This window comes from Diabrotica virgifera, chromosome 3, assembly GCF_917563875.1.
Source record: "Diabrotica virgifera virgifera chromosome 3, PGI_DIABVI_V3a".
Classification (NCBI taxonomy): domain Eukaryota; kingdom Metazoa; phylum Arthropoda; class Insecta; order Coleoptera; family Chrysomelidae; genus Diabrotica; species Diabrotica virgifera.
In genome coordinates this window covers 77,073,299-77,217,477 of record NC_065445.1, presented here as the reverse complement: position 1 = coordinate 77,217,477, position 144,179 = coordinate 77,073,299, and the positions used below count along the sequence as shown (strand labels likewise).

Here is a 144,179-nt window from a genome sequence, read left to right as displayed (position 1 = left end):
TACGGACAGGTGCTTTGATTGTATACATTTTAAAATCTTATTTACAGGACCTTCTGCACTTTGGTCTAATATGCGAATAATTCCCAAAAAACTTTCAACAACTTCTGCTTTGGAAGATAAATTATTTTCATCGCAAGTATTTTTGCATGCCGGAAAATAAAAGTAAGCTGATTGTGTTTTGAAATATCTTGAGTTGAGTGGTATTAAGAATTATTTAATAAAAACAACTTTTTTAATGAAATTAATCAATTTGTTTTCAGTTTCTTGAGCCAGCAAATTTATAACTACGTTTTACATTTGAGGGCTCAAGTAATTTGTCAAGTTATTGTTTTTATCGATTAATTTAGCTAAAACAGGATGATATTTAGCTAGTAAAAGAACCACCGACAAAAAATAACCTTTTTGGGATTCACTTTCATCGAAACTACCAACATGTCCCGAAACGCTAAATTGCACTCGAAAAGATTAAGAGTTACGTCAATTAACCACTTCATTACTTTCTTCCAAATTCAACATTTTGATGCTTATTAGGAAAATAATATGTTTTGGTCCCCAATTCAAAGAAAGTAGAAGTATTAAGCTTGAAGGCTTTAAGGGGCCCCTCCTAACGTCGGGGCCCCCCGCCTTGCGGGCCCTGCGGGCCTGTCAGCTACGCCACTGTCTTTGGTTTAATAGTTTCAGTTTGCGGTATATTGTTGTTACACTTATACTGGTATTAAATACTGGCTTACTGTATAAATAATTCTTTCTTTAGAATGTTAACGCACAAGTCACGCGCAAACACATATATATGTGCTTAGATGCGAACATAAAGACTAAGACAATTCAAATCAATCATCTTCTTATCATGTAGATAGAATGCGAAAAAGAAAAAGTTTTAATAAACTTATTTTGACCAATCATTAAATTAAATGGCCTCAAACGCTTTGAGGACTTAGTAGATATCTGTTCGATCTTTGTTGCTGAATAGAACTTCTCATGATTAATAGATACTCCTCTTTGAAAATTTGCACAATGGCAAAGTAAGTAATCGTAGAATTAATTATTACTTATTAACTATGATCATTTATCTGAGCGTGTAGATCTTGCCACTACAACTTGTGAAAATAATTGTCGGTAGTCATTGAATTAATAGTAAAGTTATCAATATTTCTTATAGATAACAATTAGTTTTTGTAGTCCAAAGCATTTTTTAGGGGTTGAATTTATATTTAAGTACATATTTATATATAAAATTTAGAAATATGTACATATATAAGTTAAACAGATAGAGTGGCAAATATGAACGAAAAGAAAATACATCCAAATTTAGAGATACAAACGTTTTTATTTCAACTTTATTTCTACGGAATTCGAGGTATTTCTTTGAATTGGTTCCAATCTTACTTGGATGATAGAAAACAACTGGTTTGAGCAAATGATACAGACTCTAGTCACAAAAACATTGTATGTGGGGTACCTCAAGGTTCAGTATTGGGTTATCTACTTTTCCTTATCTTTATTAATGACATCACTAGTTTAAAAATCGACGGAAAAATTTTTCTTTTTGCTGATGATACCAGTATCACTTGGAGCAATTCAAATATTGCAACTCTTCATGCTGCTATATCTTCTGATCTACTTAAAATAAAAACCTGGCCCGACTCTAATTTGCTCTCGTTTAACACAGATAAAACAGTAGCATTATCTTATAAAGGAGTTCTTCAACCCTTACTTTTTAATAACAGCCAGGTTGATTCTGTAAAGTTTCTTGGTATTTTTTTAGACAGCAACCTTAAACGGTCCCTTCATATCGATTTGTTAAGGAAGAAATTATCTTCAGCTTGCTATGCTATAAGATCTGTCTCAATTTGGCATCTTCAAAAATAACATATTTTTCTTTGAATGTATTTTGATCCGTAGAACACGAATTTTTTGGGTAACAGTTGATCCGGATGTCGATCAGGGCCGTAACTTCGATGTTGGGGGCCCTGGGGGAAACGTGATCTGGGAGCCCCCTACCGGCGGCATCGGGGGTTTACCCCCAGAGGAAGGGTAAACCCTCAATCTTTCATCTGGAATCATCTGGAAAACGTTTTACGAAGTTGATTGCTTTGTTTTGAAGGTCTTGCTCGTTGGCATTTAAAATAAAATCAGGTTGAACAATTCGGTACGTATCTTACACTGCTTTCATTCCTTGAAGTCTAGCTGTGTCTAGCTGATGGCATCATAATGTGTCGATCATTGAGTAAAACACGGTTACTCTAAAGCATGACTTGGGATCTTGAAGTCTTTTATCTTCGCACAGTTCATCGAAATATTTTTTCATCTTCTGCATTCTTTTTGGAGCGAACCCTAATGGTATTCCCCAACGTTGACACATATTTGAAGCCACTTCAATGAAGGTTTCAAATTGTCCTCTCATTTCAGATAGTTTTAAGAGGCTCTCTTTAAGTAAACTGTAAGCTGTTAAAAGGTCCAAAGATTTTGATTGCAGTGTTTTCGAGACTACGTTGAGGATTTCAAGGATTTTATTTTGCACAACTAGTAACAAAACAAATTTGAAGGGTTCTATTTTCTATTTTTCAGTTGTGCTGCTTCGTCTCTTTCATTTCTTTTGTTACTTGTCAGAACTAGACTTGAAAGGCACTTCAAAACATCGCAATTTCTGTATTTCAATGTATTGACTGCATCAAATCTTCAGCCCAGCGTGTTGAATTGAGAGGTTTTAGAGTCACTTTCGAGGAACATCTTTCAAATTGCCATGAGGACTTCAGTGCCTCCCAACGAAAGGTTTGAAGAAAGATAAGAAAGAAAGATATGAAGGTTTATTTAGAGAAAATGCAGTAAGAGGTAAACCAGATCGCTAAGAAGATACAGGAAATTGAAAAAGTGGAACAAAATTCTAGAATGCGTTAAAACTCTATACGGAAAAAGTTGAAGAAAAATTGAAGATAGGATAATGTCAAAAAGGAGGAGACTGTCAGAAAGTAATTGTATACAGCTTTAATCAGAGCAGAATTCAATTTGGCAGAGATTTAATTTAGAAAACGATATCCGATACCTTTCATTAAAATCCTTAAAAAAAGAATTCCAACATATGCCGAACTTATAAGAAATTATAAGAAGCCATCTAAAATACGGAGCTGCTTTGTGGTTTGAAAGCAAAGAAAATAAGGTGACTTTATGAAGAGATTTTGAGACAAAAATTTTTTATAATGGTGCAGGTGAAACAGGTTAAAATCGATCTTTGAAGTTGTTAGAATTAATATGTCGTGTACCATTTATTACAATCGGACAACTCGAAGTAGAACTTGACTGAAAGTACTTAAAAAGTTTATTTGACCTCGTTACAATCTATGCAAGATCAACCAAACGGGGCCCTCTTGGCCGGGGGCCCCAAGGCACTGCCCCGGTTGCCCCAATGGTAGTTACGGCCCTGATGTCGATAAGATTGTTATAAAAAAAGAACTTGAGGAATTACACAACAGCAATTTTTCGCAAAACAAAACATTTTTTAGTATTTTTTGGGTCATTATAAGCAAGAAATGTTCTTACAACTTTCAAATTTTCAAAAAATCGAAAAATTGCATCTTTTGAACACGAATAACTTTTGATTAAAAATAAAATAGCAATTCTGCTTATATTACCGCATTTGAAAGTTCCAAGTGAAATTCTATCGGTTTTGATAATTTGCATTGCTAAAATTTAATTTTTTTATTGTTAAACAAAGCTATAAACAAATAGTGTTTCCCGTGCTCAATGCATGCGTTTGCCTGTTTGTACGCGCGCATACTCGTTCGATTTTAAATAAGAAATGCATTGAAAACATCACTCAAGCACTATGTGTGTATAGCTTTGTTTAACAATAAAAAAATTAATTTATAACAATGCAAATAAGCAAAACCGATAGAATTTTACTTGAACTATCAAATGCGGTAAGCAGAATTGCTATTTTATTCTTTAATCAAAAGTTATTCGGGTTCAAAAATTGCAATTTTTGAACCCAAATTTGGGTGAATTTGGATTTTTGAACCCGCAAAAATTTCGTGTTCTACGGGTCAAAATACATAAAAAAAACTTGGGTAAGTCCATCTGAATAAAGGAGGCCGTTGTATCCCCTGGCGACAGGACTATTTGTTCGAATCGCATCTTCGATATGGTCTTCCTTTTTGGGGTTCTAGTACAGTTAAATTACAAAAAAGAGCAATACGATATCTGTTTGGCTTCAGAAGAATAACACTTTGCAGAGGCTACTTCAAAGATCTTTTTTAGAAAGTGTTTGCTTAATTCGTAAACATCTACATGTCTTTCCAGCAAGACCGAATCATGACTATTTTACGAGAAATTCTACCTTTGACGTCTATTTATCGATTCCGTCCTCTGAGACAGTAAAAAAATCTATATTATATTCCACAAAAAAAACTGAACAACAATTTTCCTCTACATCCATCTAAATCTGCAACACCTTTCTCTAAATTCCGTAAAATGACAAAAGCCTACCTATCTGAAAGACCATATTCAGTAGAAGAATTTCTTAATCAATATAACTAAGAATTTCAGTACCCTTTGTACAAGTAGTTTTTTTTATCTATACTTGGGTGTCATATGCAGCAGCCTAACTTTTAAACTTATTCTTATTAGTCACTAAGGTAGACTATAGAATTTGCAATTTATTTAAATTTTTAAATTTTGCAATTGATTGTTCCTGTTTACTTCATTATTATTATATATTTTTTATTTAATTGACGATTTATGTAATTTTAGTAAATAATTGTATTGCTATTGTTTTGTTTTCGTGATTTTTCATAAGTTTTGTCGATAAAATTGTACAATTTGTTATGACAATAAAGCATATTTCTACTCTACTCTAACCGGAAACAAGTGACGCAAAATAGAAAACACTGGATTAAATTGGACGAGGCCTATGCCCAACGTTGGATTACTTAAGTCTGAAGAAGAAGAAGAAGTTAATGTCAATTCATCATGGAAACCTATATTTTCTCTCTCAAAATTAAATATTGTAACATCACACGTTTGTTACTTCTACTACTACCACATGTCGGTTTCTAACGTTGTTTTCCGACTTTCAATCGCCACTTCGTCCGGTTGTTCCATAGGTCCTCTTCTACGTTTCTTTCTCTTAGCTCTTTATTTATTCCTTCGCTCCAACTTTTTCTCAGTCTACCTCGTTTCTTTCGTTCTGGTTGCCATTTTAATATTTCCTTTGGAATTATTAAATTTTGTTGATCACTTACTGTTTTTTATAGATATCCATTCATTCATTCTCTCTTTGCCTTATCCTTATGCGGGGTCGGCTTCCCTAATTGCATTTCTCCACACAATTTTATCTTAGGTCATATCAATGTTAATCCCCTTTAGCAACATGTCCTGCCTTATCGTCTCCCCCAGGTTCCTCCTCTACTACTCCTTCCAGGAATCTGCACTTCAGCTATTCTTCGTATTGGGTGATTAACGTCTCGACGTTGAACATGACCAAACCATCTTAACCTATGCTCTCTCATTTTGGCATCAATTGGTGCCACACCTAGACTTCCCCTCATATACTCATTTCTAATTTTATCCTTCTTTGTCACTCCACTCATTCATCTAAGTATTCTCATTTCCACCACATGCATTCGTTGTTCCCCTTTCTTTTTCACTACCCAACAGTCAATTCCGTACATCATAGCCGGTCTTATGGCTGTTTTATAGAATTTTCCCTTCAGCTTCATTGGAATTTTTCTGTCACACAACACACCACGCGCTTCTTTCCACTTCATCCATCCAGCCCTAATTCTACTGCGTGCATCTCCATCTATTTCTCCATTACTCTGTAATACCGATCCTAGTTACTTAAAACTATTGCTTTTTTCGCAATCATTTCACCATCCAAAGATAACATTTTATTTGTAGTAACTCCACTTTTTAACTAAACCTTTTTCCTCCAGAGCTTATCTCCACTGTTCCAGTTTTTGTTCTAAGGCTCTTTCACTATTTCCTATTAACACTACATCATCAGCATAAATTAGGCACCATGGAATGCTACCCTCTAGTTTCGCTGTTATCTGGTCCAGTACTAATGAGAATAAATAAGGACTAAGCAACGAGCCTTGGTGCTATCCTACGTTCACCTGAAATTTATCAGTCTCTCTCACACCTGTCCTAATACTAGTCGTTACTCCCTCATACATATCTCTCACAATCTTTACATATTCGCCAGGGACTCCTTTCTTATCGAGTGCCACCAGAGAACCTCTCGAGGAACTCTATCATATGCTTTCTCAAGATCAATAAATACCATATGAGCGTTGGTCTCTTTATTTCTGTATTTTTCCATCAGTTGCCTTACAATGAAAATTGCATCTGTTGTTGATCTGCCCTGCATAAAGCCAAATAGGTCTGCATCCCGCGTACCAAAAAAAACTTGATTAATAGCAAGCTGAAAATTTGTTAACAGCTCAAAGGTCTCTAGTCGAACAAACTTTGATATATGGGAACACTGGAAGAGGGGAAGTTTTAATTGTGGATCAGGTTAAAAATTTGGAACGTCAAACTACGAAAACGTCAAACGTATTTTGTCGGACAGAACTTCCAATTGATTTGTTACTCTTTCATTAAACTCTCATGCAAAAATCAGACTGCTATCATTAACCAACATGATTCCTGTCATTTGACATGTTTCTCGTGTTCCGCTCAATAAAATGCCCAGTTGGTGATAAACACCAGTCTAATTTTTGCATGAGTGTTTAATGAAAGGGCAACAAATCAATTGGAAGTTCTGTCCGACAAAATACATCTGACGTTTTCGTAGTCTGACGTTCCAAATTTTTAACCTGTTCCACTATTAAAACTTCCCCTGTTCCAATGTTCCCATATATCAAAGATCCAGACCTAAAATTGATTATCGGATATTTTGGTTTCTTCACGTATCCGTCTATCAATTATTACTCTCTCCCATATTTTCATAGTGTGCCTAAGTACTTTTATACAGTGCCGGCGCTAGGGTATAAAGTGCCCATCTGCAAAACTAGAAAAGGCGCCCCCCCCCCCCACATACACACAGATACTCGTACAACCCCAGCCTCGAGGACATTATGTGGGTATGTGGGTTCTAATGGAACAGTGAGACCCACATGTCCGAAGATCAAACCGGTCACACTGCGTAGCGTAACCTGGAGTTGTACCTATCTGACAGCCCATAACCTGGAGTGATCTGACCCCCAAGCTATACCACCACCCCCCTCCCCGTCGCAGTATATAACGAATGAGGAGGCTTTGTACTAAACGTTGCCTTGAATGCCCTGGGCTTCTGTTTACCTTGGTTTACTTTAAATGGTTAAACCACCTGATTTTAGGGGTAGCTAGAAGAGCTTTTCTCCCTATTAATGCTTGATTTTGGAGTTGTGTCCTAAAAATGTGTGTTCCGGGTACCGACTAAGTCGGAACCCCCAATGTCCCCGGTAAATAAAGTTCGGTACAGTTTTATTGGACCCATCATCTGACAAAACAACTTCATTTTAACTCTTTTAAGAAATTGGCTAAGAGAACTAAGATTGTTCTTTTGTCATTTCTTCTTTTTCGGCTTTTCTGATAATTTTCTTTAATCCATTTTTATTTACCTACATAAAAATAATAATTTAAAACCTCAAGATTATGCTTCTGCAGTAATATGAAACTGTAATTTAATAAAATAGTACTGAGTACTTAACAAATATAATTTTATATTAATTGAATGCAACACTGGATTCCTTAAATTGCAGATGCATAGAGTATACAACTGATAAACTATTCTGTATTATAATGGCATGAAATAATACTAAAATATTTATTTTAAATATGTTTTTATGGAAGTAATCCATAACTTGATACCTAAATTAATACTTAACTTAGACAAGCCGCAAGAAAGCAGTATCACAATGTTGTTTATTTCACTAGAAATCAGTCATTTTCTCTCATAACTGCTGATACAAAACTAACAACTTGCAAGAAATTTGGAGAAAATAAACAAAGTATTCCCATTAAGAGCAAAGTTGTTTGGTTGAAATATGATATCTTTGACCAATAAATTATATTATTACATGGAAAAAATTCTATGCGGCATTGCATATTTTTGTATATTTTACATGTGTGATATGCAAAATTAACAAACACAGATTAGGGTATTATGACGAATTTAAACCACATTATTTAAAAAATGAATTTTTTATCTTAGTATTTTGCATAACACCAGCAGAAAAAAAGCTCATTTTGGCGCCCCCCAAACAGAGACGCCCGCCTGCAGTGCATCCCTTGCAGGCCCGTTATCGCCGGCCCTGCTTTTATAGCCCTGTATTTTGTACATTGTTGTATGTCTCCCTTGTTTTTATAGATATTATCACCTCATTGTATATTCGAAACAGCTTCCTAGTATTTATAACTTTGTCGGTATTTAAAACAAAATTAAATCCAACCATATTTCTAGCTTTGATTGCATATTTAAAGTATAAAATCTCTAATTAAATAAATATTTATAGTTTTCTGCTCATTAGGCATGCGTTTGCTAACAAATTTTTAATTCTTGAATATTTCCGAACACCTGATTCTAAATACCTACCAAAAGCCGATTACCATACGCAACCAGGTAATAATTGTTAATGTAAATTTATTAAAATATTTTACTTGGCACGTGACACGAGTCCAATAAACAACATTGCTCGTCATTAGTTGGCAAAATTAACAAATTTATTTTTAAAATTATTGCTGCTTTTAGTGCTTTTTAAAAATAAAAATGTTAATTTATATATCTATGTCGAATGTTAGTAGAAATGAAATAACGGTTGTAGGTATATAGTGGTATATATCTGAAATAGAAGTAGATGGTATGGTTTTAAAGGTATTAAAAGATGAAATTAAAATGGTCTTAAAAACAGAAAACATGGCAAAGTAGCAGGTCCAGACCAAATTCTAGTAGAAAGCTTAAAATGCATAAATAATGAAAACTTAGACATTATAGTAGACTTTAACACAGTGTACAAAACAGGACATATACCGAAACGATGGGTGGAATGCATAAAACGTAGTACATACCTGCTAATGCTTCAAGTACGTACTACATTTTTGAAGATTTTCCTACACTTACAAAGCAATTACTATTTATGGTATGGGTATGGGATGGATGAGCCGATTTTACCTGTTATAATCCAGTCTCGATAAATGGTCCTTTAAGCTGTAGGCAGGAGTGCGCCGGTATCAGTTTTAATCCCCGGGTGTGGGACGAAAGCACCATCATAATTTACTTACTGGAATTTAGGAGAATCTAGGAGAATAAATATGTAAATTGTGTAATGAAGGAAGTCTGTTTATTATTATAGGTACTAAGAAGACAGGTTGGGTGAGGGGTAGGGTGTGAATTTGAAATTAAATTTATTTGACGTTTCAATTTCCACTTTAAAAATCGTTATTAAACTACAAAACTTTAATAAATTAAACAAATTTTGTTTTTGTTGCTTGGTAAAAGAATTCTTCCAATAATTTAATTGTATCTGACTCATTCATATTGACAATTCAGACATAGGCACATTTAGGTATGTCTGCCTAAATTATGCATTTTAAAGTAGATGACTGTAAAATGATATTGCCAATATTTATGGGTTGCATTCTTGGAACGCCTTTATCGATATTTAGATAGTTCATTCGTTTACATGAAATCAACTTTAACTTAAAAATATCCGTTAGCAAAATCATGGCATGTGATTTGTCTTTAACAAGGCAACCACATGCAATGATGACAGAAAAATTCTCGTGTTATTGATCAGTTTAACGTACGTCAGGTAAAATAATAGTCTCATCATCCAGCCTCAAAAGTCCACTCCTGAACATAGACCTCCTCCCCTCGTTTACAACCCCGTTTATCCTGCGCCGCTCTTATCCAGTTTTTATTTAGCTTTCTTATCAGTGGTGTCATGGTGTGGGAACGCGTGGGAACGCCGTTCCCGCACTAGTTAAGAAAAGAAAAAAAAATAATAGAGAATTTAGGTTTTGTAAACAAAAATTAGCAGTGCGTTCCGGCACTGCGTTCCCGCACTGCTAATTTTGCCATGACACCACTGTTTCTTATGTGGTCAATCCATCTTGTAGGCGGTCGACCGACGCTTCTCTTGTCTTCTCTTGGCCTCCATTCCAATAACCTTTCTGTCCATCGCCCATCTGTCATTCTGGCTATATGTCCTGCCCATCTCCACTTCAACCTGGCTATCCTTTCGATGACGTCAGTCACCTTTGTTCTTCTCATGATTTCTTCGTTTTTGATCTTGTCTCGCAGTTATTCCTAACATTGGCCGCTCCATTCTTCTCTGCGTGACTCTTAGTTTGATAGCCGAGGCTTTAGTTAAGGTAAGTGTTTCTGATCCGTACCTCAAGACTGGGAGGACGCACTGGTCAAATACCTTTATCTTTAGGCATGTGAGCAACGCATTTTTAAAAGTTTCTCTCAGTTTTCCAAATGCTGCCCACCCAAGACCCAAGACAAAAATAAATGTACATAAAACCAAATATTTACCATGTCGAAGTAGTATCTTAAGTTTTTTTCCTGGCTGTTCCTCGTGATTTGCTATGGGATCACTAACACGAGAATTTTACTGTCATCATTGAGGAATATTCTTAATGCACGAGGTTTTTTCCTGGTGATTTACTATGGAATCTTTAACACGAGAATTTTACCTTTGCATGTGGTTGTCTTTTTAAAGACAGATCACATGCTATCATTTTTTTGTGACGGATATTCTTGAGTTGGGGTTGATTTCATGTAATCGAATAAAAGTAAAGTCGTCCCAGGAACTGAACTCATAAATATTGCAAATATCATTTTAAAGTCTTCTACTTTAAAATGTATAATATATGTCTGAATTGTCGATATAAATGAGTCAGATTAAATTAAATTATCTATTAGGATTTTTTACTAAGCAAAAACATTTTTGTTTAATTTATTAATATTTTGTATTTTGACAACGACATCCGATGTGGACGTCGAATTGAAACGTTAATCAAAACATTTTTTTTAGTTACATTGTGGCTTATTTCCAATTTAGAATAGTTGATTACAAAAATGCCACAAGGAAATAGCTTCAGAACAACATTAAGAATATTCTTAAGTTACAGTTAATTTCATATAATCGAATGAACGATCCTTCAATAATGTTTCAGGAACGCAACACGTAAACATTGACAACATCATTTTAAAGTCATCTACTTCAAAATGTTACTATATATCTGAATTCTCAATATAAATGAGTCAGGTAAAATTAAATTTTAGAAGAATTTTTTTACCAAGCAACAAAAACAAAATTTGTTTAATTTATTTTTTTTATTGTGATAACGTCAAATAAATTTAGTTTTAAACTTAAATTATAGCTTATTCCCACCTAAAATAGTAAATAAAAAACAGTAATGTAAAAAATAAAAGGGAGGCATTAAGATATTACAACATGACGGGTGGCGGCGCCGGTATATTGTGATTGCGCGCAGGGGTCAAATACCTCCTGGGGTACTCTACACTCTAATACCCGAAAGTTAGGTTTGGACCGAAGGGTTAGGTCTTCCTCCTTTGAAAATTGTACTGTATAATATATAATATATATAATATATTAATTTTTTAATTAATTAATTTTTTAAAATTAGCAAAATTTCCGTTCAAAACGAATAAGAAGTAAATAAAACTTAGACACCCTGTTGAGAACCCTGACCGCTGCGCGCAATTGCAATCTGCCCGGCGGCGCAGTCATACCCAGGATTAGCGACCCTCTGAGTTTGTTCGGCGCATTCAGGCCCCCAGCTTAACGTAGCTCAGGTAAGATCGGCGCATTCCTTCCTTGCCCTATCAGATACATAGAAGAATGTATTACGCTCTTGAAGTATTTGCTAGTTTAGTAGTATTTGCTTCAGTTTAAGTGAAGTTGGTGGATGGACCACTTTGGCGTAGGTATTTTTTGTTACAATATGGCAGCATTTATGAATGTGTGTCGAAGAATAATCTACAAACTAGGAAGAAGATTCTAAATTTTTGGGGTCATTCTTTTATCAAACCAAATTTAATAAATCTTAAGAAGGTTAACAAATAACAATTGTTCATTTTTATCCTCGCGTAACTCTTTTGTCGCTTCAGAATCTGAGCCACTCATTTTTAATCATGTAAAATTCTAATAATTTGGTACGTAAAAATGTGAATGCGCAAATCACAAGCACATGGAAATCTAGTTCCATCACGATTGGTGTAATGCAGACACGGCTGGCTTACGCTTTGTAGTACATACTTCAGGTCAGTAGTAGGTACCTACTTCTGTTGTGTAGTGTGATCTTCTCAACAAAAGCACCTACTTTTATGTAAAATAAAATGCTACAAAGTAGATACTATTTGCTGAAGCAATAGCATTTACTACGTTTTATGCATTCCACCCAATGGTTACTCTCCACGTTTTGTGCTATCCATAAAAAGACTGCAGTGAATACAGAACAATACCATTCAAATTGTTCTTGAAAATATTAAATGGTGGTATAAATATATAACTGGTAGAAGAAGAAATAGATAGATTCAGAAGAGGACTAGGAACCAGAGAGGTGTTATTTACCTTTAATGTTATATTTTAAAGATGCTTGGATATGAATGTGGATGTGCATGTTTGTTACATTGATTTTGAAAGTGCCTTTGATAAAGTAAAACATGAAAAATTAGTCCAAATTCTAATGACAAAAAACATAGACAAAGGGGAGTTACAAATAATAATAACAAACCTTTACTGGAATCAAATAGCACAAATTATAATAGATAACGAACCCAGAAGCATTACTATCTGAAGGTGGACGAATAATAATTAACTGAAGAAATACTAACAACATAAGATATGCAGATGGCACCGTAAATATGGTAAGCTCTGCTGAACAACTCTAACTACTAGACCAGCGCAACAAATAGATTTTTAAATACAGCACCTAGAGACTTCAAGTGTCAAGAAAAAAGTCTACTATAGAAAATAGGTGGAAATGCATAGTTGCATTTTTAAACTGCCTAAAATGCATCCAAAATGCATAAAGATATCAAAATAGGTGTATTAAGTGCCAGTTTTTGTTACTCGGGGGTTTCTGGGGTCGCTGAAGATGAATACGCCATCAGAACTAACCACTGGAGTTCCTGGTGTCCAGGTTCACTGCTAAGGCACGTCATCTGAATTTTCACGGGTTTTCGGCACTAAATTTATACAAACAGATTACTCGGGGGATTTTGGGGTCGCTGAACAAGAATACGCCATCATAACCGACCCCCGGTACACCTGGTGCCCAAAAACCGTCCAAAATCCTGAGGATAACATGCCTTAGCAGTGACCTTGGGCATCAGGTGGTCCAGGGGTCGGTTCTGATGGCGTATTCGTATTCCGCAACCCCAAAAACTGCTTAGTAATATATTTGCATACACCGAGAGAAAAAAATTCTTGACATAAAGAAACTTTATTAATATTTAAGAAAGATTGACTTGGCATATTGCCTAAGAAATATATCTTTGTATGTAAGATATAATTTTCTAAAATATTTCAAATAAATTCTACTATAGCCAAAGAAATATATCTTAAACATGATTGAACTATCACTTTCTGGCAAACTTCAAACCCATTTATCAGAAAGAAATTACACTTGATGTTAATTAATTTTATTAGTTATAAAAATATATTTTCTACACATTACAAAACTATTCTTTCTGAGCAATAATATTTCTTAGTAAGGAATATTATTATTTTACTATTAATAATTAATGTATTTAATGTTAAAAAATATATTTCGCAGAGATAAACGTATATTTAGAGTTAAGTTAATATTTCTTGAAAATAAAGTGATATTACATACGGCGAAATAAATCATTGTGTTAAGGTAAAATCATTATTTATTAATAAAACAATATATAAAACGTTATTACTACATACAAATATTTTCTCCACTCTTAAACCACTGGCTTCTACACAACAATAAAAGGATGGAGAGGCAAATCCAACTTCCTCAAAATTTCCTTCTTTTGTTAATAGCACTTTGTATATCAGCAATTCACTAAAACAAAATCGTTATGTAGAAAGAGTAAACTTACTTTAATAAAAATTTTTTTTATAAAGATATAGATATTTATTTTGACAAATTTAGGAAATACAAAAAAAAACAAATACACGGCCCCACATAAGAACTAATAATACTAATAATAATCAACCATATTTAGTTCAAACATGGCATTATTTAACCTACACATCTTTGTTAATTTTTTCTTTTTGTTAATGAAATATTAATTATTTATCTGTATAATATTAAGTCACACAATAAATATTGTTTAGCTAAAACAAGAGGGAAAATACAAACAATGTAAAACATTGAAGCAGACATAATAATATATAATTTTCTTTATTTTTATAATCTAAAAGGAACAGCATACCTAATCATTAAGAAATTTTATTACGGGAAAGTATTATTAGTTTACATCTAAATCATTTAATACATATTAACTAATTCACGGTTTTCGGCAATAACATTTCTTAACCATAAACATATATTTCTTTTAGACTAACTGATTTCTTTATCTCAAATAAATTAACAGAACACATCCTCAGCGTTGCACCCGCCATGTTTGATATAGCGTTGTATTGTATATTTTTATAGAAGACGATACATTCAAGAAACCTATTATAGTTGATAGGTACATAAGTATACACATTTTTAAAAAGGTACTTACATGTATGAAGTTCTACCATTTCTGGAAGGCCCCGCAGTTGGTTAATAACTCCTTTCGTAATATTGTTCTGAAGCTATATATTATATCATTCTGTCCCAGCTTTAAATTGTGGCATATTTCCCAGTTAGAATAATAAGCTCCTTTATTTCAGAGTCGTCCATCATTATACCTAAAAAGCATATAAAGATACTATTATGTTTCTTTTTTAACCATTCGGATACGCAACAATATTATTATTATTACATCTTAAATTACTCAATTTACTTTTATTTAATACCTATATCTGTACGTACCTTCAAAATATCCGTTAATTTTTAGAGAACACCAATAAATCCAAAATCCATCTATATAAACATGAACATATCACGCCATCTTGACAAACACTGACGACTAAATCATAAATAGTTAATCTGCGCAATTCTTTTGTGGAAGAAAATCTTTTTGCAAGTAACATTTCGGCATTAATGACAAAGTTTTTATTTTATAACCACAGTTACTTCAGAGGGTATTTTTGAAGAATTATTTCTTGTGGTATAAAATATTTATTTGATGGCAAGAAAATTTCTTGTTCACAAATATAAATATGGATTAACTTAACATTATATTTCTTATACTGCAAAATATTTGTAGTTTTCAATTTAAGAAATAAAAACTTTAGGATAAGAAAATTAAATGTAACCATTAATGCATTTCTTAGTATTGAAGAAATTATCTGTAAGAAATTATTGAGTTGTGTTTAAAAAACTCGTTTCTTTATATGTGAACCGGTATGTTTAAGTTAATAGGATATGTTAACTTTTAAGAAATATTGCTCAAAGAAATCGGTGTTTTAGGAGAAAAGAAATTGTTCTCTCGGTGTACCTTCAAGGATGAAAACCTTCGAAACTCCAGAAAATGACGACCCTTAGCAGTGACCGTGGGCACCAGGTGCTTCGGGGGTTAGTTCTGACGGTGTATTTGTGTTCAGTAACCCCAAAAATCCCCCGCGTAATGATTGCATCAATTTAGTGCCGAATTCCCTCGAAACTCTAGAAGATGACGTGACCCTAGACACCAGGTGCTCCGGGTGTCGGTTCTGATGGCGTATTCGTTTTCAGCAGCCCCAAAAACCATCCGAGTAGTCTACTTGCATTAATATAATGACGGAACCCCTCGGAACTCCAGAACATCACGTGCCTTAGCAGTGAAAATCTCTACCAGGGCACCAGGCACCAGGTGCTTCGGGAGTCGGTTCTGATTCGAGATCGGTTCTGAGTGACCCCAAAAGCCCCGAGTAACAAAATCTGATCCTTAATATGCATATTTTGACATGTTTATGCACAGTGGCGTGCTGGAACTTTTCAAGCGGCCCGGTGATTTTATAGAAAAGTAGCCTCCCTTCCTCATTTTACCTTCTAATATCAGGATGTTTTATTGGTTATTTATAAAATCAAAAAACAAAAATATAAATTATTTTTAAATCAAACATAAAACTTTGAATTCAATGATTTTTTTTAATTTAGTAACTAATCAGTAAGGCAGAAACCATAATTTTTCGCATTCGCAGATATGGTAGGATAAAAATGTCTTCATTTTTCAGTAAATGATGTAAATGTCGTTAAAGGTATACCATTTTTTATTGTATCAAAATTTCTAGGATGTAGAGTGCTCATATCATCATAAAACGATTTGTCTTGATCAAATCGTTCTTCGATACTTCCAATAATTCCGTCAACAATGTGCAAGACGTTTTTCCTGCAGAAGAATTTTTTATTCTGCAGAGTACATACGTGTTTGAATGAAATTGGAAAACCATAAATATACTTGTATGTATGAAAATAAATATTATGTGTAGCAATCTATTACTTATTTAGCAAAATTAATATTCGATTAGAAATTAAAAAAATATTTTTTTGTACATCTAAAATTTTTTATGAAAAAACCTACTTGACCGGCCTCAAGAGGCCGCGGCCTCTCGGTGATTGCACCGATTCATTTATATGGCCAGCACGCCATTGTTTATCCACTTTTGGGAGCATTTTATGCACTTTAAAGTGCAATTATGTATTTTTACCCATTTTTCTATAGTAGACTTTTTCTCTGACGTCATATTGAACAAAATTCAAAAAGCTGAAAGTCTCAAGGTGCTGTATTTAAAAATTGATTTATTCCGGTGTTTTTAATGCCCTTATCTATACTATTAAACAAAACAAACAGTTTCTGTGAAAACTATGGACTAAAAACAAACACCTATACAAACAGATATACATTTGAAAAATGTATCCATATAAAGGGTTGATAAATACAAATATCTGGGAACTTGTATTTTAGAAAATAATGATCAAATAATAGAAATAAGGACCAGGATAGAAATAGCAAAAAATGTGTTTGCAACAATGAAAAGAATTCTCTGCAATATAACAAAGACGTTGGTAAAAAACTGAGAGTAAGAGCTGAGTCATTTGAAATGTGGTGGCAGAGAAGGATGCTTAGAATAGCATGGACACAGAATAAAACGAACACGGAAGTATTGCGAGAAATGGGCAAAGAATACAAAATAATAAACACAATAAAAATAAGAAAGTTACAATATCTGGGACACGTAATAAGGGTACAGCAAGATGAAATGCTCACACTGATAATACGGGGGAAAATAAGAGGAGCAAGGAGTATAGGAAGGAGAGTGTCTTGGTTGAAAAATTTAAGGGACTGGTTTAAATTTAGTTCCATAGAACTCTTAAGTGCAGCGGTAAATAGAGTCAAGATAGTAAACACTTAAGTAGTACTTAAAGAAGAAGATTTAATATAGGTACTTATATAATTACAGATCACATTTGGTAAGGTCCCATTTAAATATGACGTTACTAATTTTAGTAGATATTAAAATATTAATAAAGTCTAAAATTTGCTTAAAGAATTTAAATTTAAAACAAATATCGACATTATAATATGGAACTTCTAAATTAAAAACAGTCTGTGATAAAAAGTTAACTTTCCCCACACAATTAGGTATCTTTTTTTCATTAATTCAAATAAAATGGATGTTATTCAAATTAATAATATAGTTATTTTCCTAACAAGTGCAGAAAGTCATTCTTTTCCGCACGCGACTGCAGTTTGCCGAACGACGCGAAGCGGGAGTTCGGCAAGCAGTCGAGTGCGGAAAAGAGACTTTCTGCAAGAGTTAGGAACAATATTTTTTCTAATAGTCTTTAAAAAATTACCAAATCTTAATCAATTAATTTAATTAATATGAAAATACATACACAAATTAATTCTTTGACAAGGTTGTCCAAACCAAACTTTCAATATAATTAGTTAGCATGACGACGATCTTGGTTTCCATGACGATGATTCAAAACGACTGTTATTGTCTATTGATTTGACTTTCGAATATTATGTCAAAATAATTTTATTTCGGAGTCCGGTCCTGATAGCAAGCAAATCTTACAGCTTTATATCGGTCCTGACAAATTTATAAATTCAAGTAGTTAAAAGTTGAAATATAATTTAATTTTTACATTGTTTGCAAGATAAAGTTTAAATGTGACAGTGTGTTAAAAAAACCAACGATTCTGTGAGTACAAAATTGCATTATTTATATCTAACCATAAAATCAGAATTTAAAAGGCAATATTTTATCGATTTCAATCCAAATTATCGATTATCGACAACAACTTTTTGCTGATTCAAGTAATTAGGCTGCCGTCTAATTTTGTTAAGAGGCCAGGTCCGGCTTCAGATCCGCTGTTCCAATGCATGTAAATTTTCAACGGGACGATGGCTGAACCGGAATTAGCTACTACTTCACGAAATACACCGACTACGTCACATATCTCTTACTCTCATGCATTAAACAGTTTTAAACATCCTTCAAAAGACCAAGGTATCATACTTTCAACCATACAAGGAATACAAGTTTTCGAATATGTAAAAGCTGTTGGATCAATAGTACAGCCCAAAAACGTTATTTGGGCATCCAGAATCGCAAACAACCGCATCTGCATCTACCTCTCGTCTAAATATATAGTTGACCAATTTCTTAGCTCCCACAAACATGTAATTATTGATGGCAACCAAATTGAAGTAAGAAGATTAATAACTCCTGCCCAGAGATTAATCATATCAAGTGTATGTCCTACTATACCTAATAGCATAATTGAAGACCATCTAAAAACTATGGGTATAAAATCCGTCTCCAACATGACGTTTCTACGAGTAGGCATGCAAGACCCAGAATACAGCCACGTGCTTAGCTTTAGAAGGCAAATCTTCATAAGTCCTTTAGAAAATGCATCGATTCCTGACTCATTCCTAATTTCATTCGACAATACATCATATAGAATATACATTTCCATAGACGGTTTAAACTGCTCCAGATGCAAGACGGTCGGACATCAAGATTCTGACTGTCCTTCTTTATCATCATTAAGTAGTCCAATTAATCAAACGGAAACTGACCATCAAGTGAACGTACTCAACTCTGCCAATAAAGAATATAGCCAGCCAGAAAAACAACCACGGAAAGAACACGAAGAAGGTACCCAGACATTAAAGGAACCGAAACTTAACATCACAAAAAATCACGAATTAACATCAGCCACAAACGACCAAACCACTTCCTTACAAACAAACAAAGAACTACAGATTTCGTCACAACCACAAATATCCCAAGATTCAGTAATTGAGAGCGATAGAAAAATCTCTGAAGCTATTCATGTTACTAAAAGACAAATTTCCACTTCTCCCGAAATCCTTGAAAATGACCTACCTCCTCCCACTACTGAAAAACAAAAAAATAAAAAGCCTAAAACTCAAGATTCTATTCCAGATATTCTCAATGAAATTAAAGAAAAAATTGAAAATAGAATCCCTTCCTTCACACTTTCTTTTCATGAAATATGTGATTTTCTGTCAAATTCCCTTCACTCAAAACATCCTGAACTTATTGCTAAAAATTATTCAAATGAAAGCGATGAAATCAAAGAAATTCTAAACTTTATATATTCTCAAACACAAAATAAAAGTTTAAAAAACAATATTACCAGATTGAAGAAGAAACTACTTCTAAGCAGTCTTTCTTCTACTGACGAAACTGACTACGAATCAAGTTCTCAAGTAAATAGTTAAAATGGCCAATAATACATTCATATTACAGTGGAACCTCAATGGTTATTTTACCCATATAGAATCCATCAAGCTTCTTATAAACGATTATCTTCCTTTAGTCATATGCATAGAAGAAACCCATTTCAAACATCAAAATGTAACATTAAAAAATTATGTTCCTTTTCTAAGAAACCGAGTTACAGATCATTCAAGCGGCGGAACAGCAATTTTCGTAAGGGATGACATAGAGTCAACCGAAATACAACTGCAAACAAACCTGGAAATAGTTGCAGTGTCAGTCACCCACAAAATGAAAATCAATATTTGCAACGTATACTTACCTCATCCTACTGATTTAGATATAACTGAACTAAGCAATGTTTTAAACCAAATTCCACACCCAAAAATAATATTAGGCGATTTTAACTGTCACAACAGTACCTGGGGAAGTAACAAAACCGACAAATGTGGTAATCTCTTAAACAATCTCATCGACAATTTAAATTTAGTGTTACTGAACACTGGCAAATCTACTAGGTTCAATTCATACAATGGTACATTTTCAGCTATAGATCTCTCTTTATGCAGTCCGTCGCTAGCTACTTTATTATACTGGGACACATTGGGGTATTTATATGATAGTGATCATTTCCCTATCACAATAAACATAGATACTAATGATATATTGACTTTTCCAATTCACCAAACATGGAAAATAAAGTCAGCTGACTGGGATTTGTATCGAACACTTATAGAAGGACAAACAAACAACTTTAATTTAACCAATACCGCAAACGAAAATCTGGAACTATTTAATAATATTATTATTTCTGCAGCAACAATCGCAGTGGGAAAAACAAAATCTAGTAAAAGGCAGCCAGTTCCTTGGTGGAATAACGAAATTGCGCAAGCACTTACTTTGTCTAAACTCGCTTTCAACGTTTATAAGAAACATAAAACTATCGATAACCTTATAATTTTTAAAAATCTCAGAGCAAAAAGCAGACAATTGATCAAGAAAGGAAAACGAGACAGTTGGAAAAAGTATGTGGCTTCAATAAATCCTTCCACTCCCATAGGCGACATATGGAACAAAGTACGCAGAATAAAAGGAACAAAATACTTCCGAGGCATAGATACGCTATCATACAATAACCAAATGCATTCAAACAAGGTAGCTATTCCAGAAATACTAGCAGATATATATGAACTTAATTCTAGTGATTCCAACTATAGCATATCTTTTTTAGAATATAAAAATCTAATGGAATCGTCAAATATACAAATCACCGAGAGCGACAATCCAATAAACAAACCCATAAGTCTTCAAGAATTAGAATTTTGTTTAAGCGCAAAAAATTCGACGCCAGGACCTGATGATATCCACCCTCTTTTCTTACGAAATCTTCCTCTAAATGCAAAACTAATATTAGTTGATATTTTTAATAATATTTTCATTCAGCACGACTTTCCTGATCTATGGTCGCAAGCAACTATAATTCCAATCCTTAAATATAATAAACCAATAGACGATCCAAATTCCTATCGTCCAATCTCACTTACTTGCTGTACCTGCAAACTTTTAGAAAAAATCCTTAATTATCGTCTTAAATGGTATCTCGAAAACAATAACCTAATAAGTATCAGACAAAGTGGATTTCGTACGGGTAGATCCACAACAGACAATCTAATAACCCTTGAATCAGCTGTACATGAATCTTTTCTGCACAATCAAAAACTTATTGCCGTATTTTTTGACATAAGAAAAGCTTTTGACACAACATGGAGACATCTTATACTAAAAACACTTCAAGAATGGAATGTCCAAGGGCATATGTTGTCGTTTATTAAAAATTTTCTAGAAACACGAACTTTTCGAGTTAGAGCCAATGGATTCACATCTTCCAGACGAGTACTGCAAAATGGCACTCCACAAGGATCTACTCTAAGTCCTACACTCTTTCTGATTGCAATAAATAGTATTATACATCAAATAAAGCTGCCTGTATTTACTAGCCTATATGCAGACGACTTAGTCATTTATCTAAAAACAAATAATGTAACTCTGGGATCACATATATTGCAAACGGCCTTACATACAATTGAAAACTGGTCGCAAAACACGGGTTTTATATTTTCTGGCGAAAAGACACGTTATTTAATTTTTAGCAAAAGGAAAGACTATCCTAATATTCAATTAACACTTAACGGAGTTATGCTGAAGCAGTCAGAAGAAATAAATTTCTTAGGACTTTCTTTTGAACGTGACTTAAAATGGAAAAACCACGTAACGAATCTGCAACGTTCTTGCCAATCCAGAATTAACCTACTAAAAATGCTGTCAAATACCTCTTGGGGGGCTGATACAACAACTTTACTTAATCTATATAGATCATTAATAAGAAGTAAATTAGATTACGGCTGTTTATGCTACGATACTGCTAACAAAACATCTTTAAAAAAACTTGACTACATTCAAAATACGTGCTTGAGATTGGTTTTAGGTGCCACAAGAACTAGTCCAGTAAGTAGTTTACAAGTTCTGGCTAATGAACTCCCTTTAAGCCAACGAAGGCAACTTCTATCACTGAATTACGTTGCCAGAATTTCAGCAAACAAAAGCAACGTAACCTACTCAACAATATTCTACAGAACAAATATATCTTCTGATCATTACGAAAACATTGCAAGAAATATGCTACCATTTCCTGAGCGAAAAAAACGTATTGGTTTTAATTTAGAACAGTTCAGTCTCACTATACCCATTCATGTAAATTTTCCTCCCTGGATGATCAAACCTCCAAAAATAGATATGTCTCTAAAAGATCTCCCTAAACATTCCACACATCCTTTCCTTATCCAGCAAGCTTTTAAAAATTTAATTTCCAAATACCCAACAACTCATCGAATCTTCACTGATGCTTCCAAATGTGATGAAGGACATGCTGCAGCTTATATCTGCGGAAACATCAAGTCTACCGTACGAATCCCAACAAATTGTTGTATATATACCGGAGAACTTACAGCAATTCACCAGGCAATGAAAAAATGTGGTTCTATCCATGAAAGCAAATTTGTGATTATCACCGATTCAATGAGCGCATTACTTGGGATAAAACAGCTATATACAACTCACGCTATTCTTCTCAAAATCAAAGAAGAATTATCTTATCTACAGAATCAACAGAAAGATATTCTCTTCATCTGGGTACCTTCCCATATGGGAATAATTGGCAACGAGGAAGTGGACTCTCTAGCAAGCAATGCAACTACCGACCAAAGTATTTCTATCACAGATCAAATACCTTGGACTGATCACAAAGTAAATATCAAAGGTCATGTCCACAGAACGTGGCAAACTACTTGGGATCAGACTAACAACAAACTAAAAGAATGCCTAAGTCAAGTAGGAACTAAACTCATGTTACCAAGAAATAGAAAAGACCAAGTCATCATCAACCGACTCCGAATAGGACATACGTTACTAACACACAAGCATATCTTCAACAAGGAGGCCGCTCCGATGTGTACCAATTGCAACACGCAACTGACAGTGAAACATATAATTATCGAGTGTCCAGTGTACCAGAAAGAAAGGATCGCGTGTGCTCTTAAGGACAATATTAAAAGTGTACTGACTTCAAACCTAAACTCCTTATTAAATTATCTCAAAATGACTAAACAATACACCAGATTGTAAAGCATTTTTATATAATAATATGTATCTTACTGTTTGTGTATGTCCCCCCGCTAATAACCCTTAGTGGTTGATGTGGGTTTATTTGTGTAAATAAAAAAAAAAAAAAAATTATTTCATCGAATTGTCGCGTTAATTTCATTAAAACAGGAACACAATAAGATATATTTGAAATAAATTAGTAAATAATATCTAAATATTAGTTTATTGCATATATTATAATTACTTTAAGGTCATATTAACATGTCTAAGTTAACACGCGTGCGGAAAAGTAAAAACCGCGTGCGGAAAAGTAACACGCGTGCGGAAAAGTAACACGCGTGCGGAAAAGTGAAACTTTCTAAACTAGAATGCGTGCGCGAAAGTATACATTTTTGCAAGCTCGTAGAAAAAATACATTCTGTAAATTTTTAGTTTCTACTGACCAAATATATTTTTATACTTTTTCTTTGTAATTTTCAAATTAAAAACTGCTAATTTTATAAGTTCCTTTGCCTGCTAGCGTTAATTAGAACACTGAAAAAAATCGGATGCCTTTACACGAAATGAAAAAATACATAAAAGGAACCGTTAAGTAAAAAGAAAAAGAAATGCCTCCACACAAACTACTTAAACAGTTGAAGAATGATTTTTATTCTCTTCAGTAGTAAACAGTGTTGGACTGAATTGCTTAATAGATAGAAATTTATTTATTTGGATTTAAAGTTGGGTTTTATATAAACATTTATAAATGGTTTTCGTTCCTAAGGATTAGTGCCAAGTTGGTTAAGAATAAAAAAACATTTGACCTAAGCTGTCCAAGATATGCGTCGCATTCTTCCCCAACTCCACATGTATACCTAACACCACATGTAGGATTTGGGGGATAAAATCTAACATAGATATGATGTATGAGTTTAAACAATGATGTATAAATAATAAGGATGTATATATACATTCTGGCGGTATTAGTGGTATCTCTCAATTTATTCGCATTTTTAAATTAAAAACTTTATAACTATCTCCTGAATTCTTGTCTGCTGGCTTCTTTTCAATTTTCCGTTTATCAATACAAAGTATTATCACATTCTTAAAAATTGAAGAAAAACGTGTAAAGGTATATTCTTAAAAAATAAATAGAATTAATGTTGACTGGAATATTTTCGAAAAATTTGACAGAATTAGAGATTGCAAGATTTGCAAAATTTGACAGAATTAGATCGAACTCCCATTATAAACTATTATATTTCGAAAATATTTTGTACAATTATACAGAGTGGTAAAGTAAACAATTGTTCAAAAATTTCCCCTTAAAAAGTCCTCCCAAAGTCTGACACGAATGCTCTAAATTGAGTTCACCAAATTCCCAATTAAAGATGCGTATGTGACTTCAATTTTGGAAAAAATCTGACGATATAGAGAATAGGACAAAAATAATTTACTCAAACTCTTTTAAAGAAGTCCATGGTGAGTCTCCTAAGGTATGGTCGTGCGTTATTCAGCAGAAAAATTAGAGTAGAGTATGATATGAGATTCCAGAATTTCTTCTACGTTTCGCTGATCTATCATGTTCCGTCTGACTAAATTAGAGCTGCCTTTGAGTCATAAGCTATGGCACCCCACACCATAACCCCAACTGTACGGTGTACGTGCCTTCGACAACAAACTGGGGATTTCGTCTTTAACCACGTCGTCTTCTGACGTTGGCTTGGCAATCATCCATTCCTAAACATAATCGAAATTCGTCTCTTACGACAACCCCATTGCATTTTTGGTTCCAAAATAATCGATCTCTGTGTCATTTAAGATGATTACGGCAATGGTCAGAAATAAGAGGTAGCCCCAGTGTGGTCGAAATGAAAAAAATGCCAAAACGGCTATTTCGATGATAAATTATTCATATCTCAAATGGTCTTCCATGTTTTGTAAACCATTGATTTCCAATAAACCTGGTGATAGAGAGGCGACCTATTAGAGCCCATTAGAATGTTTGGCGATGAAATTGACGCTTTGTTGTTCGTCAACGCCGCCTTGTGGCTGTGGATCTTCATATTTGGCTTCTTGACAGCATGCCCGATAATATCTTAACACAGTAACTTTTCCTTTCCGAAGAGAGTATAGCTTCCCTTAGATCAATTATTCGCCAACTGTCGCGGTAAAGTACATCACAACAACATTTAAAATTTTAAAACAATCAACACACTCAGATATATCCTGTCCAAAACCAAATCCAACAAACACAAGAAAGGTCAAAGAACTGCATCTACAAAATACCCTGTGAATGCAACAATTTCTATGTGGGAAAAACTGCGAGACCACTAAGCGTCGGGATAAATGAGCATGAAACATACATCAAAAACAGGGATTTCGACAAATCGCAGATATGGAATTATGCCTGCAGTGGCGTAGCTGACAGGCCCGCAGGGCGTGGGGGCCCGACGTTAGGAGGGGCACCTTAAAGCCTTCAAGCTTAATCTAACAATAAAACACTGAAAACGTATGTTTTCTATCATTCCACAAAATTTATTACAGCCAAGTGACTATAGCGGTTTCGGCAGAGTGCCTTTCTCAAGTGATGCCGAAACAGCTATAGTCACTTAGTTGTAATAAATTTTGTGGAAGTATAGAAAACAAACGTTTTCAGTGTTTTATTGTTAGATAAAATGAACTTCCATCAAGTAACGGTCGAATCCATCAATTATTCAAGCTTAATACTTCTACTTTCTTTAAATTGGGGACCAAAACATATTTTCCTCTTACTCTTCCCTAAACTCTTACTCTTTTCGGGTGCAACTTAGCGTTTCGTGGACATGTTGGTAGGTTAGATGAAAGTGAATCCGAAAAAGGTAATTTTTTGTCGGTGGTTCTTTTACTAGCTAAAACATCATCCCGTTTTAGCTAAATTAATCGGTAAAAACAATAACTTAAACAAATTACTTGAGCCCTCAAATATAAAACGTAGTTATAAATTTGCTGGCTCAAGAAACTGAAAACAAATTGATTAATTTAATTAAAAAAAATTGTTTTTATCAAAAAATTCATAATACCACTCAACTCAAGATATTTCAAAACACGATCAGCTTAGTTTTATTTTACGGCATGTAAAAATAACCTGCAATGTATTTCCGGCATGTAAAAAAAAGCGATGAAAATAATTTACCTTCCAAAGCAGAAGTTGTTGAATGATTTTTTGGGAATTATTCGCATATTAGACCAAAGTGCAAAAGGTCCTGTAAATAAAAGTTTAAAATTTATACCATTAAGGCACCTTCCCTTAGGTACAAAACTGCGGAGGAAAGTGGTATGATGGGGCAAGCGTTATGAGTGGTGGATACTCAGGCGTACAAAGGCGCATAACTGATATTGAAAAAACAGTTTCCCATGTTCATGTGCATCCCATAATCTGAACCTAGTGTTGAATGATGCCGTTGCTGGTGTATAGGGCATTTCATCGATTGTCATTTGTTTCGAGCTTCTGTCATGTGTCACATAATATTATTATATCTACGTCATACGTCTTTGGTTTGTATCAGTGGTATAATATACTACATACCAATAACGTACGAGGTAGATATATTAATATTATGTGACACATGACAGAAGCTCGAAACAAATGACTGTGAATGAAAAGTCCTATAGGAGTTGTTTTTTTACGACATAATTAAGAGATTATATGTTTTTTTAGTGCAAGTACTAAAAGATGGGATGTACTATGTACTCAATTACTTTTAATGGGAAATAAGCCACAATTTTACCAAAAAAATGATTTTATTAACGTTTCGAAACCCAAATCGGGTTTCGTTGTCAAAATACAAAATACTACTGTCAGATTAAATAAATTATTAGAAGAATTTTTTTACTTAGCAACAACATTTTTGTTTATTTTAGTAGTATTTTGTATTTTGACAACGAAACCCGATTTGGGCTTCGAAACGTTAATAAAATCATTTTTTTGGTAAAATTGTGGCTTATTTCCCAATAAAAGTAATTGATTATAAAAATGCCACAAGAAAACAGCTTCAGAACAACAGTACTATGTACTTTTATCACTTTGGATTCATCGCGTTTGCTAACACTTAGAAAGGTTATGTGAGACCCGGTGGTCATTCAGACATGATGCTGTTATGGCTTCGCGTCGAGCTTTCCGACAAGTAATGAAATCTGTAACGAAAATTTCATTGCTATCAAAAAACTATGAAAAATTAGAAGCTAATGCATTATTAGAACATATGAATATTTTGAATTTGCCGTTAACATTAGATACTATTCAGTCTAAAATACTTAACTTTATTCAACTAACATTAAAACTTCTTCAATCTGAAACGGCAGAGTTTACGGTTTTTCAACTTTTTGAAAAAAATCGTAATAATCTTCGAGAAATGAGCAGCAGCGACGAAAAAATAACTTGTTCGAAAAAAAGTTCTGAAGTTAATGTTTTCAATGTAAATTTAGATATAATATTGCAACAACTTACTAATTTATCGGATGTATGTTTCTACTAGTTTATCGGTTTAGGTTTATCGGGTCAAGAGGCATGAAGGTATAATATGTTTTCATGTTAATTCCCAAAAAATCTATTAAGTAACACGAACCGATGAAGACTTATTAAGTAAAGGCCAAATATTGTCATTTACACATATTTAAGTAAATGTTTATAATACGGGGGCCCACAAAAATTGTCAGCGGGGGCCCACCAATCTTCAGCTACGCCACTGTATGCCTGGGACAATGAACCAAGACCACAATGGAAAGATAAATCGATAACCATAAAGGAAACAGACATGAAAATCAGGAAAATGAAAGTAGCATCCCTCATCCTACTAAATGAAGAAAGAGGTGTAACAAACACATCAACAGAACGCAGCACGCTTTGGTTGCCCATACCTTAAACATTCCCTGCCAGTCATATTTTCATATGTGCATCTACAGGCCACCATATACGTAGTTATTGTATATAGCGCCTTGCCACTTGCCATTTGGTTATTTCGTCAAAATTAATGTATATTTAACCTTTAACTACCCACGCATCAAGTTATAACATAACTACACGCGTGGCGTACTTTATGCGCCACAAGAAAATACACTTAAAAACAGCGGATTTGTTAATTTTTTTTTGAAAAAATACACTTAGTTGTTTGTTATAAACCTTATTCGGCATAAGTGAATACTTGGAATTCCTTCTCAATAAGCCAATTGGGATTTATAACTGAAATCATGGAATAACTGGATTCCATGATAAATAAAATTACTAATAAAATTTTTTTTGAAATGTGATTTTTTACAGGGAAAAAGTATTGTTTATAAAGAAAAATATATTTTGTGCCATATTGACTAAAAAACAATTGAAATATGTACTTATATTACTACTTATATTAATATAATCGTGGTATATATTGTCTACCACCGGAAACAACAAATAATAAAATATAAATTACGACCTTCCCAGAACGCCGATTATAACGAAACTAAAACCAAATTGTAAAGCACATTCCAGTGATAGGTTAGAGAGATAAACAAGGTCAAAAATTAAATTTTTAAATATATTTGCAGTAGAATTATTATATCTGGCGTACGAAATACGCCAGCGCATGTAGTTAAAGGTTAAGAAACCATTCTTCATATATATCTTCTAGGCCCTGTTGGTTTTTTAGTGAGGGACAAGTCACCGTTAGGCAGAAGAAGTATAGGACGCCCAAGGAAAAGATGGAATGACAACTTAGGGGCAGAATGAAAGGCACCGTTGAAGAAAAACAGGCAGTACTACCTATATAAAAGAAGAAGAAAACAATTTAACATGTATTCATTACAAACACAAATAAAAACACTTCTATATACACAATTTCAAAACACATATACCTACCTAAATAAGGCATAAACACACATAATAATCAGAAATTGACATATCATAAGGTATAAAACATCCACCCTAATATCTTTTCAGCCAAAGCGTGGCTGTTGCGTGCAATACCATAGGTAAGTAGGTACAGTATAACAGACTTGACTGCAACCCTCAAGGGCACTTTCACCGCATAAACTACCGTCTGTCGTCTCTTCTCCTCGTGGTTGTAGATAACTCGGTTTTACTATACGTCAAACCTCAATTATTTTAATTTTTGATACAACATAACTTTAAAAACAACTTGGTGGTTAGGTAAGTATACAGAGTGGGCCAAAGAAAACAGTCCACCTCGATATTTGGCAGTATTTATTAGATCTTAAGAAATGACGAAACAGGTCGATTATTCATCTAAGGGGACACATTTTTACGGTATATACATTTGTCATTTGTCAACCCCCTCCCTTCCATTCCCCCACCCCTTATTTTTAAATAGGGAATAGGGGTCGTGTGCTAGGTCCTTTAAAAGTTTATTCAATTCTCTATTCAGTAATATAAATATTAACATAATTATTTATACAGGGTGTCCAAGAGAAAAATATTTTAATTAAATGAATTGACACAAAAAGAAGAATCTATGTAATTTATTTAATTCACAATACATTCCACTGCTTTCACAAAACAGAAAAAAATGTTTTTTGATAAATACACATTGCTTTTCGCTTAATTTCAATGTTCAAGCTGCTACCCATCTACCTCTTGGTAGGTTGTTACCAAATAAACATTTTTCTCTGTTTTCTGTCAGTAGTAGAATGCATTTTGAGTTAAATAAATTGCATACATTCTTCTTTTTGCGTTAATTAGTTTAATTCAAAATAATTTTTCTTTGATACCCTGTATAAATAATTATGTCAATGTTAACATTTCTGAATAGAGAATTAAATAACTTTTCAAATGAGCTAGCACACGACCTCTATTCCCTATTTAAAAATAAAGGGTGGGAGAAATGGAAGGGAGGGGGTTGACAAAAGACGATGTATGTACGGTAAAAATGTGTCCACTTTAGATTAAAAATCGAACTGTTCCTTCATTTCCTTAAAATCTAATAAATACTGCCAAAAGCGAGGTGGACTGTTTTCTTTTGCCCACTCTGTATATTTTTTCAACAAAATATCTTTCCTTTATTCTGTGCTCAGTGCGTAAAGAGAGTTAAGTCCTAAAACACTGTTTTGATATAAACGCGTTTAAAGTTTGAAATAATATGTTCGAGTTATACTTTCGGAGTTTTTACAAGAATGTATCCCTCAAAATTCTTTTAAATACTTTGGATCAATTAAATATTCATTTCTCTCAATAACATAATCAATTAATAATATAAACAAACCATATAAGTATTATAAAGGAATAATAAACTTTTTCTTACATGGACTTAACACAATTTGCACAAATATCATGAACTTAACACGCTTAACGCATAACACAAACTATAACAAAAAACATAAAAATTAAATTTAATAATAATAATCGGGATTTTTAAGACCAAAGTAGCAGGTTTCAATAAATAATAATAGAAGAACATTTAGCAAGACAAAAACTTGCCAAAAGGAATAACCATTTTCAATTTCGTTGCAACACGAAACTACAGCCGCATCATTATTCTAGTTCAATCAGAAAGTGCAGCAAGCATAGTCCCCCATCAGGACGCACATATGCTGCTCTCTCTGACCCAACTAGGACAAACTCCGGCGTGCAGTAACGGATTGCAACGAACGAAATGGCAGGGATGTCCTAGCGGCAACTGCTAGCAAAAAAAAACCACAGGTTTTTTTTTTACAAAAACGTGTTTACTCATCATATACCAAGTAAGTAATAATACAAATTAAGTAAAATGATACAAAAAATAAACAAAAACTGATATGGAAAACAAATCAATGTTTTTTAAGTTTATTATTTAATATTTACATTTTTTCCCTTCTTCCTGACAGTTTGTGTCGTTGATTTATTTTCTTCATTTTAAATATATTTTTCATATTTATTTATACTTTAACTGTCATTTTTTCGTGGTTTTCACATTTACTTTCTTTTTTTGTTAACTCTGTAGTTGCACTACCTCTTCATTTCCTTCATCAGGAATGTCATCAGTGTAGGTATTCTCTGCTTCATTTGAGGTTATTCTTTATAGAATTGATGAAATACTGGTGAAATGTATGGAAGCAGATTGAGGAGGTCATTTTTTTCTACTAGGTATAGAATTTTTTCCTGGGTAACGTAAACCAGGGTCCATTTTGCTAATGGTTTCTTTGCCTCTTCTTTTGAAACTAATGCATTAAAACGGTTGATTTGGGTCTAAGGTATTCTTATTTATAGTAAATTATTCCAGGCTCGTTTTTAACAGAATACAGCGACTGTATATCTCATACTGTTTTTAAAAAAAAAATCAAAGGGCGTTTCTTACCAGTGCTTTGTATAAGTTCGGCCCAATCATAAGGATGGTGGAACGTCCAGCAAAAGCCGTTTTATTTTTTTCAGTAAGGACTTGTGATGTATCACACTTAATGTGCGTGTGGCCAGGTACTAAAAAATTTATGAATAATCGCTTCCAAGTTAGGAGAATTTTGCAGGGCTACATTGTGGTCATTTTTTTGTTTTAAAAACTCCTGGTTTTCACTCTCAAAACATATTTTAAGTTACATTTCTAGCCTATCACATTTGAACAGGTATCTAATTTAGGCTTTTTAATTTTTAAATTTAAGTTGTGGAACTCCTCACAAAACTTACTATAGCTTACAGGTTTTAAACTGTTTTCAGTTAGGGTACGCTTTTATTCTTCATATTATATTGTCTTATCGTCATATGTGGAGAAACAAATTTTTCCCACAATCCTGTCTAGAGTAGTGGCTTTTATAAGCTGGGATTCCAGTTAAAAATTGATTTACTGTATTCCTTTCTTCTTCAGTTATAATTTTTTTCTAAAATTTTCTCTTTCATCCGGTTGGATTGTGCCCGAAGAATGATGATCTTTTCTTTTGAATAATAGTTTATAGGTATCTCCAACTGTTTCCAAATACTTTTAGTACAAAAGACAAATCAGCCTTAAAGGCCTGCAGCGTATAGAGAGTCAACGTAATAACTTGTACACAGTGTGCTAAGTCGCAAAAATTGTGTGACTTAACACACTGAGTCTTCCTGTTTCTTAAATAATGTTTAGTGTAAAGAGTGATATGTCTGAGTTCAGGACTTAACACGCTTTACCTAGTTAGTATTGATCGTTTTTCATTTGTGTAAAATGAATATCTCAGTTTAGGAATGGAATTAGACTTGACAAATTATACACACATGTAGATATCAAATTCTGACATACAGATAGTGCATTTGCCAATTTTGACCATTTTTGGACTTGACTTAACTCACTTTACCTACAGAGCACAGTATTAATCTTTTGGAAAACTATTTCCGGGCTGGAAATCGAAACCTAAAATCTTTTGGTAGAAATCTAATTGCCATTACTTATATTGTATTACGTGTATGCAGTGATGAGCGTGCTAATAACCGGCAAAATAACGCAAAAGATGGAAAATATTATAATACGCTGTGCAATAAAAAGAGACGAGATGAGACTTAGCAATAGAAACTTATAAATGAACATTATATTGATAGTTTCCTACCTTAATACGTATATTATTCGATATCAGACACGGACTTAATTTAGAGGATAATTTAATTTAATTTATTTTATTTGTTATTGTCTTTTTTTACTCTGTACTACTACTCTGTCTACAGTGTCGGTTAGTATAACAAGCCGGCACTGTAACTTCAGTCTTGGCCAGAAATAAATGGAAAGAGGCAAATAAAGCAGTAAGTTAAATGAAGAAATAATTTTTTCACCCGACAAACAGTTCTAAATTTCAAGAAAAGCTAGACAATAACAATTACATTCGCATTAAATTAGAATTCATGACAAGCGATGGACAATCAATGAAAAAACGTAAGTCACATATAAAGTACGATAATCGCACGGCACTTACGACGACTGCAATTACACGTATTTTTGATTTTTTTTGAAAATGATATCCGCATAAGGAACGACAATTAACATTCTAGAATTTCCTTAATTGCTGAGGACTTGCTGAAATCCTGTTGGCATTTATTTCATTTGTGGAATCCTTTTTCCATCGATGAGAATACCTAGTAACGTACAGATCCACCACTATTTTCGAGTTATTAGATAATTATGAACTGTTTTTGCATTCATAAGTACGTGATGGTTACCATGAGAAAGTCAATAGATCGAATTATGTTTTTCTTCAAAGTATTTATCGGCAATGTCGTCGGAATAAACAATAAAGTAAGTGGTATCACACGATAAGAATAATAACGAGTAGATAAAATATTAATATTTAAAGTTGCATTTAATTTTAAAATGGTCATACAACGTTAGATATTAATTATAGTCAATAAAAACATAATATTACCTATTAAAGAAAAAAGAATGTGTGTGTACTTTGTACGCACGTAAGAAGTTATACTTCTATTATTATGATTTCAACGAAATTAATATGTGCTTTAAACAGTTTATTTATATATTTTTTTAAATATTAAACTAATTTTAATACTTAATACTTTCCAAAAATTTTAAATAAAACAATACCAAAAATTAAAAAAATAAAGAATAAAACACACACAAACACATTGAAAAATGCCACACAAATGATTTCTGAACAATAATTTTTGGAAAATTTTTAACTAAATACGTATTTTCTGAAAAAAAAATTATATAATAATATACTCACAATTATAAACTGTATAAAAAAATAAAAGTTTGTATTGGGGACTGAACCCGCGTACATTGGCGCGGTTAGTTTTGAAACACTCAACGAAAAAGGTACGTAATATCAATAAAAATGTTAATTCAGACAACAAACGCAATCCTTAAAATTTGTCCAATTCTTGGTTTTATTGGGACAACAAAACGATGTTCATCAATTCATTATTTTCGTTCGTTGAGCCAATGTATTACGTTTATTGAATGGATGAACATTCATTATGTATACCATAATATCACTTTATTGGTTTACGAACTCTGTTCACTGAGTCAACGAACACTATTTATTGATATTACGAACTCTGTTCACTGATCAACGAACACTATTTATTGAAACAACAACGTCGTTAATTGACCGACGAAGACTATTCGTTGTGTCAATAACAGTGTTATTTCCCATAACGTATTTCGTTTATTTCTACAATTATTTCCGTTTATTGTTACAATTAATTCCGTTTATTCTCACAATAAATACAGTTTTTTTTTACAAGCAATTCTATTCATTCTTACAACCAGTTTCGTTCATTCCTACTATGAACGTATTTTATATTAATAATTACTGAATGCAATAGCCCAATGTATGATATTAATGATTAATAATAATTTTTTAAATCCCCCTTTTTTCTCCTTAACCTAAAGGACTTTACACTGTGTGATTTTTCATATGATTTCACTTATACAGTGTACTGGAATAAGTGTTACACTCCCCCCACCCCCTTATTAACTTATTTATTTTTAGCACATAAGCAAACCGCTCGGACAGGTCGATTTTTAAAATAATCAAAGTATATTATAACATCAATGTTTCGAACTTTACATGATCCCTCTTCAGGTGACAGGCGCGGCGTGACTTCGATTTTTTTTAATGGGAAAGTACGTCATGTGACAGCTTATTTAAAAGCGTTTGAAATAGTGATTCCAAAAATGTATAACACTTTATTCCTTTTTGAGAGCGCATGTGCAAAATTTCGATCGAATTTTTTTTAAACGCATTCATTTTTTTTGTAATTCTGAGAAAACTAATAAGTATTTTTAAAAAATTTAAACGCAGAATAAAATATTACATTATTACCGAGGGCAGAAAGTCCCTTAGAATAAACAAAAAGTTTCTGTTGAATGGTATGCCTATTTGAAATTAAAAATCATACTAAACTTTCTCTTTTTCACCCCTGTGACTTATTAAAATAATCATTATAGAGGTTCTCTTCAGACCCTCGATAATACTGTAATATTTTATTTTGCATTTAAATTTTCAAAAATAATAATTAGTTTTCTCAGGATTCGAAAAAAATGAATACATTTAAAAAGAATTCGACCGAAATTTCACGATAATAGACACACAAAAACTTTCTTCTACTACGGATACGGACTACACTTGAAAACGAAATGCAATTATTATTCGGCACTTCGGTAACACAGAGAAGCTAGGGGTATCACGATAAGGAAGAGCCGTTAACTTTCAAATGGTCAAGCAAAACATTTGTTGTCTCAACAACTACGATTATTGTCAGAATGAACGCATTGATTGTGGGTATTAAATGCAGTAGTAGATTGATTAATGCATTCGTTGTCACAACAATCAATTTACATCTATTCAATAATCATATATTACTATATATTAACAACATTTGTACATTGTTTTAATGAAATATGTACGTTGTCACGATAAACCAAGGTAATTGCTTGTCATCTACGAAATCAAGAACGTGAGTTGCTGCCAGAATTAACAGTATTTATTAAATATACGAAACTAAATTATTGGCTAAATAAATTGAGTGTTATTGATTAATGTACTCTAGTTATTCTCACAATTATTATTCAATCATTGTGACAATAACCAAATACATTCGTCAATGTCTAAAAGTTCGTTGAAACAACAAATTAAATTGTCGTGACAACGAAATACTATTCAGTAATCACTGTTAATCAATATTACGAACTAAATTTTTTTGAGTGAATTCAAGCATCTTTAGATTTTGGCTAGGGAGACATAATCTGGATCATGTTGGAAGATAAACAAACTGAACGTTTTAAACTTTTGACAGTTCTGAATTTAACCAAATTAATTGATTTTTTTGGAATTGAAATATTAAAAGATAACAAAATATAGAGAAAGAAAACAATATTAGATGAATATTGGTAGAAATTTTGTTGGTAATCAAATTATGTAAATCAAAGCATTACATTCTAGGTAGGTTTATTTTGCTTTCCAAATAGGTAGGTACCTATGTAATTTTTTATTATGATACTGAAACGTTTACAATTACGTACTTACCTGTTGCTTTTAAAAACTATTTAAAAAGTCACTACAATTATAATATTGCTTTTTTCTCTGCCCTCACAACAATAAAACAATATTGTTTTACATATTGAACAATTATTGACAGGTCATTGTAATTACCCAATCAGAGTCCGTATAACGTTTGAGCTGCGCCCAGGACCAAGACTTTTGATGAATTCGCGCACATATAAATTAACTCCGAACGCGCCTAAAGAAGTATAACTTCAATAATATATAAAATTTTAGAGTAAATAAATAAATCAAAAATGAATAACCATTTTCAATTTCGTTGCGACACGAAACTACAGCCGCATTATATTCTAGTTCAATCAGAGAGTGCAGCAAGCACTTCTACCGGTTTCGAAACTTATTAGTCTCTCATCAGGAGGCACATATGCTGCTCTCTTTGACCCAACCAGGACAAACCTCGGCGTGCAGTCATGGATCGCAACGAACGAAATGGCAGGGATGCCCTAGCGGCAACTTCTAGTGCCTAAGTGCCTTATCCATTGTGAACGTTGACTCTTAACATAGCAATTCTGATCTTTCTTATGGCACTTTTGAAAAGTTCGACCGATGTGAGCCTGAATCACTTCCGCAGATTTTGGAGCCACGGGTCTCTTCTTCTGCCTGGCCTCGCTTACTGTCTAGTTTTCCTGGATAATCAATTGTAGTAGACGGTATTTATCGCCTCTCAATATGTGGCCTAGATAGTTTAATTGTGCTCACGATTTCTTTCTGTTTTCCGAGATTTTCTGTAGATTACCTCTATGTTGGTGACATGTTCGGTACACCCACATTTCGAATGCTTCTAGTTTTTTCATGAGCGTCGCTGTCAACATCCAAGCCTCTACACCAGGGGTGGGGAAAAGCCGGCCCGCGGGCCGGATCCGGCCTTTTTGCTTACTTAATGCGGCCCGTTGAATAATCCCGTAAGCAATTTTTGTATCTCTTTTCTCCGCCAAAAACATTAGCGTATACATAACGCACGTACGCAGTGTAGTCATCCGGCCCGGGAGACATTTTGAAAATTTCATTTTGGCCCGCGCTTAAAAGTATTTGCCCATCCCTGCTCTACACCATATAGTAAGATCGGAAAAATGTAGCATTTAACTAGACGTAGTTTCAGGGGGAGAGACAAATCCTTGCTTAAGAGGAGCTTTTTCATATTGTTAAATCCTGATCTAGCTCGTTCTATTCACGCCTTAATTTCTGTGCCCTGTTCCCATTTTGCATTTACGTTAGTGCCAAGGTATACGTAAGATTTTACATGGCCAACTAGTATGTTGTTTATCCGTAACTGTCCAGCAGGATGTTGTTTTTTGCTTATCAGCATCCATTTTGTCTTCTTGAAGTTGAGGCTCAGGTCGTATTCCTTACCAACTAACCCTTTCCATTGCTTGTTGTAATTCATGTGTGCTAATGTTTATTTTTATGTCCTCATTTGCATTTTCCATATATTTTTTAAATTTCCTCGGAATAAATATTAAATAGGAGCGGGAATAAGACAATTCCCTGCCGGACATCTCTTTTGATCTCCACACTTTCAGCAAGTTCATTGCCAATTTATTATATACATTTATATGTATACCTATATGTTACGGTGAGAGTAGATAATATGGTAATTGTGCACAATTACCGGTAATTGTATACAATTACCAGAGTCGACGGTAAATGTAGGAAATATTCTTTAAAAACCCTTTATTTCCTACTTTGAGAATTGAGTACTAAAAAAGGGCGACTGACACAATTCTACGGCAGAAATCAATTTACCATCTGAAAAGAATCACTTCTTGAATAATTGATGGATTCGACCGTTACTTGATGGAAGTTAATTTTATCTCACAATAAAACACTGTAAACTTTTGTTTTCTATACTTCCACAAAATTTATTATTTACAACTATGTGACTACAGCTGTTTCGGCAGAATGCCTTTCTCAAGTGATATAATTTACAATGTGTTTGCCTTTTTAAGTCTCTAACTGAAGAGGTTTGGGGAGCTGTTTGTCTCGAGTTGGTCATTCACAATTATATCTATATTTTTCAGTTTATTAATTTCCATAGATTCTAAAAAAGATAACTTAAGGCCTTTATTTTGGATATGCAGAATTTGAAACTCTTCATTGAAAGAATGATTATGATCTAGAAGGTGAAGTGCGTATGTAGAAGTGTCTGTTTTTCTATTGTTGGAAGCCCTTTTGTGTTCTGCTATCCGTTTGTCAAAAGTTCTGCCAGTTTGACCGATGTACGTTTTCGGACAGTCACCACAGTTCCTATGACAAAAAATAACTTTGAGATAGAACTAAACATCATTAAACAAATAGCAGTAAACAACGGCTATAACGAACAAACAGTTATCAAAATTTTAAATCAAAAACTCCATAAGAAAGCCCTGAAATTAGTGTATCCACTACAACAGAAAGAACCCAGTACCTTCTGCTCTCTCAAATATACTGGCAAGATAACAACAAAAATAGCCAGATACATAAAAAAAGAAAGGAATAATACCAGCTTTCAGAACTAACAACAACTTAAGCAAATATATTAAGAACAATAAAAGCCGAAAGAGAAAGCAACTACAGAGTGGTGTGTACAAACTAACTTGTGGTGACTGTCCGAAAACGTACATCGGTCAAACTGGCAGAACTTTTGACAAACGGATAGCAGAACACAAAAGGGCTTTCAACGATAGAAAAACAGACACTTCTACATACGCACTTCACCTTCTAGATCATAATCATTCTTTCAATGAAGAGTTTCAAATTCTGCATATCCAAAATAAAGGCCTTAAGCTATCTTTTTTAGAATTTATGGAAATTAATAAACTGAAAAATACAGATATAATTCTGAATGACCAACTCGAGACAAACAGCTCCCCACTCCTCAACCTCTTCAGTTAGAGACTTAAAAAGGCAAACACATTGTAAATTATATTCTTTGCGCTAGAGCAAAAAAAGAGAGGTTGTTGCGAGTGGAACGTAGAATCTTGCGTAGATGCAACTACGAGCACTGGAGATATCCCTCAAACGAAATCCATAACATCTCAAACATCCCCAAATCAGTGAGAGAATAAACTCTCTGAACAGGAACTTCACAATCAAAGTAATCAACGGTCCCCCCTCCGACACACAAGAATCTCTCAAATGTTCCTGTTCATCTTCCGGCCACGTATTCTACCGAAAGCCCAAACGCAAAAAGATTCATCTACCGTCTGCTCTAATGCAAACATGCATTGACGAACTCCCAGTAGAATACAAAAACATCCTCGAGGCTACCCCGTTAGCCTTCCGTACCCACCTATAACACATCCTCTTCCCTACCCCGAACAGGGAGAAGTTGGTTTTTTGCGGTTTCCCAACTTCATTGCACAATTATACCTGTTCGTCCCAAGAAAATAGCCGCAACTATTTTCATCACTCGAACGCTCACTGTCCACGCTGCGCTCAAAAGCCACCTCCTGACCGCCGACGAGGGACGCAGGTTCGCCTGTCGTTGTACAAGGGTTTCTAGGGAGACTGGTCGAGAGCAAAGCACGGACAGTACACGTAAATGTCTATGGAACCAACAACAACTCCATCAAACTTTCTTCTCTGTTGTCTTTTTAGCCTTCTGGACACCACCGTCCGGCATAACCCAGGAACACCAGAAACACCGAACACGACACATGCCCCAGTGTGTTTTTCGGACTGTTTGCTTTTGCGGCCACTTTTTACATTCACTACAAACCCTGAAGAGGACTAAATCCTAAACGGGGACACTCATTGATAGCATTTCTACATAGCAATTTATTCTATACACGCAAATCAAACAATGAGAAGAAGAAGTAAATTATATCACTTGAGAAAGGCACTCTGCCGAAACAGCTGTAGTCACATAGTTGTAAATAATAAATTTTGTGGAAGTATAGAAAACAAAAGTTTTCAGTGTTTTATTGTGAGACTTCTTGAATAGCTGCTGAAATTTATTTTTTTATTTCATCATTTTATACTTTTACCGCTGGTCCTTGGTAATTGTAAACAATTACCGGTAAAAGTAGATAATTGAAAATAATTTCCTACATTTACCGTCGACTCTGGTAATTGCATACAAATACCGGTAATTATATACAATTACCAATTATATACTCTTACCGTAACATATACACAAAATATATGGCAACAGAATAATTTAAACTTTTTTTGAATACCTACTGTAGCTACATCCTGTTCTACAAATTGGAATTTTTAAATAAATTAAATAAAACAATTTTAATTTATTGGTTCTAATGCCACAGCTTTATTTTCAAAACTCTATAACCTTAGATATTCCAAATTTTATCTATTTTTTTTTCACCATTTTGCATCTATAACGGTAAATTATTCCACTCTGCGTGAATTATAGCTAATTACAAAGAAAAAATATTTCTTGAACTTCCTAATTAATCTTGTTTGTAGCTTCTCGATAATCTAAACATTCTAAACATAAATATTAATAGAGACCTAAAAGTTCGGTTGTCGGTAAATCACAAACATTTTGACACCTTACAAGTATTGCTAACAGAGAAGGAGTGGCCCAAGCAAGAATGAAAGAAAAGGAAGCTCGAAAAGTTCAACAATAAACGGCAATCAGTGATCAGTGGTAGTGATTTATCTAGAGAGCTAACTGTTGTATTTTTTAATTTATTTTATTGAAGTTTACGCTGAGGTATGTACAGGATGCTTCTCAATTAATCCCAAAGAGTGCTATCAAAAATTTGTAATGTCATTATTTACGAAAAGATCCTGTAAATATTGTGGAATTTGTTCTTCATTATTAAATTGCAATTTTTTTTAATATACGAGCTTAGATTTTAATTAGAATAATTTGATTTTATTATCATACGTTTATTCTGGGAACAAAGAAATCCAGATATTATGTTATGTAGACGATGCCGCATTAATCACCGAGACAGAATGCGATATCAAACTAAAGATTAACATACATCTTCAATACAACAGCCAAAAAATACAATATGATAATATCAGCAGAAAAAAAATGTATGACAACATCTAAATACCCACTACGATGTAAAATCGAAATTGATGGGAAAATAATAAAGCTGGAAGCGAGGTTTAGGTATCTGGCAATAAATATAACTAGCTTTTGAAGAAGAAGTACGACAACAAAACTTAAAATCAAGTAAAGCGGCGGGATCTCTTAATGACACAATCTGGAAGAACAAACACATAAGACAAGATGCAAAAGCAAGAATCTATAAAGCAGCAATTAGACCCATATTGCTGACACATCTAAAACGAGACGACTACTGTAATCAACAGAGATGAAAATACTTCGACGAATATCAGGGAAAAGTCTGTTGGATAGAGAGAGAAGCGAAAACATAAGAAGATCATGCAATGTAGAAGACATAAATGGATAGGTGACAAAACGGAAACAGAAGTGGAAAGAATACATTAGTAGAATGGCAGAGGATGGGATAGTACGAATAGCATGAGGTAAGTCACCAAATGGACGAAGACGTATTGGCAGACCAAGAAAAAGATGGTGCGATAATTTAAACAGTTTAGGAGGCTACTATTTAAGAAGAAACAGGTTTTAAACGCTACATACAAGAAATAAGAAGAAGAAGAAGAAGAAGAAGAAGAAGAAGAAGAAGAAGAAGAAGAAGAAGAGGACGTTTATTCTTTATTCTAAAGAAATTTCCGAAAAACTATTTATAAGCGAAACATTTTCTGATTGATTGAATCTAAAAATCACTTTATTGAGACAAATCGAATACAACATAATGTAAATGTAATTTCTTTTAGCTAATATTTTTTTGTAATAGAAGACCAAAAAAAGAAAGGCAAAAAACGAGAGGTTTGGATGACATGGAAAACGACCTGAAAACTGAAAACCATGAATATAAGACAATGGAGGAGAATGGTACAGGAAAAATCTGAATGGAAGGCAGTGGCGTGCTGTGAATTTTTCGGAAGGGGAAGCGATTCAATAAGGATATAAAAATATTTTCTTAAGGGTCGAGGGTCGAGCCACTTCTCACCTGATAACACTCTGAAGGCCGCATCCCTTCATCAAATAATTTGATCAAACTGGTTTGTGCAAACTGAAAGTGACAGTTAGTGACGTCACATCCTGAGTGTTCATTGTGGATAATAATGAAAAATTTTAATTTTAAATAAAGTACAAACAAGTTAAACAACTCAATACAAAAAATTTGGTCAATCTAGATCTAGACTGATAATGAGAGCACAGATTTTTAGAATTTCAAAAAAAACTGCAATTGTGACGTCACTTTGACGTACTTCCGGAGTTTGCTCAAACGGTTTGATCAAATTATTTGATGGTGAGACGCGGCCTTGATGCGCTATAGGGGCTCTCTATCAGCAAAGTGCTTATGTGAGACGTCCTGGGTACACACTAAATCCTACCCCGATCAATGCGTGAGGCACTCTATTCCCGCTATTTCTAGTGACTAGTGACCTATCATTGATCTATATTGCTAGCTCGGGCCTTGAGTCCTCGCGCCGGGCTTTGTTTCCTAATTTTCTAGTTCTATTAAAAAAAATTATATTCCGAGGCATTTTCCACAACACACAACTTTCAACAATATGACACTTATTTATACTTGAGGTCTATTCTCCTATCAACTTCTGATAATTGTTGAATGTGAATGCAGTCTTTTTCAATGGATAATAGGGCTAAATTTCGCTTATTGAATTTCTTTTAAACTCTTAATTTGAAACTTTAATGCATTTTAATAATGAAAAACTTCGTTCAACTGATGCAGTTGTGGCTGGGATAGTTAGTACCTACTACTTCACACAACTTGACCACTTCACACAGTGACTTGTTTAAACCAGTAGTTATAAAGAAATACCCAGATTCCTGGGTATTTCTTTATAACTAATGTCAGTTGTTTCATAAACGACACTTAACTGAGAATGCAAAGCTGGGATATCAAAAGATTTTCATTATTTAATCGTAGTGAAATAAATTCTCTGTGGGAAATTTTGATAAATTATAATTAGAAATATTAAGATTATATATAATTCTACAAATTTTAAATCGTTAAAATTTTGAAAGTTAGAATTCATTTGTTATAGAATATTATCAAAAGATCTCTCTGTTGCCGACATTATCAATCTTCATTATTTTTCTTTCATGTTCAAACCCCATATTTTCAGTTTTATCCCAAATATTTTTAAACTGCTCTCGTTTTTTAATTATCGTATTAATAAAGTCATCAATTTGTCTTATACAAAATGCAATGTCATTTGACTTCATCTGTAAAATGTCAAATAAAAGATCAGTAAAAGGAAAAATATCTGCAAAAATTTAAATCGAAATACATATTCTTTAAGCGAATGTACATGTACGTACCTAACCACCGCTGCAGCAGTAACAGTCGGAAGGCGCTAAGATGCGCTAGGACTATTGCTTCCAGAGAGTACCAAAATTCGCGCGACTAGTGGGTTGCGGTCATTGAACCCTGACCAATTTTTAAACCGGACAAGCGGCGGTTTTGAGATGCGCTTCTGTCAGGAGTAGACTGAATATGTAGTTGAATTGTGTGCATATTGATTTCGTTCGTACGCGATTAATTTTTAATATTTTTCAATGTGTATGCCTAGGTAATATGTAGATTACTTGGATTAGGGAAAAATTTTTGTTATTAAATAGGTATTAATTAATAATAGATATATTTTCTTATATCGAAGTAGGTATAGGGAAGCGGCGCTTCCCCCGCTTCCATGGACCGCACGCCTCTGATGGAAGGACATAACCAGACAGGCAAAGATGCTGATGCCAAAAGAAGAAACGTCCGATGGCCTACTGAGAATTTGTTTTGAGCGATTCTCACCAGTCTACCAAAACAATAGACAATAGGTCTTGAATGGCCGAGGAGGGGAAGTACAATGGTTGTGTAGGATTTCTCCAAAAGCAATAATACAATATTCGTCGTCGACTTCTTCTTCTTCTTGCAGTATTTCCTAATTCATATTGTTTATGTCGGATACCCAATCTCAATACTCTGTTTTATGCCGTCATATCACGTAACTAAAGAGGCTGCTGCTAACTTCGGAATCAACACGATAGTACGTTCTTTAAACCTAAAATATTGCAAAACCTCTAAATTTTAAAGAACCGCTTAAATTGACATTAAACTTGGCATACACATAGCTAACAAGTCAAAGAAAAAAAAGTGATATTGTGCCGATGTGTGCTTTTGCCCTAGGAGTGAGATTCGCTCCCTTTTGGGTGTGAAAAATATATGTTCGAAATAAGTCCGGAAATGGATAAAATGACTAATTCTAAGCAACTTTTGTTCTATAAAGTTTTTTCACCAAGTTAATAACTTTTCGAGTTATTTGCGAGTGAATATGTTAATTTTTCTACAAAATTACCACGTTTTCAGACGTTTTTTCGTAAATAACACAAAAAGTAAGTATTTGGTCGAAAAAAAAATTCTTATCAAAAACATAGCACGTAAATAAGTGAAAAACATGGTGTATATATTAGGTCACTATACCTAGTAGAAGCAGTTATAGCTAATGAAAAATAGGTTCATATTCGTCAAATTTCAAATCGAATATTTTAACGTGCCATAACCAAGAAACAAAGCACTTTTTGGGGAAAAATCATTTTACCTTTTTTAAAGTGTTTAAAAAAATGCTTATTTTTGTCTTTTAAAAAAATTTTTAGCATCAAAAGTAAACAAGTTATGCTCAAAATAAAGTTGGTCCCCTTTTTTGGTAATAAATCGGGAAAATCAGTCCCTAATAAGCATTTCAAATGAACTTAATTGTTACCACTTCACAAGTTTTTTACTCGCGTATGTATTGATCATAAATATAATCTGTAAGTTTCATCGATTCAAAGTCCTTATTTTTGAAAGAGCGGTAGTTCAAAGGGCTTGAATGATTTACTTATCACGAGTGTATGCAAATTTAGAAACACCCAATCTTAACCAATTTTTGTTTTACAGAAAAACAAAAAATAAAAAATATTTAGAAAAGTAAAGCCGACTTTTATTATTGTATAAGATTTTTGGTATCTAACAATTTTTAAGTTATTTAAAAAAAAATATTCAAAAGCATTGTTTTCAAATTTTAAAAAAATTTTACTTTAAAATCAAATGTTTTCAAAAATAAACACTTTGAATCGATGAAACTTACAGATCATATTATAAACACAACATAAGTAAAGTAACTTGTAAAGCGGTAACGATTAATTTCATTTAAATGAGGGGTGATTTTCCTGATTTTTTTTGACAAAACAAAAGGGACCAACTTTATTTTGAGCGTAACTTGCTTACATTTGATACTAGAATTTTTTTTATAAAAACAGAAATAAAGCTTTTTATAAACACTTTAAAAAAGTAGTTGTAATGTGTTTTCCCCAAGAATGCTTCATTATTTGGATGTTTCGCATTGAATTATTCTATTTGAAATTTTTCGAATATGAACGTATTTTTCATTAGCTGTAACTCTGCTTTTGCTAGGTATAAAGACCTAATATATACACCGTTTTTTTCACTTTTTATATGCTATAGTTTTGCTAAAAATATTTTTTTCGACAAGATGCTTACGTATTGATTTGGTGACAAAACTCTATAGAACAAAAGTTGCTTAAAATTAGTAAGTTGATCCATTTCGGGACTTATCTTGGATATATATTTTTTCACCCCCGAGATGGGGTGAAAGTCACCCCCAGGGTAAAAGCACACATCGGCACCACATCACTTTTTTCTTTGACAGTTAGGTATGCGTATACCAAATCTCATGTCAGTCCAAGCGGTTCTTTAGAATTTACAGCAAAAATCGTGAAAGAATGTAATACGACAGCAAATGCTTCACGATGGCAAATGTCGACTGGTACAAGTAAATTATCTTCCATAAAGATATTATCTTCCAAACAATTTCCAGAAAACTTATTAGATCGCATGTTAAACGAATCTCCAGTTTACCTTCAACTGCTACGGCATATAAAGAGACATGGGGTGAATTGTGGGTGTAAAGTGTAAAGTATGAAAAAAATAAATTAAAAATTATTTGTTGCAATGAAATTTTATTTTTAAGAAAATGTTTTATGGGTTTTTTCTCAGATTTTTTTTTTATTTCAAATTCTTTTCCATTTTTCAGGCTTCAGTATGGAGAAAAAGAAATTTTTTTGTGTAAAATCAAAAATTCTACTTAGGGTGACCTAGTTTTCGACGGTTAGCTATTATCATGATCGTTTGAACTCTGTTCATTGCTGTTTTAGTGTTAATTAGATGAAAATTCAAACCAGTCTCTGAGATTGCGTAGCCATGACATTCGTCACCTTCAAACATTACGCTTTCCTAAAATACTTTCCGGCGTGATATTTTGCAGAACATCGGTCTCATATGAAAAGTGCCTAAGTCCCAAATTAAGCAAAAAATGAGATTTTTGCGCCATTTGATTAATATTTATGGTACTCATGCATAGCAAGACTAAAAAGTTCAAAAAAGTCAATAGATGTCGTTAGAACCACAAAAAAAATTCTACCCAACTCCACGGCGTTGGGTGAATCACATGAAACTTGCCAAAGTCCATCATTGTCATTGAGGTTAGATGTACTTTTGCTGCGCTGCTGTGTTATATCTTCAAGAAAAGTATTATAAGCTAACATATCTTAATGGAAATAGTGTAAACTTATTGAAGGTAAGTTCAATTTGATCATATTATTATAGTTTTTGTGTTAACTACATTTAACACTAGAAAGTCTGGCTTAGCATACCTACCTAGAAAGCCCGAAGGGATCATTTTGGTCCCACGTTCTTTAGTCAATTAAAACTCAGTTTAAAGAAATTAAATCTACTCTAGACGATATAATCTGATTTATTTTTCACTTTCATTATTTAACACATTCGCTGCCTATCAAAAACATTCGAAACACCATACAGTTTGCAGTTTTTGATATTTTCCACACATTGCCTTGTTACAGCCGTGGCAATGGTTGGAAGTATGATTTCCTTTACAAAATATTTTCAACTCATATTTTTTTCGTTTTTGGATCATAACAGTGATAGTTGTTGGTTGACCTGGTGTTGCTAGGTGTAGTTCCAGATTTCGGGAGCAAGGTATGGGCCCCATAATTCTTCACACAGCCGAAGAATAAACTTACGAAGACTTACTCTACTTCCAGTTATTTCTGTATAAATAATCCATGCATTTATTGCTTCCAAATCAAGAGTATTATAAAACACGTACATAGGCCATCGTCTTTCACGAAGTTTCTTTTGTAGTATAGAGACGCGTCATTTGGTCCTCTAGACCAACAATTGTATCTTTGTGTTTACCAACAATTGTATATTTATTGCGTAGATGATCAGTACCAGTATGAGTATGAGGGTAACTATTTACAATGAACATACATAAATATAATTTTACCCATCCTACAGGAATTTGAAAGAAAGTTTCGTCGAATTTCCCAGAAAACGATAATATCTTAAATAGGGCCAATTCGGCCCCTTTAGACTTCTAGGGTAGATTTGTTAGAAAAACCATTTAATAAATTTAGTAAACAATATTTTTTTGTGTTAAATAAGGCTTGGTATCAAAATATTAAAAGTCATAAAATATAAAATTATTATTGCCTCAAATAAAAAAAAAAACTACAATAACTTCAAATCGCAACAGGGGCCAAATTGGTCCCTCCGACTTTCTAGTATTAAGTAGCATTAATATCCTTAAAACCTCATATTTGTTTTTCTTATGAGACTTAAGCATTTTTCACAGTTTATTTTTGGCGACGTTTTATGGAGTTACACATATTTCTTCATGATTTTCGTTATTAAATGTGCCTAACTCCAAATTGTTTCCTTATTTCAAAAATGAAAGTTGCCTAACTCCATTTTAAAAGTAATATTATGTGAAAAATATCTTTATGAGAATGCTGACGGACACTATTCTAAGTAACTGTGTCAAATAAGATAAAGTTTTAAGTCAATAATCATTCTTTAAATCGGTTTTTTTCGTCTCATGTAAAATTTGTTAATTTCTGACTTAGACACTTTTCATATGAGGCCGACGAGAAGCTTGTATTTTTTCCTCTGATTACACCAGGGTATTGTAGTTTTCATATCTTTATTTCATTATTCATGTTATATAAATGAATAATTTGTAGCAGATGTCGCTAGGGCATCCCGGCCATTCCATTCGTTGCAATCCGTGACTGCACGCGGAGTTTTATCCTGGTTCAGTCAGAGAGAAGAGCATACGTATCTCCTGATGAAGCACTAAAAAGCCCCGAAACCGGTAGAGATACTTGGTGTACCCTCTGATTGAACTAAAATATTAGACGACTGCAGCTTCGGGTTGAAACGAAATTGAAAATGTTTATTCATTTTTAATTTATATAAATAAGTTTATAAATAGGTTTATAAATAAACTTTATAAATAAAAAATGACATTCAAATAAAGTTGGGCAACATATTTCTTGTAAACAATTAAAACTGATTGTTTGAGATCCGTTTTTTAAACATGTCTAAAACCATAAAATTAAAAATTCACTACGCAACGGGCAAGTAAAATAATTAACCGAAGACTGTTTATTAACTGTGAATGAGCTAAAGATTCTGATACCTCACAAAAACAAACTTAGCACAGCATGATCATTAGTAAGTACCTAACTGATTAAATATTCAACGATTTGAGTATACATTGGTCTAGTCAAGATGCAAGATGTAAGATGCCGTAAAAATTTAATACTCTTTGCATGCTGTTTACATTGTTGGGTCTGTTTTTTTTTCAGCTAGTCAATCACACCTTTGGGCCAATCAATCTTTGCATGAAAGTGATTGAAACTACTGAATGACAAAAATACATGAGATAAGACTAGTATTTTATCGATGCCGTACACACCCTAGCATGTAATTTTATTTTATTATATTTTCGTTTTATAACCATTTCCAAATTTTGAAGTTTATTTTATGTTATAATTTATATGAGTTCTTATGCTTAAATAAATTCGTGTACAAGTTGATATGATAGGATGTATGATAGAATAGCATTAAATATTTCTAACTTCGTTAAATAAAATATATTTATTTTCATTGGGTGAGTATGTGTGTGTTCCGTTTCCTTATAGTTTAGTTAATTTTAGTTTTTTCGATTTTATTTTACGGTGTAAATTCATATCAGACCATTCTTAAAGTTTGGGTAAATTATTTTCCAGAAGTCTCTTAAAAGAGTAAAATACATTCATTCTTACCCATATTACTGGGTAACATTTATCATAATCCTCTTTAGAAAGTTGGTATTTGGAAAGTTATGCGAGTGAAGCGATATTGTCAGCTTCTGAGAAGGACAGTGGTGCCGATTAGTTAATTAAGTTTTTTCCAGTGAAATTTTGTAGGACAGATATAGACATTTTTTGTTTTCCGCACCACCAGGGGATTTCTGGTCGAGAGCCGTTTTGTAATTTTAGTAGTAGTAGCGAACGAAAATTAGACGTGTAAACACGTATAGCAATCAATAAAGAGTTCTATAGAAAGGTGTCGCATATTATTTTAATTTGCTAAAGTAATATTTTATAGCAACTTATACTCACGGTAAACTAATCGTGGGTCAAACAGTGTGTTTTGATAATCGTTTTCGATCTGAAAGTCAAATCCTAAAAAGAAAGTATCCTGTTCCCAACCAATATGGAAAATGACATATGGGCCATTCCACGAACATACGCCTGTTTTGGATTACTTCGACAACGAATATTTTACTGTGCAACATAAGAAGTACGAAAGTAAATGGCGCTAATAATTATTCCAATAAACAAAAATGTAATTTGCAATTTACTTTCGTTATTCTTATTTTGCACAGTAAAATATTCGTTGTCGAAATAATCCAAAACAGGCGTATGTTCGTGGAATAGGGATATCTACGTATTCTCAATATACTCGTACAAAAATCTAACAAAAACTCTTTATGTTAAATAATCGAGAATAAAAGTCTCTAAAATATGTGAAATTCTTCCTATTGTAATTCCTATGCCTATGCCTATGCCCATCCGTTTCGGATGTTGGGGACGACAATCATGGTAATCTATCATGGGCGGATCTAGGGAGGGGACCATGCCTCCCGGAAAATTAAAAAAAAAATCCAAAAATTACCATTTTAGCTCTAATTAAAAAAAATGTCTACCTCCGACCGAAAATTGGTACTGGATCCGCCCTTGCAATCTATACATTGCACACTGTTGCTCTGAAAAGATTTGTGGTTGTTGTGTTGAACTACGTACGTAGATTTTTCAGCCTGGAAATCCTCCGCCTCCCTGATTTTCGTTTTCCTTCCACTTTTCCCTGTAATATTACTTGCAGCAGATGTTGGCTGATTTTATTGTGGTTAACATCTCTTTTCCTTTTTGTATTCTTAACAAAACACTCGTGATAAGTAGTAACGTGATCAGTATAAGATATCTTTAGAATTCCACGATAAAGCCACATTTCGAAAGCCTCAATTTTCTTGCAGGAAGCGTCTGTGAGAGTCCACAACTCAGCACCGTACAACAGTATAGGAAAGATATAACTTAACCTGATTTTTATGGGGATTGATGAATCATGACATTTGAATAGCTTAGCGATTTGGTTAAATGCAGATCTTGCTATCTCTAGCCTACAATTGATTTCTAGTTAACGCTCCCGCTTTTCATTGTCGTTCGTACCAAGCTAGGTGTATGTATGTTTTTACTCTTTCTTGACCGTTCACAGTGATTTGTCCAAATTGCTGTATGTGAAATTAATAGTTATTTTCCTAACAAGTGCAGAAAGTCATACTTTTCCGCACGCGACTGCAGTTTGCCGAACGATGCGAAGCGGGAGTTCGGCAAGCAGTCGAGTGCGGAAAAGAGACTTTTTGCAAGCGTTTGGAACAATACTTTTTCTACGAGTCTTTGAAAAATGACCGAATCTTAATCAATTAATTTAATTAATATGATTATTTCATTCATAGGAGATTCTGACCAATAGAAAGCTACAGAAATGCAAATTAAGGTAATAATTTTTGATAATATCCCGTCGTCAAGTATATTACGTCAGATACCCTTCGTTGCTACAAAAAAATACATTCAGTGACATTAATGAAAATTAATATTTTAAAAGTTATAAAAGTAATGACTTTCAACCGTAAAATATTTTATTTCAACTGTGTGTTAAACAGTACTAGTTTGTACTTACATAAATAAATTACAATAAAATTTTGGTTTTGAACAGTTTTATTTATGAAATAATCGCAACAAATTGCACTCGATCTCTAAAATTAATATAGAATTTTAGAGCTCTTGTGCAATTACTACTGAAAATACATACACAAATTAATTCTTTGACAAGGTTGTCAAAAGCAAAGTTTCAGCATAATTGGTTAGCATGACGACGATCTTGGTTTCCAGGACGACAATTCAAAACCACTGTTATTCTACTGATTTGACTTTCGAATATTATGCCAAAATTATTTTATTTCATCGAATTCTTGCGTTAATTTCATTAAAACATGAACACAATAAGATATATTTGAAATAAATTAGTAAATAATATCTAAATATTAGTTTATTGCATGTATTATAATTAATTTAAGGCCATATTAACATATCTAAATTAACACGCGTGCGGAAAAGTAAAACGCGTGCGGAAAAGTAAAACGTGTGCGAAAAAGTAACACGCGTGCGGAAAAGTAAAACTTTCTAAACTAAAATGCGTGCGCGAAACTAGACATTTTTGCACGCTCGTAGAAAAAAGACAACATGGATAGCTTAAAATGTCAAACAGGTCATATGACATTTTTGTCGTATATGACTTCCATCATTCCTCATTCCTGTTCGTCTCCCGTTAGCAAAGTAACAACCCTCTTCATCACAATTCAAGGATGTCCTAACGTTCCTTAGGCAGATGCATGCTTCTTCTACACTACTGTATGTGTGTATATACAGGGTGTTTGGTAAAGAATGGACCATAGCTTAACCTCAGATTTCTGAGATTAAAATATGTCGATTTAAGCTAACTTACCTTAGTACAAAAGTTGATAATAACCGAAATACAGGGTGTCAAAGTTAAACTTTTATTTTATTTATTTTTGAATATTTCCTGACAGATATGGGACAACACCACGAGATTTGGTAAGTGGTGCTGGTATTGTACAATCTACTAAATTATGTTAAGCAAACGTTTTTGGCTACTACCAGAGGCGTACTACGGGGGAACATGAATGGTTGACCCTTCCCAAATTCTACGCCACTGGCGGAATTGCTATTTTAGTGCAAATTTTTGATTCTCCAATACTTTCTATGTAAAAAATATATTTTTCATTTGTAACGATAGAGCCATTAGTTTTCGAGATATTTGAAGCTAAAAACGAAGGAGCATAATACATTAATCAAAATAAGTGTGCCTTTTCATTTTTAACTTCAAATATCTCGAAAATTAATGACTTTATCCTTACGAATGCAAATTATATTATTTGCATAGAAAGTACTGGTGAATCTAAAATAGCAGTTTCATCAGTGGCGTAGAATTTGGGAAGTGTCAACCATACACTTTCCCCTGTCGTACGCCTCTGGTATTAACCACAAACGATTATTTAACATAATTTAGTAGGGTGTACAGTACCTACACTTTCTGCCAAGTACCATAAGGATATATCAAATAGTTTTATAGTACCGGGCACACATAGTTCTCTAAGTTTTAAACAAAGAATAAATTATAAAAAAAAAGAATAATTTAAAATATTTTAACATATCCGTGTGATACTTGGCAGAAAGTAGAGGCACTCTACACTCTACTAAATTATGTTAAACATTCGTTTCTGGCTACTACCAGAGGCGTACGACAGGGGAAAGTGAATGGTTGACCTTTCCCAAATTCTACGCCACTGATGAAACTTTTAGATTCTCCAATACTTTCTATGCAAATAATATACTCTTCATTCGTAACGATAAAGTCATTAGTTTTCGAGATATTTGAAGTTAAAAATGAAAAGGCACACTTATTTTGATTAATGTATTATACTCCCTCGTTTTTAGCTTCAAATATCTCGAAAACTAATTACTTTATCGTTACAAATGAAGAGTATATTTTTTACATAGAAAGTATTGGAAAATCAAAAAATCGCAATAAAATAGCAATTTTGCCAGTGGCGTAGAATTTGGGAAGGGTCAACTCGTCACGTTTCCCCGTCGTACGCCTCTGGTAGTAGTCAGAAACATTTGTTAAACATAGTTTAGTAGATTGTACAATACCAGCACCACTTACAAAATTTCGGGTTGTTGTCCCATGCCTGTCAGGAAATATTCAAAAATAAATGTTTAACTTTGACACCCTGTATTTCGGTTATTATCAACTTTTGTACTAAGGTAAGTTAGCTTAAATCGACCTATTTTAAGCTCAGAAATCGAAGGTTAAGCTATGGCCCATTCTTTACCAAACACCCTGTATATTATCTACATATATCATGGTTCCAACTAGACCAGGGCATTTAGCACTAAAAACACATAAATAAATACATTTATTTATGTGGGAATAAATTCATTTTTAAATACAGCACAGAACACGACTACGCCTTCACCCCCGAGTAGCTGATGCCTAGTGTCACTACTTAGGCACGTCATCTGTATTTTCAAGCGTTTCGGCGTTAAATTGATGCAAACAGTTTTTTTGGGTTTTTTTGGGGTTGCTGAAAACGAATACCATCAGAATGATATCTGGAACACCTGGTGGCTAGGGTCACGTCATCTTCTGAAGTTTCGATTAAATTGATGCAAACAGATCACACGGAGGGGGGTCTTTGGGGTTACTGAACACGAATACGCCATCAAAACCGACTCCTGGAGCAGCTGATGCCCACGATCACTGCTAAGAACGTCATCTTTTGGAGTTACGAAGGTTTTCGGCTGTAAGGCATTCAAGAAGATTACTAGGCGGTTTTTGGGGTCGCTGAATACGAATACGCCACCAAAATACCCCCGGGCCATCTGGTGTCCAAGGTCACTGCTAACGCATGTGTTATCTTCTGGAGTTTGGAGAGTTTTTGGGTACTCCGTGCACCGGAAATGCCGCTATGCATTTCCACTCATTTTTCTATAGTAGATTTTTTTCTTGACATCATCCAGAACATTATGCAAAAAGTTGGAAGTTTCTAGGTGCTGTATTTAAAAATCGATTTATTTTGTGCAAAATTCCCTGGTCTAAACCTCCAATTAAGTTGAATCTTTTCAGTACACTTAAATACCTCAGTTTTTTAAGAAACATCATAACCCAGCTCATTTATTATTTTGTAGTGAATTTCTATAGCATTTTAATCTTTTCCTCAAAGAATTTTATTGCAGCATCATTTTAAAGTTTTTCCATCAAAGAAAAACACGCTGAAATGTCATGTCTGTCTACTTGAAATTTTGTAGGGGTTCCCGTGAAGAACCGATAATATAGGTATTTAATATAGATATAGATAGGTACATGAGTAAAATTTTTCTGGTATTGCAAGTTTTCATTCATTTAAGTAATTTGAATAATACGTGCTAAAAAGACAAATGGAAGATATACCTAAGCACAAAACACCCGGAAGATTACGAGGCATATAAAGAAAAAAGGAAAGAGGTTAAAATAGTGGTGAAAGCAGGAAAGGAAAGGTCATGGGAGAGATTTGGACAAAAAATGACAAAAAATTATAGGGAAAACCAAAAACTCTTCTACGGCGCATTAAAACAACTCAGACAAAAGAAAGAGCACACTATGCCGAATATAAAAGACAAGAAGGAAAACGTACTAACAGAAGAAAAACAAATAATGGAAAGATGGAGAGAACATTTTAAAGAGCTAACTCATGCAGTCACGGACAACATAGGGAAGATACAAGAAAGGAATGAAGAACAACAAGTGGAATCCATAACAAGAGAGGAATTAGAGAAAGCAATTGAAAGAGTAAAATTAGGCAAATCACCAGGCAAGGATCATATCACCCCGGAAATGATAAAATTCATGGGGACAGAGGGAATGGATAGCATGAAAGAACTAATTAATGACATCTTAAATAGAGTAGAATTACCAAAGGACTGGAAGAAAGACATTATATTACCAATACACAAAAAGGGAGACAAGAAAAACTGTAATAATTACCGAGGTATTACCATATCCAGTATCCCTGGGAAGGTATTTGCAAGAATAATAGAGACAAGAATAAAAACCCAAATAGAAACAACTATGGAAGACACACAGTGTGGATTCAGGAAGGACAGAAGCACGCAAGACCTAATATTCACATTAAGACAAGTAAGTGAGAAGGTAATCAAGAAGAATAGAGAGATACATATGTGCTTCATTGACCTGGAAAAGGCGTTTGACAGAATCCGAAGAAAGGACGTATGGAAGACACTAAAATAAGTCGACAGACACATAATAGAAGTAATAAAGGATATGTACAAAAATAATACAAATACAGTAAGAACCAATACCGAGGAATCTAGAGAATTTACTACAAGTCAAGGCGTCAAACAGGGATACGTGCTGAGTCCACTGCTATTCCCAGTGGTACTGGATGAAGCGATAAAGAAACCCAAGAGAAGAATGAGAAAACTAACATTAGGCTACTGGCAAATGAAACGGACTCAACTATCGGAGATACTATTTGCAGACGACATGGTATTGATAGCAGAAAACAGAGAAGACTTATCAAACATAAATATGAAAATTAATACAGAGAAAACAAAAACAATGATAATTTCAAATACGAGGAAGACACACACGTAATAGAATTAGACGGGAAACAACTAGAGCAAGTGGAATATTTAAATACCTAGGAGTAATAATTGAATCAAATGGTGAACAAGACATGGAAATAAACGAGAGAATGTATCGAACAGGAAGCTTATTAAACGCTATGAAAACAACATTTTTGGGGAAAGAAGTGATACCGGAGAAAGTAAAAACGGCAGTCGTTAAATCAGTAGTTAGACCAACAATCATGTATAGCAGCGAGACATGGACATTGACGGGGAGACAAAAATCCAAAGTCAATGCTATGCAAATGAGGTTCCTGAGGAAAATAGCAAACAGAAAGAGTACAGACAAAATACGAAACGAAACAATTAGACAAAACCTAAAACTAGAACCAATCAATGAAAAAATAGTGGAGGGACAACTTAAATGGTTCGGGCACATGTGTAGAATGTCGAATGAGAGGTTATCAAAACGACTGTTCGAAACGAGAGTGCAGGGGAAAAACAAAAGAGGAAGACCAAGAGTTATGTGGGTAGATGAAATCAGGAAAGAAGTCGAGAAGAAGGGATTGACATTGGAAAGTGCAAGAAAACTAACGCAAGATCGGAAAGCATGGAGACTACAATGCCAAACTCAACTCCACCAGTCTTACACCTAAAGGTAGAAAGGCTTAGGACTAAGTAAGTAAGTAAGTAAGTAAGAAAAACACGCTGAAATGTCATGTCTGTCTACTCTGTAATCAAGAACCGATAATATAGGTATACTTGGTCTAATTTACTTACCGTTGCACGTCATCCGCGTCATAGCCCGTGACGTCACATAATACCAACACGAAATATTTAGGCGGTAGGTGTGTTCTTTTTAGAATCATTTTGCCGAGTACACAGACATTGCAGCCACTAGATATAATTTTATTATGTACGCGTAGAAATAATATTTAAAGATTTCTATTAATGTTAACTTAAAGAAATACACAATAATATGTTTCATTTAATTTGTATAAATGGATTATAAAGCGTTTTTATGGAGCAAATTTGTTCGGAACACACTGTAACTGTAATCGAACGAAGGTGATATTTTGGCATAAATTGGTAACATTTATTTGACAGTTGCGGTGATGACACTTCATATTTGTTTTTATTCTTTACTATAAGTATTTGTTTCCTTATATTTACTGTTTTTATTATGTACTTAACAACGTAAAATTATAACTTAATTCTTGTTTTCTATTTCTAGAAAATTTTTAAGTTTTTATTTATTTACATTGAATATTAATTTGATTTGCTACCTAATCCACTGCCGCAAAAATTATGTGATGTGTTTGATTTAAAATGAATTCAAGAATTTTTTGTAATTGGGCAACAATGTCAACTTAGATCTCTAACGAGGATAATGACGTGCAACGGTAAGTAAATTAGACGGACTGTATTTAATTTAGATATAGGTTCATGAGTAAATTTGTTCTGGTAGTGTAAGTTTTCATTCATCTAAGTAATTTGAATAATACGTGCTGAGTTTCTTCTTATAAAATCTTCTTCTGATTTTCTTACAATTATTATCGCTGATACTCTTGTTCTTTTTCATACATTCCAGCAACTTTCTTAACTTATCTTCTTAATAGAGACGCTGAACAAATATTTTCATTAAAATATCTTGAAATTGCGAAAATATATCTTTGTCGCCTGCTTATTAATAACAATGTTCATAATATGACTCTAAAAACATCATTAATATTCATAAGAGGTTTTTATTTCTTAGTAATAAGGTACATGCTATGATCATAAATATTATTACTGCTTTAATGACAAAGGTAAATACGTCAATGTTTATTTTTTACTATTCCTACAATGATTTTCAAATATAGTAGTTGTAACAGAAGTAAAAGGTTGGATGGAATTTGATTGAGGTGATAAAGTTATTTTGTTACCGGTCCTAAGAGCATTACGTCTAAATCGTTATACAGAGTGGCACAAGACTCTCACACTTTTATTGAAAATTTCCAAAGATCTGAATAAAAAATAGGAAAAGTCTATAAATAAATTTGACTCTAAGCCAAGGGGAATACGTAAATTCGTTCCCAAGAAAGATTACGCCCAAAATAACGAGTAAATTGGGTCCCAAACTTTGTTTCTACCTGACACTGCATATGCAAATTCGGTCCCCAGTAATTGATCATTTTTGTAATAAATTTTTTACGATTTCTAACTTTGCTGTTAATAATTGTGGCATTCAAATGTACACTCTGTATTTTTATATATGGTTCAATCTGAAACTCTTTAAGTTTATCAACCAAAACAAAAATGTTTGGATGAGACTTGTAAAACGAATCGTTAAAGTGTCTATGAAAAGATTCACAAGTATTGGTAGTCCTTGTAAGTTCTGTTGAGTTTTCAGCCCAAACTGTAGGAGGGAATAGTGACTCCTCAGATATGTAATAATTATCTATTAAATAATCGCAATACATCTGAATTTTTTCATCTCCCGAAGGTGCAATAGAGAGCAAATCAAATACAAAGCAATCACTCACTTTAACAGGATTTAGAAAGGTAAGCGCAAAAGTCATTCTTAGCCATCGTCCCGCGTCGGAACTTTCATCTTTGTACACAGCTGTTAGACCAATTTGTTGAATTTTTCTATATCATGCTTGCAAAAGATCAAATCGGCAGTTTATTACTTGACCTAAAGGCCAAACTGGTTCTACAGCCTTATGGATACCTTTTTCAAAGTCGACAACAATTTCAAAAATATCTAATGTAACACTATTGTCTAAAATTATTGGCTAAAAATCATAAGAGACTTTTTTGCTTAGAATAACCCAAATTATCTAAAAAAATCGTTCGCATTGAAAAAATTATTTTTTTGAATTTGTTTAAAAAAATTTTACCTGCCGGGACCCAATTTACGATCACCAATGCCGGGATCAATATTAATATAAAAAATAATATTAACATTAAACTAAAACAGAAAATTTTCCGGGATTTGGCTGTATACCATGTAGTTAAAAACGAACATCGAAGTACTAACTCCTTTTAGTAGTACGTATAATTTAATTAAAAATCTTAAAAATCCAAATGGATTACATAAATTTGTTCAGAACAAACGTTTTCGGACTTATCAGTCTATCATCAGTGAACTCATGTACTTGCAAAATAGCCCCAAAACCCAAACAGTGGTTATATGTAGAATTCAATTTACATTCTTAAATCGTAAAATTATATAGGCTCAAAGCCGATGTTAGAGGATACTTTCCGGGAACATTACGAAACCCTACCCGAAATCTTAGACAACCCTTGGGTAATTGGGAAAGTATCTAACATCGGCTTTAAGACTTTACAATGTTACGATTTAAGAATGTGAATTGAATTTTACATATAACCACTGTTTGGTTTTGGGACTATTTGGTAAGTACATGACGTCACTGATGATGGACTGATAAGTTCGAAAACGTTCGTTCTAAACAAATTTATGTAATCCATTATGGATTTTTAAGACTTTTAATTAAATTATACCTACTACTAAGGAGTTTGCACTTCGACGTTAGAGTTGTTTATTGACATTAAACTTTTTTGAAAAATGAATGAAGATTTTGATTTAGCGAATTTTACAATCTTTTATTTAATGATTAACATTTTCGTTCATTGTTTTATAAGTATCCCAGTTCTGTTTTCTAGGATTCAAACAATCAAAAAAGTTGCACTCTTTTCTTATGAGGAGCTGTCTTTTCCCTGATTCTTTTTTATTGTTTTATATATACAGGGTGTCCCGAAAAGATTGGCCATAAATTATACCACAGATTCTGGGGTCAAAAATAGGTTGATTGAACCTGACTTACCTATACACAATAGTGCACACAAAAAAAAGTTACAGCCCTCTGAAATTACAAAATGAAAATCGATTTTTTTTTCATATATCGAAAACTCTTAGAGATTTTTTATTGCAAATGGACATGTGGCATTCTTATGGCAGCAACATCTTAAAAAAAAATTAAAGTGAAATTTGTGCACCCCATAAAAATTTTATGGGGATTGTATTCTTTAAACCCCCCAGACTTTTGTGTACGTTTCAATTAAATTATTATTGTGGCACCATTAGTTAAACACAATGTTTTTAAAACTTTTTTGCCTCTTAGTACTGTTTCGATAAGCCAGTGTTTATCGACATATTTTGAATAATTTTCGAATCCACCACATATTTGTCTATGGTTAAGTACGATTATAGAGACCTGTTAATAATCTTAAAAATTATTTATAATTTACATTTTTAGGTATATTTTGAAAAAGAAGCCACATCTCAATAAAAGGTAAATTGTGAAAAAATACTAAGAGGCAAAAAAGTTTTAAAAACACTAATAATAATAATAATATCGTATGGCATTTTTGCCGGGGAGATCCTTTCGGACAGTTCCAGCGCCAATTACATCTTTAACCCTGTTTCAAGTAACTAGTGTCGATGTACACTAGCCCAGGGGGACCGACGGCTTAACGTACTCTCCGAGGCACGGTGAGACGGCTCGTGTCATTATTGGAAATGAAAATGGTTTGTCTTTGGCAGGGACCCCCCCAAACTTTTGTGTACGTTACAATTAAATTATTATTATGGCACAATTAGTTAAACATAATATTTTTAAAGCTTTTTTGCCTCTTAGTACTTTTTTGATAAGCCAGTGTTTATCGACATATTTTGAATATTTGTCGAATCCATCACATATTTGTGTATGGTTAAGTACGATTTATAGAGAGCTGTTAATAACCTGAAAATTTATTTATAATTTACATTATTAGGTATATTTTGAAAAAGAAGCCATATCTCGATAAAAGGGGACTTGTCAAAAAAAATAATAATAAGAGGCAAAAGAGTTTTAAAAAGACTGTGTTTAACTAATGGTACCACAATAATACTTTAATTGGAACGTACACAAACATTGGGGGGCTTTAAAAGAACAAAACTCCCATAAAATTTTTATGTAAATATATGAAAAAAGAAGCCGTATCTCGATAAAAACTGGATTATCGAAAAAATACTAGGAGACAAAAAGTTTTAAAAACATTGTGTTTAACTAATGGTACCACAATAATGAATTAGTTGGACCTTACACAAAAGTTGGGGGGGGGGTTTAAGGAAACAAAACCCCCATAAAATTTTTATGACGTGGACAAACTTCACTATAATTTTGTTTTAAGATGCTTCTGCCATAAGAATGATACATGTCCATTTTCAGTAAAAAATCTCTAATAGTTTTCGATATATTGAAAAAAAATCGATTTTCATTTTGTAATTTTAAAGGGCTGTAACTTTTTTATGAGCACATTTGTACTAAGGTAAGTTAGGTTCAATCGAACTATTTTTGACCCAGAATGTGTGGTATGATTTATGACCAATCTTTTCGGGACACCCTGTATATTCTTCCTTGTGTTTTCCTCCTCTTCGAACGACCCTGCTCATAATATACCAACAAACATCTACTGAGCAATGGAGCCTTTGAGCATATTGTGTGCCGGTATCCTAATATGGACAAAAATGATCAAAGCAAAGAAATTAAAGTCCGAATTGAAACTGCAAGACAAGCATTTATAAAAATGAAGATGATGCTGACAAACAAATACCTTCAGTTGCCTCTCAGATTGAGTGCTCTAGGATACTACAATTTCTATATTACTATACGGAATGGAAGCTTGGACCAGGGGCGGCCCGTCGGGGTAGGCAAGGTAGGCGCCGCCTACCCTCTTCAAATGTAGTACAATAATATAAATTATTAATATAAATTACTTATTTCAAAATTGTAATTTATAAATTTTGACACAATATCTACAATAAAATAGCAAAAATTATCCAAATTATTTTTAAAAATATCCAAAAAATTTTCTCCGTAGTTATAATTATTGTACGCTCCTTGTAGTATCAGTAGTACTGTATAGATTCTATATTCTCCTTGGTCAGGCACTCGGGAACGTAGCCTGAAATAGAACGACGCCAACACCGAATTGACGTGCGATCTCTCTCTGTTTACGCGAGAAGGCCTGCTGCAGGTCTGCTCGTAGCGACCGTATTCTACGATTTTGAACGGGCGGATAGGCACAGAGTCTTATAACCGGACCTACAAAATTTTATCAGTTGCTTCTCTTGTGTCTTGTGAAACTGTTTTAAAATAATTGTTTTTTGATTTTGGCTGTTATTAGTAGGTTAAGTATTGAATAAAACTAGGTAGGACAATTTAAATTTGTTTATGAAAACTGAATAATGTGTTATTAGATTATATAGATAATTAAAAATTTAAAGCGAGGTTAACTGTTAACTTATCAATTTATTCGAATAGTAAATTATTATTTGATACATAAATAAAGTAAGTAATATTTGACGTTGTTGAAACGTAGGTGTGTTAGTTTTATTGGTGGAAAAACTTTAGTCATTGAATATGAATATTTTAAACGATGTAATATGCAGTTTGATCGAGACGCCTTTTTCAAGGCGCCAAAATCAAGAAAGATTAGTAATTATTTCAATGGGCCGGCCTTTACAAAATTTAACAATTTTATCCACAGATAAGACAAAAGACAATCAACCATTTTCGAGATCGTTTAAAACAATATGGTATGAAAATCATAAATGGCTAAGCGGAAGTTATTTTAAAAATTCACTTTTCTGTTGGCCTTGTCTGTTGCTCTCAAATTTGAAGCAAAATGTTTGGGTGAGTCAGGGATATTCATATTTGAAAAATTTATCAGCTAGTGTAAAAAAACATGAATCTTCGAAAGAACATTTAAACAATTGCTTAGATTTAAAACGGTTAGAAAAAAATAAACAAACTACTGACAGTGCTTTCGCTGGACATATTTCTCTATCTAATAAGATATATAATGAAGAAGTTGAAAAAGATTGAAGAAGTTGAAGAAATTGATGTTACAATTCTTTTAGCATAACAAGAACTTACATTTCGCGGTCGTGATGAGAGCCATAATTCTTCAAACATGGGTAATTTTAAAGAAATTTTTAATTTAGTAGTTAAAGGCGATCAGGAAATCCAGGATCATGTTAAAAAATAGAAGGGGTGTTCACGGGTTTGTCAAAAACAATACAAAATGATTTAATAGATTGTCTTGCCGATTACGTAAAAAATGAAATTTCAACAGAAATTAATGAAAGTCAATTTTTTTCTATACTAGTTGACGATACTACTGATATAACCGAAAAATCACAGTGTACTTTAACAATCCGTTTTGTTAACAAAGTTGGTCAGGTAACAGAAAGATTTTTAGGGTTTTTTGATGTTAGCGATAATAGATCTGCAGACGCTCTATATAGTTTAATTTCAAACGTGCTTGAGCCATATGATTACAAAAATAAATTAATTGATCAATTTTACGATGGTGCAAGTGTAATTGCTGGCTCTTTAAACGGATTACAATCAAAAATTAAAGTAGATGCTCCAAAAGCAATTTTTACACATTGTTGCGCTCATAGATTACATTTAGTATTGCAAGACGGCTCAAAATGTATTACAAACTGTAGGATATTTTTTGTCGCCTACCCGAAGTATATGTGTAGCCAACCCGCATACTGAGGTCACGAGCCGCCACTGGCTTGGACATTGAAGAGACAACACATAAGAAAAATAGAAGCGTTCTAAATGTAGTGTTACAGAAGAATATTGAAAATTCAGTGGGTTCAATCAAAGGATTATTATCGATGTTGAAGTGATACGACGTTTACATAAGGAGTTAGAAATTATGAACAGTATAAAAACAAGAAAGCTGGAATATTTGGGTTACATAACCAGAGGAGAAAAATATGAGTTGCTGAGAATTGTTATACAAGGAAGGATCCAAGGAACAAGAAGCCTCGGAAGAAGACGCATCTCCTGGTTCAGGAACCTTAGAGAATGGTTTAACTGTACTTCATTACAACTATTCAGAGCAGCAGTCAACAAAGTGACCACAGCCATTATGATTAGTGTTGCTCAAAATCGGTCTTGGTCTTGCAGTCTTGGTCTTGTTCTTGCGGTTTAGCAAGACCAAGACCAAGACCAAGACCGCCTTATTTTAGCAAGACCAAGACCAAGACTGACCGTGCAAGACTTGAGCAAGAACAAAACTAAGCCTGCGAGACTCTTGCGTCTTGCAGTTAGGATGAGTGTTGTTTCATGGAATAATACAGGGTGTAACAAAAATACAGGTCATAAATTTAATCACATATTCTGGGACCAAAAATAGTTCCACTGGACCTAACTTACCTTAGTACAAATGTGCACATAAAAAAGTTACAGCCCTTTAAAGTTACAAAATGAAAATCGATTTTTCCAATATATCGAAAATTATTGGAGATTTTTTATTGAAAATGAACATGTGGAATTCTTATGGCAGTAGTATCTTAAAAAAAATTATAGTGAAATTTAGACACCCCATAAAAATTTTATGGGGGTTTTGTTATTACAATTATTTAGTTACAAAAATTTAGTTATTACTGTACTATTATTAGTTAAACACAATGCTTTAAAAACTTCTTTGCCTCTTAGTACTTTTTCGAAAAGTCAGTATTTATCGAGATATTTTGCATATTTGTCAAATCCACCACATATTTGTATATTCTAAGTACGATTATGGCGGACTGGGACGTTTCGCCGTCGCCGTTTCGCCGTCGCCATATCGCCGTAGCCGTTTCGCCGTCGAGCCACTTCGCCGTCGGCCGTTTCGCCGTCGAGCCAGTTCGCCGTCGGCCGTTTCGCCGTCGCCATCCCGGCATTGGTTAAGTTTACAAGAACGTGATAACATACTAACTTTGTTTATACTAAATGTCGCAAGAACGTGGTAACATACTACCTTTTTTTATACTAAATGTCAGTGTAAATAAAATACTGAAGTTGCTAAACTATTATCAGATTCCCGGAAATAAAAAGGGATTTCAATTTCAATTGTTTTTACTCTATCAAAAATAAAAAACTTCATTATGCAAAAGTGATAGTATATAATCATTCGAAAACCATTCAAAACTTATATACAAGTAATGATCATCCCTAAATTATAAGTACGAATGCTAACAACGAAATGGCGACGGCGAAATGGCTCGACGGCGAAACGGCGACGGCGAAATGGCTCGACGGCGAAACGGCGACGGCGAAATGGCGACGGCGAAACGGCGACGGCGAAATGTCCTAGACCCCGATTATGGAGAATTGATAATAATAGGAAAATTTATTTATGATTTACATTTTTAGGTATATTTTGAACCATATTAAAAAAGAAGCCACATCTCGATAAAAGGTGCCTTATCGAAAAAATACAAAGAAGCAAAGAAGTTTTAAAAACACTGTGTTTAACTAATGGTATCGCAGTAATAGTTTAATTGGAACGTACACAACCATTTGAGAGGTTTAAAGGAACAAAACCCCCATAAAATCTCTATGTAAACATATTAGAAAAGAAGCCGCAACTCGATAAAAACTGCCTTGTCGAAAAAATACTAAGAACCAAAAAAGTTTTAAAAATATTGAATTTAACTAATAGTATCATAATAATAATTTAATTGGAACGTACACAAAAGTTTGGGTGAGTTTAAGGGAACAAAACCCCCATAACATTTTTATGGGGTGCACAAATTTCACTATAATTTTTCTTTAAGATATTCCTCCCATAAAAATGCCACATGTCCATTTTCAATAAAAAATCTCTAATAGTTTTCGATATATTGGAAAAAATCGATTTTTATTTTGTAACTTCAAAGGGCTGTAACTTTTTTTATGTGCAGATTTGTACTAAGGTACTAAGGTCGAACTATTTTTGGTCCCAGAATAGGTGATTTAATTTATGACCTGTATTTTTGTTACACCCTGTATATTAGTTCGGGTATATGCTTAGAGACCATGAGATACAAAAAAATATGTAACAAAAATTTGGAAAATTTAATTTATCCGCATTATGAACAATACGATAAACATACCGAATTAAAATATTCATATAAGAACACTCTTATTTATTGGATACGTACTCAGAGGTCATAATAAATTATTATACAATGTAAAAATAAAATTTTTCATTCTTTCCTAATATCAGACGACGCCTTCGCTCCGAAATTAATGACAATTGAGTATTGTCTAAATTTTGAGAATAGCCAACCTTTCATAAAATAATCTTCTTGTGTTGTGTTACGCCGACAGGACAGTATAATAATATCGTATTGAAACTTTTAAAGAAGTATGTCGCCTAACAAAGGTAATAAAAATATAATACGAATAGCATAATATATCCAGTGTTACGGACAACCACTCAATTGTTTTCCTTATCCATATCGTAAAGACTAAACGTCCTACTTCTAAACTGTTTGCCGTGTGTGCAATTAGATATTAGATCAATCGGCCAAACAAAATTTTTTGCTGAAAAAGCACTAGATAAGATAATGCTTGGCTACCCTGTATAGTCCATTCACGCACGGTAAAATGTTACAAAACCTTAAAATTTCAACAAAAGAGATATTATTATATAAAAAGAGATATTGGCCGATGTGTGATTTTGCCCTGGGGATGAGTTTCACCCCTTCTTGGGGGGTTAAAAAACAAAGGTTTAACATAAGTCAAGGTTAAATAAGCTGACTAATTCTAAGCAACTTTTGTTCTATTTTATTCATCTACAAATAAACCAAGTCAATACTTTTCGAGCTATTTGCGACTGAATATGTTCATTTTTCAACAAAGAAAAAACACGTTTTTTCACTCAAAAGACTCAAACAGTAAGTATTCTATTGAAAAAAATATTCTAAGCAAAAATAGATCTTATAAAAAGTTGAACTAAAATGATGTATTTAATGGTAGGGGAGCCCAAGCGGAGATTTTTGCAGTTACTGGAGCGCGTCAGATTATCACATGGGGAGAAACCTTGTACCCTGTAAATGTACCTCTACCATATATTGGCTTTTAATACAGGGGAATTCGTTAAGGGTGGCCCGAAAAAAATATATATCCTTAGAAAAACTCAAAATCGTCAGATTAAGATAAGGTAAGTTAAGTATGTACATGCAAAACAGTGTATATTTAAAAAATCTGACGATTTGTGTGGGGCGTAAGGAAATGATCGAGTCACAAAGTTTGACAAAAAAGCGAATATTTCGCGAAATGAATGTCGAAAAATTAAAAAATCCGTTCAATATTTTTCAAAAATCTATCAAATGATTTAAACACGACCACACACGGAGAGGGGTGGGGGGTAAATTTTAAATTGTAAATGCGAATCTCGCGATATTTCGCGAAATGAAAATCAGATCGAAAAACTGAAAATTACACGTATTCAATATTTTTGAAAAATCTATCGAATGACAAATGACACCAAACGCGGTCCCCGCGGAGGTGGGGTGGGGGGTACTTTAATTTTGGGATTTGGATTCCTTACGTAAAAATAAATTGGAACGCAAAAATTGGAAATGGAAAATGAATTTAAAAAAGTGGATTAAAAAGAATTTTTTCAAAAGAGGATTCAAATTTACCGTACAGTAGTGCTAGTTTGTAACTGGTCCAACATCCGCCAAGTTTACTCCTCTGTTATGAAATTTTGACACTACTGGCATTTCATAGGTTAATTAAGTTATATCGGCGATTTTTGTGTTTTCTGTGCTATTCCTTTAATTTTTAGATTTTTAGTCTATTTTTATATAAAAAACAGTAGTTGTTTTTGGGACCCTTTAGCGACGTATTAGTATAATATAATATGTATGGATTACGGTCGAAGGCCGATATGGTCAACCAAAAAAGAAGATGTACAGACTGACTCCCGTGGGACATGGTAGATAGCCCAGTTAGTTAGAGTATAGGCAGGGATAGTTTAGATCGTGGGTACAAACCCACCTAATGTGAGTTGTTTATTAATTAATAGCAATATGCTAGTGGGTAACTGCGAGACTTGCAAGACTCTTGCTGCAAGACCAAGACCAAGACTGGGAGTGCAATACCAAGACCAAGACCAAGACCAGGTGTACTGGTGCAAGACCAAGACCAAGACTGTCCAAGTCTTGTCTTGGTCTTGCATTTGGGCAACACTAATTATGATATCCAACCTCCGATCTGAGACGAAACTTTAAAAAGAAGAAGATCCTAATATTATTTTTTCGTAATCTAGATCACTACGTATAGTACACCAGAAAAAAAGAAAAACAGAAGAAGCTTTAAGGTTCATTAGTAAAACTTTGTTTATGACATTAAAAAATATGTATGGTTGTTCCGCATTTAGCAACTCATTTGGTATTGTCAATAGTACTAATAAGATAAATAATTTTTCAGAAAAAAGCAAGAACACTTCAGAAGCGTCAACAAGGAACAGTGTCCTAGTACTATGCTTGAGAAGTTATACAGGGACCGCACTGTGCTCACATACCAACTCTACCAAATAAACTAAACAAACAACCCTAATTGATGTGACGATATCTAACAACAATAATCTGCGTTTTAGTACTACCTACTAGAAGAACGCCAAATACAGAAATCTGGCAATACAAAAAAGTAGACAATGGAGAATAAACAGGACCTAGATAGACAGTATTATTTTTTGTTTCTATTGATGTTATGACGAAAAAGCTCATAGAAAACTAAAGCAGCTGATATTTACAAGATCATGCAGAAAGCGATATCAAGCAAATATCAAGCTTGCTCTCAACATCTAGAGGTGAAAGAAATTTTTGGAAGATATTCCGCCATAGCAAGTCACCTAGGGGGCCGATAATGCGAAAGAGTCCCACCAGAGTCCAATTCTTTTGTTACAGTAGGTATCTGGGACGAATTAATTTTCCCCTTAGAGCAAGTTAGGCTTAAATCTGGATAATTAATCGTTTTTATTTTATGCAAAGGTTTTTCTTTTTGGTTTTATATAGGTAGGTATGATAGTCTGGGCTGATTATCGGAGAATAGGCGATTTTTGGGAAAAGTTATTTACCAGCAATTTTATTGCTGGAATCGAATTATAAGATCCTATATATTAATAATATAGGTATGCAAAGTCCTCAGATAGTGTGCTACTTTTTTTATAAACAAAATGGCGCCCAAAAATCGTGTTTTTTTCAATTATTGCTCTATAACTCCGAAGATTTTAATTTTACAACAAAAACTCTCAAATAAAAATTCACCGTGATTAAATTCTGCATAGAGACGTGTTTTTCCCGATCTGCTCCGATGAAAATTTTCCTCGGAAAATGCGGGTTTTCCCAACAAAATCTTTAATTTTCAAATAAAGTTTTAGATAAGTAATTATCTACCAATATTTAAATAATTTGGTGACTTAAAAGCTTTCTTGGTTTAGATTATAGTTCCAGAAGCTGATGCAAATTAAACGAATATTTTAGCAACAATTTAATTGTTAATTAATAATTTACGGTCGCAATAATAACCAAAATAATTATGATACACTGATCAAACTTTGAAATCTTATAAACATGAGATGCCTTTTTAACATTTTGTCGACAAAATATAATTTTTTTATTTTTTTGCATAATCTTTAAATGTTTAAAAAAAATAGTTATAAACAAATTAACGTTTCTCAGAAAGTTTTTATTATATTGTAATTTTAAAAAATAGCTAAAATGCGCATTTCAAATATCTTGAAAATGAATGCTTTAAAACTTTTTGGCAACCATTTACAAAAAAGTTATAAAACAGAAAAATAAACATACGATTACTACGGTGTTTATACATTTTTTTAATTCTTTCAAAGCGTAGAAGTGAGTATAATGTACAAGCTAATTATTTACAAAAAAATATCGATTATCAATTTAATGGTTATATTTTAATTAAAGATTATAAATATATTTTTTTGTAATTTACACGCGCGAAAGTAGAATAATACAGCACTGTAGCTGAAATTTTCACTCTGAGCGACGACCGGCCGCGCGAGACGTACACTTTTATAAATAATATATGCTGCGTGTCAGTCGCTTCGAGTGAACATTTTAGCTCCGACTCTGTATCAGGCCTACTTTTGCGCTAAAATTTACAAAAAAAAGTATTTTTAATCTTTGATTAAAATATAATCATTGCACTAATTTTTGACATTCTTTGTGAGTAATTAGATTGTACCATAGACTCACTTTTAAGCTTTGAAACAATTAAAACAAATTATAAACAACGGAGATTTCGTATATTTATTTTGCTGTTTCATAACTTTTTTGCGAATGGTTGGAAAATTTTTTTAAAGCATTCATTTTCAAGACCTATGAAATACGCATTTTAACTATTTTATAAAATTAGAATATAATAAACAATTTCTGAGAAATGTTAATTTTTTTATAACAATTTTTTTAAACATTTAAAGATTATGCAAAAAAATGAAAAATTTATATTTTGTCGACAAAATATTAAATAGCCATCACACCTTTATAATCTTTCTAAGTTTGATCAATGTCTCATGATTATTTTGGTTGTTATTGCGACTGTAAATTTTTAATTAACAATTGAATTGTGGCTAAAATATTCGTTTCATTTTCACCGGCTTCTGAATTTATAATCTATACCAAGAAAGCTTTTATTTCACCAAGCTATATAATTATTGATAAATAATTATTGGCCCAAAAAATTTATTTGGAAATTCGAGATTTTGTTGGGAAAACCCACATTTTCCGAGGAAAATTTTCGTCGGAGCAAATCGGAAAAAACATGCTTTTATGTAGAATTAAATTGGGGTGAATTTTTATTTGAGTGTTTTTGGTGTAAAGTTAAAATCTTCGGAGTTATAGAGCAATAATTGAATAAAATACGATTTATCGGCGCCATTTTGTTTATAAAAAAAGTAGCACACTATCTGCGGACTTTGCATACCTATATTAATAATATATAGGATCTTATAATTCGATTCCAGCAATAAAATTGCTGGTAAATAACTTTTCTTTGTACTTTACTAATTAGACCAGCGTATTATAACTATTTTTTTTCAAAATTTAAAGATTATGCAAAAAAAAGAAAAATTTATATTTTGTCGATAAAATATTAAATAAGCATCTCATCTTTATAATCTTTATAAGTTTGATCAATATATCATGATTATTTTGATTATTATTGCGATCGTAAATTGTTTATTAACAATTGAATTGTTGCTAAAATATTCGTTTAATTTTCACCGGCTTCTGGAATTACAATCTATACCAAGAAAGCTTTGATGTCACTAAGTTATTTAATTATTGATTAATAATTACTTACCTAAAACTTTATTTGAAAATTAGAGTTTTTGTTAGGAAAACCCGCATTTTCCGAGGAAAATTTTCGTCGGAGCAAATCGTGAAAAACATATCTCTATGCAGAATTTAATTGTGGTGAATTTTTGTTTGGGTGTTCTTGTTGTAAAGTTAAAATCTTCGGAGTTATAGAGAAATAATTTAAAAAAATACGATTTGTCGGCGCCATTTTGTTTATAAAAAAAGTAGCACACTATCTGCGGACTTTGCATAACTATATTATTAATATATAGGATCTTATAACTCGATTTCAGCAATAAAATTGCTGGTAAATAACTTTTCCATGAATTTTGTTAATTAGCCCAGAGTATGAATATAACTGAATATAATCATTAAAATATAAAATAATCTCATAGTTGACCAGTGATGTCTACATAATTTTCTATAGCATAGAAAAATTATTCCAATTATATAAACTACACAGTTCCAAATAATGGGACGTTAGTTAAAGCACAGCAACCAATAACAAATGTTTCTATAGTCCCAACTCTAAAGATTAAATATCGCTAAGTCATATTAAAATAAGAAGATATGTTTATAAATGAAATTTTACTACTTTATTTAACTGTACCTTACATACATTAACCTATGCATGGATCAAGCCAGTAATCGATTGCTTTTGTCACGATATTTCATTTCTGAGAAATATTTTTCATTTGTTTTTGGATAGCTCATATTAACTAAAGGAAAATATTTACATTTCCTTAAAAAATGTATAATAATCAGATTTATTAATCTCTGTACAACAAAATTAATAGTAAACGATTGTAATATTTCATAGGTTTGTCTTCATTAATCCCCGAGAACGGCAGTTCTCGCCAGTGGCGCACAATCCCCCTACATGCAACACTATATGCATATACACGAAATTTTCGATTTTCTAAATTGAAACTGAATTGAAAAATGGGTCTAAAGTCTAATCCCATCTCACAGCTTGGGAAAAGACTCGCCCATCCATATGTCAACCATCTATGTTGGTCCAAGGGTGTGGCTTTTACGGCCCTCCACATTTGAGGTTTGTTTTTTGTTCTCGTCCACAAAGCTCCCAAACATTTAAAAAATTTAAGTACGATATCTACCGTTTCTGATAGTATTGTTCTTTATCTTTTCAAGGAATTAGTCCAGGGTAATAAGGTTTTTTCCATGACACTTCAACAGCCAGGGTACTGAAGCGTTTTTTCGATAGGTAGTACCTGTAAGAACAAATTGTAACTATTTCCTGCGTAGGATCTGGCGGTCATTTATATTTATAAACAATTTAGTGTCAAAAACGATCTTTTTTCCTTTTTTTTTGCAAATTAATGGAAAACAGTATGACTTATGGTTTTCTTAGTACAGGAGATGGTTTTCAAGAGAATGGAAAAAGCTTTAAAATGACGTATGCATGACAAAGTTTAATACGCTCATTTATTGTTAATCTAATTGCGAAAAAAGGTCGAAATTTCAAAAAAATTAATTTCGCAATAACTGTTGTAAAAATAAGTATAGAGCTTTGAAATTTTTGTCAAATAAGGGTTCTTTGGTGCTTAATATGTGAAAAAAATTTCAAAACGATTCATTTAATTGTTTAAATTTTATTCAAACTGTTTATCCCTGAGAGCTTTTTTTTGCAATAACATAAGTCAGAAAAAAATAATGTTAGAATCATTCTACATGTGTCAAATGAAAGATCATGAGCTGAACTTTCAAATTGGTTTAAAAAAGTTACATAAAAAATGCATTTATTAGTAATAAATATTTATGCAAAAGTATGTTCAATTTTTCCTTTTAAACTTTTTTTTATATAATAAATTATATATATTTATTACAATTTTTCAACAATTATCATATAAATAACATTACTTGGTAGTTATGCACCTAAAAACGGTAAAAAATAGATTTTTTTGAAAAAAGGTATTCAATAAGTTTAAAGGATTCAAAAAAAGAAAAATTGACGATACTTTTGCCCAATTATTTATGACTAATAAAGGCATTTTTTATTCACTTTTTTTAAATCAATTTGAAATTTTAGTTCATGCTCTCTCATTTGAGACCTGTAGAATGGTTCTAACATTATTTTTTTCTGACTTATTGCAAAAAAAGCTCTCTGGGATAAACAATTTGAATAAAATTTAAACATTTGAATGAATCGCTTTGAAATTTTTGTCACATATTAAGCAACAAAGAACCCTCATTTGACAAAAATTTCAAAGCTCTATACTTATTTTTACAATATTTATTGCGAAATAATTTTTTTTTGAAATTTCGACCTTTTTTCGCAATTATATTAACAATAAATGAGTGTATTAAACTTTGTAGGACACCATTTTAAAGCTTTTTCCATTCTCTCGAAGATGTTTGTACTAAGAAAACCATAGTTCTTACTGTTTTCCGTTAATTTGAAAAAAAAAGGGAAAATGACATTTTTTGACACTAAATTGTTTATAAATAAAAATGGCCGCCAGATCCTACGCAGGAAATAGTTACAATTTGTTCTTATAGGTATTACCTGTCGAAAAAACGCTTCAGTACCCTGGCTTTTAAAGTGTCACGAACAGGGTATATTTTTATCTTATTAACCTGGCCTACATGTCTAATTTTGAAAATAGGTTACACCATTCAAAAGTTACCGAGCTAAGAAATTTGAGTGAATTTCTATTTAAAAAGGGGAAAATGTTTGTGGGTATGTATGCATATTTGTGGAAAAGTTGCACTGATCTGAATTTTTTTCTGTTCTTCAAGGGGGAGCCGGGGCCTATTTAGGACTGGTGCAGTTTGTGACTTCTGACTTGTGACCACCCATTAGCCAGCTGTAGGACTGGCTAGATAGGTACAATAGGGCAACCGAAATTAGATCAAATCGGTAGCACTTGAGTTCAACTTTCAAACGGAGCCAAGTGGTCAGGATCGGACATACGCACGGCCCAATATAGCCAAAAAACTAAAAAATTGGACTTTGGAAATTTTGGTTTTTCGACAATTACTCAAAATTTCAACCTACGAATTACGCCAATAACTGAGCATTTGTAAGGGGATACCAGACGAGTCTAACGGTGTATACGTCATATCTGGGAAAATTCGAATTTTTAAGTTATAGGCCTCATAAATGTTATCAAATCCATATCCTACGAGAAAAAACGGGTTTTCAAGCTCATTAAATTCTTTAATTCCTTCAGATATCATATTTGACCTTAGGTTAATTGGATATTTCTTGTCCATACCTTTCAAACGAATGTTTATTAATCAAAATCGGTTATACCGTTTAGAAGTTATCGAGCTCCAAAATTTTAATTCACTTAATCATTATCGCCAAAATCGTTTAGTGGTTACGACGCTGTGATTGGCAATTCTAATTCATTTACTAGCCATCCACTATATTTTCCAATCTATTCCAAATAGAAAAAAATACAGTGTACACAAAAAAATTGTATTGAAAAAGAAATATTGGGATGGCTGGGATATGAACTCGGATTGCCCCATCACAAGTTTAGTGTCGTAACCCTAGACCATTTTGGCGATAATGGTTTAGTGGTTTAGAATGCTGAGAGTTCATACATTTTGTAATGATATGATGCCTGCAGCCGCCGTTCGGCGGATCAACTGCAGAGGATCGAACGAGTGTCCATATTGGCACAGCCCTCTACGTACCACCACTCCGGCGAAACCAAATAAGTAGTGGCTACCAAGAGTGTATTTAAGACGAGCAAGGAGAATCATGGAAGCAGTTCTTCTTGGCGTACTTAATCAGGAAGAACTCAAAGGCAGAGATTCAATGGATTGAATTGGAACCTGCCAAGGTGGGCGCGCTCTGTAGTGAGGAGGTGTTCCGCCGGAACCGAAACCGCAGTGAGCGGAAGCCGCCACCTCCGTCTGGACTTGTCTGACTGAGAACTGTGTCGAGCTGTCGATGTTTGATTGGAGGCTTCGAGTCTGACTGCCTTATTAAAAAAACACTCGTATTCTGACGATATTCCATGTTTAGAACAAGAATAGTTATCCTAAGTATAAAGTAGATATAATACGAAAATAATTTGTTACCAATAAACTCAGTATAAGTTAGTTATCAGTAGAGTCTTAATTTCTAAGCATAATGCTTATAGTAAATAATACAAGCAGGACCATTGTCTTTTTAAATACGAACGAAATATGCAAAAATAAGTCATTTTGACAGCACTTTTTTATGCTTTTTTGCTTATTTTAAATTTGTATGCCTTTTTTGAATTTTTGTGCATATTTGGTGCTTTTTTATACAGGGTGATTGATTAGTAGGGTAAAGCTCAATAGCTCCGCTATAGTAATAGATAGCAATAAAAGTTAATAACAAAAATTCTAGCCACCTTTGAGCTTCACATTACAAAATTAGTTAGAATGTTACAGGGTGTTCGATAACACAGTGGCAGGCCTAACTTATGTTTTTTTTAATGGAACACCATATATTTTATTTTATATTCGAAATCCTGTTAACTTCTCCATCCCAAAAATATAAAGGTTTGTAATGTTATACAGGGTATTTACAAAGTTATAACCAATTTTGTAGGAAAATCGTAACAAGTTCAACTCCCTGTATAAATAAAAATAAGCACAACAGCAATGGTTTATTGATGCCATATTTTTTTATTTATTGTCAAAATATTTAAGAATTATTGATATTGCTAATTTTCTTTCTATCAAATACAGGGTGAGTCAAAACGCAAGTACATTATTTTCTCAGTAATGTTAAATGGAACATCCTGTATGTTATACCATTATTGAAAAGTAACATTAACGTACTTTAATTTTTATATAACATTCCCTATGCCCAAATTTATTAGTTTTCGAGATATTTTCATTTTTCAGAGCAAATTATTTTAGGTGTTTAAATTTATCTAAATTTTAAGTAAGCCATGCCTGAATTGACAACTGAAGATTACCGATTATCAATCCGGTAATCAATGTAACACTGTAGCAAATAAAGAAATAAAAATAATTTATTAGTAATACATTTTACAAACAAAAACAAAACCACTACATGCAACATTTTGGAAACAATTAAAAACTATCTTTTTATGTAAATGCAACAAATAAGCAAAGAAAATTAGTAATAAATTTTACAAAAATAACGCACAAACACAAAATACAATATTTTGTGGAGACAATTAAACACTACTTTTGTATGTAAATGTAACAATGTAACAAATAAAGAACGAAACATAATTTATCAGTAATACATTTTGCAAAAAAACATGTTTGAAAAAATTAGAAACTACTTTTAATAAAATATTTTTAATATTTAATTACATAAGGTGTTCAAAATTATCTCCTAACACATTTATGTAGGTAGGCCTAAAAACGATCATTGAATGAGCTACTTACTCTACGGAGCATTTGTAAATTAACACATCGAAATACACTTTGTATTCTATTTTTCATCTCATCCCTTGTTGTTGGAGGTATTTTATAAACTTCATTATTAACGTAACCACAAAAAAATCAGTCCAGTTTATTAAATTCTGGTGATTTGGGTGGCCACGTTACTGGTCCATTGAAAAATGAAAATATCTCGAAAACTAATAAATTTAGACATAGGGAATGTTATCTAAAAATTAAAGTACGGTAATGGTACTTTTCAATAGTGATATAAAATACAGGGTGTTCCATTTAAAATTACTGAGAAAATAATGTACTTGCGTTTTGACTCACCCTGTATTTGATACAAAATTAGCAATATCGACCATTCTTGAAAATTTTGACAGTACGTTAAAAAATATGGCATTAATAAACCATTGTTGTTTTGCTTATTTTTATTTATACAGGGAGTTGAACTTGTTACGATTTTCATATAAAATTGGTTATAAATTTGTAAATACCCTGTATAACATAACAAACCTTTATATTTTTGTGATGGAGAAGTTAACAGGATTTCAAATTTAAAATAAAATATAGGGTGTTCTATTTAAAAAAACATAAGTTTGGTCTGCCACTGTGTTATCGAACACCCTGTAACATTCTAACTAATTTTGTAATGTGAAGCTCAAAGGTGGCTAAAATTTTTGTTGTTAACTTTTATTGCTATCTATTACTATAGCGGAGCTATTGAGCTTTACCCCACTAATCAATCACCCTGTATATTATTATCATGTTTATACAAATCTAATTCACTGTACGTGTTTAGCACACGGCCAGAATCGCGTTGCTGATATTATACGGCTACAATTTTCACTTGTTAATGAGTTGATAAAAAATGTGAAAAAAGTTTTCATTAAAGCTCCGTTAAGGGTGTAACTTTTTAGAGAAAGATTCCCTAACACTCCATTACCACCGGAACCAGTCTCAACTAGAGGGGTACATAGTTAGATGCAGCTTTATACTAGGCCGAATATTTCGAAAATTTTAAAAGCTTCTTATTGGAATTTAAAGGTACTGCTAGCAAATCGATAAAAGATTGTCAGGATGTTTTAGGTAAAACAGAATTACAAAACAATCTTGCTTTTATCAAAATCAACTTTTATTTTGTGAGTGAAACAATAAAATATTTGGAGAAACAGCAAATGTCAGTTGAGTCGATGAAAAAAATAAACAGTTTTGAAAAAAGATGGAAGGTATCACTGGAAAAATTGGTCAGATAGTATTAAAAAAACAAAGGATTTAAAAAGATAAAGAAAATATTTTCAGTTTTAAACGGAGAACACGTTGAAGAAATAAATATTATGGATCCGGCAGTAGTGGTAAAGTATAAGTATGCACCGATAACCATTGTGGACGTTGAAAGAAGCTTTTCGATATACAAAAATGTTTTGAGTGACAGGCGCCGTAACTTTACGATGGAACATAAATAAGTATTTAGTTATTTCATGCTTTAAACAAAAATGATATATTTTCCATCATGTAAAGCGTGTCGATAAAAATTAGGTTAAAGCATTTTTGTTTCAGTTATCTATTTTTTTTGTTTATTCTATCTTATTAATTTTTAAATTTATAATAGGTACTTAAGTACTAGTTCTTAAGCCAAGCTTAGGAATAATTATAAATATTTTATTCTTATTTTCGTAAAATGGTTTGTCAAATTTTATATGCTTATTTTTATGCTTTTTTGTATAATAAAATGCTTTTATTCATAAAACCGGTATGCTTTTTAAGCGCTTTTTTGCGTTTCTTTATGCTTTTAAATCCGAACTCTAGTTATCAGTATTCCCACTTTATTTCGAAATAGTAATTTGGCAACGTCTTAATCTTCTGCAAAAATACATAAAACAACGATATTATTGGGTGAAAAATGTCAATTTTGATTTTTCTCTACAACTGATAAACCAAATATGTAAACGCATTTTTGTTTCAGTTATCTATTTTTTTTTGTTTATTCTATCTTATTAATTTTTAAATTTATGATAGGTACTTAAGTACTAGTTCTTAAGCTAAGCTTAGGAATAATTATAAATATTTTATTCTTATTTTGGTAGAATGGTTTGTCAAATTTTATATGCTTATTTTTATGCTTTTTTGTATAATAAAATGATTTTATAATCAACTATTTTTAATAGGAATAAGCCACAATAATTGTGGCTTATTCTCATTAAAAATTATTATTATTTTACCAATTACTAATTACTAATTAACTAATTATTATTATTGGTAAAATTATTTTACCAAAAAAATAATTTTATTAACGTTTCGAAGCCCAAATCGGGTTTCGTTGTCAAAATACAAAATACTACTAAAATAAACAAAAATGTTGTTGCTAAGTAAAAAAAAATTCTTCTAATAATTTATTTAATCTGACTCATTTATATTGGCAATTCAGACGAATATTATACATCTTAAAGTAGAAGACTTTAAAATGATATCGCCAATATTTATGAGTTGCGTTCCTGGGACGACTTTACTAAACGATAGTTCATTCGATTATATGAAATCAATCCCAACTCAAGAATATCTGTCACAAAAAAATCATAGCATGTGATCTGTCTTTAAAAAGACAACCAAATGCAACGATGACAGTAAAATTCTCGCATTAGAGATTCCATAGTAAATCACGAGGGAACACCAGGAAAAAACCTCGTGATATCATTCCGACATCGTAAGTATTTGGTCTTACATTTAATTTACTTTCAAAAAACTAATACCAAATTCTGACTTTAATATGTTTAAATTTTAAATAATATTAAAAATACATGGATATACAACAAGTAATACTGAAATATAAAATTTGTACTAACTCGATATGTTATTGACTTACTAATCGTGGTATTTTTTTTCTATTGACTTCCTCTTCCATTATGGGTAACCACATCCTACTGCATTCTACCGAGGAATTTGCGACACAATTATTGGTTTCATTTAGCATAATTAGAGCCGCTTCTTTGATTTTTCTCTTTTTACTATCTGATTCTTTCAGGACTATACTTGAATCACTCCACTGAAATTATTTATATATATTTATATCTTTTATTCATAAAATCGTTATGCCTTTTTAAGCGCTTTTTTGCGTTTCTTTATGCTTTTAAATCCGAACTCTAGTTATCAGTAATCCCACTTTATTCCGAAATAATAATTTGGCAACGTCTTAATCTTCTGCAAAAATACATAAAACAACGATATTATTGGGTGACAAATGTCCATTTTGATTTTTCTTTACAACTGACAAACCAAATATTTAATATATCGTTGTTTGTTATGTTGTATGTTGAGTTTGATTATGTTATAAAATGGCTTCAAATAAAAGAGAACGTTGCATTAAACGGGAAATTAAAGAAAAAGTAAACAAAAGATTTATTTTACTGATAAATGCAATATTAATTTCAGCATCTTTTGAAGAATATTGTGAAAGATTTTCTAAGTATGATAGGAAATAAAGACATTATTTTCCTTGTAGAGTGGAGGATAAGCCTCCTCTTCGCTTGTCCACAATAAGTGAACCACCTATTAAGTTTTCTAAAAACCTTACACCAACTTTAGAAAACCGATATTTTATTCTAAATTTTTATCAGTGTATTTTGAAAAGAGATATTGAAAGTTTTCCTTTTTCATGTATTTTCCATCATATTAAATTATCAACTTCCTCGACAGCCGCAACACCCCTCAAACACATTCTTTTATTAACTATACCTACTCACAAAACAAATCAAAAAATATATTTTTGTCTCTGATGACTTTCGCAGTCATAAAATAGGTTATACCAGAAACAAGCGTGTGGGTCACTGTAAGCTCGGACTAAATTCTTATATCAAGCAGTGGCGTGCTGGAACTTTTCAAGCGACCCGGTGATTTTATAGAAAAGCGGCCTCCCATTCTCATTTTATCTTCTATTATCAGAAGTTTTTATTTGTTATTTATTGTTCTGAAGCTATTTCTTTGTGGCATTTTTGTAATTAACTATTCTAATTGGAAATAAGCCACAATTTAACTTGATAAAATAATTTTATTGACGTTTCGATTTCCAATTCGGACGCCGTTGTCAAAATACAAAATATTAATAAATTAAACAAAAATGTTGTTGCTTAGTAAAAAAATTCTTCGTAATATTTCCATCAGCAGCGATAGCAGCTTGTAGTCTTCGGTCCATCTGCGTGAAAGGAACTATGAAATTGTCTTCCTCAGAGGGCTCTTCCCAAACCTTACTTTCTTTCGAGAGTTTCTTGTTCTCTTCATCTTTTATTAATATTAAAAACGGTTGTTCTGCTTACGTTAAAATGGTTCGCTATGGCAGATAGTGACCAACCATCTTCTAATTTCGTTACAATTCTTGATTTTAGTTCTTTGCCAGCATGTGGAGCCATTTTTTGAGGTTGAACAGAATAAGTTATCTGACAAATTTTAAGATTTGGCAGTGACAGTATGTAAATAGTAAGTATTTATCCTTCAAAATACACTGCTCAATTTTCTACAAAATATGCTTTAAGAATCGTATCAGTTTTTTTTGGAACCAGCTGTACATACCTAACAAATTTTACTCTTCTTACACTTGGAATTCCTGTTATTTTTTATAACTTAATCGTATTTAAACAGCTTCTTGAATTTCAATTTATCTTACATATTCTATACTAATTTCTTGATTTAATTATGTGCAATGTTCTCTGTGCTTTCGTAAACAATATATTCGTAAACAACATAATATTTTTAATGGATCTATCCTCGCCCTCATTGAATAAAAAGAAAATTTTTGACTGTTTGGTATCTTTTTTGTCGGATAGTAAAATATTATTGTAATTAGTTATAGGTATTTGTAAAATATATTTAAAAAAAAATTTAAAAAAAAATTGAAAAAAAAATAATAAAAAAATGAACCAAAAAAAAATTAAAAAAAAATGATTAAATTAAAAAAAAATCTACTATCTAAAATAATCTAGTAACTAAAAAAAATACAAAAAAAATATAATAAAAAAAAATAAAGAAAAAAATCACTAAGAGGATTAAACCTGCGAGGGATTGAACCCGGTTGACATCTTATCGTAGTGAAAAAAAAAACAAAACAAAAAAAAACAAAACAAAAAAAAAAACAAAAAAAGACATACAAAAAAGAATGCATTTATTTTAAATATTAACATTAATAATTTTATTTGTAAAATGTATACACTATGTGTTCTTGATAAACATTAAGTATAATATATTTATAATATTTATTAACATAGTACATATGTACATTAGCTGTAATTAGTAGGTAAAATAAGAAGTAAAAATTTGTAATATTATTATAATAACCATGTTTCACTAATTGGCAATATCTTTAATACATTTACTTTTGATTGAGACTGGCTGAATGACTATAGTCCAATCAAAAAAATCCTCGCCCTCACTAATTTCAAGATAACCGTGAATCATCGCCTGGTCCTGTCCACTCAGCAAAACCGAAAACATCAAAAAATACTTAAGGAACTTTTCCCAGTAACACATAATATGCCATAATATCCCAGAAACACATAAACGTATCTAAAGAAAATATTATACAATTTGCTGAGTCGTATTTGGTTGAAGTATGTGTTTATATTATTATCCGAATAATACCTATTCATGACTCAATTGAATGTCTTAATTTTAACCGTTTTCAAATACGTTCTATATAAAACAGAAAACTGGAATTAATGCAATATTCAAATGGCTCGAACACTATGTATGTAAATAAAATATTTTTGAAATGTTTTGTTAATATCATTCGATTAGAAATTAAAACAAAATTTTTTGTTACATCTAAAATTTTTGGTGAAATAAACTTATTTGACCGGCCTCAAGAGGCCGCGGCCTCTCGGTGATTGCACCGATTCATTTATATGGCCAGCACGCCACTGATATCAAGTAGGTATAACCTATATCTAAGTTATTCCATGTTTAGTGGTAGTGATTTTGCTGCCTATACCTGATTTATTCTCAGTATAACTTTTATACTTGGTTTATTAATTTATTAGTAACAGTGTATGTATGTGTGTAGATAGATTGATTCTGTGTGGCGTGATTGCTATTGTATACAGGGTGAGTCATGACGAACTGTACATACTCCTACCTCGTATAGAGGCTCCTATGGGGAATAACAAATGACCATTAAAAAGTGTCTGCTCTCATTGTTTAATAATATACAGGGCGAGTTTCGCATTTTGACAGAAATTTTTATTCGTCATAATTTTTGAACGGTCAGATCGATGTGTCTCTAATTTTGGTCAATCGTTACACTATTACCACCTAATCAACTGATTTATTCAAACTGAAAAAAAATCAGGTCCGACTTTAAGAAATTAGTTCGTTTACGTCTTAGAAAAAATTTCACCCTGTATACTCTTTTTGAAAACTTTAATATGAATTTTACAAATTAGACAAGTAGGCAATTAAAATGGCATATTTATTTTTTTCCCCACACGATTACTTAATTTTTTATAAAAAAATCAAATTTGACTATGAATTAAAAGTTTGGTAAAATGAACCATAGATTTAAAAAAATTAACTTTTATTACAAAATTTAATTATTTTTTTTTTAATGCTCCACTCGGAGTAACACTACAATCTGTTCACTATTGGAACAATGAGTAACTTAATTCTAACCTAACCTAACTACATTTTTTTAAGCTAAAGTCTTACTCATCAGTATTTCTTTAGGTTATATTAGCATATCGCCTATTTACACTACAATTAACGTGTACACTACCGCACGATGCGCACTACACTATCTCATATGATTTAGTACCGCACTATGCGCACTACACTAGCTCATATGGTTTGATTCTTTTAAGACGTCTGGTCTGGTTCGTGTTGTCAAGTAGCTGGAGGGCCTCAACATTCACGTGACGATGGAGCCTATCTTCGTGGTTCCGGGCAAATATAGATATAGTCTGTCTAACGGTGTCGATCCCCAGATCATTGTGGATGATACTGTTTCTAATATACCAGGGGGCATCTACGATGTTCCTTAGTATCTTGTTTTGGAAGCGTTGAATTATTTGTATATTACTTTCGCTGGCACACCCCCATAGTTGTATGCCATAGCTCCAGACAGCCTTGAGGATTTGATTGTAGAGTAGCAACTTATTATGGATTGATAATTGGGAGTCACGTCCAAGCAGCCAATACATTTTTTTATATCTGATTCCAAGCTCTTGTCTTTTCTTTTTAATATGTGCTTTCCACCTAAGTCTTGCATCAAGAGTGATAACCAGATATTTTGCAGTATTCTCATATGGAATCTGGATATCATTTATTCTGATTGGTATGTATTGCCTCCTTTTATTGGTAAAATCAATATGTATGGATTTGGTTTCATTCAACTTGATTCTCCATGCTTTAGTCCATTTATATATCTGATTTATGGAGTTCTGTAAGTTATGTACCGCTTCTTCATGATTATTTCCAACTGAGATAATTGCTGTGTCATCTGCAAATGTAGCAATAGTATCTTGACGTAGTTGAGGGATATCTCTGGTGTATAAAATGTACAGAACTGGTCCAAGGACACTTCTTTGTGGAACACCAGCTCTAATCTGTCTCAAATCAGAGTATGCTTCCTCCTGCTTTACTCTGAAGCATCTGTCTGATATGTATGATTCTAAGAGTTGGGCGAACTGTTCTGGTAGGTGATAGCGCAGTTTATGTATTAATCCTTTGTGCCACACCTTGTCGAATGCTTGGGCCACATCCAGGAAGACAGTGGTGCAAACTTTCTTTTCTTCCAGTGCCATTTCTATGATGTCAGTGATCCTATGCACTTGCTCAATAGTAGAATGGCTCTCTCTAAAACCAAATTGGTGGGATGGGATTAGCTGTCTCTCTTCAATTATTGGCTTTAGCCTTTTTAGGAGCATTTTTTCATAGAGTTTTGCTATCACCGGGATGAGTGATATTGGTCTGTACGACGTTACTTGGTGAGGTTGTTTTCCAGGTTTAGTTATCATTATCACCTCTGCCACTTTCCACAACTTCGGAACATATTTAAGTCTATATGAAGCGTTGAAAAGGTGGGTTAGTTTTATAATGGTTTTCTTCGGCAGCTGCTTTAAAATCTCACCAGTAATAAGATCAAAGCCAGGCGCTGTTTTCGGATTCAAATTGTGCTTTATTTCTGTCTCTAATTCATTAGGAGTAACAGGGTTGATTTTTATGTTTTCATCATTTAGTTCAATTGGTTCTTCAAGATCTTCTCCATCATGTGGTTTGAATGTATTTTCTAAATGATCTGCAAATATTGTAGCTTTTTGTTCATTGCTACGAGCCCAGGTACCATTGCTATTCCTAATAGGAGGATTTTGTATAATTGGTCTTTTAAACCGTTTAGCTGCTTTCCACAGAGAGTAGTCTGTCGTTTTATCAGCGCTTAGTTCACTGAGGTACTCCCCTATGGACTCTTGTTGTATGCGTTTGATTTCTCGCTTTAATTTTTGTGTGGCATTGTTTAAAACAGTTTTATCTGCAGGATTTCTAGTCATGTGCCAGTTTCGTTGTAGTTTTCTCTTTTCGGCTATCATATCCCTTATTTCTTTAGGATAATTGTTGCCTTTAGTTCTTTGGATAATAGTTGGTGAATTATCCCAAGCTGCTTGCTGGATCTTATTCGGAATTTTTTCTACAGCTTCATCTAATTCCTTGGGGGTTTTTAATGAGCCAGAGAGATCAGTTATCCTTTCTAATTGTAATTGGAAACTAGTCCAGTCTGTACACTTATTTGTTAATCGTGGTGGATTTTCTTTCTGTATGAGAGTGTCACTGAGAGTAAGAAGAATTGGAGAATGATCCGAATTCACGTCCAATGCTTCTTCCACGTGTACAAAATTAGACGCAAGGCCTTTTATGATAAAAAAAATCTATTAAATCAGGTATCTTGTTTGGGTCCGTTGGCCAATAGGTTGGGGTGCCTGTGCTCAGAACATCACACTTTAAGTGTTTGGTTGCTTTGAGTAGCTCTTTACCTTTATTTGTGGTTAATCTAGAACCCCAATGGACATGTTTTGCATTAAAATCGCCTCCTATAATGAACCTTTTACCGTAATTCATCAAGAAGTTGGTATAATTTTCTTCTTTTAATGCATGTCGAGGAGGACAGTACAACGCTACTATGATAACGTTATAATCTCTCATGGTTACGTTGACAGCTGTGGCTTGAATCTCTGCTGTTTGGTATCCAGTGTCTTCATAATGTCTAATGGTTTCTTTTATAATAACCGCACTACCCCGTTTTGTGCATTATCTGGGTGTATTGTTTGGTATATTTTGTAGCCACGGAATCTGATATATGATTCTCTAGTAAAATGTGTTTCGCATATAAGGCACACATCTATTTTTTCAAGGTCAAGGACTATTTGCAATTCCTGTTGGTGGTTTTGGAGTCCATTGGCGTTCCATTGCATAATGCGCAGTTGCTTAGCCATTTTTGTTTTTTGGTATCGCTCCTTGGGCGCGTTTTTCTAAATTAAGGATTCTGTTATCCATTTGATTTAGTCTGTCTAGTATTTGCTGCAATAGTATTTCAGTAGCTGCAGATTCTTTTTGTGTCGATTTTTCATTACAATTATTTTTGTTTTTTGCAATCTCGCTATATGTTTTCTTTTGTGTTTTTTCTTCACGCTGTTGTTCTACCCGTGGAATGGCATTTCGTTGTGGATGCCGAGATGGGTTAGGTTTTTTGGTTTGCTTTTGTCGGAGTTTTTGTATCTCTTTTGCAACGACACATCCTCGATAATTAGCTGGATGTCCACCTCCGCAATGTACACATTTAGGTTGGTCATCCTTAGGTTTTTTACAATCTGCTGTTAGATGCTTGCTAGTGCATCTGACACATCTTGGTTCCTTAGCGCAGTATTTATGTGTATGACCATAAGCCTGGCACCGTTTACATTGTGGTACAAGTTTATTGGTTTTTAAAGAGACTACTTCCACCCTGCTACCCATGATGTCAGTAATTCCAAATATTTTATTAACATCTTCATCCTGCCTGAATGTTAGTAAAAACATATTTAAAGGTTCTTTGGTTCGAAATTTTAGCTTAGGAACAGCATCCAAAAGTTTATATCCCCTTTTTCTTAAATCAGATACTATGCTTTCAGGTTTGCACGTGTGATGCAGTTTTTTAGCCAAAACCTTTATTGGACGGCTTTGTTTGTTTTCATAAGAATGAAATAAATAGTTGTGTTCTTGGAGCAGTTGTGTTACAAGCCTGTAGCTTTCTCCATCTTGCACATTTATTTTCATATTTTCATTATTAATGATTTTAATTTGATATCCCTTAATTTTTTCATTAAGCATTTCATATAGTATATTGTAGTCTTTAATCCCATCTACAACTATGGGGGGTGGTAGTTTAGGTTTTTTAACTAAGGTTTTAACTAAGTTTTTTAACTTAGGTCTAAGGTTATTGGTTTGTATATGTAGATTATTCAAACTTTTTTGATGTAGATCATTAGTTGTGATTGTTTGTGTTTTAAATTTTTTCTTGTGTTGAACTCGTATCCACTCGGTTTCTCTTGCTAATTCCTCTTCATCGGTTTCATATACTACTGGTATCGCATCTTCTCTGGTTGGTACGTTTTTCACTTGTTCGTATTTTTCCAAATGATTCTGCATTACTTGCATTTGTTGTTGCATTTGAGAAATCGTATCCTGAAGCCTTTTAACAGTTTCGGATTGTTCTTTCCATGCATTGAAATAGTTTATTTCATTAGTTGCCCTTGCTTGGTTCTCCTTCATCAGGGCCTGATTTTGCTGTGCTAGGAGTACTTCACCGGGCGTTGATGGCGTCGACGTGGATGGAAAATGCACTGGCTGCATAATAATTTGCTGCTGTTGTTGCTGCATTTGCAATTCAATGCTATTTACATCCATTTTTGCTTGATTTTGTTAAAATAATGTACTAAATAAACTTACCTAATTTAGGCAGAATTTGGTGCACTATGAACTGGCCTATAACACCTTGTCGATAACGACTTGGTGTTATTTTTATTTATCATAATGACTTGTGATAACTTTTTATGAATTCAGCAATTAAGTACTTATCGCCACTGAAACTTGATATATATCGGAGCTTGGTAAAAACACAACCTTACTCGTCAAAATTCAAATATCAACTTAATTTTTTTTAAATATGTAATTTATGTTACCACCCAATCAACTGATTTATTTAAACTAGAAAAAATCAGGTCCAGCTTTAAAAAATTTGTTCGTTTGGGTCTTAGAAAAAATTTCACCCTGAATACGCTTTTTGAAAACTCTAATCTGAATTTTACAAATTAGACAAATAGGCAATTATAATGGCATATCACATGATTACTTAATTTTTTATAAAAAAATCAAATTTGACTATGGATAATTAAAAGTTTGGTAAAGTGAACCATAGATTTAAAAAAATTTAAAAACGGCAGAAATTGCAGGAACTCAAATTTTATTTTTCTTGTAACTGATTTGTTGATCAACGCAAAAAAAAAACAAGTAAAACAATATACCTAATTAGTTAAATCTGGAAATCCATACCTTAAATCTAAATTGAATTAAATGGGTGTGTTTCTAGATTTTACTGCAGCAAATTCTTTTATAATATCTTCAAAGTCAATTTTATTGACGAGCTTTTGCTATATAGCTAATATTGCCAAATTAGATAATCATTCCTCTAGCATAGTAGACCTCAAATAATTTTTAATTAACTTTAATTTTGAAAATGATCCCTCACCAGAAGCCACAGACACAGTTAAAGTGAGGAGTGTTATTAATGAAATTGTGATATTTGGCAAAGATTGAAGTTAGATATTTTCATATATTGAAGATTATTAAGGCTATGGGTACATAATTCGCAAATATTTTACGTGTATCATCCCTACTTTTTCTGTCTTTACACGGCAAATTACGTGTAGTAAAATTCACACTGGTGTGGATATGTAAACATTACTAGAATGTCATTCTACTTGAAAATGTCATAATTAATTTAAAGAGATGGCTTTTGAATGTTCTTGGATAACTGTTATTTTTATAATTGCAAATTATTAATTCAGTTAATAAATGTGATAATTTTTTCACTAACTATATTTTCAGTGATTGTAATAATTTATTTGTACAACAAAAACTAATAATCAATCGAGAAAAGAGGAAAAGTGTTAAAGTGATTTTTTAATAATATGTTGTTATTCTGGAACGCTTACAATTTTGAAAATCTCTAACAACAAAATACTTGGATCACAGGATATATCTGATGTATTCTCTGCTTGGATCTTCTACAAATAATACACAATAAATAACTTTTTATTAAGTTCACGTCTTAAATCAATTATTTATCAACTATCTCAAAATATTCCCGATGCAATGTCAAATATTTAAAATTGTCACTGATCGTCAGTGTCTGACTGACAATATATGCTGACAATATTATATTCGGTTGAGTGCGTTGTAAGACAAAGACAGATTTGGAAAATATTACCACGGCATTGTGTTCATTTTTTTCAAATCCTGAAAAAACCAATAAATATTTTTGAAAAATTTAAACGCAGAATGAATGACTAAATTATTACCGAGGGCCGAAAGTCCCTTAGAATAAATAAAAAGTTTATTTTGAATGAGATATTTGAAATTAAAAATCACACTAAATTTTCTCTTAGTTTTTTCACCCCTGTAACTTATTAAAATAAACATTATAGAAGTTCTCAGGGACTTTCGGCCCTTGCTAATAACGTAATCTTTCATTCTGCGTTTAAATTTTTCAAAAATACTTATTAGTTTTCTCAGGATTCGAAAAAAATGAATCCCCATTTGAATAGCATTGCAGCCGAAAATACGTACCGATCCTCTTAAGAGGAAATTTGATGAGTCAGGTAATAAAAATAATTTTAAAGCTTTTATCTCACTAAATAAATCAGTTGCATCAATATTCGCCCCCGATTTTACTGGATCCGTTAGCTTTTGCTGAAGAACAAGACAGTTTTTTAAAATATCATGGTCACTCAATGTAAAAATATCACTAAAAAACCAAAAACATTATCATAACCAGACATCATAGATATTATTAACAGATCTACTATTTAACGAACTTAGTACCCGGGAGGTATGGGCCATTCCAGGAACATACGCCTGTTTTGGATTACTTCGACAACGAATATTTTACTGTGCAAAATAAGAAGAACGAAAGTACATTGCAAATTACATTGTTGTTTATTGGAATAGTTATTAGCGCCATTTACTTTCGTACTTCTTATGTTGCACAGTAAAATATTCGTTGTCGAAGTAATCCAAAATAGGCATATGTTCGTGGAATGGCCCATATTAGATAGAAGTTCAGCCACGATTTTCTGAGTCCTGCCATATGCAATACTACTGGAGGTGGTACTTACAATTTGTGGAAAATCTACGGCTTTCCTGTGACATTTTCCTGTGAAAATTAGATTTTCCATGAAAAAAATGGGGTGCAATGAATTTCTGAGTCCTGCCATATACATAGAATAACAGGATACTATCGATTTTATGAAGAACATTTTTTGGACAGAAGGGTTGCGATTCTGTGGATATGAAGGGACTTGGAAATTTCTTTGCAACGCCCCTTTTTTTCATGCAAAATCTAATTTTCACAGGAAAATGTCACAGGAAAGCCATGGATTTTTCCACAAATTGTAAGTACCACCTCCAGTAGTATTGCATAGGGCAGGACTCAGAAATTCGTTTCTGAACTTCTATCTAATATCTCCCGGTCTATTGATCAATTATTCTAGTACTGTCTACTTTCTATGTTAAAGATATCATTATCTGCTATATCTAAAAGATTCTCACAAATTTTCATTGTATGAAATTTGAATGGATTTATAACTTCTATCCTATTCGAACATCTTGTATCACTTTGGGGTTTTAGATTTATCTCAGGAACATGTACTTTTATAATATCCCAGCTTTTTGTGGAGGAAGAGAAAAATACGTAAAGTTCTTGTACAATATTAAAAAAATTTACTATTTTATTTGACATTTATATTCTGCATCATTCACTACTAAATTTAAGCTATTTGCAGAGCGTAGAACAAAAAAGCTCGAGGGTTATCCTACCCTTATCATACACGCATATAGGCAACGTTATCATAGCCATTACCTCTCATGTCTCTTGTATTTAAATTTTGTAATTTTACTACAAAATTAAATAGTGATTCCTCTGTAGTGTCAAGTAAGTAGAAAGCTAAAAACTCTCTTTTATTTGAACTTTTTTAGAATAACACAATATTTAATTTTTGGGATTTCGCTAGGTGTTCATAAAAAAATTATAATTCAAATTGTCTAAAAAAATGATTACCTCATTTAAAATAAATATTTCGTATTAACCAAACCTTCGGTTTGGCGCCCTTTTGTGGTTGCGCCCGCGTGCGTCGCACGCGTTGCACGCCCGGTTACGGGGGCCCTGGGTAAGTGAGGTTCAATCAACCTATTTTTGAACCCAGAATCTGTGGTATAATTTATGACCAATCTTTTCGGGACACCCTGTATATTTTTATTTAGGTGTTTGTAATAAAAAAAGTTTTTGCTCTCAAAAATAAATTTGTTTGCATCTCTTCGTTAACCACATAAAGATTTATCTACTGCTGTCATCTTGGAGGAAATTATGTTAGATTTTTGCATCCAAAAGTGTTAAAATCCTAATATCTATAAGCATCGGTGGTTCAGTGGTAGAATGCTCGCCTGCCACGCGGGCGGCCCGGGTTCGATTCCCGGCCGATGCATAACTTTTTTGATTTATCAATTTATGTTTTTAATAAAAACTAGTGATTTTAGCTGTCGCTATGCGACGGGAGATACAATCAATTAGAGCTACATTATGTACAAATTCTTGAGACAAATTTCCCGGGAAATCAGTAAAAAAATGGAATACCCGATTCCCAGCAATTCTTACAGATTTCTCGGGATTTTTTAAATATTTTATTTTAAATTATGAGCGGAGATATTACCTACTCAAAATGAAGAAATAATGATTCTGATACAATTATTATCTCTGTCTGCTTAATAATCATTTTAAATCATTCCACTTAAAATATTTACTTTTCAATTATATTTTAAACCTTCCAATTTTGGCGTCAGTCAGCATAAACATTCTTTTGTTATGCGACGATCTGATTCACTCGGAAACATCCAGAATCATAACATAAATATTTATTTTGAATTAAAATTATGTTTATGAAGAATTAGTACATAGGAAATTTAATATGTTATTATATTGGTGCAAATCAGCTGATCGACGTTTAAAAAAATGACCAGCACTAAAAAGCATCAGACCTACATCAACAGAAAATGCGTTAACTTCAGCAAATTTTTGTAGAAAAAAGCCAGCCTAAAAGATTAAATTACTCAACAATTTATGTTTTTTAAAACATATTTCAATAATAAAACAATGAAAATTCAGATTAAAGACACATTTATAATTTGTCTATTTTTTAAATTTCCTTTAAAATTTTGAATTTTTTTTTAATATTTGAATTTTTTTAAACATTGTTACTTCGTAATCAAATGTATACATTTTTATACTAATTGCATTGAAAAATTAAAACAAAAACAATTTCTTCTTTTTATTTTTCAATTTCCCAATTCCCGGGAATTCCCGTGAAATTCAAATTACCGACTCCCGATTCCCGGGAAATCAAAAAGGGGCTCTACAATCAATTGCCCACTACAGTCACTGCACTTAACTTTTTCACTTCCTCCTATTTTACCGTATCTCTCTCTAAGTTTTTCTGGCTTCTTCTATTTTTTTCTGACCGCTCCTATTTTTTTCTGACCGCTCCTATTTTTTTCTGACCGCTCCTATTTTTTCTGACCGCTCCAATTTTTTTTCTTATTCCTTCTTACTTTTCAGGCATCCTCCAATTTTTTCTGATCCCTCACATTTTTTCTGACTCCCTCAAATTTTTTCACCCTCTAATTTTTACTTACTTCATCTAATTTATTTTTATTATACATATACAGGGTGTCCAGAAACTTTCCTGACAAACAAAAACCGGAGATTCCTCAGATAATTTTAAGAAAATTTAACGCAATTCACCTAGTCCGAAAATGTTTCCTAATTAGTCCAGTAAATGAACGGGAAAATCGGCGATACCGTGTAATTTTCAGGGCCAACTCCGAATTGCATGGAAATTTGGATTTAGGTTCTACTTTCCCTCCACTTCAAAGTTGAAATTGTGCCGTTGGCTGCTTTTACTTGGGGGTGACAGTCACACCTTCTCGGGGGTGAAAATGCATACGTTCAAGATAAGACCGGCAATGGATAAATTGACTGATTTTAAGTAACTTTTGTTCTATAGAGTTTTTTACGTAAATCAATATTTTTCGAGTTATTTGCCATTGAAAATATTGATTTTTCGACAAAAAAATTACGTTTTCAGACGGTTTTTCGCAAATAACTCAAAAAGTAAATATTTCATTGAAAAAAATACCCTTAGTAAAAGTTTAGCTTATAAAAAACCCAAAAAAATGATGTATCAGTAAAGTCTATCAATCAAATAAAAACAAAGTTGTACCTCATTAAAAATACGTTCTTATTCGTCTAATTCCAAATCGAATATTTCAAGGTGAAATCACCGAAAAATTAAGCTCTTTTCGGGAAAAACCCATTTAAACTTTTTTAAAGTGTTTATAAAAAGCTTTGTTTTAATTGATAATAAAAGTTTTAGCATTAAACATAAGCGAGTTACGCTCAAAATAAAGTTGGCCCTCTTTTTTTTTTGTAAAAAATCATGAAAATCTCGCCGTGTTTAGCTCCCCAAATGAAATTAATCGCTACCGCTTTACAAACAATTTACTTACCTATCTATTTTTTATATGATCTGTCAGTCTCACTGGTTTAAAGTGTTTATTTTTGAAAGGGTTATAATTGAGAAAACTTGAATGGGTCACTAATCACGAGTGTATGCAAATTTTGAACAGCCATATCTTAACCAATTTTTGTCTTATGAAGAAACAAAATAAACTAGCATATTTATAATAGCAAAACCTACATTTTTTTACTCTTTAGGATTTTTCTTATCACTAATACTTTTTAAGTTATTTTGAAAAAATGAAATTTTTCAAAAGTTTTTAGAATTTTTTTTTTACTTTAAAACCAAACGTTTTTAAAAATAAGCACTTCAAACCAATCAAACTTACAGATCATATAAACAATATACGTACAGTTAAAATATATGGTATAGCCAAACGATTAATTTCATTTAGGGTACTAAATAGAGGGAGGTTTTCACGATTTTTTTTACCAAAAAAAAGGGGCCAACATTTTTTCAGTGTAACTCGTTTATTTTTGATGCTATAAACTTTTGTAAAAAACAAATAATAGCTTTTTTTCGATACTTTAAAAATGTTAATAAGGTTTTCCCGAAAAACGCTTCTTTCTTCGGTGATTTCTCGTTGAATTATTCGATTTGGAATTAGACGAATAAGAACGTATTTTTCATGAGCTACAACTTTGCTTCTACTCAATTTGTATACTTTACTGGTACACCATTTTTTTTTCGTTTTTTTTTTATAGGCTACACCTTTGCCAAAAATATTTTTTTCGATAAAATATTTACTTTTTGAGTTATTTGGGAAAAACGGTCTGAAAACGTAGTTTTTTTGTCGAAAAATCAACATTTTAAATCGCGAATAACTCGAAAATTATTGACTTACGTAAAAAGCTTTATAGAACAAAAAGTGCTTAAAATAAGTCAATTATTTATCCATTTCCGGCCTTATTTTAAACACGCATTTTTCATCCCCCGAGAAGGGGTAAATGTCACCCCTTAAGTAAAAGCAACCAACGGCACAAATTCAACTTTGAAGTGGAGGGTAAGTAGAACCTAAATCAAAATTTTCATGCAATTCGGAGTTGCCCCTGGAAATTACACTCCAAAACGGTCATTTATTGGGTTAAATGGAGCTAGAGCTCTTTAAACAGGGTGTCTTGTAATTAGTTTTTATTTAATATCTCCAGAAAGCTTCTATTTAGAAAAACGAAAACTGAGGTATGCTTATTTTTTATCTTCTCATTAAATCTTTCTGCTCACGTGGAGCACAATGTTATATACGTTGCCTATCGTGTAGGAAGCATGAGACATGAGGTATTGTCCTTTTCATGATCATTTTTCAGTGCGTAACAAATGATAGGAAAAAGGGTAGGTCCGTGATAATACACATTTATGACATTTATTCTAACATGACATTTTAGTTAAATCTGACAGTTGTCACATTTTATTTTCAATTTGGAATAAAACCAAATCAAATGTGTTTCTTGCATTTATAAAATGGTATTTTCTTTAATTTGTATAGTCTTATAAATTATACAGATTATATTTGTAATATTATTATCTAATTAAAAAAAATACTTTTTTTATTATGGCGCCATCTATCGACAACTAGAATAATCACCGAACTAGAATAATTACCAAAGTAATACTCGACGTGCCTTTTTTTCTGTCATATACAATTTAATGCGTTAGAAAGAAATCGAAAAACTGTGACGCACTGAAAGATGATCATGAGAAAAAGAGTAGGTACTTATTTACTGCAAATCCTGCAAATCCAAACTTCTGGCAAATCCAAACCAATGGGAAGTGAAAAAAATTTAAAAATTCCAGACAAAAACTTAAAAGCAATGTTTATTATACAGAGTATAACCAGAAAATTGAACAATGTAAGATTAGTAGGACTGGTATACGAAGTGTTTATAAAGGTTAAACATAAACTTCGGTTTTCTCGTAGTCAACTTAAGTCCAAAAATATTGTCCACACTATTGCGAGAACATTTTACGACTCAAAATCAATGACAATGAAAGCTTTGAATTACTATAAAATAGTTAGGCTAATTTTCGGATAATCCGAACTTTTCGGAATCCGAACAGGCTGTCCCCCCAATTAGTTTGGGTTTTCGGGGTTCTACTGTATTCATATACAATTGGAAATAAAAATATCACAAAATATTCGGACCAACAGTTACATTAGTCCCTGCTTTTGAATTGGTATTTTAGAAAGTTAGTCCATTTATTAGTTGACATGAAATTTGACATACACACGGCTGCCACATCAAAAAAGCGATATTGTGCCGATGTGTACTTTTGCCCTCTGGGTGATTTTTATTTTTATACTCCTATTTTTTGTAAATTCTAGCGTAATGCATAGTATAAAGTAGTATATAATAGTTTATAGTATAATAACGTGTGATCCAAAATTATTGTCACCATAGGTGGCTCTGAACGACAGATATAGCTATACAGTGCATGTCTATTCTTAATTCAGATATACTTTACTGTTTACGTCAACTTTGCAGTGTACGTCAACTTAACAAGAAAAGTTAGGTTATGTAGAGATTTGGTGGATATATAGCATCTTGTTTGATTTTATTTATTATTGTTACTAATAATTTTGTTAATTCTTTTTATTTTTGATTAAAGTTCTGTGTAAAGGTTTTGACTGAATTTTTATGTTTTATAATGTTAATCAAAATTAATTGATAAACCAATGATATAAATTCAGATTAAAACAAGACATACGTAATTTTTTGCACGGCTAGCTTTGATCCCAATAATTGTGGATCGCTCGTTATAATATAGTGTAGTGTAGTCTCTTTATCTTTGATATACACACCTTATCTAGATATATCATATATATCTACTGCAAAAATAAGTAAAATAATGTGACCGTTTGGTTAATTTATGAAAATAATAAAACTCCAGGGACATAAGGCAAAAAATGGCATGTTCGGGACACTGGACCAGGACATCGATTTTTGACCCTTCGCTTCATTATCAAACGTATTCGCTCCGTATACTAAACAGATACGAAGTGAATACGTTAGATAACGAAGCGAAGGGTCAAAAATCGAGGTCCAGTCAGGTTGCAAAAAGGTTTTCTGGGTACTATACAGTGATGAGGGCGCTAATAATCGGCAAAATAACGCAAAAGATGGAAAACATATTAAGTTGTGAGATAAAAGGAAATTAAACTTGTAGAGGTGGGAAATTTAGCAATAAAGGCCTATAAATTTACATTATATTTATTAAAAAATCATACAGAAGTAAAAAACTTCATTTGTACAATGGTATAAAAGTTTATTAAAAACTATTAAAAGTCATCCAAAAGGATTTGCAAAACGTTTTCGATGTATATCAGATCATCTTCAGTGCCTAGAACGAAGTATTTCCACGTTAGAATGAATTCAGAAGGTTAAAATTGTGACTAGTTGAAGAAAAAATGTGGTAATACTCACGTTTTGCCTAGTACATGGAACTAGCAACCTTATGAAAATGGTAACATCGAGAAATATGGTTTACATGATAATTCTATAATATTTATAGCGACTCCAAGTCGATGTTAAAGGATTAATTTATGTGTTAGGAGTGCTCAAAGGGCAACATGGTTCCCTGCTCGATAAAAAATCGTGGTTCTTGCCCACGGTTATTAGACTTTATTACGGTTGTCTTGTCCGACGGTGGTGGGGAGACTTATATTTTTGACTTTACGTCACAAGAGTTTACATTCCCATATTTTTAAATGATTTTCGATCGTTGAATGTGTGTTATTGTGTATATATGTGTATTATTTTTGTTATTATGAAATAATTAGACAAATAGTACACATTTTATCTTATACCGGGTGGTGAATCGTAAGGGCCATAGAAAACTCAATGTAAAATTCTGAATTGTTGAATTCCTGCTTCCCTAATTATTTTACATCAAAAGACATGAGAGAATACTTGTAGAGAATTAAAATCTGTATTAAAATCAAAAGTTAAAATTGTTCTACGATTTAGATGCATTCCAAAATTTTGAAAAATATGATACATTTGCCACAATATAGGTATGCGTGTAAAAGTAAGGCCACACCTTACTATTTAACTGACAGTGCTCACACCATTGACTGAATAAAAAAATCTTTATTATTAATCCTTTCTCCGCAACTGAGGGTATCTTATCAACTGTATTGTTTTTAAACAATAGATGATAAAATAAAATATTGACAGTTCAAAAATGTAAACATTATTGCATTGTGTGTGGCCTAAGTTTGGGCTGAAAACTAAAATGTATTACATTTTTACAAAATTTTGGAATATGTTTAATTACGTAGACCAATTTTAACAGTTATTTCCAATACAGATTTTAATCCTTAACAAATAGTTTCTAATGTCTTTTGATGTACAATAATTATTAAGGAAGCTGGAATTCAACAGTTCAGAATTTTACATTGAGTTAATGCAAAATTTTGACGCATGTCAAAATTCTCAATGTGTTTTAATTGCATTCATTTTTTGGAATCCTGAGAAAACTAATAAATATTTTTGAAAAATTTAAACTCAGAATGAAAGACTACATTACTACCGAGGGCTGAAAGTCCCTGAAAACTTCTATAATGTTTATTTTAATAAGTTACAGGGCTGAGAATAAAAGAGAAGTGTGATATTTAATTTCAAATATTTCATTCAATAGAATCTGCTTGTTTATTCTAAGGGGCTTTCCGCCCTCGGTAATAATGTAATCTTGCATCCTGCGTTTAAATTTTTCTAAAATACTTGGTTTTCTCAGGATTCGAAAAAAATCATATTACAATTCAAATGACAGTAAACTCTCGTGACGTAATCTCACCCTTAATGCTCATTGGTTAGTCGATTTAGGCAACGGTAGTAATGTCTAAGAACCGTGGTTCTTGCCAGTTCAATGGACACAGACCAACAAAGGTGAAGGATATGACAATCCAATTGACCATTCCAAATCACGTGATATAATATGGCCGGCAGTGGGCAAAAATTTAATAATATAGGGTTTACATCAGTTTTTGTAAAGAATATCCTGTTTGGTTTTGTTTTTTATTGTTAATTGTGCACCGAAATTGTGATAGCAAATAAATATAAACTAGTTTATCGTTACATAACTGAATTATCCCATAGTAGTTATTGACACAAACTGGTAACTAATATGGGATAATTCAGTTCTGTAGGCGATAAACCACTTCATATTTAATTTGTTATCACAATTTCGCAGATTTCCCTACACAATTTACATAAAAAAACAACCAAACAGGATTTTCTTTACAAATTAATGTCGATGTAAGGTTAGATTTTGCCCACACCCGGCCATGTTTGACGTTTCATTGGAATGCCTAATTATTAGACAAAAGTGACATGACAAGACAGGTAGTCAATTTTTGGTTATGAATATAAAATAGTGTTTTTAGAATTTAGATTATTAGTTAAACTGAATGTCGAATAATAACTGTATTAAGTGAAATTTAAAATATAATAAATTAGGAATATAATGAAAAATCGAAAAGGCTACTCTCTGTTACAGAAAGAACTGATGTTACTGTTAAATTGATAAAAATATTACTCATAGTAGAGTCAGTGACGTCACTGGTGACAGTTGTGACAGAAGACGAACATTTAATTTAATTTGAAATAAAAAGTGAAAGAAAATTAATTCAATGAAAACAACTTAAAGACCTATAAAAGTAAGGTACATAGTAATGTTGTAAAAATAAAAGAGTAATGATGTAAAAATAGAAAGAGTATTGTTGGTTGCCTATTATTGTAGTTGTGATCGTTGTTGTAAATTGAAAAAATATTTTAATTTAATTTATTGTCTGAATTAGTGAACTGATAATTTGAAATTTATAGAAAGTAATGGAGTAAACAGATTGAAATGTATGAAATATAAAATACTGTAAAAGATTTACGGATTTAAAAGTGTACATTTGAATGAAAGTTATGTAATCCAGGTTGAATGTTGGGATTATTTTCGATATGAAGTAAAAATTCTAGATGAACTGATTCACTAAATTGATAAACTGAAAATTTGAAATTGTATATAGTTAGTAACACATTGAAATATTGTCGAAGGAAGTTAATGATTAGTGTTGAAAAAGAAAAGAATAACTAAAGCAAGAAGTGCAAGGGGAACCGAAAAGACAGAGACCTTGCACTTGAAAAATCGAAAAATCTACTCTCTGTTACAGAAAGAACTGATGTTACTGTTAAATTGATAAAAATATTACTCATAGTAGAGTCAGTGACGTCACTGGTGACAGTTGTGAAAGAAGACGAAAATTTAATTTAATTTGAAATAAAAAGTGAAAGAAAATTAATTCAATGTGAACAACTTAAAGACCTATAAAGGTAAGGTACATAGTAATGTTGTAAAAATAAAAGAGTAATGAATTGACTACCTGTCTTGTCATGTCACTTTTGTATAATAATTGGATTGTCATCTCCTTCACCTTTGTTGGTCTGTGTCCATTGAACTGGCAAGAACCACGATTTTTTATCGAGCAGGGAACCATGTTGCCCTTTGAGCACTCCTAACACATAAATAAATCCGTTAACATCGACTTGGAGTCGCTATAAATATTATAGAATTATCATGTAAACCATATTTCTCGATGTTACCATTTTCATAAGGTTGCTAGTTCCATGTACTAGGCAAAACGTGAGTATTACCACATTTTTTCTTCAACTAGTCACAATTTAACCTTTTGAATTCATTCTAACGTGGAAATACTTCGTTCTAGGCACTGAAGATGATCTGATCTAGATCGAAAACGTTTTGCAAATCCTTTTGGATGACTTTTAATAGTTTTTAATAAACTTTTATACCATTGTACAAATGAAGTTTTTTACTTCTGTATGATTTTTTAATTATGGTATACAGCCAGCTACTGGGTATTTTCCCATTGATTTTATTATATTTATTGTTTCCCACCTTTAGACGCATCAGAGGGGTATGTCAACTAAAACTGTCACTATCAAGGTGGTAGTGGACAAACTCGGCCCATACGTCTAAAGGTAAAAACAATAAATGTAATGCAAATTTATAAGTTTTTATCTATAAATTTCCCACCTCTACTAGTTTCATTTCTTTTTAGAGGCATATTAGTTATATTATTATGTTATTAACAAATAAGGGTCAAGAGTACCAGTCTTTTAGTTTAAATCACTACATGTAAAAATAGGGTAATTAAATATCTTATTTAGGTTACGTTCACTACGGAGACCATCACATGGTATCCTAGAGTAGAGCATAGTATTATACTCTTCATATTCGTAAATTCTCGCATTCAAAATAATGCATTTATTTTACATAGCGATCGATAATATAGTTTCCATCGCCAGGTGAAATAAAATGCGAGAATTTACAAATATGAAGAGTAGGATACTATGCTCTAGCTAGACTCTAGACTAAGATACCAAGCGATGGTCTCCGTAGTGAACGTAACCTTTTAGTTAGAGTATTCATCTCGTATATAGTAGACTAAGAGCCGCTATAGGTGAAATTTCTTAATCATTTTAGGCACGATGGGACCCTATAACTTATATAGTAGAACCTAAAAGAAAACGTTTGAACACTGTGCCGTCACTTTTCAGTGGCACATGCGTCGACAGTGGCGCATCAAACTTTCCACTTATGGACGGGATAAATAAATTAAAAGTTAACAGAACTTACTAATAGAATTAAATTTCTTTTTATTTTTTTAAGTTCTATGTGATTAACACATAGGATTCATCGTGATTTTAACCCACCACCCCCTTCCCCCTGCCCCCACCATCAAAAACTTCATTTTTCGTTTTTATTTTTTTTTGGAGGGATGCAATCAATTTTAAAATTTCAAAAAATTTACACGCATAGTTGAGGCTTTTATAAAACATGCCTATTTTTTGTAGACCCACAGGTAGAGTGTACATAACCTCAAAAAATTAAGAATTTTTTTTTTCAAAAAAGCGTATAACTTTTTTTGATGAATAGCTGCCGGTCTAATTTTTTCTTAATATTGTGTGTTTTATCAAATACTATATTCTAAATTTTTTTCAGATTTTTCCGTAAGTCTCCCCACCTTCAAAAATCCGAAAAACTGTTTTTTGGGGGTTTTGGGTGATTTTCCCTATTTTATAGACTTCATAATATATCAAATCAATTTTATTTTTATAGATTATATGTAACTTGAAGTAACTGAGTTCTTTAGAATATTTAAAAATCAGAAAAACACGTTCAAACCCCCCAAAACCCCCTTAAAAAACAGTTTTTTGGATTTTTGAAGGTGACCAACGTTACAGAAAAATCTGAAAAAAATTAGAAATATAGTGTTTGATAAAATACACAAGACTAAGAAAAAATTAGATCTGCAGCTATCCCCAAAAAAAAGTTATATACTTTTTTTCAAAAAAAAAAATTTTAAATTTTTTTGAGGTTATGTACACTTAACCTACAGGTCTATAAAAAATAGACGTGTTTTATAAAACCCTTAACTATGCGTGTAAATTTTTTGAAATTTTAAAATTGATTGCATCCCACCAAAAAAAAAAATAAAATCGAAAAATAAAGTTTTTGATGGTGGGGGCAGGGAGAAGTGGGTGGTGGGTTAAAATTACGATGAAATGTCTTAATCACATAAAACTTAAAAAAATGAAAAAAATTAAATTCTGGTAATTAGGGAGGGTATTTTTTAATTTATGTGTCCCGTCCATAAGTGGAAAGTTTGATGCGCCACTGTAGACGCATGTGCCACTGAAAAGTGACGGCACAGTGTTCAAACGTTTTCTTTTAGGTTCTACTATTTAAGTTATAGGGTCCCGTCGTGCCTAAAATGATTAAGAATTTTCACCTATAGCGGCTCTTAGTCTATAGTAGATGAGCAAAGGTTTTAAATGGCAGTTTTTGAATTTTTATCCTATTATTTTCGCTTTTGAAATTGTAACATATTGATACAAATAATAGTCGGAGAGATAGAAGCGGATTTTGTGCGTGATAAGTAATATGGAAAAACTATACGGGGATATGTTGAATTAGTTGTGTACATGACTTTCACCAACGACCGGAAACCAGAGTTGGGGCCGAGGGTAGTTATAAGGGGTCAAAGTCGCGGATTTTATTATTTTTTTTATGACGCTTATGATCGAGATAGTGCACCAAAATTTGGGAATAAGTAGGTCATGACGTAACTAAGTAAAATCTCTAGGGGCGGAACGCTGCGTGGCCGACAAAGGGGTGGGGGTAGGGGTGAATATAAAAAATATAAAGGGTTTTTTGCGACGTTCGTGATTGAGATAGTGGACCAAAATTTGGGATTAAGTAGATCATGACATTACTAAGTAAAATCCCCAGAGCCGGAAACCAGAGTTGGGGATGAGGGTAGTTATAAGGGATCAAAGTCGACGTTTTTATTATTTTTTTTTTGTGACGCTCATAATCGAGAGATTGCACCAAAATTTGGGAATAAGTAGGTCATGACGTAACTAAGTAAAATCTCCAGGGGTGGCACGCTGCGTGGCCGACAAAGGGGTGGGGCAGCAGGGCCTATTTTACCACTAGGCCCGTGAGGCACCTGCCTCGGGCCCGCATTTTAATAGGGCCCGAAAAGATCACCAACATTTTTTCTTATTGCAATAACAGAATAAATTTTCAAAATTATTTCATTTTACGAACTGGAAATGATATGATATCTAACAATAAGAGTCATATTCGTAAACCATGAACCGTTCTTCATAAACAATGTTTATTTGTTTAAATATAAATTTTATTTACAGTCCCTGGCCAAATTATTAGACCCACTATAAGATTTTATAAAAAATGTTAATTCTAACATGATACTAAATAGTTTTTTTGTATGTACCAGACATATGTATGTTGTTTGGTGGTTGTCCATTTAATTGTCTATATTTTATTACAAATAAAACATTATTAATCAACAAATATGTATTTATTAACTCTTGAAGGAAAACAGAAATAACGACAATTAAATGCTTTGTTGAGCCACCTTTAGCCGCTATTAGAGCTTTAATTCTTCGCGGCATACTATCAGTGCAAACTTGTACTATCTACTGCATTTGAGGATGATGGTTGCACACATAAATTATTCTTTCAAACAGCTGCGTTTTGTTTGTGATCAAATATCTTTAGCCACTTCTGTTTTCATTTACTCACAAAACTTTTCGATGGAGTTCATATCGAGGTTATTACCCGGCCAATCCAACAAAGCCATGTTTTTTTCTGCTAAATCTGATAAAGCTTCTGCAAAGCTTAACATACCACGCTGTTTGGCAAGGAGCTCCATCTTGCATAAAAATTAATAGTTCCCCATTTGGAAACCAGTCTTGGAGCTGCAGAAGCAACCGCCTTTGCAAGACATCTTTGTATTGGTCTTGCCGCATCATTCCTTTTACCACGTACAGACGTCCAGAACTCTTGTTGATAATGACTGACCAATTTATCACTTTTATAGGGTGCTCCACAGCATCTTTTTATTGTTGATAGGTTTGCTTCAGTGATAAAATCACATCCTTACTGTGTTGTTTCATCAAAAAGTTTCATCCTTACTGTGTTGTTCAGACTGTAGCACCCTGCAAAAGTGATATTTGGCCATTCATTAGCAGCAAGGGTACTGGACGTCCATGTGTGGTAAAAGGAATGATGAGACAAGACCTCTTGCAAAGGCGATTGATACCGCAGCTCCAAGACTGGTGTCCAAATGGCGAACTAGTTAGGAAAAAATAGAAAGGATAATTTACGTGTGTCATCATCATCCTTAAATGCAGGAGACCGTACAAGTTTGCATTAATAGTATGCCGTGCAAAATTGAAGCTCTAATAGCGGCTAAAGGTGGCTCAACAAAATATTAACATATAATTGTCGATATTTCCGTTTTCCTTCAAGAGCCAATAAATACATATTTGTTCATTAATAATGTTTTAGTTGTGATAAAATATAGATTATTAAATGGACAACCAAACAACATACATTGTGTCTAGTACTAGTACATACAAAAAACCTGTTATTTAGTAGCATCTCACAATAATTAACATATTTTATAAAATCTTATAGTGCGTCTAATAATGCTGCCAGGGACTGTATTGTTAATAAAAATTTAAATTTCTGGTTTCTGGTGCAACTATATTTCTATTAAATAATTCATACATTTAAAAAAGTTATTCTTATTATCGTTAATAAATTATATTTAGGTGCTCGAAAATTTTGTAGTGCCTCGGACCTGATTTGAAGTAAAATAGGCTCTGTGGGGCAGGGGTGAATACAAAAAATATAAGGGGTTTTTTTGCGACGTTCGTGATTGAGAGAGTGCACCAAAATTTGGGAATAAGTAGACCATGACATAACTAAGTAAAATCCTCAGAGCCGGAAACCAGAGTTGGGCATGAGGGTAGTTATAAGGGGTCAGAATCGCCGATTTTATTATTTTTTTGTGACGCTCATGATCGAGATAGTGCACCAAAATTTGGGAATAAGTAGGTCATGAGGTAACTAAGTACAATCTCCAGGGGTGGAACGCTGCGTGGCCGATAAAGGGTTGGGGGTAGGTGTGAATATAAAAAATATAAGGGGTTTTCTGCGACGTGCTAGATTGAGATAGTGCACCAAAATTTGGGAATAAGTAGACCATGACTTAGCTAAGTAAAATCCCCAGAGCCGGAAACCAAAGTTGGGGATGAGGGTAGTTTTAAGGGTTCAAAGTCGCAGTGTGTATTATTTTTTTTGTGACCCGGCACAACATTTGTCCCCCACGCGGCGTTCCGCCCCTGGAGATTTTACTTAGTAATGTCATGATCTACTTATTCCCAAATTTTGGTGCACTATCTCGATCATGGACGGCAAAAAAAACCCCATATATTTTTATACTCACCCCTGCCTACCACCCCTTTGTACCCCAAGTAGCGTTCCGCCCCTGAAGATTTTACTTAGTTACGTCATAACCTACTTACTCCCAAATTTTGGTGCACTATCTCAATCACGAATGTCGCAAAAAACCCCTTACATTTTTTTATATTCACCCCTGCCCCACCCCTTTCTCGGCCACGCAGCGTTTCACTCCTGGAGATTTTACTTAGTTACGTCATGACCTACTTATTCCCAAATTATGGTGCGCTATCTCGATCATGATCGTCACAAAAAAAAATAATAAAAAACGGAAATTTGACCCCTTATAACTACCTTCCTTCCCCACTCTGGTTTCCGGCTCTGGGGATTTTAATTATTTATGTCATGGTCTACTTATACCCAAATTTTGGTGCACTATCTCAATCACGAACGTCACAAAAAACCTCTTATATTTTTTATATTCACCCCTACCCCCACCCCTTTGTCGGCCACGCAGCGTTGAGCCCCTAGAGATTTTACTTAGGTACGTCATGACCTACTTATTCCCAAATTTTGGTGAACTATCTCGATCATGAGCGTCATAAAAAAATAATAAAAACCGCGACTTTGACCCCTTATAACTACCCTCGGCCCCAACTCTGGTTTCCGGCCCTTGGTGAAAGTCATGTACACAACTAATTCAACATATCCCCGTATAGTTTTTCCATATTACTTATCACGCACAAAATCCGCTTCCAGCTCTTAGACTATAAACATATTGATACAAATACATGGACAACTTACCTAAAAAACCTCTATCAAACAGCTAATCACAAAGAACTGGAGGCACCAGGATTAGAATCGGATGAGAAAACAGAAATTAAAGAGGAAGATATAAAGAACGCCTTAAAAAAGATGAAAAATCGAAAAGCTCCTGGGAAAGATGGAATAGCTAATGCACTTTTAAAATACGGAGGAGATAGACTTCACAGATAACTGAATGTCTTTATAAGTAAAATAATAAATACAGGAAGAATTCCAGAAGAATGAAGAATTCCACTATACTGAAACTCACAACAAAATATGGAAAAATTAATGGCGTGAAGAAATACATCGGATGAACAACAAGGATTTAGAAGTGGAAGATCATATGTAACGATGCATTTTTTGTAATAAGACAAATAGCGGAGAAATCATTAGAATATAAGAAACCAGCCTTTTTCTGTTTTATAGACCTAAAGAAAGCGTTTGATAGAATCCAATTAAAAGATGTGATACACCTACTATATGAGAAAAATTTACCACTTGATATCATAAAACTGATAGAAAACATATATGTAAGAAATAAAATAGAAATGAAAGTCCATGGAATAATAACAGATCCCATAGAAACAAACACAGGAATCAGGCAAGGAGATTTACTAAGCCCTCTACTGTTTAACATAATCTTGGACGCAATAATAAAACAAGTGAAGAAAAGAGAGGGTACAAAATGGGCAATAGAGAGATAAATATACTCTGTTACGCTGATGACACCGTGTTAGTAGCAGAGTGCGAAGACGACCTACAAGGATTATTGCATGAGTTCAACATTAACGCAAAAGAAATGAATATGAAAATATCACCCCAAAAAACAAAAAGCTTAGTAATTGCCAAAGAACCAATAAGATGCAAATTGGAGTTAGACAATCAAATTATACAACAAGTAATGACTTTCAAATATCTGGGAATTAATCTATCAGCCGACAACAATATCGAAGAAGAGGTAAAAGACCAAATAATTAAAGCCAGTAGAACGGCCGGATGCCTAAACGACACAATTTGGAAAAACAAACACCTATGATTGGAAACAAAGGCGCGGATATATAAGTCAGTTATTAGGCCAGTTATGATTTACACGGCCGAAACAAGACCAGATACCAGCAAAACACGGAGACATCTGGAAACAAACGAAATGAAGATCTTAAGAAGGATTGCTGGAAAAGGACTACAGGATAGGGTAAGAAGTGAGGAAATCAGACGCATATATGGGGTAGACAATATAAATACCTGGGTAAAGAACAGAAAAGGAGAGTGGAATGGGCACATAAGCAGGATGTCTGAATCAAGGATAGTAAGAATAGCCAGAGACAAGTCACCGTTAGGCAGGAGAAGTATAGGACGCCCAAAGAAAAGATGAAATGAAAACTTAGGTGCAGAATGAAAGGCACCGTTGAAGAAAAACAGGCAGTACTGCCTATATAAAAGAAGAAGAAGAAGAAGAAATTTAAAATGGAGCTAAAATTTTAAAAATCAAAAATCTGCTAAAACTTTTGGAAAAAATGAACTTGGAACTTTGATATTCCATAAAAAGTTGCGTCAAGTAGTCTTTTCAATGCACAAAAATTTTTAATTATAAAAATGCCACATAACAAGGAAATAGCTTCAGAACAACATCAAAAAATTTCAAGAAGGTTCGTCAAATACATAGTGTAAATTTTATTTAATTTATTTTTCCCACAGAGCTCTTTTTTGCAATTGCTCAGAAAATAATAATGATACAGCGATTTTAACGATCAGCGTCATTTTTGGTTTATAAATAATTTGTTAATATTGACTATAAACTAAATACACTTTGATATTTATAAAGCTGATACTTTTACACGAATTTTCAAAAAAAAATCTTGATCAATAATTAGAGTCAAAGATAGCCACTGTTTTTTATTTAATTCACTTTTAGTTTTTTAATTCAGTAAATTATGATTTAATAAACCTCAACACCGTAAGGCCTACTTAAGTAAGTAAGTATTATGATTTGTTTGGCATCGATGAATATTATACTAGTGACGTCTTCCGTCTGGGCGTGATGACATAATCGATGATTCTTTTAATGAGAATAGGGATCGTGTGCTAGCTCTGTCGAAAGTGAATTCAAATCTCTATGCAGTAATATAAATATTAACATAAGTATTTATACAGGGTGTCCAATTTTTTTTTAATTGAAATCGATTTTAAATCAAAATTGTGTCAATTAAATTAACTGACACAAAATGAAGAATGTGCGTTATTTATTTAATTCAAAATACATTTTACCACAATTTTACACATTTACCAAAATATTTATTTGACAAATAAAAATTGCTTTCGCTTAAATTAAATGTTCAAACTTCCAAGAGGCAGGTGGGTGGCTGCTGAACATTTAATGTAAACGAAAAGCAATGTTTATTTGTCAAATAAACATTTTTCTATTTTCTGACAGAAGTAAAAGGTATTTTGAACTAAATAAATTACACACATTCTTCTTTTTGTGTCAATTAGTTTAATTTAAAAAAAATAGGGCACACTGTATAAATAATTATCTTAATGTTTATATTGCTGAATAAAAAATTGATTTACCTTTCAAACGAGCTAGCACACGACCCCTATTCTCATTTAAAAAAATCGTCGATTACGTCACCACGCCCAGACGGATGATGACACTAGTATGAAATGCCAAAAAATCATAATTCTGTGCTCTGCGCGTAAAGCGAGTTAAGCCCAAAAATGGTCGAAATTAGCAAATGCACTATCTGTATGTTAGAATTTGATATCTACATGTGTGTATAATTTGTCAAGTCTAATTCCATTCCTAAACTGAGATATTCATTTTACATAAATGAAAAATAATCAATACTAACTGTGTAAAGCGTGTTGAGTCCCGAACTTAGACATATCACTCTTTACACTAAACATTATTTAAGAAACAGGAAGACTCAGTGTGTTAAGTCCCACAATTTTGCGACAACACACTGTACACTAATAAGTTATTACGTTGACTATCTGTACGCCGCGCGCCTTTAAAGCTGATTTGTCTTTTTGCTTAAAGTATTTGGAGAAAGTCAGAGATACCTATAAACTATTATTCAAAAGAAAAGATCATCTTCTTCGGGCATAATTCAACCGGATGAAAGAGGAAATTTTAGAAAAAAAAAAATTAAAACTGAAGAAGAAAGGAATAGAGTAAATCAATTTCTAATTGGAATCCCAACTTATGAAAGCCACTACTCAAGACAAGATTGTGGAAAAGATTTGTTTCTTCACATTTGACGATAGTGACACTATATTATGAAGAATACAAGCGTACACAACTTAAATTTAAAAATTCCAAAAAAGAGTTCCACAACTTAAATTTAAAAATTAAAAAGCCTAAATTAGATACCTGTTCAAAATGTGATAGGCTAGATATACAACTTAAAATATGTTCTGAGAATGAAAACCAGGAGTTTTTAAAACAAAAAAATGACCACCTTGATAACTCGGAGTATGCGTATGAGTCCAAAAAGTTAGATAAAGAAAATTCAAAACTTAACGATTCAACCAAAATTGTGACATTTGACATATAGCAATTCTTTCCCACTCCACTCGTGCATAGGTCTGTAGCCTTCTACAAACGTCAACTTTGGACTTTTAATCTAACAGTCTACGACTGCAGTGATGGCACAACTTGCTGTTACCTTTGGCATGAAGGTGTAGCTGGGAGAGGTGCTAATGAAGTTGGCTCATGTGTATACAAATTTATTTCTAAAGCTTTAAAGCCTCTTGTGAAAAGTTTGATCATATAGGTACTCAGATACATGTGGTGGTAAAAACAGGAATACTCATGTAGCAGCTATGTGTATGGTAGCTCTGCAAAATTCTCCTAACTTGGAAGCGATTAATCATAAATTTTTTAGTACCTGGTCACACGCACATTGAGTGTGATATATCACACGTCCTTATTGAAAAAAATAAAACAGATTTTGCTGGACGTTCCACCATCCTCAAACTTATACAAAGCACTGGTAAGAAACGCCCTTTCGTGGAGAAGGAGATAAATCAAGATAGCTTCTTTGACTTTGCTAAGTTGCTAAAAACCGACCTTCAGAGTTGAAAAGATGATGTTATTGGAAACAATTTTAGCTACAGAGATGTAGTGGCTGAATTTTGTCAAAAACGAGCCTGAAATAATTTACTATAAGAATACCTTAGACCTTAATCAACCGTTTCAATGCATTAGTTTCAAAAGAAGAGGCAAAGACACAATTAGCAAAATGGACCCTGGTTTACCTTAGCCAGGACAAAATTCTATACCCAAGAAGAAAAAAGTGACCTCTACAACCTGCTTCCATACATTTCACCAGTATTTCACCAATTCGATAAAGAATAACCTCAAATAAAGCAGAGAATACCTACACTGATGACATTCCTGATGAATCAAATGAAGAGATAGTGCAACTACATAGTTGACAAAAAAAGAAAGAAAAAGCGAAAACCACGAAAAAAAATGACAGTTCCACGAAAATAAATCAACGAGACAAACTGTCAGGAAGAAGGGAAAAAATATAAATATTAAATATTAAAACGTAAAAAAATATTTATTTAGTTTTTGTTTATTTTTTGTATTATTTTACTTAGTTTGTATTATTACTTACTTGGTTTACGTTGAATAAACACAAGTTTTTTTTTGCTAAATGTTCTTCTATTATTATTTATTAAAACCTGTTACTTTTGTCTTAAAAATCCCCATTATTATTATTAGTTATTTTTTATAAAATAAAAATGTATACCATTATTATCCATTGTTATTTTTTATACTTTTTGTTATAGTTTGTGTTATGCGTTAAGCGTGTTAAGTTCATGATATTTGTGCAAATTGTGTTAAGTCCATGTAAGAAAGAGTTTATTATTTTTTATAATACTTATATGGTTTGTTTATATTATTTATTGATTATGTTATTGAGAGAACTAAATATTTAATTGATCAAAAGTATTTAAAAGGATTTTGAGGGATACATTCTTGTAAAAACTCCAAAAGTATAACTCGAACATATTATTTCAAACTTTAAACGCGTTTATCTCAAAACAGTGTTTTAGGACTTAACTCTCTGTACGCACTGAGCACAGAATTTAAAAATAAAAATCGACCTGTTTTGAGATGTATTTGCAAAATCGTTCATTCACGAAATAATGAATTTATTCCATTTGGATTTGACACACTGTATAAGTTATAGCTAAGGCATAAAAAAAACAATTAAATATGATGCAATAATTATTTATTTACAAGGAACACACGAATGTACAATTATATAACTTAGTTTTCTTTCTCGTAGGTCCACATTAAAAATTTCTGCTGCTGCTGCTCTTTCTATTTCTCATTTTCTTCTCTAAACGTGAGACTTCTTTAAATTCTTTAAGCATCTGAAACAAAGAACTGCATGTCAAAAATCTAGTTAGTGTTTTAAAAGCTTAAAAATACGGATTAGCCCAATAAAATAAAATAAAATCAAAATGTAAATGTAATGTAATAAGTGTCATTGTATGCAGGATGTAACAATGATACTGTGTTTTTTTTTCTCAAAGTTTGGTACACCCTGTGGAATATTCTAGCGTATATAAAATATTGAAATTAAAACTCAACTGTAACCTTAAGCTATCTTAACATTTTGCTTTTTGATTCATTCGCCTAAGTTGGATAATAAAAAAGTTAGGTACTTTAACAACTAGCAACGTTCTTCATCAATACAGGGTGTTTCTAAATAAGTGCGACAAACTTTAAGGGGTATAACTCTGCATGAGAAAATAATGACCGTTTGCTTTATAAACATATGTCCGCAAATGCTTCGTTGACGAAATACGGGATGTTGAATTATTTCTTACAAACTGACGATTTATTTATTGCTCTAAAACCGGTTGAGATATGCAAATGAAATTTGATAGGTTTTAAGAGGTAATGATTGGGCATTTTTAAGCATACAATTAAGAATTTTATATTTACCATTGGCGTGCATACGGGTAATATGACCCGTATGCACGCCTATGGTGAATATAAAATTCTTAGTTGCACGTCAAAAAATGCGCAATAACTACGTCCTAAAACCTACTAAATTTCATTTGCATATCTCAACCGGTTTTAGAGCAATAAATAAATCGTCAGTTTTTAAGAAAAAATTCAACATACCATATCTTGGAAACGAAGAAATTGCGGACACATGTTTATAAAGTAAACGATCATTATTTTTTCATGCAGAATTACCCCTTCAAGTTTGTCGCACTTATTTAGAAACACCCTGTAGTGATGAAGAACGTTGCTATTTGTTAAAGTATCTAACTTTTTATTATCCAACATAATCAAATAAATAAAAAAGCGAAATGTTATAAAAGCCTAAGGATACAGTTGAGTTTTAATTTCAATATTTTGTATACGCTAGAATATTCCACAGGGTGTTCCAAATTTTGAGGAAAAAACACACTATCATTGTTAGGCCCGGTATACAATGACACTTATCTGTTTAGCAACAATATTATTACATCGATATTCTTGAAAGTAAAGCTATAAGATCTTAAAAAAATTACTAAAATCGGACAAGAGGTTTAGGAAATATGAGACATTAAAAATATTCCATTTTTAAGGTGGTGCGTTAATTTTGACGCTTAGTGTATTTTGTTAATTTTTATTCACTTATATACATAATTATATACTTATAATATACACATTTATATAGAGGTTGTCCTACATTTTTTCATATATATTTTCTTTTGTCTCACATTAACTTTGCAAGATTTTGCCAATGAATTGTACAAAGAAAAAAGTTTTTGTTTCTTTAAAACAATTTTACTATTTTTTTTATATTTTAAATAAAAAAAATTTGTTTTAATACTGTTTTGTGGTTATCTTTGGTACCAACTTTTATTTATCACAATATTAAATTATTTATTTATCACAATATTAGAGAAAAAAAATTTTTTTAAAAAAGTTGTTGATAACAAATTGACGAATACTTATTGTAAAAAGTGTCATTTAGATGTTACTATTTTTATATGCTACCCTAAACTAAAAAAAAAAAAAAAAAAAAAAAAAAAATTGGTCTATTATCAACGACGATATTGCAAAGTACAACTGCAGCACTCTTCATGTAAAAGTTTTCATTTAAGGTCGCTTCGAAAATCATTATTTTTTAAAATATTCTAAAATTTTAACTCTATGTATACTTGTCATGGTTAAGTAGTAGGGTTGATATAAATATGTACTCACACACTTTAAAATGTTAATATTGATAAATAAACAAATTATGAATTTTTAAAGTTGGAAAAGCTATCTTTGCAAAAAATGGATCTACAATTTTTTTTTCTTTTGTAAGTGTATCAAAAACTACACATCTCAAAATTTCAAAAACACTACTTATTTCAAAATTTTTAACACCGGCGATGTGATTAAAAAAAATTTATACAAATTACACCAATTTTCAAACGCCATTTTGGAGGGGTGTTTAATTGACATTTTGATTTGACAATACATTTATCGAAAATATACATAAAAGCAAAAAAATAAGACCTAAAAACTTGTTTTTTTGCCATTGAAAAAATGGTAAGTTTTTATAAACAAATTAAATATCTCATAAACTACTCAATATTTATCAACCAATTTTTTTTTCAATTTATACTGGTACAATACCGCAACTTTTTTTGCAAAACAATTTTTTTTATAGTGCTTACTTATAATGCAAATAATATTTTTTTGGAAATTTGTTTTTCAATTTTGATTTACAATTCTTTAAATAAATTAAGGGTCAAATTTATTTAAAGTCTTAAATAAAATATTGTTTCTGCAGCTTTGCAGAAAAAAATTGTAAAAACTTTAACAAAAACATTATTTGCCGCCGAAGGTAAAAAAATAAATTTTGTGCAAAAATTACCCATTTTTAATTATTTAAACAATGATCCCCTCATATGAATCATATACTTTCTTGAAAACATTTTTGTTTTGACCTAAACTTTGATAAAAAATTTATTCCAACCTGTACGAAATTACATTTTGATTTACATATGTATTTTAATTTTATTTGATCGGTCTAGATTAGGGATGGCGGTTTTGACAAAACACCGGTTTCGGTTTTTTGCTTGTGGTTTAATCTGGCGGTTATAACCGGCCAAAAAAACCGGTTTTTTCCAAAAACCGGTTTTTGGTTTTTTTAATCCAATAGGTTACAATGTTACATTTACAATGCACTTTAGTTTGCGAGCCGTTTAGTAGAATCCCCGTGTGGGATGCGGGCCGCTTAGTAGAATACACCCACAGGATCTCCTACTAGTCGTAAGAGGCGATTACAGGAGCAGCTGACCGCTGTCCCTCCCTAACATTCCATCTCAACCTTACCCATTATCTCTATCCTCAAACCTATCTCATCCACACCCCGAGTGACGGATGAGTCCTATTGACCGTGTTTGGAATGGAAGGGGTCCACTTTGCGTGGGGGGTGTGTATGGCATATTGTCGCACACCCTACACACAAACTGCGTAACCTGCGCCTCTCCCCATTCAAACACTCCTAATTTCCCGCTACCAACCCGCACTGGCCAGCGTGGTAGTGAAATGGCTAATTTTCCCCCGTAAATGACATGACACAAACTAGAAAAAGGCCCTTAGTCCCCGGCGGCCCAACGGTCCCTGGTGACGGTAGCCACCAGATCGGGCCAAGGGCAGAGGGTGCAAAGAATCACCGGGATAGACACGGCTACCATGGACAACGAACATTGCATATTGCCACTTATAACGTAAGAACGCTTGCAACTGAAGATAAGCTCATTGAATTACAGGAAGAACTTAACTGCATAAAATGGGATGTACTGGGACTTTCCGAAATACGAAGAAAAGGAGAAAACCAATTAGTTTTAAAATCAGGGCATCTGCTACATTCCATTGGAGAAGACGATAAGGCAGTTGGCGGCGTAGGTTTTCTCGTCCACAAGAAACACCTAGATAAAATTATAAAAATAGATAGTGTAAGCTCAAGAGTTGTGTACCTCATACTAAAATTGAACAAGAGATGCTCTATTAAAATTATCCAAGTATATGCACCCACGACGAGTCATAGCGATGAAGAAATAGAAAACTTTTATGAAGATATAAATAGAGCTATGGAAAAAGATAAAACCCACCACCTAATCTTAATGGGCGATTTTAACGCTAAACTTGGATATAAAGAAGATAACGCAGAAGTGGCTATGGGCTCATTTGGATATGGTGAGCGAAATGATAGAGGAGGTATGCTACTAAATTTTTTGTTGCATCATCGGCTATACGTGATGAACACATTTTTCAAAAAGAACCAACAACGTAAGTGGACGTGGGCTAGTCCAGATGGCATAACAAAAAACGAAATTGATTTCATCATCACAAACAGAAAAAATATTATCCAAGATGTTACAGTAATCAATAAAATCACTGTTGGGAGTGACCATCGGTTGGTTAGAGCAAAAATATTGATCAACCTTAGACAAGAGAGGACAGCAATGATAACAGAGAGGCCTTCTAATAAATGGGAATCGATAGAAGATAGTGTAGCTTATCAGAATCTCATAACTTCAGAACTGAAAGAAGTAGAACATCTAAATGAAAATGCATTAGATATAGAGGTGACAAACATGCGAATAAACAGTGCGATTCGAAACGCTCATAGCAAATATAAGGAAAAAAGAAAAAACAAGATAGATAAACTTACTCAAGCTACTAAAGACCTTATAAACAAAAGAAGAGAATTGAAAAACAAATACACAGAAAATTTTGCAGCACTTAGACAGTTAAACAAAGATATCACAAAATCCATTCGAAAAGATGTCAGAAATTACAACACTGAACACATAACTCACGCCATTGATAAAAATAAGAGTTTAAAGGTACTGCGCCGACAAATGACTGAAGGATCGAAAAATATTTGTAAACTTGTAAATAAAAAAGGAGAAATAACAACAAATAAGGAAGATATTTTAAAAATTGCTCAAGATTTTTACTCAGAATTGTATAAGCGAGAAGAACTTCCAGATCCTGATCAAAGTCAAATACCAAAAGTTCAAAATGTAGGCTCAGAAGACATCCCAGACATCACAACAGAGGAAATAAAATCAGCTCTCTCGGAGATGAAAAACAATAAATCACCTGGAGAAGATGGGATAGTCATTGAACACATCAAAGAAGGAGGAGAAACGTTAATAAATGTGTTGAAAAAGATGTTCAATGTTTGTTTGACAAGAGGCGTAACCCCCTCTCAGTGGCATAATGCAATAATAACCATAATGCATAAAAAAGGTGACATTTCAGATCTGAAGAACTACAGACCTATTAGTTTGCTCTCCCATACATACAAACTATTCATGAAGATAATAACAAAACGGCTTGTGAACAAACTGGATAGTTACCAACCTTGTGAACAGGCTGGGTTCCGCTCCAGATACGGAACAAACGATCATCTACAAGTTATAAAAACGCTAATAGAAAAGTGCACAGAGTATAACAAGCCTATCTTTCTTATATTCGTGGATTATGAAAAGGCGTTCGATACTATAGATCATCATAAAATGCTTCGAGCATTGGCGGACTGCCGCATTGACTACCGATATATCGCCTTGATTAAAAGTATCTACGAAACTGGTACAGCTTGTGTTCGACTTCATGAAGATACCAAGAAATTTAGAATAGAACGTGGAATTAGACAGGGTGATACTATCTCCCCGAAATTGTTTACAGCTGTTCTTGAATATATGTTCAAGCAAATGGAAGGAGAGGATAATATGGGAATCAATATAAACGGGGAGGATCTGAACCACCTAAGATTTGCCGATGACATCGTTTTAATATCTGATAGAGTTGATAAAGCTACAAAAATGCTGCACACGCTCTATAAAGTGTCAAAAACAATTGGTCTTAAAATTAACACCTCAAAGACAAAATTTATGACCAACCTTGTAGTCAGCGATAAAATTCAGATTGGGAGTCATAGCATCGACCAAGTAATAGCTTACAAATATCTAGGACATGAGATTCGCTTAGGCCGAGATAACCAGACAACTGAAATACAAAGAAGGATAGGTCTTACATGGGCTGCCTTCGGTAGATTAAATAACATTTTCAAGTCTAATATTCCAGTTTGTTTAAAAAGAAAGGTCTTTGACCAGTGTGTTTTGCCGGTTCTTACATATGGTGCAGAAACACTAACTCTGACAAAAAGAACAATAAATAAAATAAGAGTTACACAACGCGCTATGGAAAGATCAATGTTAGGTATTACCATCAGAGATAAAGTACCAAACCTAGAAATAAGAAGAAGAACAGGAGTCACGGAGGCAGTTGAAAGAATAGCCATGGCTAAATGGGCTTGGGCAGGACATGTTGCCAGACTGACGGATGACAGATGGACCAAAAAGATTCTGGAATGGCGACCAAGGCAGGAGGCATATCGAAGCAGAGGACGACCACCGACTAGATGGACGGATGATATCAAGCGCATCACCACAAATTGGATGCAAGAAGCTCAAGATAGAAATAGGTGGAAATTTTTACGGGAGGCCTACGTTCAGCAGTGGACAAATATAGGCTAGTTGATGATTAGTTTGCGATACCACAGTATAAAGAGGGATGATTATTTATTATTTTATTATTATTATATATTTATTCATTTATTAAATATAATATAGCGTAAAATTAATATATACATATTGCAATAATATATAATTTAACCCAACCATTTCAACTTATAAAAAATTTCCCAGACTCTTTCAAATGGGATTTAAAAAAATAATAGGTCTGGATCCCGCGTATGAAAAAAAAGTTGATTAATAGCAAGCTGAAAATTTGTTAATAGCTTAAGGGTGTCGAGTCGGATAAACTTTGATATATGGGAACACTGTAACAGGGGCAGTTTTAATTGTGGAACAGGTTAAAAATTTGGAACGGTCAGACCACGAAAGCGGCACATTTATTTTGTCCGACAGAACAGACCTAAACTCTCCGAACAGAGATTAAACTCTCATGCAAAAATCAGACTGCTATTTATCACCTGTCATAATTCCTGTCATTTGACGTATTCTACATGTTCCACTCATTAAAACGCCCATTTGGTGATAAGTAGCAGTCTGATTTTTGCATGAGAGTTTAATCTCTGTTCGGAGAGTTTAAGTCTGTTCTGTCGGACAAAATACATGTGCCGTTTTCGTGGTCTGACCGTTCCAAATTTTTAACCTGTTCCCCAATTAAAACTTCCCCTGTTCCAGTATTCCCATGTATCAAAGTTTGTCCGACTCGACACCCTTAAGCTATTAACAAATTTTCAGCTTGCTATTAATCAACTTTTTTTTCATACGCGGGATCCAGACCTATAATATCAACATAAATATTTTACTTAAAAATAAAATGGATAATGCAATTTATCTTTTATTTTACTACCATTAAAAAAATTTATCATGTATTTCTTTTAACACGTTTGTATATTTGTATAATAGGTGCATTTTAACTCATTTAATACTTCCTGTATGAGTGTATCGTTTTGAAAATGTAGGAAAATCCTTGGAGATTGGTATTCGTAATCGGTAATTCGATATTCATAGTCAGAACATTAATTTTGGTAATCAAAAAAAGTCATTCACCCACTTTCAATGTCAAGAGTCAAGTGTGAAAAATAGATGATGTTTGCGTCTACTTCAAGCAGATCACTTCTTATGTAAATATTATGATTACAAATACCTTTTCAACGAAATAATATAATAAAACTTAATTGTTTCTGGCTCATGTGAGTTTGCACTTTTAGTTTGCTTCTGTATTTATAAAATAAAATTTGAATTATGGTTTTGTTTGGAATAATTACTTGAGAATAATAATTATGATTGGAATCCAAAATAATACCTAACCTAATCCTAATCACCGTAAAAACCTAATAACCGGTTTTTATTTTAAAAAGAAAAAACCGGTTATAACCGGGACAAAAAAACAACCGATACAACCGGTTATTGCGAAGTAAAAAAAACGGTTTTAGGTTAAAACCCGTAGGTTTTTCCCATTCCTAGTCTGAATGCAGTTAATAGACTTGAAGGAAATTCATTTCAGGTAGAGGAAAGATGACAATATTGGGTGATTTTAACGCTCGAATGTGCAACCAAGTAATACCCCGGATTAAGCAAAAACATAATAAGAATGTTAAAAACGAAAATGAAGAATTGATGATAAACTTCTGTACGAAAAACGAACTTAGATTAAACAAAAGATTTTTTGACCACAAAGACCAACATAAATAGGTATACATTCAATAACACCTGTGGATAAAGATCTGTGGTAGATGTTGTAAGATACACATCCATCAAAAATAATCGACGTAAGATGATTTAACTCAGCAGATGTAGGTAGCGACCATAGCCTAGTATTACGTAAAATAGGAATCATCATAAAATACCTGACACCCAAGAAAGTAGCACCAACACAAACAAAAATCAGAGTCAAAAAACTAAATTGGGAATCCACGAAATACCTACTTATATTTATAGAAAAACAATATCACAGAAGATTGCGGAGCATGAAATATTGGAAATCGACAAAATCGAAGAAAGCTGGATATCACAGAAAACCCGATGGTTTAAAGAGGATGTGAAGATAAAATGTGAAGAAAAGAAAAAAGGCTTTTTAACAATACAGAACAAAACAAACACGCAAACAACCATTACACACGGATCAGAAACGAAACTAAAAATTTAGTCAGACAAATGAAAAGAGAACACTGACAGAGCTCAAAACAAATGGAACACGACTTCTACGTAACGCAAAGAGAAGTATGGAGAATCGTCAGAGGATAAACAAAAGAGATGAATGAACAAAACAAAACGTACTCAGAAGGAAACATGGGCAGACTACTTTCGATCTCTATTTGCTAAAGATGCCGATAATGAACAACCATCACCTGATGTTACGACAAATGAAGAAATAAACAGGAGTGACAGGTAAGGGAAGCATTCATCACCATCAATGGTGCTACAGCCCTATGAAAGAGCCTCGACCTTCCCAAGTCTATTACACCAGTCAGTCCTATCCATTGCCAACCGTTGCTAGTTTCCTGCGCCTATTTTTCTCCATTCCTCATCTACACCATCCTTCCATGTAAGTTTGGGCCTACCCCTATTTCTACTTCCCACAGGTTGTGACGGAAGGGGAGCATTAAGGAAACTAAAAGTCGAAAATTACCAGGAACTAACAGAATTACCAACTCCTAACATCGAAGGACAAGATCTGGCCAAACAATTACTATTAAAACTAATCCAAAAAATAATAGAACAAAACAGAATACCACAAGAATGGAGATCAAGCATCCTAATATCTATCTTCAAAAAGCGAGATAAATCGGACCCGGAGAGCTACAGAGGAATTAACTTATTAAACATAACATAAACATTAACAATCAAAACAAGCTGAATAATATTACAACACTAGTAGAAGAACAATAAGATTTTATGTCGGGAAGGTCATGCATCAACGCTATATTTATAATGAGGTACGTTCAAGAGAAATCATTAGAATATAACAACCCGGTATATCTATGTTTCGTAGACCTCAAGAAGGCATTTGACAAAATCAAATTAAAGGACCTTATCTATTTATTGTACTCAAGAGAGGTACATCTATGAATAATTAAAACGATCTAAAATATCTACCAGAGCAACACAATAAACGTAATAGTAGAAGATGAACTAACTGACCCAATTGGAGAAGACAATATATCTTAAGAACAGAAGCTACAAGATAGGAGCAAAGTACGCAAAATCAGTAAAAGAGATACGTATACTCATAAAAATTATAATATTATGATTATTAACCTAAAATTTAGATCTAACTCATAAATATTGGACAAAGAAAAAATGTCCCCTTCTTGTAGATAGTTACTTGAAAATATCTCAATACCGAAGTACTTTCTATACTTATGAAAATCAAGTTTCACCTATGTATTCCCATGTATTAGAAGAAATTTTCTCAAAACAAATTAATACTTTTTTTATGGATATTAATCTAAATCCAGCCGTTTTTCAATCATTTATACTCCATAAATGGCCACATTATCAGTTTTACTATACATATGGATCCAAAGTACAAAACAAAGTAGGATGTGCAATAATCAATATTCAAAGTGGATTTAAAAAATTATTCAAATTGCCTTGTGAATCATCGATATACACCGCTGAAATGATAGCGATACTTTTTGCTTTAAGACACATATTTAGTAACGAACCCTATAGCTGCATAATATTTACAGACAGTAAGAGTGTCGTTGATAGACTAACTAACGTACATAAGTACCAACAACTCAATCATATAGAACTGGAAATTATGACTCTTTATAATAAAATTGCAAATTTAGGAAAAAACACCATTATATCATGGATAAAGGGACACGCAGGCATTAGGGGTAACGAAATAGTAGACACGCTAGCCAAATCCGCCCTAGAAATAGGCGAAGAACTTCCCATGAACTTACTACCCATTTCGGATATTGATATTATTAGTAGACGACACCAAAAAGAAAATTGGCAAAGGTATTATCGAAACACGAGAACTGGTAGTAATTACAAACAAATGCGACCTGAAATTCCCATTAAAAGATGGTTTCATTCTGTATCAAATCGCCATTTCATAAGAGTTATAAATAGATTGAGATGTAATCATGCTCTTACCCCCCTTCATATGTACAGTCTGGGTCTCACAGAGTCACCTAACTGTGAGTGTGGAAAAGAAGGTAATCTACTACATATTCTCCTCGAATGTTCACATCAATCAGTAAATATAAACAAATTTTATGATAATCTTAATATATTAAAAATTCCACTTCCCGTCTACCTGAACAATTTGATTTTTTCTGAAGAGATTAATATATTAAAAACAATTTACGAACATATCAAAAATTGTAAATATAGATTGTAGCAATAAAATTTACCCTGTATTTAAGAAATTTTGTTAAAACAAAGCAGGCATGTTTGTTAAAACAAAACAAACATGTTTGTTTTGTTGTTATTTTGTTTTAAATCCTGTAGATTTAAGTAATTATTGTATATTATAATTGAAAAAAGAAAAGAACAAAAAAAAAGAGAAAAAGAAAAGAAAAAAAAACAAAAAAAATAAAATATGCAAAAAAAAACAAAAAAAATAAAAAATGCAAAAAAAAAACTAAGAAGATGTAAACCTCCGCGAGGATGAATCGGGTTTACGTCTTAGCGTAGTAAAAAAAACAATTTATAAAAAATAACAATAAAAAAATTAATAAAAAAAACAAATTAACAATATAAAAAAAATGCAAAAAAAATACAAAAAAAAAATAAAAATTTACAAAAAAAAATGAACAACTAAAACAGAGTATTATTTAGATAATAATTGTAGATAATAATGTTAGTTTGTTATGTATTTAGAGTTAGAAATACAGAAAAAATTCCTCTGATTGAAAAATCAAATTTGTTTGTTTTTAAAATAACAAAATGTCTGGCTAATTGGCTCGGCCAAGGCCATCAAATTCACTCAAAAAAAAAACCTAAAATATTATGATAATATTATTTACCTTTTTATCCACTGTTGACAGCATCATTTCACACCTCTTCTGCATCTTCATCTTCAAATCATTTGCTTCGGAAAGTTCGATTTTGTAAGAATCTGCTACATCTAATAAAAGTTCTTCATTTTTCTTCAACGTGTTTCTAATATTCCATTCCAGGTGTAACATACCAGTACTTATAGCTTGACGTATCTGATACATCACGTAATTTTGTATAGCAGACTTAAGTCTTGTGTTATCGCCCATATCATTCAAAGATCTCTCTATCATAGTTTCCATGCCGACAGAGGCTTGACTGATATATTGTTGTAAATTTATTCTGTCATTTTTAACTTTATCATCGAACCAGGTAATGTCGTCCAATATTGATGAACTGAAGCTAGTATCTTGATCAGAAATGTCTTCGCAGTCATCCACAGCAGATATAGCGCCTTCATCAGAACGAAGTTCATCGAATGGGTATAATTTCAGCATTGCTTTGGTGGGAACACGAAAGTTTGTACCACTTGCGTGTGACATTCTGTCTGAAGACTGTTCCATTTCCTCACCATCGGAGCTTTCTTCAGAATTGTTATCGGTAAAAGAATATAATTTCCTCCGCTTAACTAACCAGCGACTTTCAGTCACTGGTTGTTCTCTGCTAACTGTTCCTTCGGTCCCATTATTTTGTAGCTTGTATTTTAGTCGACATTCTGGAATTAGTTTTAGAACCATATTTTTGAATTTATTTTTCGATGCTGGTGAGGACGCGCTATTGCTCGTTGAGGAAGTAGATCCATTTGAAGAGAAAGACTGGTTCTGGAAAAGAAATATTCAACATTACTTTAAAATGTTAGATTTATTATATAAATCTAATTTGTATACATGTACCTATACTATATAGGGTGAGGCAGAGAGATAATAATATCTCGAGAACTATAGGCAACTAAATTTTGATAATTGGAATGTAGTGGAGTCACTGAAGGTTTTCACCTCCGATTTCGTTGAACCTTCATCGATTTTCATGAAAATTGGTAGGTAGTTAGAAGATACTTCAAGTAACAAAGGTGACATGATGCCAACTTGCGCTTTTACCCTGGGGGTGGATGCCACCCCTTCTCGGGGGTAAAAATTTTTTTTATTAAAAATAATACCAGAAATCGATAGAGGGGCACCTTCTAAGCAAAATTTGTTATATAAAGTTATTAACATAAATCAATATTTTTGAGTTATTAAATATTAAAGATTTTATTTTTTCTTAAAAATGCATGTTTTAAAGCTGTTTTTCACGTATTACTCAAAAATTATAACCTTTTATAAAAAAGCTATAATTACCAAAATTAAAGATAATAAAAAATTGAATACTCTGCCCACTTAAAGAACTAAACTAGTGTTATTTCAAAGTGAGTTATGGGTAATTGAATGTATATTTTTCGACTAGTACTCAAATCTAAGTAGGTATTCAAGCTTACATAACGGAAAACGATGCATTTTATATAATATACTTGTTAAGCACTTTTCAAAGTACTTCGAAATACCTATCAAATGAGCTGCAGTAGAAGTTAATAGCATCAAAATTAAGCGAGTTATGATGAAAATAAGAGAACCCTTTCGATTTTTTTAGGACAAAGTGAAAAATGAAACACATGCCATTTCCACAAAAATTAAAATTTGTAGTAATCCTCACAAGAATTTCTTTAGGTTAAAATAGTTAATGATTTCAACAATATTGACCGGTTTAGAATGCATATTTTTAAAAAAAAGATATAATTTAAAAAAATCAGAAATTTTTAAAATTATCGTACTTTCCATTTTCTTTTGATAATAACTCAAAAAATACTCAATATACGTAATAAATAATATATAACTAAATTTTAGTTTTTTCTGTTCCAAATATTTTATCCATTTTGCTATTTCCGTAGAGGAAAAAAGAACCGAGATAGAAACGTTTAATATTTCAATTTTGCTGCGAGGACCATGTAACCGGGGCCATTTAACCTTTTATTTTTAAAAAAGTGAGAGGTTTAAAAGACTAATTTTGACGTTTTTTAATAGCTCTTGGAATCAACTTTTAATTAGTTTTTAGGTGAACCTTACGTCTTAAAAATTAACGGAGTTATTTACAAAAAAACAATAACATTTCTGGAAAAATTTTTAAAAGATACATTTTGAAACATTTTTGGTTCATAAATTTTAATGCTATTAACTTGTTTGAGGGCTTATTTGATAGATATTTCTATGAACTTTGACAAATGTTTTATAACTCTATCTTATATAATGCACCATTTTTCCGGTATTTAAGATTGAGTACTTTGATTTGGGTACTGGACGAAAGAAATATACAATTAATTACCTACCTATAACTCACTTTTAGTTTATATTAAAAGGTTAATATTAAAAAGTTAATATTATAAGGTTAAAAACTTATAATTTTTGAGTATATTATATTTATGAAAAATCGGTTAAAAACATATATTTATTTTTCTCACGAAAAATTAAAATCTATAACTTTAATAACTCAAAAAGTTTTCATTTATTTTAATAAATTTATATACCAAATTTTGCTTATAATTTATCCCTCTATCGAATTGTGGGGTTATTTTTAATAAAATAATTTTCACCCCCGAGGAGGAGTGGCATCCACCCCCAGGGTAAAAGCGCAAGTTGGCACCATGTCACCTTTGTTCCTTGAGATATCTTCTAACCACTCACCAGTTTTCATGCAAATCGATGGAGGTTCAACGAAATAGGAGGTAATAGTTCATATCCACCTTCAGCGACTGCACTAATGAAGGGGTTTTGAAAAGTGATCTATTTAATGAAAATATTTTCACCAATTTGCTACTTCCGGTTTTACGGGAAGTTGCTTATAACTTCGTTTTTTTTTAATCGGACACACTGTATATTTTTACATTTTTGGATTCTCCTAGATTTCTTCTTTCTTAAAATATGAGGTTTAGTAATATCATGCAGGGTATTTTAAAAGATAATTATGTTTTTTTTAGTAATTTCGTGTCAACTTTCACACCCTGTAGAATTGTAGTAGCATGACAACAAAATCACTATGTTCAAATGATTTTTAATGTAGAAAATTATTAGGATAGCTAAATTTTTAATTTTAATATACAGGGTTAGTCGAAATTCGAAATGAGTATTTTCTGAGTTTCCTTAAATGGAACACCCTGTATTTTAGTATGGTAATGAAATGATATTTTATGCTACGTTTTCATTTCTTAAGTATTCCCTATACCTAACTGCTTTAATTTGTGCTTAATTGCTAATCGCACCAACAATAGGTGAAAATATTTTCATTAAATAGTTCACTCTTCAAAACCCCTTTGATCCAATTTTCATGATTCAGTTACCTTTAGTTCTCGAGATATTTCTAATAGGCCGTTTATCTGCCTCACCCTGTATATAAAAGAGTTTATCATGCAGGATTACTTAATAATGAGGAAAAGAATTCCCTAAGGATATCAGATGGAACGTATGGCGGGATTGGTAAGTCCTTTACAAAAAAATATATATACAGAGTGAGTTCTATGTATGGAACGTCTTAATTATCTTGAAAACGACTTAAACTATTTTTTTAGGTTTTAGTTTGGAAGCGTCTTGTGATGCGGCTGATAGTACATATGGTTGTATTTGCATTGAGTCAGAGCTTCCGTTTTTCTGGAAATCTAATGAATTTTCGTATTTTTGATGATTTTGTAGACCTTTTATGATGAAACCCTGTAGACCTTTTTTCGTTTTGAAGTCCTTAAGAAATGCTGATTATATTTTATGTCCTATCTGCCGTAATATCTGAGCTATTGCCACATTTATTTTAAAAAAATTGAAACCTATCATAAAAATCAATTTTTTGGCCCTGGTAGACATTATTTTAGGTTCTCTGGATCACTGTGAAAATAGTGTTTTTTAATTTGCCCCTAAAATTGATCATTTTTGAGTTACAAACAATTTAAAACTGAAAAAAAAACGAAAAAATGACGATTTCAAGGTTCGAAAACAAAAGTTCAAAAACACTAAGTAAAAAATATAAGTTTTGAAATTACAAGGTGCCTAAATTCAAGTTCAAACCTTGTTCTACAGTTCACCATAAGAATTTTTGTTACGTTTTATTCTAAAACATTGTTTTTTATTGTTAATGAAACACTTGTGAGAGGACTGGTGATCAGTCTGCATTAACAATTAAAAAACAATGTATTAAAATAAAACATGCCAAAAATTATTGTAAGAGCTGGTAGAACAAGGTTTGAACTTGAATTTAAGCAGTTCTTAATTTCAAAACTTATATTTTTTAGAAGACTTTTGCAATGATATGAAAATGGTTATTTATTTTTATTTTTATTTTATTTATATTTTTTATTTGTGTTTTTGAGCCTAGAAAATCGTCATTTTTCAATTTTTTTTCTCAGTTTTAAATTATTTGTAACTCAAAAACGATTAATTTTGGAGAGAAATTACAAAAAAAATTGTTCCCAGTGATCCAGAAAACCAAAAATAATGTCTGCCAGGGCCACAATTTTTTTATAATTTGTTTTAATTTTTTTTAATAAATGTGGCAATATACGTGGCATTTGGGTACAGGGAATATTACATAAAATATAATCAGCATTTCTTACTCCAAATAATAAAAATATACAGGGAGATCCATTTGAAATAAAAAAATGCATTAGATTTACAGAACTTTTTGTACGACATATAACTTTTGCGTTACAAAAATAATTTTTTACAAAATATTCTTTCAAATATTATACAGGGTGTCCCGAAAAAATCGGTCATAAATTATACCACAGATTCTGGGGTCAAAAATATGTTGATTGAAACTCACTTACCTATATACAATAGTACACACAAAAAAAGTTACAGCCCTTTGATGTTACACAATGAAAATCGATTTTCCTTTCATATATCGAAAACCCTTAGAGATTTTTATTGAAAATGGACATGTACCATTTTTGAGAGCAACACCTTAAAAAAAATTAAAATAAAATTTGTGCACCCCATAAAAATTTTATGGGGATTGTGTTCTTTAAACCCCCCAAACTATTGTGTACGTTTCAATTAAATTATTATTGTGGCACCATTAGTTAAACACAATGTTTTTAAAACTTTTTTGCCTCTTAGTACTTTTTCGATAAGCCAGTGTTTATCGACATATTTTGAATAATTGTCGAATCCACCACATATTTGTCTATGGTACGGTCTATGGTCTAAGTACGATTATAGAGACCTGTTAATAATCTTAAAAATTATTTATAATTTACATTTTTAGGTATATTTTGAAAAAGAAGCCACATCTCAATAAAAGGTGAATTGTGAAAAAATACTAAGAGGCAAAAAGTTTTGAAAAACACTGTGTTTAAGTGATGCTACCACAATAATAGTTTAATTGGAACGTACACAAACATTTGGGGGGTTTAAAGGAACAAAACCCCCATAAAATTTTTATGTAAATATATTAAAAAAGAAGCCGCATCTCGATAAAACCTGGTTTATCGAAAAAATACTAAGAGCAAAAAAGTTTTAAAAACGTTGTGTTTAACTAATGGTACCACAACAATAAATTAATTGGAATGTATTCAAAAGTATGGGGGGGGGGGGGGGGTTAAGGGAACAACATAACCACCGTAAAATTTTTATGGGGTGGACAAACTTTTAAAACACTAATTTTATTTTAAGATGTTCCTGCCATAAGAATGTTACATGTCCATTTTAAATAAAAAGTCTTTAATAGTTTTCCATTTATTGAAAAAAAATCGATTTTCATTTTGTAATTTCAAAGGGCCGTAACTTTTTTTATAAGCACATTTGTACTAAGGTAAGTTAGGTTCAATCGAACTATTTTTGACCCCAGAAGGTGTGGTATAATTTATGACCAATCTTTTCGGGACACCCTGTATAATAACTTGCTATTTTTCACAATCATAAACTTGTCAGAACGACACGTTTTTCATGTTCCACAATTAAAACTGTTCCTTTTTCAGTATTCCCATATATCAAAGTTTGTCCGACTTGACACCGTTAAGCTATGAACAAATTTCTAGCTTGCTATTATGAATCGTTTATTTCAGAAAGGGGTCAAGTGACTAATTTTGACAAAATAAGTTTTTGGTGGATTTTTTTAATTTAAACGTAAATACAGCTTTTGTTGCAGAAAGGAATCAATTGCTGCCATAGGTGTTGCCTTGGCAGCGCAGGAAATTAGCGTTTAGTGCAGAAAGGGGCCATGCAACGCATGACTCCTTGCTTAAAAATTGTGTAACCACCAACTTTATTTCAGAAAGGGGTCAAGTGCAAAAAGTTATTTATTTTTTTCTTAAACAAATTAACAAGATAAATTTTTGAAAAATACAATACTTTTTGACAAACACTACAGGTTATTAGTGAGAATTTTTATTTTATATAAATAAAATTTTTGTTGAATGTAAACACCAATTTTATTTCAGAAAGGGGCCAAGTGCAAAAAATTATTTATTTTTTTCTTAACCAAATTAACAAGATAAATTTTGGAAAAATACAATACTTTTTGACAAACACTACAGCTTATTAGTGAGAATTTTTATTTTATATAAATAAAATTTTTTTGAATGTAAACACGTTTTTTTTGTTTTTCTCAAAAGCAGGTTTTTGTGACTTGACCCCTTTCTGAAATAAACGATTCAATAATATTTTCTTTGGTACGCGGGATCCAGGACAGAATATATAAGTTGAGAAAACACCCTCAATTAAAAAATGGTTTGATTTTCCAAAAATGTGTATCTCAAGAGTACTAAAATGGTTCAGTAGTCATGTAGTATGGTTTATAATTTATAACAATTTAATTTTATGTTTCAATATTTCTAATATTTCGATATATCTACTCTCACCGGCACGAAAAACGAGCACCCCAAAAAATGGGTAATTTTTGATAGCTCGTATCTCCTAAACCTGTTGTCCAATTTAAGTAATTTTCTTAATATTTTATAGCCTTAGCCTTATTCTCTAACAATCCCGCTGTAATAATATTATTGATAGACAGGTAATCTTTCATTGTATACCGGGTGTACCAATCAAACTGGGTTTTTTTCTCAATTTTTACAACACCCTGCGGAATATTTTAGCCTATATAAAATATTGAAATTAAAACCCAACTATAGCCCCAGGTTTTATTAACATTCTGCTTTTTTATTTATTCGCTTGTGTTGGATAATAAAGAAGTTAGGGACTTTAAGAACTAGCCATGTTATTTATCAATACAGGGTGTTTCTAAATAAGAGCGACAATCTTTAAGGACTAATTCTGCATGAAAAAACAATGGCCGTTTGTTTGATAAACCTATGTCCGCAAATGTTTCGTTTCCGGGATACGAGATGTTGAATTTTTCTTACAAACTAACGATTTATTTATTGCTTTAATACCGGTAGAGATATGCAAATGAAATTTGGTACGTTTTACGAGGTACTTATTGCGCATTTTTTGACATACAATTAAAAATTTTGTATTCACCATTGGCGTGCATGCGTGTAATGTGACCGGGTAATATGACCCGTATGCACGCCAATGGTAAATATAAATTCTTAATTGTATGTCAAAAAATGCGGAATAACTATCTCTTAAAACCCACCAAATTTCATTTGCATATCTCAACCGGTTTTAGAGCAATAAATAAATCGTCAGTTTGTAAGACAAAATTAAACATCCCGTATCTCGGAAACGAAGCATTTGCAGACATAGGTTTATAAAGCAAACGGTCATTATTTTTTCATGTAGAATTACCCCTTAAAGTTTGTTGCACTTATTTAGAAACATCGCACATTTAGAAACAAGTATTGATAAAGAACATTGCTAGTTGTTAAAGTTCTTAATTTTTTTTATATCCAACATAAGCGAATGATTAAAAAACAGAGTGTTAAGAAAACCTGGGGCTATAGTTGGGATTTAATTTTAATATTTTATAAAGGCTAGAATATTCCACAGGGTGTTGTGAAAATTGAGAAAAAAATCCAGTTTGATACACCCGGTATACAATGAAAATTTAACTGTCTAGCAACAATATTCTTACAGCGATATTGTTACAGAATAAGGCTATAACATGTGAAAAGAATTACTTAAATCGGACAACAGGTTTAGGAGATACGAGACATCAAAAATTACATTTTTTAGGGTGCCCGTTTTTCGTGCCGGTGAGTGTATATCAGTTATCTTTAGGGAAAAAGCAATAGCCTATATAGTCGAGGAAATGAAGCATTTTGGCTCGAAATTTTGTGTCCAGCATGGATTTACTTGAAATTTTCACAGAAGGTAGGGAATAGTCCAAGGATGATTTTCTATATCATGCCGCTGTACGCTAAAACCTTGGGGGTGGTTGCCACCCCATCTCGGTGGCGGGAATTTTTTATTACATTCTAACCATGTCGATGTAAAAAGTATTCTAAGAAAAAAATGTTTTTCACCATTTTTTCGTAAAACTAATATTTTTCGAGTTATTCGCGCTTGAAAGTAACAGTTTTTCGATGAAAAAATCGACTTTTTAGAGGGTTTTTTGAGAATACCTCGAAAAATATGCATTGAATCAAAAAAACTGCAAATATCAAAATTGTACCTTTTAGTGACACAAACTAAATTATTTTTCTGTAATATCTTTAAGACCAATACAAACCGAGATACGGCATGTAAAATGTTAGCTTTTTTCGTCAAATGCATAATTTTAAATATTCAAAGTAAAATAACGGAAAAACTTTGCATTTTCCGAGGAAAACTTAAATAACCTTTTTTTAAGTATACAGCTAGGTCTTTCAAAAAAAATAACAAAAAGTTTCTAGTCTGAAAATTAAGCGACTTATGATCAAAAAAATGTCGGCACCTGCTTTTCTCTATGAAAAAAATCAGTGAGAACAACCCCCTAACTACCCTCCTAATTAAAAATTGGTCATCACCTTTTTGTAATTCCTTTTATGTTTGTATTATCAACACACTTAAGAAGTTTGACCTATTTAAAAGGCTTAATTTTAGAAAAACTGGAGTTTAAATAATAAATTAATTTTTTGGAATTTTCCATTTTTCACCTTTTACTTCAAAATATCTTTAAAAATACTGGAGATACAAAAAAATTGATAAACTACTAAATTTTTTTAATAACTAAAATTTCCTAGTACATAGATTTTCATTACAGGGAACAGTTAGCGAGATATAGCTGTTTAAAACCTCTATTTACGAGCAAACGCCCCCTAATTCGAGCCCTTTAAACCCACCCTAATTAAAAACTAAGGGATCTTACGGAATTTAGTTTACGCAGTCTTATAAGTCTTCAAAAATCCTACAAATTCACTTTTGAAAAAACTTTTTATCGCCAAAAGTGAATTAGCTATGTTTATAAAACGATTTTTTTTTCGAAAAGTTCGGATAGTCCGCTTATGGATAATTTTCAATGTATGTATAATACCACAGAACCGGTTCGTATACTGGAAGATGACTAAAAAACTATTTGTATTTGTATTTGTACCGGGTGTCCCAATAAGAATGGCTCTCGGCCATATCTCAGGAACCGTTTATAGTAGAGCTTTGAAATAAAAAATTTTATAACAAAAGTTGCCTCAGGAAAAGCCTGGAAATTATTTTCATAATTGTGGGTCCACCGCTAGAGGGCGTAATTGAATATCAAAAATAAAAAAATATAAATTTTACAAAATTTTCCTAATGAAGGGGCACTGGAAATCCGATTATTGTATTCTTCATCAAATTCTGCGCATATCTGATTTAACAAGTTTAACTCTACCTTTGCAAATAAGAGGTGGGGGTGAGTGGGAACCTTGTTATGAAAAAATGGCTGTAAGTCCGGTTCTGCTAAATCAAATTTTGAAAACTGGGTCTTGTTAAAGACAGATCTTTTTCTTCAATGTAAGCGGGATAATTTTGAACCATCCTAATAAGTTAACTAGCCAGCTGGGAGGCGTTATTTAATTTTTTTCAGAAATCTAGTATTCTTTGGAAAATATTAAATGCAAGTATGCATTTTTAATCATACTTTATAAAATTAGATTAAATTAGCAATAGAATAGCGAAAACCGCATGTCGATACCTTTTTTCTATCTCAAGATATCTCGAGAAACGTGTAAATTTTATACATAACTGTTACTATCACCGGTAAACTAAGTTAATGAAAAGTAGTGTGCTGTGGAAAAAACAAAATAATATTTTCCAGATGTCAACGTATAAAAATATAATTAATTAAAACAACAATATAAAGAGAAACAATACTATTAAAATTAAATATAACACAGAACAAAAAGAACTACTTAGTGACGACCTAAATATTCAAATTGTTGCCCATCATACACTACTCTAGAATAAATTATCCAGAGAATACTAAACGCCATTCAAAGCATATCCAGAGCAGAAATTGAGACTGCTGTTCAATCTACTCTTGAAAGAGTAAATGTTTGCAACGAAAATGATGGGCAAAAATTTGAACGTTTATATCATCACTAAATAGTTGTTTTTATTTCTTTGTAATAGGGCTTTTCAACGCTTCTCATTTGTTTCGAGCCTCTGTCATATGCCGTATAATCCGTGTATAATATTAATATACGAGATATGAACGAGGCTCGAAACAAATGAGAAGCGTTGAAAAGACCTAATATACGTTGACAGCTGGAAAATGTTTCTTTGTTGTTTCCATAGCACATTACTTTTAATGAATTATTTCGTTTTCCGGTGACAGTAACAGTTATGTTTTTAAATTTACACGTTTTGTAAGATATCTCGAGATAGAAAAAAGGTATTAACATGCGGTTTTCGCTATTCTGTTGCTAATTTTGTCTAATTTTGTAATATGGTATTAAAAATGCATGTTTGTAGTTAATATTTTCCAAGGAACACTAGATTTCTGAAAAAAATTAAATAACGCCTTCTAGCTGGCATATTACTCAGTAAGTTGGTTCGAAATCGTAACTTTTACATTGATGAAAAAGATCTATCTTCAACGAGACCAAGTTTGCAAAATTTGATTAAGCAGAACCGGACTCACAGCCAGTTTTTCTTAACAAGGTTCCCACTCACCCCCACCTCTTATTTCCAAAGGTAGACCTAAACTTGTCAAATCAAATATGCGTAGAATTTTATGAAGAATACGACGATCGGATTTCCAATGCCCCTTCATTAGGAAAATTTTGTAAAATTTAGATTTTTTAATTTTTGATATTCAATTACGCCCTCTAGCGGTGGTCCCACAATTATGAAAATAATTTCCAGGCTTTTCCTGAGGCAACTTTTGTTATAAAAATTTTTATTTCAAAGCTCTACTATAAAAGGTTCCTGAGATATAGCCGAGAGCCATTCTTATTGGGACACCCGGTACATATTTGTAAATTCGTTATTTTGTGTAAATAAATGTTTTTGTAATTCTTTAATTCTACTTTTTTTTTCTGTATAGATCTATTAAAATATCTACTTATAAAAACTGTAATGTTATTAAGGGTGGTTTTTAAGGGTTTAAATATTATGATATTATATCCTAAAGTATAAAACAATCATTATTTAACCAATCAAAACCAAATTTTACCCATATTAAAGTTTACAATATTTTTATATATTTTTGACAATAACGGGTAGTTTACACCCCTAAAAATAATCAACGCCTTTAAGCATGATATAGAATATGAAGTACAGGGTGAGATGATGCTAATCCCAAATTTTTATGTAAATCGATGCAAGCCGAAATTATTCTTTTATGATAAGTAAATTTTTTATATATAGCTCTAACAAGGTTGGTTTTAAGGGTTGAAATATTATGATAGTATAATTTACAGCATAAAACAATCATTATGTAACTAATAAGAACCAAATGTTGACAATATTAAAGTTTAAAATGTTATTTTATAATTTTTTACAATTAGGGGTAGTTTTCACCCTTAAAAAACCAAAAGCGTACAACGGCTCAATATAGAAAATGAACCAATGTAATGGGGTGTAATGAGCCTAATCCCAAATTTTTGTACAAATCGATGCTGGACGAAAAAATTGCGAGGTTGCCATTTTTTCAGCTTCATTTCCTCGACTAATAGTGGTAGAAAAATAAACCTAATCGTCGAAAAAAAGGTGATATGTTGAAAAAATTAAACATGTAGTGGAAGTGAATTATTTGGAAACAAAAATTATCTAGCTATGTAAAAGCTTAAAACTACGACAAAGGGGAGTAAGTCAAACCACAGAGTGAGATGTGTAAACGAATTTGCAAGTCGAAACAGACACAAACAAAAACTAAGACTTACATAAAACGAAACTAAGGCCGATGATGACCTAATTGAAGCCTTGAAATAAAACGAGCTTGAAATGACCAGAAGCGGTTTCAATATGTTAAAAACAGTATTAAGCAATGGCAAACTGGGAACAGAAATTAGAACTATAGTATTCCTAGAACTAGAACTAGAGTATTCTGTCCTTTTATATGGAGTTGAAGTCTGGACAATTACGATTGCAACTAAAAAAAAAACCTTCCAGCTTTTAGATGTGGTGTTATCAAAGAATGTGGAAAATATCATGGACACAACACGTAACAAACAAGGAAATGTTAAGATGGACACGCGCCAACTCGTAACTTTTAATGACAAACATTTTCAAATCAAAATGTACACCGGCCAATTCGTAACTTTTCTTACCTGACCTGCCAACTTGAAACTTTCTTCAGGTGAATTCGAAACCATTGATTAAATCTAATACCTTAAATCTAAACCGAATGTTTCTTGGTTTGCTTAAAAACATTATATTTGTATTTTATGTACCTATAAAAATTGGCAAAAATTGAAATATCTTAATAAAATAATTGAAACAATATTATAGTGTTTTATTAACACGTGTTATAAATATTATTTCCATCAAGTATGGATCTACACGAGCTTGGTTTTTATCAAGAAATTGTAAATTTAATGTTTAGATGTTTAGCAATGATAAATTATTTAAATCCATCTGATAATTTAAAAGCAAAGACATTTTCCATATGTTTATTTCAAGTCTAAAAGATTATACCTTTATTTAGTTACGAATTCACCAGTAGTTTATCGGTTACCGAAAAATTACCTGAGGGTCAAAGTTACCAATTGGCCTGTAATTAGGATGGGGGATTAAAATAGTTACGAATTCACTGGGACGCGTTAAGATAGATGAAAAAAGAAATAAGTACTACACTGTGAATGAAAGAAAAATGAGCTACTTTGGTCACATACTAAGAAATCAAACACTTTGTGTTGACGCGATAAGTGAACGCAATAAGTGAACGTCAAAATTCTTCAGAACTACTACAGACAGACTAAAATGGGCGATAAAATCGGCGATCAAAATGCCCTCAAAAGATGAGCCACATGAAGAAGAAGAATGGCTTAAACTTCGGAAGCAAGGACAGACCAAAAGACAAAGATTATAAACATATATACAGCTGCAATGGAAATACTGTGAAATATTACATAAAATGGTAAAAGGACAGACAAGGAAATGGGTAAATTTAAACCAGATGTGGGGTTAAAGATACAAACCAGAGGACCGATTTAAGAAATAAAATTGAAAATATACAAAGAATGCTAAAAAATAGATAAAATAATAAAACCATTAAGTAGGAACTGTTCTAAAGTAGTTCAAGTTCTACAGCAATAGAAATATGTGGAATCAGGAAACATAACTAACACCATAAAAGGACGAGGTGGTGGAGCAATGAAGTTAAGACAGAAGTGAAGAAGAAAATAGCATGGAAATTAGCGAAAAACGCCATTAAACAATTAAAAGCAATAACTTAAAAAGAGCTTGGATAAGAATTGCAGGAAAACTATATTTATAACAAATAATATACATAATAATAATAGCCTTTATAATAATAGGCAAAATAGGAAAACTATATTTATAACAAATAATATACATATTATGAAGAAATAAAAACAAAGAAATAATAGCAGTAAGAGGTACAACAAACCAAATTCAGACAAATGCAGAACAGATAGCTAAAGTATGGAAGGGATACTATGAAAATAAATTAAAAAAACAATAGACAATTAGAAATGAAACATATTAAGATCAAGTATCAAACATAAACACAGGCAATGCTGATGGGAATGGTGACAGACCAGGAAATGGTAAAATACAAAGGAAAAGGAAAAAATATACAAAGAGGTATGGATAAAGCAACAAATCCCTACAGACTGGCAAAATAACCTTATAGTACAATATACAAAAAGGTGCGAAAATTATAGAGCAATATCTTGGTCATCGGTATGTTTAAAAATGTACACGAAAATAGTAGAAGATAAGACTTATACAAGAGGTAGAAAAAGAACTGAGAGACGAACAAGCAACATTTAGACCAAAAAAACAGACAAACAATAACAAATTATTAGAAATATAATAGAAAGAAGTATTAATTCGGAGGAAAGCTTATTCATAGATATAAGAGTAGCGTTTAACTCTATAGAAAAAAAAAATATATGGCAATGCTTGCTATAAAACAAAGTACCAATTAAATTGGTAAAAATAATTGAACGTATTTACAGAGTAGTAAAAGGACATAAAATACACAGATAGCAGGAGAAAAACCTGAAGAATTCAATTGGGGCAAGAGGTAGGTATCAAACAAGAAGACAGCCTTAGCCCGTTACTATTCATAATAGTTATGAACGAATTGATTAGAAATACTAAAAAAAGAACCAACCAAATACGGACAATAATAGGATACCAAATATTACAGCCAGTAAAAATATAAGGCTTATTGTATACTGTATACGGATGACACAGTCCTTATATAGTATTTTTACTACAAAAGCGATATTACGTAGGTCAAAATTTTTGACGTAAGAGAACTGTCAAAACATTAGAATGTGACTTTTCATTATTGCCATGTTTATTGTACAGTGGAAGCTAGGCATCATTACTTGTCAGATATATTTTCTCTGTTATTGTTTATTGAACAAATAATATCCATAATTCTTTATTTTAATTATTGATGTCATTTGGATTTCTATACTTGCCGAGATATATTAATTAAAAACAATATTATCATAATGTATAATCAATAAAATAGAAAATTTAACTATGTGTTCACAGGTACATTGTTATTTTTATTTATATTACTAACTTAACATAAAAAATACTAGATCTAAATATATAGGTCTGGATCCCGCGTATGAAAAAAAGGTGATTAATAGCAAGCTGAAAATTTGTTATTAGCTTAAGGGTGTCTAGTCGAACAAACTTTGATATATGGAAACACTGGAACAGGGGAAGGTTTAATTGTGGAACAGGTTAAAAATTTGGAGCGGTCAGACCACGAAAACGGCACATTTATTTTTTCCGACAGAACAGACTTAAACTCTCCGAACAGAGAACATGCAAAAATCAGACTGCTATTTATCACCAAATGGGCGTTTTAATGAGTGGAACATGTAGAATATGTCAAATGACAGGAATTATGACAGGTGATAGATAGCAGTCTGATTTTTGCATGAGAGTTTAATCTTTGTTCGGAGAGTTTAAGTCTGTTCTGTCGGACAAAATAAATGTGCCGTTTTCGTGGTCTGACCGTTCCAAATTTTTAACCTGTTGCACAATTAAAACTGCCCCTGTTCCAGTGTTCCCATATATCAAAGTTTATCCGACTAGACACCCTTAAGCTATTAGCAAATTTTCAGCTTGCTATTAATCAACTTTTTTTTCATACGCGGGATCCAGACCTAATAGTTATTGAAATAAAAATACTTTTTATTCGTATATTTTATATTTAATTCGTATTAAATACTGCTCAAAACAGCCATCTGTCATTTTTAGCCTTAAAATATATTATTAAATGATCTCTTTTATTGATTATATACACTTAAAATTATTATTTTTTGGGATATTGAACTTAAATAATTGGTTTAAAAAATTTATATTATTGATAATAATAAATGTTTTTGGTTATTTAATTAATATAATTCTAAAATTATCAATGCAATCGCGATTACGATTTTCTTATTAAAATACCATGTGAACGCTTATACAAGATCGGGCAGTTCGGTGTTGGTGTGGTACTTTAGCTGTGCTAGAGAAATTCAATTCTAGAGTTGATGTTATGGAATATCATTACGAGTATGTATTTTCGTTAACATTAACAAATATTTTGGGATATGAATAATATATTTCCGCAATTGATGAAATCCGATTGACATCATTAATTAGAATAAAGTACTAGAGATATTATTTGTACAGTAAACAAAAACAAAGAAAACTATCTGACAATTAATGACAATAACGTGGCCATGATGAAGTCACATTCTAATGTTTTGACAGTGCTTTTACGTCAAAAATTGTGACCTACGTAATATCGCTTTTGTAGTAAAAATACTATATTCTTTTTCTCATGATCATCTTTCAGTGCGTCACAGTTTTTCGATTTCTTTCTAAAGCATTAAATTGTATGTGACAGAAAAAAAGGCACGTCGGTGATTACTTCTAGATCTGTGATTATTCTAGTTGTCGATAGATGGCGCCATAATTAAAAAAAATAATTTTTTTTAATTAGATAATAATATTACAAATATAATCTGTATAATTTATAAGACTATACAAATCAAAGAAAATACCATTTTATAAATGCAAGAAACACATTTGATTTGTTTTTATTCTAAATTGAAAATAAAATGTGACAACTGTCAGATTTAACTAAAATGTCATGTTAGAATAAATGTCATAAATGTGTATTATCACGGACTTACCCTTTTTCCTATCATTTGTGACGCACTGAAAAATGATCATGAAAAGGACAATAGCAGATTCCGTGACTAAAATGCAAAAACTTATTAAACGTATGGACAGAGGAAATAAATAGAGAAAATAAAAAATAGAGAAAATAAAAATGAAAATTAACATTAAGAAAGTAAAATGGTCATCGGCGAAAAGGAAAAAAATGAAATAAATACAAAATGCAAAAAAACTCAACTGGAAATAGTTATCGCATATGAATATTTTGGAAGTATAATTACCAATTATGGAAAAATAGACCTCGAAGTAACAAACAAAACAAAAAAATCGAACAAACTGTATTATGCACTAGCGCCGGTTCTGAAAAAAAATTGTTCCAAGAAACAAAAATGCAAATATATAATACAATCTAATATTCTACGATTGTGATAGAATACGAGTGAACATTTGACGTTGCAGAAAAGGCATAATAGTAGGATAAATGCAGTGGAAAATGGAAATAAATGTATGAGCTATAGTCGGAAAGACCAAATGGTATAGAATAATAAAAGAGATAAGAGGGTTAACCAAATAATAATCAATAATTAACAAAATGATAAAGACAATTAAACTGGTATGTACATCTGATAAGAATGAAACCAAGTAGACTAACGAGAAAAAAGCCACAATTAAATTGAAAAAAATAATTTTATTAACGTTTCGAAGCCCAAATCGGGTTTCGTTGTCAAAATACAAAATACTACCAAAATTTATTTATTAATATTTATTTATTTATATTTGTTTTTAATTGTAAATATATATTTAATTGTTAATATTAGAATTAGATATAATAAAAATTTTTAATAGAGAATATAATAATTTTATCCTACCAACTTAAGGTGATACAGTAGCGATCAACAGGTAATAAAAACGCGTTCCAAGATTGCGGCTGTAATTTTGAATATTTTTTCGAGATATTTGGCACACGTATTCGTAATATAATAAAGAATGGCTGTACAGATCCCAATTTGAAAAATATATTAATATGTGGAAATTACTCCGTAATTAAATACAATATTAAAAAAACGAGCCTATACCGCCATTAAGAAAAACAAAAAAAATACACTTTCTTTAAATAAACTTTTTTATCCGATGTCTAGATTTTGTGTCATTTTGGAACTACTAAAATTGTTTACTTCATTAGTAGTTCCAAAATGACACAAAATCTAGGCATCGGATAAAAAAGTTTATTTGAAGAAAGTGTATTTTTTTTTGTTCTTCTTAATGGCGGTACAGGCTCGTTTTTTAATATTATATTTCATTACAGAGTAATTTCCATATATTAATATATTTTTCAAATTGGTCTCTGTACCGCCATTCCTTATTATATTAAGAATTTGTGTGCCAAATATCTCGAAAAAATATTCAAAATTAGAGCCGCAATCATGGAACGCGTTTTCGCTACCTGTTGATCGCTACTGTTTCCTCTTAAGAAATATAATTAAGTTATATTTTTATTTTGGTAGTATTTTGTATTTTGACAACGAAACCCTATTTGGGTTTCGAAACGTTAATAAAATTATTTTTTCAATTTAATTGTGGCTTATTTCCCATCTAAATAGTTAATCATAAAAATGCCACAAGGAAATAGCTTCAGAACAACATTAACGAGAAAAAATCACGAAACAAGGAATATCACAAAAAAGAAAAAGGCAGACCGAGGAAAAATGAATACATCAAATAGTAGATCCGGGAAAGATTAAACAGAAAACGGTTGAAGAAATGAAAAGAATAGCATTGTACAGAAAAGAATGGAAGAGAAAGGTGAATATGTAGCATAACTAAACCCAAATCCGACACCTGAAAAGGTATAAGGAAGGGGAGAAAGAAATAAGAATAAAAAATGTAAATTTGTTAACTGTTAAAGAACAAAAGTGCATATATTTACCTTAAACATTTGATTTTGGACTTCTAGTTCTCGTTCTTGATTCTCCCTATCCGAAATATCACTTCTTGGTTTCTTTTTCATGCTCTTCAACAAATTAAATGGTGTAAGTCGTATCTGCTTACTAGCATCATCACTGTGACCAGATGAATTCATTGATAAAGAAAAACGCTTTGGAGTCGATTCCATCTTTTACGGAGTTAAAAAATTGAATCAGTGGGACCAACTGTCGAAACACTAACTTTTAGCAAAACTTTCGAATGTTCTTCATCAAAATTTGAACAAGAACTAAATGTAAAAGTTTTGGAAATTCGTATTTGAATCAAAATTTGTTGATAAGTTAGTCCCGCCCCTATCAGTGTCCATCAATCCAGGTAGAAACAAGTAAATACTCATTAGGGGATGCTATTAAAAATACTTTCTTTTTCCTATTGCCTGGCTAATACAAAGAAAACCATTACGCATATTTAATGAGGGATCATATCGGAACAATCGATAATGACGATCAATATGCCTTCAAGTGCTTTTTCATGTTTTACATTAAAATAATACTTATTGAATAATGGCTAATACTCGAAATTATGGTAATTTTAAATATTTCGAGGGAAAAATAATGAAACCCATATTAAAAATAAAATTTTTAGAAACTTAATAGATGTACACTCGATCTTCAAGATTAAAGAAATGGTATAATTGGAATATATACGAAATGTTTTGTAGGGTGTAAACGAATTTTTCTTCTTCTTGTTTTTTGTCTTTGGCGGATTGATACTCTTTTGCGAAATTTAATTTGCAAAAAAGGAAAAGTGTAACATGTAGGTTAATATACAATCATCACACAGTAAGGGGAAAATTATGGAATAAATTCTTTTTTCGAGCATATATTTAGAGAATATTTAAGTTTAGAAGGTTAGTTCAAATGATATACAGGGTGGTTCATCTTATTCTCCTCGGTCTCTGTACGAAAAACCACTTGATATTTTAAAAAAATTTCTTCACAAAAATATACAGGGCCATCAATACTACAATCTAAAAATAATGTGAATTATACAGGGTGCTCCAAAAAAGAGAGGTATATCAAAGTTATATTTTTTCTTATGGAATGCCTTATATCTGATGACATTATTGAATTGACCTTAAAAAATAAGCTATACTTTCATAAGGGTTCCCTATACCTAAATACAGGGTGTTTTGATTTATTTCGATTTTTATAAAAATGTAAGGTTTTAGAAAAAAATTAATATATACGAATCTAAGAATCAGTAACAAATTCGTTCTTGGATCTTAATAATAGACTATTTAGCATACTTAAACAGATGCTTATTGCAACAAACTTTCTTACAGGGTGTTCAAAATATGAGATTGTTCTATTAAAAAATTCAAGCTATAATAAGTTACTTATTTTAAATGGAACACCCTGTATCTTACTAGTCTATCGCATAGAAAATTTACTTAGCTTTCAATTTGTATTAGGGTTTCCTATATCTATCTTTTTACAGGGTGGTCAAAGTATGAGATTGTTCTATTAACAAATTCAAGCTGTAATAACTTACTTATTTTAAATGGAACACCCTGTATCTTACTAGTCTATCGCGTAAAAAATTTAGTTAGCTTTCAATTCTCATTAAGGTTTCCTATACCTATCCCCCTTCATTTTTTAAATATTTAAAGATTTCCTAATTTGTAAACTTTAAAAATTAGAATTAAGTACCTATGTCGTGGTTATGTACAACACTTCACCAACACCGGCAATAACTTAGATATCTTAGTCAAGATACTTTCATTAATAAAGTTCACATTTTTATCATTTAATCACAAAGAGTGTTATTATTTTAAATGACATAGGTACTCGATATTCTATTCTTTATAATGGAAGATATTTAAAATCTCTTCAATTCCATGTAAACATTCTCAATAAACATGTTATTCTGTAAATATAAATTCCCATGTTATTCTGTAAATACCCATTTTTACATATTTTTGTACAATAGGCTCGTTTTCGTCAAAGTAGCCATTGCATTTAATTGTTTGTAATTGCGATTCAAAGATTCAAACAAAAAGTGGTGTTCTTAAATTTACTTAATAACCGTTGGGTTAAGATATAGAAAATACTTATACGGAATTAAATATAATTTAAATATCTTCCAGAATACGGCATCTAATATAGGGTATGCAGTTTAATATAAACATATTATTCAATGTCACATGTAGGCCAAAATCAATTAAAATAATACAACACTCTGTGTGATTACATGATAACAATGAAAATTCCACACCTGTAATTTTGAACCAATCAAAATACGTTATTTTGACAGATCACCATGGCAACGGAGGTATTTTATCGGAAATTTTTTGCTCGTGGGGTACCCAACAGCGAATTATAGTGGAAATTTTTTGACGTTTACAATAACAGAATATTTTTGACAGACTGGTTTTTATTTGTTTACATAATTTAAAATAAAACGCCAAAAAATAATTTTCTATCACTTGTAGTTACTCAAAACTTATGTAAAATTGAAGAATATACTATTTTCTATCTTGAAATGGTATTCCCATGCAACTACAATGAGTAGAAATTACGAATTTGAAAGCCTAAATAATTGCTGACAAAGCTATGGCGCGCTATTAATCTGTTCATGCAGCTTTGGATTTTCAAATGCAAATTTGGTGTGGAATTTTCTTACCGAATACCACGCGAAGTCAAATTAATATCCGGAAATTTTTTTTTGATCATGAATATTTTTAGAAAATTTCAAAATTTTCAAAATATTCATGATCTCAAAAAAATTTCCGGAAATAATTTGACCTCTAGTGGTATTACTAGTGAAAATTTTATTAATGACAGTATCTTGTCTAAGTATATTGCCGGTGCTGGTGTTGTGTTGTACATAACCACGACATAGGTACTTAATTCTAATTTTTAAAGCTTACAAATTAGGAAATCTTCA

At 32.3% G+C, this 144,179-nt stretch overlaps 1 protein-coding gene and 1 non-coding gene across 3 annotated transcripts; one reads left to right on the top strand and one right to left on the bottom strand.

Annotated features, from left to right (window-relative positions):
• The first annotated feature begins 91,345 nt into the window (after positions 1 to 91,345).
• On the top strand, positions 91,346 to 91,416 carry Trnag-gcc (transfer RNA glycine (anticodon GCC)). The gene has a single exon. It is a non-coding gene; the product is annotated as a tRNA-Gly (tRNA).
• A 19,902-nt stretch (positions 91,417 to 111,318) lies between these two features.
• On the bottom strand, positions 111,319 to 143,023 carry LOC126881159 (uncharacterized). Of its 2 annotated transcripts, XM_050645237.1 has the most exons (4): positions 142,943 to 143,023; positions 141,235 to 141,457; positions 122,637 to 123,428; positions 111,319 to 111,480 (listed from the first exon to the last, which is right to left on the bottom strand). In XM_050645237.1, exons 2-4 carry the CDS (start codon positions 141,418 to 141,420, stop codon positions 111,400 to 111,402), a joined length of 1,059 nt encoding a protein of 352 aa, XP_050501194.1. In that variant the 5' UTR covers positions 141,421 to 141,457; positions 142,943 to 143,023; the 3' UTR covers positions 111,319 to 111,399. The 2 variants fall into 2 exon arrangements, with proteins under 2 accessions (XP_050501194.1, XP_050501193.1); XM_050645236.1 differs by lacking the exon at positions 142,943 to 143,023 and having other exon boundaries at positions 141,235 to 142,049.
• Positions 143,024 to 144,179: the final 1,156 nt, after the last annotated feature.

Bases quoted from the DNA above. Each gene is read 5' to 3' on its own strand.
- LOC126881159 (XM_050645237.1), bottom strand. From the start codon at position 141,420: ATGGAATCGACTCCAAAGCGTTTTTCTTTATCAATGAATTCATCTGGT. The intron at 123,429-141,234 runs GTAAATATATGC...TTTCTTTTCCAG, and splicing joins TCCAAAATCAAATGTTTAAG to AACCAGTCTTTCTCTTCAAA. The intron at 111,481-122,636 runs GTAAATAATATT...TCTTTGTTTCAG, and splicing joins TGTCAACAGTGGATAAAAAG to ATGCTTAAAGAATTTAAAGA.